Source organism: Aotus nancymaae, unplaced genomic scaffold (assembly GCF_030222135.1).
Source record: "Aotus nancymaae isolate 86718 unplaced genomic scaffold, 86718_ANA_hifiasm-v0.15.2.pri h1tg000049l, whole genome shotgun sequence".
Taxonomy (NCBI): Eukaryota; Metazoa; Chordata; class Mammalia; order Primates; family Aotidae; genus Aotus; species Aotus nancymaae.
This window is the reverse complement of record NW_026988463.1, coordinates 22,524,871-22,668,619: the sequence shown is the minus strand read 5'-3', so window position 1 is coordinate 22,668,619 and position 143,749 is coordinate 22,524,871. Positions and strand designations below refer to the sequence as shown.

Genomic DNA, 143,749 nt, shown 5'->3' with positions numbered 1-143,749 from the left:
TGCCAAGTGACACAGCCCAATAACAAGGAAGAAACCCCAAGGGCCCAGCGTCTACTCACATGGGTGGATGGATGGCTGGGAAACCCCAGCAGGAGGAGCCAAAAGAGCGGCCACGACACCCACATGTCCTGGTCCTCTCAGGGCGCCCTGAGAGGACCAGGACAGAGGTGGGGGTGGCTTAGGGCTGGGGGAGGGAAGGGGATGGGGATGGGGCAGGATCTGAGTTGGGGAGGGGGATGGGAGGGAAGGGGAGGGAGGGGTACAGGGGATGTTGGGCACCTGGAGGAGGGGGAGGAGAAAGGAGTCTAGGAAAGGATCGGGTTGAAACAGTCTTCAAGTGCGAGTGGGAGGTTCAGCTACAAGTCAGGGAGAAAGTCCATCGGGGAAGCCACAGGACACGCGGGGCAAGAAAGCAGGAGGCTCAGGAGCAATTAGACGGAGACCAGGGCTCTGGTTTCCACCAAACCTTCTCCTGTCTGGGCGCTGCCTAAGCAACCCTCGTGCTTTATACTCCCTCTCCACCAATCCCTGGCCCCGGAATGTGATACGTCTCAACGTGCCCCTCCCCCACCTCAGCCCCCAACTGACTCCCAAGGACAGGTCCTCTCTGGAACCTTCACAGACCTGATTTCTGGTCTTCCCCACCAGCTCCCTGTCCCTGCTTCTGGGCGGCTCATTCCTTCCTGAACTTCCAGGGTTCTCATGGTCAGTCTTGGCTGCAAAACATAAGAAACAAATGATGGCAGGATGGCAGGAAGAACCTCACACACAAACAGAGTGGGAGGCTCTACAGCCCCCTCTCAGCCATTCATATTCTAAGCAACAAAACATCAGAAGGATGCAGAAGGTCCCAATAGTAAAGCATCTCCATCACATCCATGCAGCCATCATCCATCATCCTGTATCTCGGGAACAAATGTTGGAGCTACACTGGTTTTAAGTGCCATTGGAGATCGCGCCATTTGACACTATCTCAAAAATAAAAATAAAAGTCAATAAACTACAAAACTATTTCTAGAACTCTAATAAGGAAACTTAAGTGTTCAAAAAACTGCTAAGCGACATGAAACAAAACAAAAAAATCCATAAAATTAAGATAATGTCTTTATAACTATAACTTGTAGTTAAAACATTGTTGATTTATTACTTTTTTTGAGTTTCTGAGATGGAGTCTCACTCTGTCGCCCAGGCTGCAGTGCAGTGGCGATCTCGGCTCACTGCAACCTCCCCTTCCTGAGTTAAAGTGACTCTCCTGCTTCAGCCTTCCAAGTAGCTGGGACTGCAGACGCTTGCCACCACGCCCAGCTAATTTTTGCATTTTTAGTAAAGATGCGGTTTCACCTTGTTGGCCAGGCTGGTCGAAAGCTCCTGATTTCAGGTGATTCCCACCCCTCCCTCCCCACCCCTGGAACTCCCATAGTGCTGGGATCACAGGCGTGAGCCACTGCACCCGCCCTTTACTTGTTTTGTTTTCTAGATTTAAGAAGCGTTTTCGTAAGTTATCCATAATTTACACCGATTTGGTAAAGCACACTCTTGTGTACAGAGGTGGGTGGAAGCATTTGTTTTTCCTCCCTACTTGATCCCTCCAAAGTTTGGAAACTATTCATACATATTCTTATTTGTTCATATGTTCTCATTATCAGCAGGCGATAATCAGAAAGAGTGGTTCTACCATCAGCCTTTGACTGAAGCATCCCATTTAAGAATATGCAGAAAATGCCTGGCCCCGAGTTTGCAGACTCACAGTGAGGAAGAAAGTGTCCCTCCCTGCAGGCCCGAGAGCCTTAGAGCTTTCCGGGGAGCAACACGGCAGGGACGGTCCAGGCAGCTGCTCGCGGGCAGGAACCAGGGGGCGCAGCCCCGGGCCGACCCTCCTGCGGGCGGGGACGTTCTGCTTCCTGGCGTCTTTCTCCTCCGCACCCCCGGCTGCTGGGGGAGCGGAAGCTGCCCAGTGCCTGGAGGTCGCTCCATCGCCTCCTCCCACCGCGGGAAGGGAGAGGCGGTGGCGGCGGCCGGAGCGGGCTGGGCGGCCTGAGGCGAGAGCCCTGCTGAGCCCTGCTGACCCCGGGAGGAAGTGGCTGCACCGCTAACTTCCCAGAGGAGCAAAGGCGCCTCGTGAGAACATGCAGCCCAGTGGAACCCCGCCCTGCCGCCCCGGGAGCGGACAGGAGCGAAGCAGACAGGAAGCCCCGAGCAGGGCGCTGGGCACCAACAAGCGCCACAGCAACCTCCAGCCTCTAGGGGGCGCCACACCAACCTCCAGGTGGCGCCCACACCAGCCTCTAGGGGGCGCGGCACCAACCTCGAGGCGACACCCACACCAGCCTCCAGGGGGCGCCACACCAGCCTCTAGGCGGCACCCACACCAACCTCCAGGCGGCACCCACACTAGCCTCCAGGGGGCGCCGCACGAACCTCCAGGTGGCACTCACACTAGCCTACAGGGCTGCACCTGCCAGCACCACACTGGAGCGGGAACTGTGCTGTCGGCCCCACCACACTGACCCGGGCGGCCCAGGCCCACAGCAGCCAGAGGACAAGACCATGCCCACTGCCCCCGCGTGATGAGGAGGAGCAGGATGGCATCCTGCTCCCTTCACCTCGGTGCCTCAGTTCCCCTATCTGTAAAACAGGGACGGGGTGGCCCAGTGGCCCAGAGGAGTCAGCTGTTGAGCCCTGCCCGCTCCCGCCCTCTAGGTGGCCTGTGGTCCAATGAGGATTGTTTTATAAGTGCAATACTTGGCCCGCAGACTCCCAGCTGCCCCCATCTTGCTCAGGCAATAACCGGCTCAGCCCCAGTCCACGGGCATCCGTGGTGACCTGAGGAGCAGCACCCCGGCTCCCTCCAGCACCGGCACCCAGAGGCGGGCCGGGGCGAGGCAGGGGTCCTGCCGCCGTGAAGAATGGACTGACCAGCTGAGGCAGCAGTGCCCCCACCGTGGCCCCCACGCCCCACTAACCCCCACACTCCCATTCCACGCAATAAATGACAGCATTGGCCAAAAAAAAAAACCTCTTTCATATTTCCAAGAGAAGACATACAAATGGCCAACAGGTAAATGCAAACAAGTTCAACCTCGTTAATCACATAAATCCACATCAAAACCACAATAAAATATCATCTCACCTCCATTAACACACCGATTATCAAAAAGTCAGAAAACAGCAAATGCTGACAAGGACACAGAGAAACAGAAGCTCTCAAACACTCTTCGTGGGGATGTCAAACAGTCTAATCGCTATGGAAAATGCATGGAGGTGCCTCAAGAAACTGAAAATACAACTACCAGGTGATTCAGCAATGACACTGCTGGGTACATGCCCATGAGAAAGCAACTCAGTATGTCAAACACACATCTGCACTCCCGTGTTTATTGCACTATTCACAACAGCCGAAAGACGAAGTCAACCTAAGTATCCATCAACAGGTGAATAGACAAAGAAACTGTGGTACCTACACACAAAAAGAAAGGATTTGTGAATACACTAAAAGCCATTGAATCATATGCCTTAAATGGGGAAGATGTATGCTATATGAATTCTATTTCAATAAAGTAGTTTTTAAAAACATAAGAGGCCGGGCATGATGGCTCACGCCTAAAATCCCAGGACTTTGGGAGGCCGAGGTAGACAGATCACAAGGTCAGGAGATAGAGACCATCCTGGTCAACATGGTGAAATGCTGTCTCTACTAAAAATACAAAAATCAGCTGGACATGGTGGTGGGCGCCACTAATCCCAGCTACTCAGGAGTCTGAGGCAGGAGAATCCCTTGAACCAGGGAGTTGGAGGCTGCAGTGAGCCTAGATGCACCACTGCACTCCAGCCTGGTTACAGAACAAAAAAAAAGAAAACGCTTTCTTCTATCTGACACGAGACTGAAGAAAACATTTATTTTCCTGGTAGGAGATTCATGCCAAGATTGTCCACTAGGTGGAGTCCTGTACCAGCTCTCTCTGACATCTAGTGTTGGAATTTCCTCTTGTACGATGGACACTGGCTCTTTCTTTTTTTCTTTTATTTTATTTCTCTTTTTCTTTTGAGATGGAGTTTCCCTCTTGTTGCCCAGGCTGGTGTGCAATGGCATGATCTTGGCTCACTGCAACTTCCTCCCGGGTTCAAGTGATTCTCCTGCCCCAGCCTCCAAGTAGCTAGGGTTACAGATGCGTGCCACTACGCCCAGCTAATTTTTGCATTTTTAGTAGAGATGGGGTTTCACCATATTGGCCAGGCTGGTCTCCAACTCCTGACCTCAAGTGATCCCCCAGCCTCGGCCACCCAAATTGCTGGGATTACAAGCATGAGCCACCACACCTAGCCAGAGTTGTGAAGGATATTAAATGAGATAATCTGTGTTAGAGCATAGTACTTGGAATTTTGTGATCGCTTTAAAATGTTTCATTAAATTACTGATTTTGTAGTTTAGACATGTTTATATTTAGTAACTATCTTAGACCAATATCTATTACCACTCATTCAGTTGGTGTATTATACTTGTCTTAACTCTTTTGGTCTCAATGTAACCTTTTTCTGAGGTTTGTTTTATTTCATAATAAAGCCCTCAACTCTTTTAATATGGTGCTAAATTTGCTTTAGAAAAAAGTGAAATTTAGATATAATTTATTATTATCCAGAGCACAATCAATGTCATTTTGTTAATAGCTTCTAGTTAAGACATGGCAGTCATCTGTCAGGTAGAGTTAGAACTTTCTAAATACTAATCCATATCCAATGTAGTCTCCTTTTCAGATGGACATGAGCTAATTTAACAGTCCTTACCTTGCACGCAGTCCCTTTTTGTTTGGAGCTCAAAGATGTTTGGAATGTTCTGTGATATTTTATTGTACCATTTATCTGCCTATCTCATTAAGCTTCTTGGTCTGCCCATCTCCTAATACTCTTTGTCTTTATGATCTTATTTATATGTTTTGGTAAGTACTGATGGTAAAGATACCAAGTATCTTTATGGCTGTGTGTGTGTGTGTGTGTGCCTGTGTGTATGAAAATATAAAGTTATGTGAATGTGGTCTGTCCCTGTATCTCAAAGTCTTACTGTACTATACTCACCTCCTATTTTTGAACACTTGTTGACCACAGGTAACTGAAACTGTAGTTAAAGAGGGAAACTACCGTATTGATAAAATGTTAGTGGGTACTTTTTAATATTTAATGACGTAGTTACTTAAAACTTGTCCTTTGGTATTTAGGTCAAGCAAACCACCATCATACAACTACCCCACTTGTACATCTGTTTTTCTGTGCATGCTAAGTATATGGACCATTATGTCTATTACAAGCACTAGAGTTTTAACCCTTCTTCATAGCCTATTCCTCCCAGTGGATGATATTTATAAAATACATACATAAACATGGTGTGATGGGCCTGGTTTCTTCCTTATATTTCATTGAGGCAGTAAATTTTGATGATGGGGGAATCTGAATGATATGGTAATGCTAATAAACATCATATTACCATTTTATAATACGATACTTGAGCAATGTAACTTTACAAAAGTCACTCAACACCTCTGAGTACAGTTTCCTCTCATCTATAAAAAGTGATCTTTGAATCTAGTCTAAAATATTTCAAGAGAAGCTCATATGAAATCAATAGCCTTTTTAGGAATAAAATCCTAGTGCTTTGTGGGATAATTAAATTCTCCATTTGTGGGCCGGGCGCGGTGGCTCATGCCTATAATCCCAGCACTTTGGGAGGCCGAGACGGGTGGATCACGAGGTCAAGAGATCGAAAGAAAGACTACAAGTAGCTGTAGTCCCAGCTACTCAGGAGGCTGAGGCAGGAGAATTGCTTGAACCCAGGAGGCGGAGGTTGCGGTCAGCCGAGATCGCGCCATTGCACTCCAGCCTGGGTAACAAGAGCGAAACTCCGTCTCAAAAAAACAACAAAAAACCCATTTTACACTTTTTTCCCTTTTTGTCTTTTCTCTGTAGTCTCAAGATGTAACATCTAAGCAACTGCAGAAAACTTTTTTCCCTCCTTAGTCTTAAAATACAGCCTTGAAATGTACTTTCAAACTCTGTCTCCCTACCTTATCCCAGGCATATTTATCTAGCTATGTGCTTGTATTAATTATGTGTTCCCTTAGAAGTTCCAGGAGCACACAGCTTACTGCAGCCTTAACCTCTTGGGCTCAAGTGATCTTCCTGCCTCAGCCTCCAGAGTAGCTGGGAGTACAGGTGTGTGCCACTGCGCCTGGGTAACTTTTTAATTTTTGTAGAGACAGGGTCTCACCATGTTGCCCAGGCTAGACTGGAAGACCTGCGTCAAATTCCATGCGTGAACCACCACTGCCCCAGGCCTTCCAAGTGCCCTTTTGAAGTTCGTCTCCCCAGCCTAAAGTTTGAAATGGTTCCTGTGAAGCACAAGCCTGGGCCGTTTCCCCATCACTAGCCCTGGAATAAAGTCACTTTCCTTTCACTGCATCTCATCCTTGTTATTGGCTTTGTAAGTGACCAGCAGCCAAGCCTGTGTTTGGTTACAATAGGGCTGTCAGAAAACAGAGGCTGCCCAGATACATCTGAACTTGAAATAAGCAAGTGATCATTTTATATGACCCAAACATTTCATGGAACATACTTACACTAAAAAAAAAAAACTCAAATTCTAATTTAGCTCACTTTCCTTATTTTTTTTTTTTTTTGAGACAGGGTCTCACTCTGTCACTCAGGCTGGAGTGCAATGGCACTATGTTGGCTCACTGCAACCTCTGTCTCCTGGGTTCAAGCAATTCTCCTGCCTTCGCCTTCCGACTGGCTGGAATTACAGGCACACACCACCATGCCCAACTAACTTTTTTATTTTTAATACGGACGGGGTTTCACTGTGTTGGCCAGGCTGGTCTCGAACTCTTGACCTCAAATGATCCACCTGCCTTGGCCTCCCCCAAAGAGTTGGAATTACAGGCTTGAGCCACCATGCCCGGTTTGAGTTCCCTTATTTTTATTCGCTACATCTGGCAACCCTACCTGGGGAGAAATGGCAGGATCGTCGCCAGATGCCAGGGAGGGGTTGCAGATCTTAGGGGCCAGTGGCATCTTAGGGAGTGCCACCCATGGTAATGCCAGGCTGAGGGTGATGAGCAGCTGCTGGCTTTGGTGTGACAGATCTGGGGGTTGCCACTTCCATCCTGCCTGGTTGGGACACGGAGTGCAACGTGAGCCTTTTCCAACTCCAGATGTAGTCAAACTCCTTCCACTCCCCACTGACCCTCTCTGCCAACTGCCCTTTGCCCACAGCTGAAGAGTCAAGCGCTCTGCTTGACTTAGAGTCTGTCATGGTCCTGCCAGACTGACGTTTCCTCCCTCCCCTGGTCATTCTCCTCTAGCCTCTGGGCTCCACCACCCTGACCTCTGTTTGCCAGAATTCACACCCATGACTCTGGCTGCTGGTCCAGGACTCCTGGGGTCACTGGAGAGAAAGGCCATGTGTGTACTTCTGTCCAGGTGCCCTTTGTCCTGGGGGCACTCATTGTGAGGCCAACAGGAGCCACTCAGGAAAGACCAGCTCTGTTCTGCTGGGAAGACAGATATCCCCAACACAGGCCCCTGACACAAGGCTCCTGTCCTGTGTGCTGCTGGCGCATGGGGGCTCCTGACCTGAGACCCCTCTGCTGATGACCTTAAGTCACTGTCACCAAGGCTGCTGTTTCCTGAGCCCCTATTCTGAGAAGGGCATCTGATATGTTTTCTCTCGTCCTTCATCATTCTTGCCAGGTAGGGGGAAAATATGGCCCCACTTTACAGATGTGGAGACCGAGGCCAGAGAGGTACAGTCCCCTGCCTAAGACCACCTGCCATCTGCCCAGCAAAGCCTGAGGACTCCAGGTGTTGACCTCCAAGGTCATCCAGAGGCCAGTGGCTGCCTGAGCCTGGACCTTCTTCCCTGGGATTCTTCTGATTTCAAGGTCCCAAGACCAGCTGCAGGGATCAGAGATAGGGTTGCTTCTCGAAGGTCACCCCCCAAAGCCTTCAGGGGCCAAGACGAGTAGGGGCTAGGGGAGGGGAGAAGGTCAGTGTTTCCCAAAGTTCTGGCTCCCTCTCCACGCCTCTTATTAAGGCATATCTCCAAGCCCCAACCCTGGAGGTTCAGAAGACCTAGAATGGGATCCTAAAATCTACTTTTTTTTTTTTTTTGAGACTGAGTCTTGCTCTCTCACCCAGGCTGGAGTGCAGTGGAGCAATTATAGCTCACCACAACCTCCGCCTCCCGGGTTCAAGCGATTCTACTGCCTCAGCCTCCTGAGTAGCTGGGATGACAGGCTTGCGACATCACACCAGACTCATTTTTGCATTGTTAGTAGACACGGGGTTTTGCCATGTTGGCTGGGCTGATCTCGAACTCCTGACTTCAAGTGATCTACTCATTGCAGCTTCCCAAAGAGCTGAGATTTCAGGTGTGAGCCACTGTGCCCGGCCTAAAATCTACCTTTCAACAGGTGTCTCTGCTACAGCCAGTTTTAAAACCAATGATGAGTACTCTCGGCAACCCTCAGGCCCTCTGCCCACTCCACAGATTCAGGAACCTGACCCCACAGAGGGCTGTCTGGGCCACGTGTGGAGGGAGGTACTTTCTTCTGAGGAGGGAATAACAGGGCTTCACATGTGGCCCCAGCATCTGTATCCTCAGCTCTCTGCCCCATGTGGAAGGTCAGGAGGGAGAGAAGTGACCCTGTATTTATAGAGCGACCTCCAGATGGCAGGAACTGTGGATATTTCTGGAGGGATCCCCAACCCAGTGGCTGAGAATGACAGTTGGTCCTGAGTGGGGATTCCAAGGGGGTTTTCCCATGAGTCCAGGAGACCCAACTCAAGAGACAGCCACAGCTGGTGATTCTTAGGGTTAGAGGAAATGCCCCTAAATGTTCTGCAACGGCTTCTCCCCTCCAGCTGCCCTCCTGCCTCCTTCCTACCTGATATCCCCTCCCAGTCTGCTGGGGCCCAGCTGGGAGTGGGTTTATCAGTTCACCCTTCTGGGCAGGAAGAGTTCACAGGTCTTCCTAGAAAACCAGGCCTGGTGGTTTAGATCTTTAAAATTCAAAGGGTGGTCCAGGGAACAGCAGCATCAACTTCTCCCTGGAACTCCTAGAAATGCAGAATCTCAGCTGGACGTGGTGGCACATCTGTAATCCCAGCCCTTTGGGGGGGCCAAGGCAGGGGGATCACTTGAGGTCAGGAGTTCAAGACAGATCTGGCCAACATGGTGAAACTCTGTCTCTACTGAAAATACAAATATTAGCTGGGCGTGGTGGTGTGTGCCTGTAGTCCCAGCTGTTCAAGAGGCTGAGGGAGGAGAATCGCTTGAACTTGGGAGGTGGAGGTTGCCTTGAGGCAAGATTGAGCTTGCACTCCAGCCTGGGTGATAGAGTAAGACTCCGTCTCAAAAAAAGAAAAGAAAAGAAAAGAGGAAAGAATGCAGGATCTCAGGCCCTGCCCAGATCCCTGAGTCAGCATCCGGCTTCTAGACAGACCCCAGGAGATTCATTTGCAGATTGAGGGGTCAGAAGCACTCATTTAAATCACTGGTTGTTCACCTTGCAGCCCAATGCCTAGGAGCTTTAAAAGCACTGGTATAGGGTCCCACTCCCAGAGAGCCTGATTTAATTGGTCCATAACATGACGCGGGCAGTGGGTCTTTTAAACCAAATTGCAGCAGAGTTTGGTGTGTGTGTGTACATATATATATATATTTAAATCTTGGTTCCTGAAGATGGTATAGTAGAGGTTGGGCGGGGTGGCTCACGCCTGTAATCCCAGCTCTTTGGGAGGCCAAGGTAGATGGATCACCTGAGGTCAGGAGTTGCAGACCAGCCTGGCCAACATGGTAAAACCCCCTGTCTACTAAAAATACAAAAATTAGCCAGGTGTGGTGGCAGGTGCCTGTAATCCCAGCTACTTGAGAGGCTGAGGCAGGAGAATTGCAGGAATATGGGAGGTGGAGGTTGCAGTGAGCTGAGATTGCGCCACTGCACTCCAGCCTGGGCGACAAAAGGAAAACTCCATCTCAAAAAAGAAAAAAAAAAAAAAAGAGAGAGAGAGAGAGAGATGGCATAGGAGAAAGCACCCTCCCTCCACACACACCTGGCAGGCTCCTCTTGTGGGGTCAGCTTAGGGAACTGGGGTGGGGGCAGAGGGCGGAAAGGCTGGAACCCAGCCCCAGGATCAGAGATGAGGCAGCTCCTGCCTCCGTCTCCACCCACGGAGGCCAGCAGTGGGGAAAATGTGTCAGGGGCTTGTGGCCCAGGAGCCTTCTTTGGGGGTGACCAGCGGCCTTGGTATCTTGATGCTTAGCCCTCTGCCCGTGGGTGGGGGATCAGGACAGGGAGAGGGCACGCAGGAGAGGAGAGTCACTGTGTCCTGGGCCAGGAAAGACCCTCAGGTGACAAGTTTTTTTTCCTGGGAGATACCAAGGAAGACTTTCAGATCAAGAAACACTACTATTACTGTCAATAATAATAATTTTGTGCTGAATTAAGTGCCTGGCACAGAGACGGATGCAGATCTCCCTGTGGTTCTGAAGCTGTGGCTGCAGCAGCGTCCTCTCTTAAAAGGCAAATGAGGCCAGGTGTGGTGGCTCACTCCTGTAATCCTAGCACTTTGGGAGGCCAAGGCAGGGGGATGGCGTGTACCTAGGTGTTGAAGACCAGCCTGGGCAACATAATGAGACCCTCCTCTCTACAAAAAAACAAAAAATTAGCCAGGTGTGGTGGTGCAGCCTGTGGTCCCAGCTATTCGGGAGGCTGAGGCGGAAGGATTGCTTGAGCTCAGGAGTTTGAGGCCACGGTGAGCTATGATGGCCCTACTGCCCTCCAGCCCGGCTGGCAGAGAGAGGCCCTGTTTCTGGGTGTGGGGGCGGAGGGGCGGGGGAAGGCAGATTCTGTGGCCCCACTCCAGGTCTTCCACATCCCCTGGGCCGGAACTGAGAATCTGCTTTTCACAAGGGTCCTAGGAATTTCATTCCGCGCGGAGACTGTCGGGAAACACCGACAGCCCTGAATGCCGCTCCCCACGACGGACAGTCATTCACTGCCTTATCAATCACTCCATCCACGTCTACGCGCCGTGCACACCTTGCGCCGACGCACCCCCTCGCTCCTCCCACTCCTCCCAGTATCTCCGTCAGCTGTTCCTGACGCCGCTTTCTGGCCGGGGCGAGTCCTCACTGGGCCGAGCCCCGTCCCCAGCCCGCGACTGCGCCCTGGGCCCCGAGCGTCCCGCCCCGCCCCCACCACGGATCCTGCGCCCAGGCGGCCCCGTGGGGCGCAGGCCCCGACCCTCCGCGTCCACCTCACCCTGCCCGCAGCCGCCCACCCGGCATCCGAGCCTTTCGGCGGCGACGGGCGGAGCTGGAGCCCCGGGCCTGGACGCCAGGTGGGCCCCTGGGACGGTGATGAACCAGGTAGGGCCGCGGGGATGCTGGGGCTGGAGGTGGGGCGGGGACGGGAGGAGCCTGCGGGAGCGCTGGAGAAGCCCTGAGAGGAGGGACGCGCCGGGGCCTGGGGCTGGGCTGCTTGAGGCTGGGTGGTTGGGAGGGGTGGGGAGGGCTTTGCCACGGCGGCCGCAGCGGAGGGGCCGGGCCAGCTCCGAGGGTCCACTTAGGAGCCCAGCTTCGTGCTAGTGGAGTCCAGGCCCAGGAGGACAGGGCGGGTGGCCTGGGCGGGTAGGGTGGGGGTGTGCGCCGTGCCCCGGCCTGCCACCTGCCCTTGCTGTCCCCCCAGGCCCTGGTGGACGACACATGTGTCCTTGGACTTTGGGAACGAGGAGGAGCTGGCCTTTAGGAAAGCCAAGACCAGGTGTGTTGGGATAGAGCTTGGGGCCGGCGTCCCCCAAAGCTGCAAATTCATTCATTTAGTCATTTATTCAAAATATATTGAGCACCTACTGTGTGCCAGGCCTAGGGCTGGGGACACATCTGTGGGGATCCTGCACTGGGGGAGGGAGGAAGAAGGGATGGCGCTCACATTGAACAGGCAAACAAAGAGATTGATGAGATAATTGAATGTGAGAAGAAAATCAGACCTGTGATGAAAGAGAAGGTAACTAGGGGAGGCCACTTGCCTTCCTGCAGCCATGGAGGGCCTCTCTGAGGAGGTGGCATTTGAGCTGAGACCTGAATGATGAGAAGCAGCCAGCCATGGGAGACTCCAGAGGAAGAGTGTTCCAAGCTGAGGGAACAGCAAGTGCAAAGGCCCTGGGGCTGTGTTGGAAGATCAGAGAAAGGCCACTGAGGCTAGAGGGCAGCAGGCTTGGCAAGGGGCTGGACAAGTGGCAGAGGGCTTGGAGTTTTATTCTAATCCCCGCTGAGTCTAGTTAGACAGACTAGTCCTGGGTCAAGTCACTTACCTGCCTGAGACCCCCTAGTATCTCAGAAGTTGGCAGGACCAAGGCATGAGGCATGACCAGGGAACATGGTTGCAGATAGCCCAGGCAGCAGCCACTTCTAGAAATGACCAGTGAACATGGTTGCTGATGGCCCAGGTGGCAGCCACTTCTAGAAACACCCACAGCTCAGCCTCACTCTCCTTCCAGCTATCAGAGCCAGCAGGCATGTGGCAGGCCCTGGCACCTAAATGCCATTCCTTGTAAAGTCTTTTCTTAAAATCAAACTCTGATTCAAACGTAACAAACTTCAGAAAGGAATAGACTGTATTAGTTTCCTGTGGCCGCTAGCAGAAATTACCATTATCATCTTGGCTTAAGACAAAAGAAGTTTATTCTCCTGCAGTTCTGGAGGCCAGAAATCAGAGTCAGTTTTCCTGGGCTGAAACCAAGGTGGCAGCCGGGCCACACTGCCATCAGAACTAGGGGGAAATCCGTCCTTTGCCTTTTCTGGCTTTCGGTGGCTGCTGGCATTCTGTGGCTTGCGGCCTGTTTCTCCACAGTTACAGTATCTTCAGATTTCTCTCTGCTCTGTAGTCAAGTGACTGTGTGCGTGCGTGCGTGTGTGTGTGTGTGTGTGTGTGTGTGAAGTTTCCCTGTGCCTCTTTCTTTTAAGGACTGTTGTGATGGCATTTAGGTTCCACCCAGATAATCTAGGATAACCTTTGCATCTCAGGATCCTTAATTATAGGCTGAGTGCAGTGGCCCATGCCTGTAATCCTAGCATTTTGGGAAGCCAAGGCGGGCAGATCACTAGAGGTCAGAAGTTTGCAGCCAACATGGCGAAACTCTGTCTCTACCAAAAAATACAAAAATTAGCTGGGTAGAGTGGCATGCACCTGTAATCCCAGCCACTCGGGTGGCTAAGGAAGGAGAATCGCTTGAACCCAGGTGGCAGAGGCTGCAATGAGCTGAGTTCACACCACTATACTCTAGCCTGGGTGCAGAGTGAGACCCTGTCTCAAAAAACACAAAAAGTCTTAATTAAATTACATCTGCAAAGTTCCTTTTGTCATTTAAGGTAGCCATCACAATTTCTGAGGATTAAAACCTCGTTTTCTTTTCTTTTTTTTGAGATAGGGTTTTGCTCTGTTGCTGAGGCTAGAGTGCAGTGGTACAGTCACGGCTCACTAGAACCTCAAACTTTTGGGTTCAAGTGATCCTCCTTCCTCAGCCTCCCAAGCAGCTAGGACTACAGGTGTTGCCACCACGCCCGGCTGATTTTTTAAAAATTTAATTTGGTAGAGATGGGGTCTTGCTATGTTGTCCAGGCTGATCTGGAACTCTCGGCCTTAAGTGCTCTTCCTGCATCAGCCTCTCATAACCCTGGGATTACAGGCATGAGGAGGAGGTAACAGCTAAGCTGGGACCCATAGGTGGGGTGGGAGTTAGTTAGGCTGGGAAGGGTAGATATACCATGGGGAGGCTTGGAGGTAAGGTTATGAGTTTAGGGTGGTTCTCTGTGGCTCAAGACCCAGGTACGGGGGAGTGGCCTAAGTAGAGGTTGAGGCCAGACCCTGGAACACTCGGCAACCAAGCTCCAAGCTCTGGAGGTACATCATCCACAGAACCTTCTATGAGGATAGGGCTCTGCCTTTATTTGTGCTGTGCAGCATGGTGGACCAGCCACCTGTGGTGGTTGAATATCTGAAATGTGGCCAGGGTGACTGAGGGACAGATGTTTTGATATTATTTACTTTTAATGAATTTGAATGTAAATAGCAACATGTGGCTGTGGCATTGGGCAATGCAGTTCTAGAGTTTGGTCACCATGGAAGGATTTCGCTCAGGGCAGTGATGTGATCAGGATTGCGGGATGGAGGCCGGATTGTTGGGGTGGAAGGAGGATAGGAGATCAGACCAATGCACTGGCAGGGATGATGGAGAAAAGGGGCCCAGAGGCACAGGGGAGGTAGAATCAGCCTGCGTTGCTGCTGGTTAAGACATGGGATGAGGACAGGGATCATCAGGGTGATGCTTAGGTGCTAGTCTGGTGACTTAGGTGAAGAAGCACTTCTGGGGGAAAGATGCTGAGCTTAGAGTGGCCCTTGTTAGGCTGTGTTGGAACATTCTAGTACCAGTGGACAGCTGGGAGGAGAGGCCAGGAGCTCCAGAGGTCATCAGGGCTGCAATTAGAGATCTGGGAGGCAGCAGCTCATGCAACCAGGTGGGGATGTTTGCGAACCACCCATCCCAGGATCCTCGGTGTGCCTAATGCAGATTCCTGGCTCTAGCCCTGGACTTATTTAACCTCCCAAAGTGCTGGGATTACAGGCGTGAGCCACTGCGCCTGGCCTACTTTTTTTTCAACTTTAAAAAAAATTGTGATTAAAAAAATCCCATAGCATAAAATTCCATCTTAGTCATTTTAAATTAACAGTTCAGTAGTTTAAGTAGAGTCACGTTGCTGTGAAAAAGAACGTATTCATCTTGCAAAACTGAAACCCTGTACCGTTAAACAACTCTCCTCTGCCAGCCCCTGGTAAACGCCATTCTCCTTTCTGTCTGTATGGATTTGACTACTCTAGGGACCCCATCAAAGTAGAATCATACAGCGTTTGTCCTTGTATGACTGGCTTCTTCACTTAGCATAATGATGTTGTTCATCTGTGTTGCAAAATCTCCCAGAATTTCCTTCCTTTTTAAGGCTGGATAATCCATGGTGTGAATAAACCATGCTTTGTTTATCCATTTATCCACCTGGGTTGTACCTCTTGCTGTTGTGAGTAGTACTGGAATGAACATGGGTAGGCAAGTCTCTCTTTGAGACTCTGTTTTCAATTATTTTGGCTACGTACCCAAAAGTGGGATTGCTAGATCCTATGGTAGTTCTATTTTTAATTTTTTGAGGAACCTCCATACTGTTTTCCATGTCAGTTTCGCTATTTTGGAATCTCACGAACAGCGTACAAGAGTTCCAGTGTCTCCGCAGCCTTGCCGACGTTGTTACTGTCTGTGTTTCTGATAGTAACCACCTTGTGGGTGTGATAACTGTGTTATTTCATTGTGGTTTATGTTGGCATTCCCCTAGTAGTTAATGATGCTGAACATTTTTTCATGTGCTACGTGTCCATTTGTATATCATTTCTGGAGAAATATCTATTCAAATCTTTTGCCCATTTTTGAGTCGGGTTATTGGAGTTTTGTTGTTGAGTTCTTTATCTCTTCTGGATATTAATATTTTCTCTTATTCTGTAGGCTGCCCTCTTTCTGTTGATTGTGTCTTCTGATGCACAAAAGATTTTAGGTTTAACGTAGTTCCATTTGTCTGTTTGTACTTTTGTTTCCTTTGCTTTGTGTGTGTGTGTGTGTGTGTGTGTGTGTGTGTGTGTGTGTCTGTTTAATATAATTCACGGCGGGGCACTGTGGCTCATGCCTATAATTCCAGCACTTTGAGAGGCTGAGGCAGGTGGATTGCTTGAGGCCAGGAGTTTGGGAGCAGCCTGGGCAACATGGCAAAACCCCATATCTACAAGAAATACAAAAAGCGACCAGACATGGTGACACACACCTGTAGTCCCAGCCACATGGGAGGCTGAGGTAGGAAGGTTGCTTTAGCCTGGGAGGTTGAGTCTGCGGTGAGCCATTATCAAACCACTGCGCTCTAGCCTGGGTGACAGAGCAAGACCCTGTCTCAAAAAACAAAAGAAACAAATACAAAGAAACAGAATTCACATTCCACCAATTAACTCTTTAAAAGTGTACGATTCAGTGTGGTTTTTGTGCATTCACAAGGTTATACATCCATCACCACTATCTAGTTCCAGAAGTTCTTCACTGCCCCAAATGGGAGTCCTGTACCCATTAAACAGTCCTTACCCATTTTCCGCTTCCTCAACCCCCAGGAACCACTAATCTACTTTCTGTTTTTTTTCGGACATTTCATGTAAATGAAATCTGGGTTAGTCAGGGATCTCCAAAGAAACAAAACCAATAGGATATCTATAAATATGTAGAAAGAGATTTCCTATGAGGGATTCATTCATGCAATTAGGGAGGCTGAGAAGTCCCATGTTCTGCCATCCACAAGCAGCAGGCTCAGGAACGCTGGTGGTGTAATACCCACCCTAGCCTGAAGGCCTGGGAACTAGGGGAGCCTACAGTGTCTCCAGCTGAATCTGAAAGCTCCAGAACAGAGGGACCAGCATGTGAGTCCTGGTCTGAGTACAAAGTCCCCAAAACCAGGAGGTATGATATCTGAGAGCAGATGAGGACGGATATCCCAGCTCAAGCAGGAAGGGGAAATTGCCTCTTCCTTTCTTTGTTGTATTCAGGCCCTCAAAGGATTGGATAATGCGCATCCAGATTGAGAAGGCTGGGTCTTCTTTTTTCTTTTTTTTTGAGACAGGATCTTTCTCTGTCACCCAGGCTGGAATGCCATGGTGTGATTTCAACTCACTGCAGCCTCCACCTCCCGGGTTCAATTGATCCTCCTGCCTCAGTCTCCTCAGTAGCTGGAACTACAGGCATGAACCACCATGCCTGGCTAATTTTTCTATTTTTTTGTAGAGATGGGGTCTCACTCTGTTGCCCAGGCTGGTCTTGAGCTCCTGAGCTCAAGTGATCCTCCCACCTTGGCCTCTCAAAGTGCTGTGATTACAGCCATGAGCCACTGCATGAGGGTGAATCTTCTTTTCTCAGTCTACCAATTCAAATGCTAATTTTTGCCCCAGAAACACCTTCACAGATGCAGATGCGATCTGGGCATGCCTTAGCCCAGTCACACATGTTTTGTACAGTATGTGGCTTTTTGTCTGGCTTCTTTCACTTAGCATATTTTCCAGGTTCATCCCTGTTTTGGTATTTGTCATTATTTTGTGACATGGTAATTGCCCTATAAACTGCATACCTCGACCATACCTTGGCTTTCCATTGAAACTGCTCTCTGTAACCCTAATGTGACAGGCAAGCAGTCCAAACCAACGCCATTTTGGCTCCTGCATTTTAAGAAAAACTAAGACTTGTAATAAGTAAGTAAGGTCTGTAATTTCCACCCTACTCACACAGTGTGCAAACTAACACTTATCTTGACTTCTGTGAACCATTTAAGTAACAATTGGAATGTCCAAAGTCCCCTGGCCCTCTGAATGTCCAAAGCCCCTCACCCTCACCCCCGCCCAGGAGGTGGTTTATGGGCATAAAAGGTCTTGACACCCTCCTTTTGGAGCCATAGGTTAGAGAGATGCCAGTCCTCCATGGCCGCTGGCAATAAAGACCCTGTAATTTGGCCTAGTCTTTGTCTCGGTGGTAATTTTGCGCTCGCTCGGTTACAACAATTTCATTCTTTTTGCTGGTCAAATAATCATCCATTGTGTGGACACACCACATTTTATCCATTCATAAGTTGATGGGCATTTGAGTTGTTTCTGCTTTCCTGTTGTTATAAATAATGTTGCTATGAATGTTTATGTACATGCTTTTTTGGGCATACATTTTTGGTTCTCTTGGGCATATACCTAGGAGCGGAATTGCTGGGCCATATGGTAACTCTGTTTTAGCCATGCCATGTTGCAGATCAACTGTGAGTGAGTGTTGTGGGTTTCCAGCTGCCTTGGGGTGCAGGAGGAGCCTGGGCTTTAAGTCAGACAGACCTGGACCTTGATCCTACCATACCCTAGCCAAGTGACTGCACGCCCACAGTACAGTTCTGGACCCCAGCTGGCAGATGCAAATAGGCTTCAATATAAAACGTGTTTCCTCAGCTCTATAGGAAGGCACAGGTAGAGCGTCTTCAGCTCATTGGGAGATCTAGCCCCTGTCCCCACATAGCTTCTTTTCCTCTATCACTACAGGATCATGTCTCGTTGCCACAGGCGAGAGCCAAAGTACCATGGGTCACCTTGAATCATAGAAGCTGTAGCCTCTGTTTCCCACCAACCTGTTCTATGACTCTGCTTACCCAGACCCAAGGCCTGCTGGCCAACTCAGTCCCTCCAGTGCAGGGGTAGTGGTTGGCAGATACAACAGTCCTGGTGGAGCCTCTATGCTATGGGGAGGCCAGTGTCATTGCCAGGCAGGCCCCCATCAGCCCAGGCCTGATGCTAACCCTAGACTCACAGTGACCTTGAACTTGTACAGTGACCATGGTACCTTTGGGGTCTCCAGTTTTCTCTCCTGTAAATGGGGATGATGGTGGCTGTATGGTAAGGTTATAAAAACGATTAAATGAGGTGAACAATGTGTTTAGGGGGCCTGGCAGAGCTCCTGATGCCCCTTGTGGGCTTTGTAAGTGGTACCTGTTATTCTGATCATGAGTGTGACTTCCACATCCTGGGCTGGGCAGAGGCAAGTTCTCAGCTGGCCTGGGACATCACGCTGGGGTTCTCCCTGGAGCTGGAAACGGTCCTTCCTATGGGAAGTTATTTTATGCTTTCAAGGCACTGTTTTCACAGAATTCCTCTGAACCCAAAGGTCATGGGCTCCCATGAATTCTCACACAAAGCAGGAGAGTCTCTTCCTGCCACAGACAGATTTCTTAGATCTGATTTTAGTTTCAGTTGTCACAGCTGGTTTGTTTGCAGGGTTTGGCCAGTGTTTCTTTTTCTTTTGGGGAGTTGTAGGGGGATAGGGTCTTGCTCTGTTGCCCAGGCTGGAGTGCAGTGGTGTAATCCTGGCTCACTGCAGCCTCAACCTCCTGAGCTCAAGCAATCCTCTCTTCTAAGCCCCCTCAGTAGCTGGAAATACAAGCATGCACCACCACACCCTGCTAAATTTTTTTTAAGTTTTATTTTTTGCAGAGACAGGGTCTCAAACTCCTGGCCTCAAGTGATTCTCCGCCTTGGCTTCCTGAACTGCTGGGATTAAAGGTGTGAGCCACTGCGCCCAGCCTGATTAGTATTTCTTGGTTGGCCCTTGTTTAGTCTAGAAAATGTCATATTAAGAAGATCATTGTCCTGTGGTCTCAGACACTACAGGAAGTCACATGTTAGTGGGCCCATGTCTTCAGGCAAACATGTGAGATAAAAACTACCCTGAAAATCCCTAACTAGCCCATTAAGTAAGTTTTATCTTTCAAGAAGTCTTCAGCAATCACTTTATCTGCCCTTGGATACAATAGCAATCCTGAACATAAGCCCCAGGTGAAATTGTCGGCTGCTTTTTGGGAGGAAGTTATGTTGAATGAAAAATAACAATAGCAAACACTTCCCTAGTGCTTATTACATGCAAACACTATTCTGGGCATTTTATTTAGCGGACTTCATTTCATGTGCATTTCAAACCTAGGAGCAATTATTTTCTCAGAGTCAAGGTTAAAAAGACTGAGGCTGAGAGAGAGAGTTGAGTGAGTTGCTTAATGTGACACACCTGTTCACTTCAATGAAGGGATTTGAGCCTGACACAGTGGTGGGTGCACCTGTAATGCCAGTTACTAGGGAGGCTGAGGTGGGAGGATGGATTTAGTCCAGGAGTCTGAGTCCAGCCTGGACAACACAGCAAGACCCCACCATTAAAAAGAAAAAAAGAGGAGATTTGAACCCTTGGAATCTGGCTCTAGATTCCATATCTTATATTACACTGTAGGCAGATACTCACAGGGTGAGGCACTCGGGTGAGCTTTGCTGTGAGAACAGCAGATTCAGGGCTTCCGTCTTAGGCTTACCCTGGGGCGTACCTTATATTTTCCTTATGTAAATACTAATGCAGAATTGACCCCACTCTTTAGGGCAGCTTCCCAGCCTCGACACTATGGATGTTTGAGGCAGATCATTCTGTGTTGTGGGGGCTGTCCGTGCATGATGGGATGCTGGGCAGCAGCCCTGGCCCACCCACTACATGCCAGTAGCTTCCCATCCCTCAGTTCTGACAACCTAAAATGTCTCCTGATGTTGTCAAGTGTCCCCTAGCAGCCAGATTCCCCTGGTTGAGATCTCTGATGTAGATTATTCTCTGTCTGGGTTTGGATTTGGTTAAGTGAAATTCATATGTGAGGGAAGTCAACGCACCTCCTTTTTTTTTTTTTTTTTTGAGATGGAATTTTGCTCTCGTTGCCCAGGCTGGAGTGCAGTGGTGCGATCTCAACTCACCGCAACCTCTGCCTCCTGAGTTCAAGTGATTCTCCTGCCTCAGCCTCCTGAGTAGCTGGGATTACAGGCATGCACCACCACGCTCGGCTAATTTTTTCTATGTTTAGTAGAGACAGGGTTTCACCATGTTGTTTAGGCTGGCCTTGAACTCCTGACCTTGTGGTCTGCCCCCCTCAGCCTGAGCCACTGCGCCTGGCCTCAAAGCACCTCCTAACACTTCTGTGTGTGACATTGACCCAAGGGAAACCAGAGGTGTTGGGGGCAAGGAAGGAGAGGGCACAGGCGATGGTTTTGATGACCCCTTGGTCGGCACTCATCCTCTGAAATCAACTTGAGCACATCTCTAATTGCTGCCCACACACAGACATGCACACAGCACATTGTGCTCCCACACGCTAAGGAGAAGACTTTTAATTTTTCTTTGTTGATATTCTAGGAGTTCTGCTTACCTCAATAAGTGAGGACCCCTTATCCAGACCCCTGTCCCCTGAGCCTTTAGGGAACAAGTTATATTGTCACCAACTCTTTAAAATCTATTTCGAAATTATAGAAATGTGACACATAAACTGGTCCCACCAAAAGCTGCTGGTTGAATTTTAAAGAAGGTCCATGATTACCAAGGAAAATAACCCACAAAATGAAGGAACTAGACAAATTTCAGTTCTCTTTGATTAGGGCACGGCATTACATATTTTGAAATTAACTTCTTACATCTAAGGCAGCTTAACTTCCTCTTATTTATATTTCTTGTTCACATGAAATTATTGCATGAGCTGTGCCCACAATAAAATCACTGAAGGGCCAGGCACGGTGGCTTATGTCTGTAATCCTAGCACTTTGGGAGGCTGAGACATGTGGGTTGCCTGAGCTCAACAGTTCGAGACTAGCCTGGGCAACATGGTGAAACCCCATCTCTACTAAAATACAAAAAATCAGCTTGATGTGGTGGCAGGTGCCTGTAATCCCAGCTGCTCAGGAGGTTGAGGCACTACAATTGCTTGAACCCAGGCAGTGGAAGTTGCAGTGAGCTGAGATTGTGCCACTGCTTGCCAGCCTGTGTGACAAAACAAAACTCTGTCTCAAAAATAAATAAATAAAATCAAATCACTGAAAGGTGATTTCTGTTGACTGTGACCCGCATAATCTGGGAAGGCATTTGGGGAAAGACAGAGGACATTGGGCAGGTTATTTGATGCTTCATCTTGGACAGCAGCTTGACTGCATGAATCTGGACTATTTAGTACTTTTATTTTTTATTATTGCTTTCTTTTTTCATCAGCATCCTTCAGGGAACTCCAGTGAACCAAAAGCTGACACTTCAGGGTCTCAGGCTCAATACCTGAGGATGTGTAGAAATAGGTGTCAGAGGGCCGGGTGCTGTGGTTCACAACTGTAATCCCAGCACTTTGGGAGGCTGAAGCGGGTGGATTACCTGAGGTCAGGAGTTCGAGACCAGCCTGACCAGCATGGTGAAACCTCGTCTCTACTAAAAATACAAAAAAATTAGCTGAGCGTGGTGGCGGATGTCTGTAATCCCAGCTACTTGGGAGGCTGAGGCAGGATAATCGTTTGAACCCAGGAGGCAGAGGTTGCGGTGAGCCGAGATCGTGCCATTGCACTCCAGCCTGGGCAACAAGAGCGAGACTCCATCTCAAAAAAAATAAAATAAAAAAAGAAATGGGTGTCAGAGGCTCCTGTGATGCTGACATGCCCTGCACAGCTGGGAGTAGTTTTCTAGTTGTTCATATCTGGATAAGTAGCTTACACTGGTTTATGTCTGTGTATGTGTGTGGGTGTTCACCTTCAGTAGGGAGGAAGCAGTTGTTGATGCATTGATACAATGCTTAGCTCTGAGCTCTGTATTTTTTTTTTTTTTAAGCTGAAGTCTTGCTCTGTTGCCAGGCTGGAGTACAGTGGCATGATCTTGGCTCACTGCAACCTCCGCCTCCTGGGGTCAAATGATTCTCCTGACTCAGCCTCCCAAGTAGCTGGGACTATAGGCGTGCGCCACCACGCCCAGCTAATTTTTGTATTTTTAGTAGAGACGGGGGTTTCACCACGTTGGCCAGAATGGTCTTGAACTCCTGACCTCGTAATCCGCCCACCTCGTTCTCTCAAAGTGCTGGGATTACAGGTGTTAGCCACCACGCCCAGTCCTTGGAGCCTTTTTATCACATTCCACTTGACTCTCTGAAGTTACTTTGTTTCGATCATTGCTTACATGTTTATTGTCTTCTCCCTAAGTAAAATGTCTGTATTCTAGCAGGAGATGCTGACAGCATTTCCTTAGTAAAGACCAACTCAGTAACTTGGGAGTGGAATGCAAGGGGGAGGACTTTCTCCAGCCCAGCTCTTCACATGGAGCTCAGCCTTGGGGGTTCTGTGGCCACCTGCTCAGCCTTCACTCATGACAGGAGCAAGGAGGCTTCTGAGATAACTCAGAGCTAGCCACACGTGTTCATGGATTTCCGGCATTACAATACAGATGTTTCTCTCCCCTAAACTTTAAGATACTTTAGAATAAAAATTGCAAAGTGACAGCCGACTGACTCCAAGCCTCAGATATGTTCTTGTCAGCCAGGGAGATATTTTAAATTAATTTCAATTTAAAATTTAAAATTAGAAAAGATCACATTAGGCTTGGTATGGTGGCTCATGCCTGTCATCCCAGCACTTCGGGAGGCTGAGGCGGGCAGATCACTTGAGGTTGGGAGTTGGAGACCAGCCTGGCCAACATGGTGAAACCCCATCTCTACTAAAAATAAAAAATTAGTCAGGTGTGGTGACTGTAAGGCCGGTTGCCTCGCCGGGGGCTTGGACACACCCCCTCGCTCGCGGGGAGTTCGGACACGCCCCCTTCCCTTGCTGGGAGCTTGGAAACGTCCCCCTCCCTCGCGGGGAGTTCGGACACGCCCCCTTCCCTTGCCGGGAGCTCGGAAACGTCCCCCTCCCTCGCGGGGAGTTCAGACACACCCCCTTCCCTTGCCGGGAGCTCGGAAACGCCCCCCTCCCTTGCCAGGAGCTCAGACACGCCGCCTTCCCCCCACCCCCCAGCCCGGGGAAAAAAGCCCCATCAGGACCTACCTGATACTGTTTTGTCCTATCTGGGCCCCACTCCCTTCCATCCGGGTCCCACTCCCCTCCATTTTGTTTTATCCGGGTCCCACTCCCCTCCATTTTGTCCCACTCACCTTGAGCACAGCCAATCGGACGCCTCCACTCCCTATAAAACCCCGTGCCTGCGAGGAGTCCGCGCGACTTCTCCGGCCCCTCCAGTCCAGACCGCAGAACCTCACACGGGAGCCGAATAAATTCCCTTACATTGGATTATTTTCCTGCTGGCCTCAGTTTCTTCATTTTAAACGCGGCAACAACCCAAGGACAAGCCTTACAGTGACGCGCACCTGTAATCCCCACTACTCAGGAGGCTGAGGCATGAGAATCACTTGAACCCAGGAGGTTGCAGTGAGCTGAGATTGTACCACTGCACTCCAGTCTGGGCGACGGAGCAAGACTCCGTCTCAAAAAAAGAAAGAAAAGGAAAAGATTACATTAAAAATCTGGACTGCTGAGAATAGATGAACCCACTAAGACAGAGGCAGGTTAGTGGCTGCCGGGATCTGGGAGGAGGGTCGAGAATGGGGGGAAACTGCCCAAGGGGTACAGGCTTTTGCTTTGGAGAGATGGAAACGTTTGTGAGTACAGTACGAATTGTTCCCTTGGTGCCACTGAATTATTTACTTTACAATGGTTAATTTTGTGGGATGTGAATTTCACTTCACTGAATTAGTTTTTAAAAATATGATTGCTGGCTTTTTGTTTGTTTGTTTTAAAGACAGTGTCTAGCTCTGTGGCCCAGGCTCGAGTGCAGTGGCACGATCATAGTTCACAGCAGCCTCAAGCTCCTGGGCTCAAGTGATCCTCCAGCCTCAGCCTCCTGAGTAGCTGGGACTGCAGGCATGTACCACTACACTCAGCTAATTTTTTTTGTTCTTTTTAGAGATAGGGTCCCTCCAGTTGTCCAGGCTAGTCTCAGACTTCCAGCGTCAAGCGATCCTCCTGCCTTGGCCTTCCAAAGTGCTGGGATTCCAGGCCTGAGCTACTGTGCCTGGCCTGCTGCCTTCTTTGGAAAGCTGTTGGAACTGAAAGAATGGGCTAGAGTTTCTTGTGGGTGAGCCTTGGCCCCCACCCCCCCATTGCCTTATATATATATTTTTTCTATTGAAAATCTGTTTATTAAGGAGTTAACATTTTACAGAGTTGGTTCAATTCTTTATGGAACTTAAAATCCTAAGTTGCCCTTCAATAATACAGACGTCTGCAGTACAGACATTTGTACAAAATACTATAATTACTGGTGCTTAGCATAACTAGAGTTCTTTTCTATAACTTCCATTCGTCAGGTAAATAAAACACTTTGACCTTTCAAAGTTGCTACAACTTTAGGAGTTCACAGATTCCTGTTTCTCCAGTTTTTATTAGTACATTTTAAACCTTCAGGGACTGGAAGCCAACCCCCCCAAACAAAAGCCTCAATCTGATCCAACACTGAGAAACAGTAATGTCAGAAGCTCTTTTTCCACGGAGAGCAAAAATACAGATATGTTTACTAATTTATTTTCCAGGAAAGAGAATATACTTTGTATTTGGAGAAAAAACTGCTTAATTGTCAGGAGTTGCTTTTGGAGAATGATCAGCAAGTTCCTTATCAACTGTCTCAAAGTGATACCAGGGTCTGTCTCCTCTCGTATGCATTAATCTTCATACTTCCAGCTCCTTTAACCGTGATTCAGCCTTTTCAGCTTCAATCTGAAGGATGGCCATTCTTCTTTCATAATTCTTTTCAGGACCATCATAGAAAGTATGGGCAATGCATCTTGATATGGGATGCTGATACTATTCCCAGTGTTCTGGGATATAGCCTTCTGGAATTTCTGCTAGTTCAGCTTGACCAATGAATACATTCACCAGGGTTGCAATAACTGCTGCTGGAATCCCAGTTAATAAAACGTAGAATCTCGATAACTTCAAAAAACACCTGTCATAGAATCTAGAAGGTTTGATGACAAATAGTCTTTTTCCAAGGCTTTCACTATGTCGAACATGAGCAATGGCCTTCGGAAAGCCAGAAGTGAGGAAGCCCCCAAATCCCAGTCCAGTGCCAAGGTGGCCACCAGACACAGCTGCCACCGCAGTAACCGAAACCCATTGCGACAGACTCTTGGCCACCATGGCTACTCTCAGTTGACTTATTTACCAGCCTTGCCTGGCCCTATGAGCACCTGAGGTTGCAGCCCCCGACCCCACCCCTGAAAACAGTGGTGAGAAAATATTACTCCAAGGAAGCATTTTCTAGGGGCCCAAGAGGCCTTGAGTTGGAATTCCTCCCTGATGCTCTGGGTTTTCTACCTAAACCCCTTGAAGCCACTTCCGGGGCCTGAGGGGCTTGTGTGGATAGGCCAGCCCCAGGGTCAGGCTGTGCATATGGACATGTGAAGCCATCCAAGACCACTCGCCCTGAACCCAATGTTCCTGCTCAAACCCAGGCCTTTGTAAACGCTGCTTTCTCTGCTTCCTAAATTTGTCCTTAGATCTTTAAAACAAAATTTAGCCGGGTGCGGTGGCTCACATCTGTAATCCGACCACTTTGGAAGCCCAAGGTGGGCAGATTAGGAAGTCAGGAGATCAAGACCATCCTAGCCAATATGGTGAAACTCCTCTCTACTAAAATATAAAAAATTAGCCAGGCGTGGCGGTGTGCACCTGTAGTCCCAGTTACTTGGGAGGCTGAGGCAGGGGAATTGCTTGAATCCGGAAGGTGGAGGTGGTAGTGAGCCAGGATCTCACCACTGCACTCCAGCCAGGTGACAGAGCAAGACTCTGTCTCAGAAAAAAAAAAATTAAAATTAATATTGTAATGGAGATAGATTTCACATACCATGAATTCAAAACTCATCCCTTTAAAGTATTTAATTAATTGGTTTTTAGTATATTTACAAGGTTGTGCAACCATCACCACTGTCTAATTCCCATTTTCATCACCCCAAAAACCCTATGTCCTTTATATCCTGATCTGCATCACTGCTAAGCAGTGCTGTCCACTCTAAAAGAGGCATCCTTCCTTAGTCCCCACAATCCCAGTGTCTGCCCAGGCCTGATGGTCAGCTGATGTGTCCACCTCTTGGGTCTCTGTGTTGGTTCAAATGTCAGTAAATAGCCAAGAGCCTCATGGATACCCTGCTGGGACAAGCCCCCACAACTAAAGGGTCAGAACCCCGAACACCAGGACCAGCTGATGGGACCCTGCACCATTGTCCATTGTCAATGGACAGTGGCTGTCCCACATTAATTGTTGAATATTTTGATTGTGACTCTGTTTACCCATGAATGACACTTTGCACACTGAGTTGAAATCATTCCTCCGTTTCTTTCCCTCCCCGCTAGAGATGAGTAACGTCTGGGAGGGCACGACTTGGTCCAGCCTGTTCACTGACCTCTGACCTAGCCCTCCACCGGGTAGATGGAAGGTTCTCCATACATGTGTTGTTGTTGCTCTGAGCTCGATTTATTTTTTTATTTTTATTTTTTTTAAATTTCTTGAAATGGAGTCTTGCTCTGTCACCCAGGCTGGAGTGTAGTGGCATAATCATGGCTCACTGCAACCTCCGCCTCCTGCCTCAGCCTCCAGAGTATCTGGACTACAGGTGCCCGCCACCGTGCCCAGCTAATTTTTGTATTTTCAGTAGAGACAGGGTTTTTCATGTTGGCCAGGCTGGTCTCGAACTCCTTACCTCAGGTGATCTACCCACCTCAGCCTCCCAAAGTGCTGGGAGATGACAGGCATGATCCACTGTGCCCAGCCTCTAAGCTCAGTTTATTAGACTCAATATTTCTTAAGCAGTGTTGAAAATCAATGAAAAACATTTGTGTGTTGATCATAAACTTAAGTTTATATCCTTGGCCAATTTAAATGACATTTCAAATTTAGCATTAATGATTATGTGGCGCACCAAATAAACATGCAACCTAAAATACACACAGCAATGACCAAACTTACTGATTACAGCGTGGTGGGGGAAGTTTTAGTGGTTAATGAAACCCCAAGTGAAAGAAATATGTAAAATACAGCAGTAAGGCATGTTGAATTAGAACATAATATTTTGAATTAATGTCCTTAAAATAAGTTAAAAAAAGTTTTTACTTTGAAATAAGATCAGGCTTGCGGGAAGGTAGCAAGAATAGCACAAATAACTGATGTGTACATTTAACCAAGATTCACTTATTGGACCAGCGCCGTGGCTCACACCTGTAACCCTAGCACTTTGGGAGGCCGAGGCAGGCGGATCACTCGAGCTCAGGAGTTGGAGAACAGCCTGGCCAACATGGTGAAAGCCCGTCTCTATTAAAAATCCAAAAATTAGCCTGGCATGATGGCACATGTTTGTAATCCCAGCTACTCTGGAGGCTAAGGCAGGAGGATCACTTGAACTCAGGAGGCAGAGGTTGCAGTGAGCCGAGATAACACCACTGCATTCCAACCTGGGCAACAGAATGAGACTCCATCACACACACACACACACACACACACACACACGTGTATCATATAAATGCATGGATGCAGACATATTCATAAGAATATGTAACAATAATGTTACTCAAATTGTCCCATTGTTGGCCAGTGGGAATCTCTTCCAGTTGGCTTCTGAGTCTTCCTAATTGCTAACATTTTGCACGTGTGTGTGCGTGTCTGTGTGTTTGTTCTCTAAAGTGTTTGAGAATAAGTTGGGCACATCATGCCCCCTTGCCCCTAAATACTTCACTGTGCACTTTTTATATTTATTTTTATTTTTTGTAGAGGTGAGGTCTCACTGTGTTGCCCCAGGCTAGTCTCAAACTCCTGGGCTCAAGCGATCCTCCTGCCTTGGCCTCCCAAAGTGCTGTGATTACAGGCATGAGCCATTGTGTCCAGCCATCAATGTGTACTGTAAGCAAAGGACGTTGTCTTATGTAAGCAGAGTGAGATGATGGAAACTAAGAGACTATCTAATCTATAGTTCATATTCCATTGTCTGTTAGAGTCATTTTTTTCTCTCAGTTCAAGATTCAATCCAGAGGCTGGGTGATGGCTCATGCCCGTAATCCTTTGGGAGGCCAAGGCAGGTGGATTTCCTGAGCTTAGGAGTTCGAGACCAGTCTGGGCAACATAGTGAAACCCTGTTTCTACTAAAATACAAAAGTTAGCCACACATGGTGGCATGTGCCTCTAATTCCAGTTACTCAGGAGGCTGAGGCATGAGAATCACTTGAACCTGGGTGGTGGAGGTTGCAGTGAGCCGAGATCATGCCACTGCACTCCAGCCTGGGTGACAGAGTGAGACTCTGTCTCAAAAAAAAAAAAAAAAAAGACTCAATCCAGGATCTCCACTGCATTTAGTTGTTCTGGAACTATTCCTAGCCTTTCTTTATTTCTCATGACATGGACATTTTTGGGGAGTAAAGGGCAGCAGTTTTGAGGAATACACCTTAATTTGGGTCTTTCTGATGTTTTTCCCGATTACATCCAGGTTGTGCTTCTCAGCAGAGATATGCAGAAATGATAGTCAGCTGATGTGTCCACCTCTTGGGTCTCTGTGTTGTTAAAATGTCAGTAAATAGCTGAAAGCCTCATGGATACCCTGCTGGGACAAGCCCTAATGCCCTAAAAGGACATTCTTTTTTTTTTTTTTTTTGAGCTCTGTCACTACTAAAAGTGGCCCAGAAATCGCATGGTGTTTTTTTTCTCTCTCTCTCTTCTATCCCGAACCTCTTACCTGCAATCCCAGGCCCCAGATTTTGGCCTTCCATTGTCTTTACCACTCAAAGAACCCAGGGCTCCTTAGAAAGCAGCTGATTCTAAGTCTTGAGGCAGAAACCAGTCAGACTGGATCTGGAACATCCTGTTGTTGACAAAAGGTAGCAATACTGTTTTTTTTTTTTTAAGTTTATTTTTTAAGACAGGGTCTTGCTCTGTTGCCTAGGCTGGAGTGCAGTGGCACAGTCTTGGCTCACTGCAGCCTCTGCCTTCCGAGCTCAAATGATCCTCCTACCTCAGCCTTCCAAATAGCTGAAACCACAGGTGCATACCACCATGCCTGGCTAATTATTATTATTATTATTATTATTATTATTATTATTATTATTCATAGAGCTGGGGTTTCTCCATGTTGCCCAGGCTGGTCTTGAACTCCTGATCTCAAGTGATCCACCTGCATTAGCCTCCCAAAGTGCTGGGATTACAGGTGTGAGCTACTTTTGATTTTTGCCTGTCCAAAAATACTTTTTAAAAAGTCATAGGCTGTTCAAAAAGAATAAATAAACTAGTTTAAAGAGACTCCCACAGGCTGTGGTAGTGATTCAGTATTTGCTGAAGGAGTTAAGATGACCACTCAATTCTCCCGTTAAATAACCTCTGAGTTGGGCTTTACCAGTGATGGCCGTAGTTTCTAAAGTGCCGTACGTTTTAGGGTATATTGATTTGGTTATAGCTCTTAAGAAGTACAGGTAAGAAATAAACACCATATTAAATATTTGCAACCATTAGTGGACACAGTTTGATTCCATAAATGTTAAAATAGTCAAAAATAAAAATGCAAGGAAAGACAAGATTCTCTCCATTTTGCAGATGAGAAAACTGAAGCTCCCAAAAGCCAGGTAACAGACACAAGTGAATATTTGCTGCCTTCAGATCTTGTCCAGTTTCTAGCAGAATCTAGAAGCTCTTCAGACAAAAAAGCACAAGGCCAGGCATAGTGACTCACACCTATAATCCCAACACTTTGGGAAGGCAAGGTGGGCTTGGCCCAGGAATTTGAGACCAGCCTGGGCAACATAGCAAGACCCTGTTTCTAAAAAAAAAATTTTTTTGTTTTTAATTAAAGAAAAGAAAATGAAAAGCATATATTGGGGTAATTCTACTTCTTACTTCCAGTGGAAAAAAACAAAAGGACCCCACTCAGAGAAGGTGAAAACAAAACAAGAATAAAGGCTTCATAACTTCTTCAATCTCTGTGATCCACTCCCTCTTTTTGCACCATCAGCTGGCTGGTTTCTGCTCCAGACTTCTGGAAAGTCAGCCCCGGGGCTCTCTGCTCTTTTCTGTCCATCAGTTAATGACTCTGAGTCTTCTATTTTAAAAAGGTGAGTGTCAGTACAGCTGTCCCCATGGTCTCATCCACTCACCCCCAACTCCCCTCAAGTAAGCCTGGGACCCCTCATTTCACCATCTGTTCTTAGAGGAGCCTCACTTTCCTTATCTTTCCTGCCCTTTGAAACCGCCTAACAAAACAACATGCCTTATTCTATACAGAGATAAAACTCTTCAACAGGCCTGGCCTGGTGGCTCTTGCCTGTAATTCCACTGCTTTGGGAGAAAGAGATGGGAGGATCACCTGAGGTCAGGAGTTCAAGACCAGCCTGGCCAACATGGCCAAACCCTGTCTCTACTAAAAATACAAAAATTAGGCAGGTGTGGTGGCAGGCACCTGTAATCCCAGCGACTTGGGAGGCTGAAGCAGGAGAATCATTTGAACCTGGGAGACAGAGGTTGCGGTGAGCCGAGATCACGCCGCTGCACACCAGCCTGGGCGACAGAGTGAGACTCTGTTCCAAAGAAACACACCAAAAAAACCTCTCAACATTAGAGCCTGTAGCAGTGAGCTACTGATGCATGACATGTTTCCTCCAAGTTAGCAGCTACAGATAACAAACATTTATTATCTCACACTGTGTCCGAAGTTCAGGAATTAGAGCAGCTCAGCTGGGTGGCTCTGGCTTAGGGTCTCCAGAGGTTGTAGTCAAGAGGTTGCCAGAGCTGCAGTCATCTGAAGGCTTGACTGGGGCAGGAGGAGCTGTGTCCAAGATGGCGTCCTCCCATGGCTGTTGGCTGGAGGCCTCAGTTCCTTGCCATGTGGGCCTCCCAACATAGGGCTGCTCCCAACATGGCAGCTGGCTTGCCCTAGGGAGAGTGAGGGAGAGAGTGATCAAGACAGAAGCTGCCACGATAACCTAATCTCAAAAGTGATGTATAATCACTTCTGATATGTTCTGTTGGCCATTCTGGTTACCACCCCTGCTTCATTGTGAGAAGTGACTGCACAAGGGTCTGAGCACCAGGCAGTCAGGGTCACGGGTCACCACCTCAGAGTCTGGCTACCATAGGTCCCATCCCAAAGAAGGAACTAATGCATGAGTGTCTGCAGAGTGTCCACTGTGCTCCAGGCCTTGATGTTAGGTACATGTGATTATCTCCATTTTGCAGGTGAGGAAATAGGCCCAGAAAGGTTGACTCACTTGCTCAAGGTCACACAGTAAATGGCAGAACTGTAATTTGAAAGGAAGTAGTCTGCTTCCCTGATTACTTAAAGAAAGAAAACAAGAAGATTTACTATAGAGAGTTCCAAACATATACAAAATAGAATAATAAAATGAATCCCATGTTCCTATCACCCTGTTTCGATGACCAATCATTTTTATGTTTTTTTGAAATGGAGTTTTGCTCTCGTTGCCCAGGCTGGAGTGCAGTGGTGGGATCTCAGTTCACCACAACCTCTGCCTCCCGGTTTCAAGCAATTCTCCTGCCTCAGTCTCTCGAGTAGGTGGGATTACAGGCACTCACCAACACGTCTGGCTAATTTTGTATTTTTAGTATAGATGGGCTTTCTCCATGTTGGTCAGGATGGTCTCGATCTCCTGACCTTGTGATCCACCCACCTCCGCCTCCCAAAGTGCTGGGATTATAGGCATGAGTCACCGTGCCTGGGCGACTCTCTGGCTTTCTCTGCACCCCACTGGCCAGGTGCAGGGAAGGTTAGGCATTTGTACTCCATAGAGGGGTGGCCTGTTTTTTTGTAGAGGAACTGGTAAGCCCAGAAGCAAAAAAACCTCCTTTCTGGAATTTTCTTCATGCATCCAGCTCTAATGGTCCATTGCTCAATGGGGGATTTTTAGGTCTGAATTTTTTTTTTTTTTGGACCACAGCTGGGCCATCTTGGCACCCAGAATATCAGCCCATGGGCTTGGTTTATCCCAAAATGCACCTGGCCTCAATGCAAAGTCAGGCCTGCTTCTGCTGATTCCTTTCTTCTTCTACTTTTAAATTCAAATTTACGTAAAACTGCAGAGAACAATGAACCTGACATTCCCATTGCCTATCCCCAGTCATCACCAGGACGTGGCCAGTTTCATATTCACCCCCCCATCCCCCGCACACCCAGGTTATTTTGAAGTGAATTCTAGACATCATCACAGAGCAAAGCAAACCAAGAAGGGAAGAGAATGCCTTTCCTCAGGCTTGCCCTACTGAGAAGCAGGAAGCTTTCCAGAGTGAATGAAGACACAGAATTTTAAATGTGATGTTTGATGAGGAATTCTAGTTGGAGGCTTGAAAAAAGCACAGTACGGTTTTCAAAGTAAAGGGCATTTTTTTTTTGAGACAAGGTCTCCCTCTGTCCCCAGGCTGGAGTGCCATGGTGTGATCAAAACTCAGTGCGGCCTCAAACTCCACAGCTCAAGTGATCCTCTTACCTCAGCATCCTGAGGAGCTGGGACTATTGGTGGGTGCCACCATGCCCAGCTATTTTATTTTATTTTTTTGTAGAGAGAGGTGCTTTGCTGTACTGCCCAGGGCGGTATTGAACTCCTGGCCTCAAGTGATCCTCCTGCCTCAGCCTCCCAAAATGCTGAGATTACAGGCATGAGCCACTCCACCTGGCCACAGGACAACAAATATTGTTAGATCACTGCCAAATTGGATGAATCCACCTTTCCCCTGTGAACGGAAAACAAATCTGGGGGCTCCCACATCACTAAGCTAAAGGGAAAAGTCAAACTGGCAACTGCAGGGGACAAACCTGGCTCCCATTCTCTTCACCCCTCAGCTCACTGAGCTAAATGCATATCTGATTGCCTCCTTTGGAGAGGCGAATCAGAAACTCAGAAGAATGCATCCATTTGTCTCTTGTCTACCTAGGACCTAGAAGCCCCCTCCCTGCTTCGAGGTGTTCCGCCTTTCCAGACCCAACCAGTGTTCATCTTACAGATGGTGATGGGTGTCTCCTGTCTCCCTGAAATGTATAAAACCAAGCCATACTCTGATCACCTTGGGCACATGTTGTCAGGACCTCCTGAGTGTGTCCTCAACCTTGGCAAAATAAACTTTCTAAAATAACTGAGAACTGCCTCAGATATTCAGGATTTACACTCCCAAATCAGAACTGCTTTGGAAGTTGTGGGAAGGTGATGTCTAGGCCTCCTCCCAGTTTCTCTGTGTATTCTGTCTAGATGGAGCCTTACACCTGCGTCCATCCACCTTTATAATATCTGGCTCTATTTTTTTTTTTTTGATCTGGAGTCTCGCTCTGTCATCCAGGCTGGAGTGCAGTGACTCAACCTCAGCTCACTGCAACCTCCGCCTCCCCAGTTCAAGTGATTCTTGTATCTTAGCCTCCCAAGTAGCTGAGATTACAGCCATCTGCCACTATGCCTGGCTAACTTTTGCATTTTTAGTAGAGACGGAGTTTTACCATGTTGGCCAGACTGGTCTCCAACTCCTGACCTCAGGCGATACACTCGCCTTGGCCTCCCAAAGTGCTGGGATTACAGGTGTAAGCCACCACACCTGTCCTGGCTCTCTCTCTCTATTTTTTTCCAGACAGAGTCTCACTGTGTCACTCAGGCAGGAGTACAGTGGTGCATTCTTAGCTCACTACAACCTCTGCCTCCTAAGTTCAAGGGATTCTCCTGCCTCAGCTACCTAAGTAGCTGGGATTCTTCTGCCTCAGCTTCCCAAGTAGCTGGGATTAATATAAAAATTAAACACTGAGCTAATTTTTGTATTTTAGAGATGAGGTTTCACCATGTTGGCCAGGCTGGTCTCGAACCCCTGACCTCAGGTGATCTGCCTGTCTCGGCCTCCCAAAGTGCTGGGATTACAGGCGTGAGCCGTCACGCCTAGCCCTGACTGTTTTTTTGAGAAGTTTCAGTTTTGTAGCAAAGTTTGAGGAGAAAATTCATATAATTTTTATATACTCCCCTTCTCCCCCAAATTCCTCCATTTTTAACATCTTGCATTAGTGTGGTTATATGCGTTACAAATGATGAACCAATGCATTATTTTTAACTAAAATTCATAGTTTATATCAGGGTCCACTCTTGATGCTGTACTTTTCATGAGTCTTCCTCCCCTCCCCTCCCCACCTCCCTTCCCCTCCCCTCCCAACCTCCCTTCCCCTCCTCCCCCCTCACTTCCCCTCCCCTCCCATCACTTCCCCTCCTCTCCTTCCTTTTTCCTTTCCTTTCCTTTTTTTTTTTTTTTTTTTGAGACAGGGTCTTGCTCTGTCACCCAGGCTGGAATGATGTAGTAGTGTGATCTTGGATCACTGCAACCAACCTCCACCTCCCAGGCTCAAGTCATTCTCCCACTTCAGCACTCCAAGTAGCTGGGACTCTAGGTGTGTGCCACCATGCCTGGCTAACTTTCTTTCTTTTTTCTTTTGGTAGAGATGGGGTTTTACCATGTTGCCCAGGTTGATCTTTTTTCTCTTTTTTTGAGACAGAGTCTTAGTGGCGAGACATCGGCTCACTGGAACTTCTGCCTCCGGGTTCAGGCAATTCTCCTGCCTCAGCCTCCCGAGTAGCTGGGATTACAGGCGTGTACCACCACACCTGGCTAATTGTTGTATCTTTAGTAGATACAGAGTTTCACCATGTTGGCCAGGCTGGTCTTGAACTCCTGGGCTCAAGCTGTCTGCTCCCTCGGCCTCCCAAAGTGCTGGGATTGTAGGCATGAGCCACCACACCTGGCCCATTCTTTGAGTTTTGAAAAATGTGTAATGTCATATATCCTCCATCACAACATCATACAGAGTAGTTTCCCAGCTCTGGCCGGGCGTGGTGGCTCACACCTGTAATTCCAGCACTTTGGAAAGCTGAGGCGGGTGGATTGCCTGAGCTCAGGAGTCTGAGACCAGCCTGGGCAACACGGTGAAACCCCATCTTTACTAAATACAAAAAATTAGCCAGGCGTGACAGTTTGTGTCTGTAGTCCCAGGTACTCAGGGTGGCTGAGGCAAGAAAATCACTTGAACCCGGGGGACAGAGGTTGTAGTGAGCCGAGATCGAGCCACTGCACTCCACCCTGGGGGACAGAGTGAGACTCCGTCACGGAAAAAAAAAAAGAGTAGTTTCCCAGCTCTTAAAGTCCCCTGTGTTTCACCTATTCATCCCTCCTCACCCTCTGGAACTCCTGGCAACCACTGATCTTTTTAGTGTCTCCAGAGTTTTGCCTTTTCCAGAACGTTGTATAGTGGACGTTGTCTTGTATGCCGCCTTTTCAGATTAACCTCTTTCACTAAGCAATATACATTTAAGGTCCTGCCATGCCTTTCTGTGGCCTGATAGCTCATTTCTTTTTAGCGTCCAATAACATTCTGTTGTCTGGATACACCACGGTTTATCCATTCCTCTATGGAAGGACATCTTTTTGTTTATTTGTTTTTTGAGACAGAGTCTCACTGTGTCATCCAGGCTGGAATGAAGTGGTGCGATCTTGGCTCACTGCAGCCTTCACTGCCTGGGTTCAAGTGATTCTCATGCCTCAGCCTCTCCAGCAGCTGGGACTATAGGAGCGTGCCACCACGCCTGGCTAATTTTTTTGTATTTTTAATAGAGATGGGATTTCACCATGTTGGCCAGGCTGGTCTGGACCTCCTGACCTCAGGTGATCTGCCTGCCTTGGCCTCCCAAAGTGCTGCAATTACAGGTGTGAGCCACCGCGCCAAGGCAATTGAAGGACATCTTCGTTGCTTCTGAGTTTTGGCCATTATCAATGAAGCTGCTGTAAACATGTGTTGCTTTTTGTGCAGACGTAGGTTTTCAGCTCCCTTCGGTAAACACTGAGGATTGTGGTTGCTAGATTGTATCACATGTAAAATGTTCAGAGTGACTTGCAAAGATTTGGCTTTGGTCAGTGGCTTCCAACAGGAAATTCCTATGGTCCAGTGGATTTTGTAGGCATTACGTCAAGATCCGGAACATCCCAGCACCCACAAGTCTCCCTCATCCCCCTTTCCAATCACTAGCCCCCTCACCCACTCCAAGAAAGAACACAACCCCTTGGGATTCCGCCCGTCAGGCAGCAGCCACCGCACAGCTTTTGAAAGCAGATTTTTTTGGAGTGTGGGGTTGGGGAGCAGGTAGGAGCAGTTTTCTTCATGTTGGATTGTTTTGAAGGGAGCCTCGTTTCATCACCGAGTTGTTCTTGCTGGTCTGCAGCAGGAGTTGGCACACTCACTGGGTATTGTGGGTGTGGTCGTCCAGTGAATGAGTGGGCGTGACTGTGTTCCAATAAAGCTTTATTTATAGGCTGGGCGCAGTGGCTCACACCTGTAATTGTAGCACTTTGAGAGGCTAAGGTGGGAGGATAGCTTGAGCCCAGGAATTTGAGACCAGCCTGGGCAAAACAGTGAGGCCCTATCTCTACAAAAAAATTTAAAAATTAGCCAGGTGGGGTGGTGTGTGCCTCTTGTGAGACTGAGATGGGAGGAGTGCTTGAGCCTTGGAAGGTCGAGGCTGCAATGAGCTTTGATCACGCCACTGCACTCCAGCCTGGGTGACAGAACGAGACCCTGTCTTCAAAACAAACAAACAAAAACAAAACCAACGAAACTTTATGTCACAGGGGATCAGCAGCTAGCTGGGGCTGGTGGCACAGGGTTAGGAAGAATTTACCAAGACAGTTATAGGTAAAGACAGGCAGAATTATTAGAGAAAGTATGGAAGTACATTTCAAAGGAGCAACAGGCAGGCCAGCAAGAGAGGAGCTGACTGCCAGGAAACAAAGGCTTGCTGGGGCTTTTCTAGGATGGTGTTCGTGCTGTGTGCTGAAGAGGTCTTTGTGTGCTACTGATGATGCCACAGTTTGCAGTGAGTTCACCTGTGATTTTTGTATCAGCTGAGGGTCTGATGACGGCTGGGCGCAGGAAGACTGTTATTTGGTCAAGTGTGGTGGCTCCCACCTGTAATCCCAGCACTTTGGGAGGCCAAGGTGGGCAGATCACCTGAGGTCAGGAGTTTGAGACCAGCCTGGCCAACATAGCAAAACCCTGTCTCTACTAAAAATACAAAAATTAGCCAGGTGTGGTGGCATGCACCTGTAATCCCAGCTACTTGGGACGCTGAGGCAGGACAATCACTTGAATCCGGGAGGCAGAGGCTGCAGTGAGTCAAGATCACACCGCTGTACTCCAGCCTGGGCAACAGACTGAGATTGTGTCTCAGAAAAAAAAGACTGTGTTATTATTTGTGAGGGAGGGCTAAGTGTTCTGGGCATGAACAGAGGCAGATTTATAACTTATCTGCCTTGTGTTTTTGCCTTCCCTCGTTTCTGCCAACCTGACTCTCCCTGTTTAAGACTCCACACTTTAGTAACGAAAGCAGGCCATGGCCACATTTGGCCCTTGGGTTGTAGTTTGCTGAACCGCAGTAGAGCTGTGCTTTTTCTCTGTGAAATTCATGTTCAGGTCCCACCTGAAGTCTGAATCTTTGTGTCCTGTGTAATATGAGACCTCCCCAGGTGGCTTTCCTGTACATTCCAGGTTGAGTAGCTACTGTGCTTCCCTCCAGGGAGGAAGACAATGGGCGACAAGGGCCCAGAGCTGTGTAAATGGGTCTACAAAGAGAGGACGGTTGAACAGAAGCCCCCATCAAGACGCTCCCTGCATTGACAACACTCTCCTGGAGTAACCTCATTTCCCCCTTTCAGCACTGTGACATTTTCTCTCCTCTTGTTTTTTCTTCTTTTGTTCTTTGAGACAGAATGTCACTCTGTCACCTAGGCTGGAGTGTAGTGATGTGATCTCGGCTTACTGCAACCCCCGCCTCCTAGGTTCAAGCCATCCTCCTCCCTCAGCCTGCTGAGTAGCTGGGATGACAGGCATGCACCACCATACCTGGCTAATGTTTGTATTTTTAGTAGAGACAGGGTTTCACCATGTTGGCTAGGCTGGTCTCGAACTCCTGACCTCAAGTGATCTGCCCACCTCTGCCTTCCAAAGTGCTGGGATTATAGGCGTGAGCCACTGCACCCAGCCTCCTCTTCTTGAAATGGTGGGTTTCTACCTGGCTGGGGTTGGGGATGTTGGATACTATGTGGAAATAGCACCTGTTCAACTTGAGCATGATAAAGGTTCATCTGGGGAATGTGAGTTTTGGGAGATCCCTGCAAAGACAAAAAGTAGTGCCCTCAGGAGTGAGAGAACGTTGTGGTCAGAGAGGGAATTTCACGGTTTGGCTCTTGGTAATAGAACTGTTGTTTCGAATACAAAGAGGACTGACATGGTAACAGCTGTCACTCATTTTTTTTTTTGAGACAGTGTCCCGCTCTGTCTCCCAGGCTGGAGTGCAGTGGCACCATCTCAGCTCACTGCAACCTCCGACTCCTGGGTTCAAGTGATTCTCTTGCCTCAGCCTCCCAAGTAGCTGGGATTACGGGGTTTCACCATGTTGGCCAGGCTGGTCTCGAACACCTAACCCCAGGTGATCTGCCCGCCTCAGCTTCTCAACGTGCTGGGATTACAGGCATGAGCCACTGGGCCCAGCTTCTGTCACCCATTTTTGAGCGTGGTGTGTTTCAGGCACTTTATATGTACCACCCTCACCTGCTGTTTTCAGTATCTTAGGAGGTGGCTCCTGTTGGCATTCCCATTTTGCAGAAGAGGAGATGGAGGCATCACAGAGTTAAGTAGTTTAGGGAAGACTACAGAGCTCTCAGAGGTTAGAGCCAGGATTGGAACCCTGGTGGTCTAGCGCCCAAGCCCATGTGTGGCAGGCCTCCATAACAGCTGTCTCAGCACTGAGTGAGTGGTTAAGTTAAATATTAAAAGCTGAGAGAGGCTGGGCATAGTGGGTCATGCCTGTAATCCCAGCACTTTGGGAGGCCAAGGCAGGCAGATCACCCAAGGTCAGGAGTTTGAGACCAACCTGACCAATATGGTAAAACCCTGTCTCTACTAAAAATACAAAAATTAGCTGGGCGTGGTGGCGGACGCCTGTAATCCCAGCTATTGGGGAAGCTGAGGCAGAGAATTTCTTGAACCTGTGAGGCAGAGGTTGCAGTGAGCTGAGATCATGCGAGTGCACTCCAGCCTGGGTGACACAGCAAGACACCATCTCAAAAAAAAAAAAAAAGAAAAAAAGAAAAGAAAAAGAAAGCTTAGAGAGTCAGTGCCCTATACAAAGGCTGGAATGTAACAAAAGCCCACCCAGAGTTTTGTCTAGGCTTTCCCTGGGCCTTGAAGCTTGGCAAGATAACAAAGGAATTCTCAACAGGACCCGAACCTCCATGATTTAGATTAAGTACATTTACTGAGGCTCCAGAGAAAGGTTTTCAAGACTCAGATCTTAGTTATAGATTAAAAGAAGTTAATCATTTATTTTATTTATTTATTTTGAGATGGATTATTTATTTTGGACTGGCTCTGTTGCCCAGGCTGGAGTGCAGTGGCGCAATCTCGGCTCACTGCAACCTTTGCCTCCTGGGTTCAAGCAATTCTCCTGCTTCAGCCTCCCGAGTAGCTGAAATTACAGGCGCACACCACCATGCCCGCTAATTTTAGTATTTTTAGTAAAGCTGGAGTTTTGCCACGTTGGCCAGGCTGGTCTCGAACTCCTGACCTTGTGATCTGCCCGCCTCGGTCTCCCAAAGTGCTGGGATTACAGGTGTGAGTCACGGCACCCGGCCTAAGCCATGACTTTGAGAACTCTCAGAATTGGAAAGCTGGTTTGAGATCACACAGTATTAACTAGGGACACAGGCTGGGCAAACTCGAGATGGGGGATGAATGAGGACTTGGAGAATGCTGATAGAGCAACCTGCATGAAAAAGGATTAAAGCAACATTTAAAAGGGCAACAGTCATCCTGTTCTACTTGCTTTGGGCTTTGAGCTCTGTTTAAATAACACCACTTTCCACTGAGTCAATCAGGGCCCAGCTAAATGGAAGCTATCAACAACTGGAATTTTTTCTGCATTTTATTTTAGGAAAGCCACAGCCAAAAAGAAAGAAGAAAGAAAAGAAGTGGGTGAGCAGGGGATTTATTTGAATGCATTTACTTCCACATTTTACTATGGGTCAGTGCACACTTGGGTCACACTCTGGCCTTTGTTGAGATATATATATTTCTCAAATATATATATATATATATATATTTTTTTTTTTTTTTTTTGAGACACAGTTTTGCTCTTCTTGCCCAGGCTGAAGTGCAATGGCTCAATCTCAGCTCACCGTAACCTCTGCCTCCCGGGTTCAAGTGATTCTCCTGCCTCAGCCTCCTGAGTAGCTGGGACTACAGGCATGTGCCAACACGCCTGGCTAATTTTTTTTTATTTTTAGTACAGACAGGATTTCTCCATGTTGGTCAGGCTGGTCTCGAACTCCTGACCTCAGGTGATCCGCCCACCTTGGTCTCTCAAAGTGCTGGGATTACAGGTGTGAACCACGGTGCCTGGCCTCTTTTGTTTGTTTTGAGATGGAGTCTTGCTCCATCCCAAAACAGAGTGCAGTGGTACAATCTCAGCTTACTGCCACCTCTGCCTCTCGGGTTCAAGCAGTTTTCCTGCCTCAGCCCTCTCAGTAGCTGGGATGACAGGCACCTACCACCATACCCAGCTAAGTTTTGTATTTTTAGTAGAGATGGGGTTTCACCGTGTTGGTCTCAAACTGCTGACCTCAAGTGATCTGCCTGCCTCAGCCTCCCAAAGTGCTGGGATTACAGGAGTGAGCCACTGCGCCCGATGACCCTCTATATGTTTTTACATCTGTGTTGTTCTACAAAGAGGACAGACATTTCCAGTGATTCTAATTGACTCGATTAAAAGGTTCAACATAACAAATACATTTGCTGAGAATCTTAAATGCTGGGTGCTTTTGGGTATATAAAAATATGTTAAACATGGCCTGTGCCCTCAAGGAACTTTGTTATTGAAAGAGCATTTATTTATCTCCAGGGGCAAGGGACAAAACTGTATTCAGTTAAGAAATTCTCAATAAGGTTTAAAGCAAAAAGAGACACCCAAGAGTCTTATCTTCTGGAAGTTTTTAAGTTCTGTGTGATCCTGTCTGATTCTTTGAGACAGAGACTCTCTGTCACCCAGGCTGGAGTGCAATGGCGCCATCTTGACTCACTGCAACCTCCACCTCCCAGATTCAAGGGATTCTCCTGCCTCAGCCTCCTGAGTAGCTGGGATTACAGGCATCTGCCACCACACCTGGCCAATTTTTGTATTTTTGGTAGAGACGGAGTTTTGCCATGTTGGCCAGGCTGGTCTCAAACGCCTGATTTCAAGTGATCTGTCTGCTTTGACCTCTCAAAGTGCTGGGATTACAGGTGTGAGCCACCACGCCTGATGATCCTGTCTAATTCTTAAATGCTGGGTGTACTTCCTGGGTTGGTTTTCATTCAGGTAACCAGGAGAGCTGAGAAGCCTGAAAGCTCAGATGAGAACCATCCTGGTGAATGGTTGTTGCTTTGCCATGCAAAGAGTCACTATGAAGTCTGTTTCTGAATCTTAACGTTCCCCTGGGAGGCAGAAACCTCAAGTTTTTTTGTTTTGTTTTGTTTTGTTTGAGATGGAGTCTTGCTCTGTCACCAGGCTGGAGTACAGTGGTGCAATCTTGGCTCGCTGCAACCTCCACCTCCCAGGTTCAAGTGATTCTCCTGCCTCAGCCTCCCATGTAACTGGAACTACAGGTGCACACCACCATGCCCAGCTAATTTTTGTATTTTTAGTAAAGATGGAGTTTCACCATGTTGGCCAGGCTGGTCTCGATCTGTTGACCTTGTGATCCACCCACCTCGGCCTCCCAAAGTGGTGGGATTACAGGTGTGAGCCACCTCGCCCTGTCAGAAACTCCACGGTTTTATAGGTGCCTATGGTTTGCTGGCTCTGACCCCATTTCTTCTTGCGGAGAGAGAGCAGGCTCTTTCCCCTGCAGTTCTGTGTGGAACTCTGTGACCATCCCATTCTGCCTCTCATTTTCCAAATCCCACAACATTTTCTAACTCTGATCCAGAGGTTGCCAGCTCACTGCTCGCAGGCCAAGTGAGAAACACAGACTGCAATACTTCAGTAAAAGAGTTAGTGGCCATGATTTAAAAATCGGATTTCCCATTGCAAGTCTGGATTTCTGGCTTCTCGTGAAAACCTTGGATCTGGCAGTACTGTGTCTGGTTTGCACAACTGCCTCGTGCTGGGAAGAGTCCCTTTCATCCCTCCCTTTCCCCCTCCCCCCGCCCTGAGTTTTGGGTTTCATTGCTATTCATCGTTGTGTCAGAGGTGGTTGAACCAGAGTAACTCCATCTTGAATAGGGGCTGGGTAAAATGAGACTGAGACCCAGTGGGCTGCGTTCCCAGATGGTTAAAGCCTTCTAAGTCACAGGATGAGACAGGAGGTCAGCACAAGATACAGGTCATAAAGACCTTGCTGATTAAACAGGCTGCGGTAAAGGAGCCGGCTAAAACCCACCAAAACCGAGATGACCACAAAGAGTGACCTCTGGTCGTCCTCATTACTGCACTCCCACCAGCGCCATGGCAGTTTACAGATGTCATGGCAATGTCAGGAAGATACACTATATCATCTAAAAAGGGGAGGCATGAATAATCCACCCCTTGTTTAGCATGTCATCAAGAAAGAACCATAAAAATGGGCAACCAGCCGCCCTCAGAGCTGCTCTGTCTATGGAGTGGCCATTCTTTATTCCTTTCCTTTCCTAATAAGCTTGCTTTTACTTTACTCTATAGACTTGCCCTGAGTTCTGTCTTGGGTAAGATCCGAGATCCCCCTCTTAGGGTCTGGATCCAGACTCCTTTCTGGTAGCAGCTGGGCTCGTGCCGTTGATTTCCTGATCATAGTTGAATGTTGTTTGCTACCTGTGTGCTCTATCAAAACTGGGAAGCCACAGGAAGAAACAGAAACCCACAAGTGTCTTCAGTCTGGCCCACATCTCACCCACTGCCATCACCTACTTGACCCCATAGATTCTAGACAATTTGGCGACCTTTTTAAATGATTTACACTTTGCTCTTTTTTTTTTTTTGAGATGGAGTCTAACTTTTTCACCCAGGCTGGAGTACAGTGGTGTGATTTCGGCTCACTGCAACCTCTGCCTCACAGGTTCAAGCGATTCTCCTGCCTCCCAAGTAGCTGGGGTTACAGGCGGCCACCACCACGTCTGGCTAATTTTGAGTAGAAACCAGGTTTCACCATGTTGCCCAGGCTGGTCTTGAACTCCTGACCTCAGGTGATCCGAATGCCTGAGCCTCCCAAAGTACTGGGATTACAGGAGTGAGCTGCCATGCCCGGCCCACACTTTGCTCTTTTATCTTTCAAACTCACATTTAAAAAAAAAATGAGTGAGTGAGGTAGCTCATGACTGTAATCTCAGCACTTTGGGAAGCTGAGGCAGGTGGATCACCTCAGGTCAGGAGTTCGAGACCAGCCTGGCCAACATGTTGAAACTCCATTTCTACTCAAAATACAAAAATTAGTTGGGCGTGGTGGCAAGCACCTGTAATCCCAGCTACTCAGGAGGCTGAGGCAGAAGAATGGCTTGAACCTGGGAGGTGGAGGTTGCAGTAAACCAAGATCACTCCAATGCACTCCAAAGACAGAGCAATAGTCTGTCTCCAAAAAAAAAAAAAAAAAAAAAAAAAAAGAAAAGAAAAAGAAATTTACATACAATGAGCACGTTCCCCTTGGTTTCTTCTCTTTTTTCTGGCCAGGTTTGTGTCTAAAGGCACAGTGAACAAGAGCTAACTTCCCCTGGATTAAATGCCAGCATTCACTTGCCACTCACCACTGAACCACTATGATGAGGTAGACCTGCCATTCACAGGTAACGCTGTTTTCCTCTCTCCAGGAACACATATTCCCCAATGACACTAGAAAGCTGCCCTGTGGGCTGCATGTGATGAGGAAAAACCCAACCTTTACCTTTAGGGAACTGGTCATCATCTCTGCTAGGTGTGAAGGCAGTGATTGCTGTCACGTTTCGCTTCAAAGATGACCGTGTTTCGAAGAGGGCAAGTGATATTTGGAGTCAAGTGACAGGAAAGTACAGGATTCTTTGAGCAAGGGGAAAAAAAAAAAACCAGTGTCATCATGACAGTTTTGGGATTACTGACTTAATGAGGTGTCCTCAGGACTACAGCCTGAGTTTCTGCTTCCAATGCACCAGGGAGAACATTCCACTGAGCCATGCTAATGCCCCCAGCAAAGTCTGAAGTGGCGAAGGGAGTTCAGTGACCATCTGTTTGACTCTTGGAGTGAGGGCACCCACCTTTTCGGTCCTTTCCTAGACACCCCTCGGCCACCTTTTTCCACCTGTTTTTCCGAGTGAGTGCCATCATCACCTACGTGTGCTGCGACTGGTTCAGCAAGAGCTTTGTGGGTTGTTTTGTCACGGTGCTGCTCCTCCTGTCCCTGGACTTCTGGTCTGTGAAGGTGAGGCCCTTTCCTGTGATGCCACCACTCCTGAAACACGGGGCTTGCTCCCTATGCTTGTGGGACCAAGAGGTGCTTTGGTTTAGATTGCTTAAGAGTGCTGAGCAGCGTCACTTAAAAGTAGGGGAAGCCGGGCACAGTGGCTACCGCCTGTAATCCCAGCACTTTGGGAGGCTGAGGTGGGCGGATCACCTGAGGTTGAGAATTCGAGACCAGCCTGGCCAACATGGAGAAACCCCATCTCTACTGAAAATACAAAATTAGCCGGGCATGGTGGCACATGTCTATAATCCCACTTGATCTGGAGGCTGAGGCAGGAGAATCCCTTGAACCTGGGAGGTGGAGGTTGCAGTGAGCCGAGACAGTGCCATTGCACTCCAGCCTGGCAACAAGAGTGAAACTGCATCTCAAAAAAAACAAAAAAGAAAAAGGTAGGGGAAAGATGCATTGTTTAGCACTTACTAAATGGCTTTTGAATGTCAATTGTCATTCTTGCACATGTGACAACCCCATATGACTTTGGATTTTTTTTTTTTGGAGACAGAGTATCCCTCTTGTCACCCAGGCTGGAATGCAGTGGTGCTGTCTCAGCTCACTGCAAATTCTGCCATTCGGGTTCAAGCGATTATCCTGCCTCAGCCTCCCAAGTAGCTGGGATTACAGGCGCCTGCCACCACGTCCCGCTAATTTTGTATTTTTAGTAGAGACAGGATTTCTCTGTCTGGTCTCAAACTTCTGACCTCAGATGATCTGCCCCTCCACCCTGCCTCAGCCTCCCAAAGTGCTGGGATTACAGGTGTGAATCACCACACCCAGTGACTTTGGATTTTTTGTACTTACTGTACTAGTCTGCTTCCACGATGCTGATAAAGACATACCCAAGACTGAGTAATTTATAAAGACAAAGAGGTTTCATGGATTCAGTTCCATGTGGCTGGGGAGGCCTCACTATCATGGCGGAAGGTGAAAGGCAAATCTTACTTGACGGCAGACAAGAGAGAATGGAAGCCGGTGGGGCACGGTGGCTCATGCCTGTAATCCCAGCATTTTGGGAGGCTGAGGCAGGAGGATCATCTGAGGTCAGCAGTTTGAGACCAGCCTGGCCAACATGGTGAAATCCCGTCTCTACTAAAAATACAAAAATTAGCCAGGCATGGTGGTGTGTGCCTGTAATCCCAACTACTTGGGAGGCTGAGGCGGGAGAATCACTTGAACCCAGGAGGCAGAGGATGTTGCATTGAGCCACGATCGTGCCATTGCACTCCAGCCTAGGTGACAAGAACGAAACTCTGTCTCAAAAAAAAAAAAAAAAAAATAGAGAATGAAAGCCAAGGGTAAGGGGTTTCTCCTTATGAAACCATCAGATCTCGTGACACTTACTCATTACCATGAGAACAGTATGGGGGAAACTGCCCCCATGATTCAGTTATCTCCCACCTGGTCTCTCCCACAACATGTGGGAATTGTGGGAGCGACAATCCAAGGTGAGATTTGAGTGGGGACACAGCCAAACCATATCACTTGTATATGAATTAACACATATATTTAAAACATATATAGTATGAACATATAAATTATGTATGTTTGGGAGGGGAGTGTGTCACTTTTTTTTTTTGAGACAGAATCTGGCTCTGTCACCTGGCTGGAATGCAGTGGTGTGGTCCCGGCTCACTGCAACCTCTGCCTCCCGGATTCAAGTGATTCTCCTGCCTCAGCCTCCTGAGTAGCTGGGATTACAGGTGCGTGCCACCATGCCCAGCTAATTTTTGTATTTTTAGTAGAGACGGGGTTTCAGTATGTTGGCCAGGATTGTCTTGATCTCTTGACCTCGTGATCCACCCGTCTCGGCCTCCCAAAGTCCTCGGATTACAGGTGTGAGCCACCACGCCCGGCTGAGTTTGTCTAAAGTGAGCTTAGTTAAAAATCAGAAGCTGCAACATCTGAGAATCCACTACCATTCAATGCCTTTTTTCTTCCTGCTCCCAGTACAAGTCTGAAATGAACTAGGGAGCTTTTATTTATCAATAGTGAATACGCCTCTTTGCCTGTGACCTCCTCAGAGTCATTTGTCTGTTCTCAGAATGTAACCGGAAGACTCCTGGTGGGCCTGCGATGGTGGAACCAGATAGATGAAGACGGGAAGAGCCACTGAATCTTTTTGAAGCCAGGAAGGTATTCTCCATGGCGAGCTGAACTAACCAGAGTGGGGATAATGGGCGTGGAAAGTTTCCATGGGTTCCTTCATAGTTTTGTGCATATCTGATTCCTGCCCTACACAAAACCACCGCTGTGGGTGCCCTGGTGAAGCATGTGTGTAGCAAAAGTATCTGCAAAATAGGGTGGGCACAGTGGCTCATGCCTGTAATCCCAGCACTTTGGGTGGGTGGATCACTTGAGGTCAGGAGTTCAAGACCAGCCTGGGCAACATGGTGAAACCATGTCTCTCCTAAAAATACAAAAAGTAGCCGGGCATGGTGGCAGGCACTTGTAATCCCAGTTACTCAGGAGCCTGACACAGGAGAATCACTTGGAACCCAGGAGGTGGAGGTTGTGGTGAGCCAAGATCATGCCGTGGCACTCTAGCCTGGGCAACACAATGAGACTCCATCTCAAAAGAAAAGAAAACAAAACAAAACAAAAAAATGCCACAACAAAAGCATCTGCAAAATAAAATAAATGAAAATGCGAGCATGCTGTTTTGCAATCATGTCCATTTGTTTTGACAGTTGAATTGCTTTCCTTTAACAGGTGTCTCCGAATAACATCGCTGCCACAGAAGCGGAAGCGCGAATCTTCTGGCTGGGCCTCATAATCTGCCCCATGATATGGATTGTATTTTTTTTTAGCACCTTATTTTCCTTGAAGCTAAAGTGGCTGGTAAGTCCACACTTTGACTTCCACATTGCTTTGATGTCTCTGCAAAACCAGTGTCTGCACCAGTAGGCTTTGTTGTTATTTGTTATTGATTGATCAATTGTAACAAAGTTTATTGAGATATAATACACATTCCATACAGCTTACCTATTTGAAGTGTACAATTAGGGGCTGGGCGTGGTGGCTCACGCCTGTAATCCCAGGCCTTTGGGTGGCCGAGGAGGAGGACTGCTTGAGCTCAGGAGTTTCAGACCAGGCTGGGCAATATAGCAAGACCCCATCTCTGCAAAAAATACAAAAATTAGCCAGGCATGCTGACGTGCACGCTTAAGCCTGAGAGGCAGAGGTTGCAGTGAGCCAAGATTGTGCCATTGTACTCCAGCCTGGGTGCTAGAGTGAGACTGTCTCCAAAAGTAAAATAAAGTGTGAAATTCAGTGGCTTCTGGTGTAGTCAGAGTTGTGTAGCCAGCACCACCATCAATGTTAGGGCATTTTCATCACCTGAAAAAGAAGCCTGGTACCCCCTTTTCAACATTGCTTCCCTATGCTTCTGTTCCTCTAAGGCCTGGTACCTGCTAATTTTTCTGTCTCTATGGATTTGCCTATTCTGAGCATTTCGTATAAATGGACTCACATAGGCCAGGCATGGTAACTCATGCCTGTAATCCCAGCACTTTGGGAGGCCAAGGCAGGTAAATCACCTGAGGTCAGGAGTTCAAGACCAGCCTGGCCAACGTGGCGAAACCCTGTCTCTACTATAAATACCAAAATTAGCTGGGCATAGTGCACACGCCTATAATCTCGGCTACTTGGGAGGCTGAGGCAGGAGAATCACTTGAACCTGGGAGGCGGAGGTTGCAATGAGCATCACTGCACTCCAGCCTTGGCGACAGAGCAAGACTCCATCTTAAAAAATAAAAGAGAGAGAGAGAGAAAAAAAAAACAAAATACTCATAGTTAGTAAAACAACAGTGTCATCTAATGAGTTTGGGCTCTGGAATTTGGATCCCGGCTCTACCACGCTCCAGCTCTGTGACCTTGGGCAGCTTTCGTCTTCCTGAGCCTCATTTTCCTCCTTGTAAAATGGGATGATGATGATGGTAGCCTCTCCGGTTGTAATGATTCGGAGGTGTCCATGGGTATTTGTAAATGCTCAGTAAATGTTGGTGTTACTAGTCTTAGGTGCAGGCTGGAGCTACTTCTACTTGGCTTGAGAGGCGCATTTCTCTAAGTGCTCTTAGAGAGTGGCCTTTGTTTTCTTTGCGTGCAGGCTCTGGTGGTTGCTGGGATCTCTCTCCAAGCTGCAAACCTGTATGGCTACATCCTTTGTAAGATGGGAGGCAACAGTGACGTCAGCAAGGTCACAGCCAGTTTCCTGTCCCAGACGATGTTCCAGACGGTGAGTTATTGAGGTCTGACTCCTCGACCACTCCTCTCCAGGTAGTCAAAGTCAAGGTGGCCTGCTGGCAACTGCGGTTTGTAATGTAACATATCAGCCAGGCTGCCATTGTTTTATTATTTATTTTTTGGGAGACAGGGTCTCGCTCTGTCACCTAGGCTAGGGTGCAATGGCGTGACGGTTGCAGCAGTCCACCTGCGTTGGCCTCCCAAAGCTCTGGGATTACAGCCATGAGCCACCATGCCTCGCAGTTTTGTTTTTTAATTGTTAAAATTTAAATAGAAAATACCGTTTTAACCATTGCAAAGTGTACAGTTCTGTGGCATTAAGTATAACCACCCTGTTGTGCAACCTTCCCCCACCCAGCTCCAGAACTGCCTTCATCCTACAAAACCTAAGCTTGGTACCCGTAAAACCTTACCTCCCCCTTCTCCTCGCCTCCTGCCCCTACGACCAGCACTCTGCTTTCCGTCTATGGGTTTGACTGCTCTAGGGACCTCCTGTAAGTGCAATCATAGTTTTTGTCCTTTTGTGACTGCCATTGTTAGTTTTCAGTGATTTCTAAAACCACAGAATTAAGGAAGGAGTCACAAAGAGATTTCTTTTTTTTTTTGAGATGGAATCTCACTTTGTCACCAGGTGGAGTGCAGTGGGGCGATCTCGACTCACTGCAACCTCCGCCTCCCAGGTTCGAGTGATTCTCCCGCCTCAGCCTCCTGATTAGTTGGGACTACAGGCGCACGCCACCACGCCCAGCTAATTTTTATATTTTTAGTAGAGACGGGGTTTCACCTTGTTGGCCAGGATGGTCTTGATCTCGACTTCGTGGTCCACCCACCTTAGCCTCCCAAAGTGCTGGGATTTAGGCATGAGCCACCGTGCTCAGCTTAGTTTTTTTTTTTTTTTTTTTCTTTGAGATGCAGTCTCGCTCTGTCTCCCAGGCTGCAGTGCAATGGTGCGTTCTCGACTCACTGCAACCTCCGCCTCCCAGGTTCAAGTGATTCTCCTGCCTCAGCCTCCTGATTAGTTGGGACTACAGGCGCACGCCAACATGCCCAGCTAATTTTTATATTTTTAGTAGAGACGGGATTTCACCTTGTTGGCCAGGATGGTCTCGATCTCTTGACTTCGTGGTCCACCCACCTTAGCCTCCCAAAGTGCTGGGATTTAGGCATGAGCCACCATGCTCAGCTTAGTTTTTTTTTTTTTTTTTTTGTTCTTTGAGATGCAGTCTCGCTCTGTCTCCCAGGCTGCAGTGCAATGGTGCGTTCTCGGTTCACTGCAACCTTTAACTCCTGGATTCAAGTGATTCTCCTGCCTCAGCCTCCTGAGTAGCTGGGATTACAGGTCCACACCACCATGCCTGGCTGATTTTTGTATTTAGTAGAGATCGCGTCTTGCCATGTTGGCCAGTCTGGTCTTGAACTCCTGGTCTCAAGTGATCTGCCGGCCTCGGCCTCCCAAAGTGCTGGGATTACAGGCTTGACCTACCATGCCTGGCCATTTTTTTTTTTCTTTTAAACTTAACAGATATTTCTAAAAGTGAGAGAGAGAGGTCTTTCAAATTTGACCAGGTTCATCCTGAAATGGTTTGAACCATCTTAAATTTGAACGGTGCTGCTTTATGCCAAGACATCAAGCAACCAATTCCGCAGGTTTTCTGTGGTTTGTGGGTTTTTTCTGGCCTTAAATCAGCAGGATTGGCCCACTTGCATATAAGGACAGATAACCATGGTTGACTTTTCCCCTTGCAGGCCTGCCCAGAGGACTTTCAGAAGCCTGACCTTGAGGGGCTGGAGATTCACCAGCATTAGGTGAGAAATGGATCATGGCACCCGTTTGGAGGGGCTGGGAGTTCTGAAAAATGCAGCTCTTGGGGCCCAGGGGCCCAGGCTCTGGGTGGGATTCCCCTGTTCCCTGGGGTGGCCAGGTGCATGGTCAGGCAGGAAGCAGACTGGGCACTGGGCCTGCCCTAGGCTTTGCAGCCTTATTGCTCTTGGGGCGAGAGCTGGGGCGGGGCGGGGGCAGGGTCACAGCTTCCTCACACTGCACATGTGCAAATCTGACCATATGTGCAGGCCCAGGGAAGAGTGGGGAGGGAAAAGAGACAAGGAAGGGAATGAACAAGGGGATTTGTTCTTGTTTCCCACTCACCCGCTTTTATGCCCCAGAGCTGATGGAAAACAGGAGTTTACTCTTCTCCCAGCTATCTCTGATCCTGTGTGTCTCAAACAGAGCAAGCATCTCATGGCAATGATGACTGTAGCATTTACATCTGACTCTTTTTAATTTAATTTAAAAACCTGAAAACTGTTTTGTATATGACACTGGACATTACTGGATATACTGTGCACATGTTACTACACAGAGTGTATACACAGACCCCAAATTCTGTCTTACTGAGTGATTCAAGGACTTTTTGAGTTGACCCAGCTGCATCATACGGAGTGATTTTAGAATGAACCCCAGCGTGAGCTCTGTGACTTTTAGATTTTTCCTCAATCTGAAGAAGAGCGTTTGGACTGTGTGTTCCTCAGTGATGCGGTACACTCACCCCTTTGGTTCTGTTCTAGCTTTCTTCTCTTCAGAGGCAGAATGGCTTAAATGGGAGTTTCTATAATTGACTAAGCTTCCGACACAGCAGAATCCCACGGTCCCATAACCCGTTTGTTTTTTACATGAAACAGGCCTCAGAAGAGAGGTCTGAGGAGGGGTTTTTAATTCTTAAAATGGCACATTTGTAAAGAATGCCCTTTATATATGTTCTAAAGAATAGTGTACACATACTCGATGATGAAAGTGTCTCTGAGAAAGTGGCTTCGGACCACACCAGGGTCTTGTCCCTTTTTGCTGTGACCCACTCCATCCTGGAGCTGGTTGGGTCTGGCTGGATGTGCTGCCCCGTGAATGCCCTGCTTGGTAACTCTGGTCCTGAACATTCTCTTGTTTCAAGAACTGATGAAGTTCTCTTCTTTTGACTGATGGAGATTGCAAAACTCCTGGATTTCTGGAAAACAAGATGACAGGCATAGAATGCTCATGGCTTGTGTGCCCCGACAGCCCCGTCCTGTGCTGGGGAAGAGCGGGGGACATTCTTTATCAGGGGTGGAATCCTCTGGCTAGTTCCATAAAAAGCCCTGTGTCTGTGATGCCCTGAGTCTTTGAAAGTGACCCAAATACCTCACACTGCCCATCACGGTCATAACCAATGGCTGAGGCCTTCCTTGGCCCATCTATAGATGGAGGATTCTGGGAATGCTGTTTCCTTACCCTTGACATCATTTTTCTAGGCAAGTAAAACCCAGCCACAGACTCAGAGGCTGCAGCTTTAACAAACACCAACAACTCTGCCTTAACTGAGGCCTCTGATGGCTGCCAGTGGCTGAATGTGGGCCGCACTTGGGTTTGGTCTGGCTCACCATGGTTTTTTTTTTTTTAAAGAGATACAGTCTCACTCTGTTGCCCAGGCTGGAGTGCAGTGGCATGATCTGGGCTCACTCAACCTCCACTTCCCAGGTTCAAGCCATTCTACCTCAGCCTCCTGAGTAGCTGGGCAGGCGTGTGTCACCACACCTGGCTAACTTTTGTATTTTTAGTAGAGATGGGGTTTTGCCATGTTGGCCAGGCTGGTCTTGAACTCTTGACCAGCCTCAAGTGATCTGCCTGCCTCCTCCACCCAAAGTGCTGGTATTACAGGTATAAATCACTGTGCCTGGCCTGTTGTTGTTGTTGTTTTTAAATCAGTTACTTTTTAAAATCAATTACTTTATAGCTTTATTAGGATGTATTTCCTAAGCCATAAATTTCACCCTCACCATTATTTTTTAAACTATCAATGTGTTCACAGTACTCACACACTGAGAAATTTCTCTTGGACTCCTGGCTTCCTGAGCTATGGGGCCACTCTGTGGTCATTGCAGACCCCACCACCTGTCTGTCCGTCCACACCCCCACACACTTAGCTCCTTTATGTTGCTTCCTGCCCCACAGGCCTCTGCATTTACTACTCACGGAAATACTTACTCTGAATTATACTTCTGTAGGCTAACGTGGCTGGGGAATCTGGGGCGTCCATCAAAAAAGACTGGCCTTTGTCACAATTCTTACCTTAAAAGAAACAAACGGAATACAATTCAATCCAAGAGGAAAACTCAGTGGCCACAAGATCTTGGGGCTCTTTCTGTTTTTTTTTTTTTTTTTTTGAGACGGAGTTTCGCTGTTGTTACCCAGGCTGGAGTGCAATGGCGCGATCTCGGCTCACCGCAACCTCCGCCTCCTGGGTTCAGGCAATTCTCCTGCCTCAGCCTCCTGAGTAGCTGGGATTACAGGCACGCACCACCATGCCCAGCTAATTTTTTGTATTTTTAGTAGAGACGGGGTTTCACCATGTTGACCAGGATGGTCTCGATCTCTTGACCTCGTGATCCACCCGCCTCGGCCTCCCAAAGTGCTGGGATTACAGGCTTGAGCCACCGTGCCCGGCCGATCTTGGGGCTCTTTCTGTGCTGGTGACAATGGGAAGAACTTGAGCCCTTCACTTGTAATGAAGAGCAAAGTAGAACAGGCTATTGGGGTCTCTGGGACCCTCCTTCCAGCAGGGTCCCCAGCTAGCATTTCAGCGTGGCTAAATCATCAGGTGGTGTGTGGCAAATGCAGGTTCCGGGGCCCTACAGAGAACTGATTCAACAGCTTCCAGGTGGGCCCAGGAGTCTGCATTTTAAGAGATTAACTAGCTTTTGAGTAAAAGGATCATGAATGCACATGGTTAAAAAAAGTACAGAATACAAAAGGATATAGCATGAAGGCAAGTCCAAAAAGGGCTACTAGTGTCCAGAAATATTATGGGTATATATAAATGTGGTGCACGCTTGCAAGTGTGCAAACACACATACTTGCATATACCTAAAATACAAATGGGAGCATATGACACACACATTCTGCCCGCTGCTTGTAATGTTATCTTCCTGGTCATCTGTACTGGTGTCCATCAGTATGCTGGTCTTTCCCCGCCATGTGGCCACTGCTCCAGTCCCCTCCTATGCACACTCAGGTTTCTCTAGGACCACGTTATCCCAGAGCCAGGTGGACAAGACATAGGGGGTTTGGGGTCATTCTTGGGGATGTTCTTGCCTCCAGTCTGCCCTGCCAGCCCCCATTCATGGGTGGACTTGCCATCAGCTTACTCTGCCCACTCCCCAGGCCTTGAGCTGCCGGAGAAACAGGGCTAAGTGACTGCACTGCCCACAGTTGGTCACCAGCCTTAGGTGAACCCCAGGAGGGGTTCCCACCTTGCACTCATTTCTTCAGCTTAACTGTTGTGTTGCTCTGTGGGACAGGGGAGCCCAAATGGGGAAAGAGGCCTGTGGGGAGAGGCTGGTGGGAGATGTGGAGCCCAGATGACCCAGTGAGGCAGGAAAATAGGGTCTGGAGGCAGGGAACGTGAGGCCAATTCACACTTCAGCTATAACAGGAAATGTCCTCTCCACAGGACGTACGCTGTAAATGACTTTGTAACTACTTCATCCTCTTCATTTATATAGGGCGTACCCCACACAGAGGGTATTTAAACTCACAAAAACTCCTCTGTAATGGGGTCTTTGAGCCCCTGTGTTCAGGCCCACTCCCCTCCCACACCATGGAGTGTGCTTTCATTTTCAATAAATCCCTTCATTCCTTCCTTGCTTCGTGTGTTTTGCCCAATTATTCGTATAAGATGCCAAGAACCTGGACCCCCTCCACCGTTAACACGGGGACCATGAGACCATGTGGAACTCACTAGGGAGGCACATGAGTGCTTGTTTGCTGGGCCAGACCTGGGAGCTTGGGGATCCCAGAAGAGTCATGCTGGGGTTACTTTCTGTCCCTGACTTTCACTCAGGTCTCTCTTCCCCAGAGGGCTCTCCAGCTCCCAACACACAAACCTGCTCTAGTGTTTCCCATCTTAACCACATTTCCCCCTGGGCTCCGACCTCTCCAAGAACAGGCAGCATTGTCAGAACAGCTGGTGTGAGCTCAGCCCTGTCCAAGAGATCCCAAGCATCCTCTTACTCCATCCCTGTAGATCCCTCTCAGTAGGTACCACTGTCACCTGCATTTTACACATGAGGCCATCAAGGCTGAGAGAGGTAAAATGACTAGCCCAAGTCCCACAGCTAGTGGTGGCAGAGGATCTGAGGCCAGCCCTCCTGTGATCGTCAGCACATGAGGCCAGGACCCACAGCACCAGGGCGCTGACGTCTGTAACTCTTTGCCACCATGTCCCCAGAGGGGACTGAAGTGCTGTCCTCACGCCTTCCTGTCTGTTCCTAGGAAGGTGGCTTTCCCTCCACTCCATTCCCAGTGACCCGGCCAGATGTGTGTCACTCGGCCCTCACGCTCCACCCTGCTGGGTGTGCAACAGTGTGAACCACTCCTTCCTTTCTGGCACTCCCTGGCCTTGTTATCTCTGGTTTCCCCTCGAGGTGAGGTTCCGCAGTGTGCCATTTGACACACAGGACCGTGCTCACTAGAAGACGCTTAATCCTCTCTCAGCTCAGAATGAGCCCGCAGCTGTCACAGGGGGCTCCTCTGCTTTGAAATGAACTCTTGTGAAAAGTGGCCCTGAAAGGAAAGACCAGGGTCAATGCCAGGACTGGGTGTGAAGGAGGTGGGAAGATGGAGGTTGGTGGCTCTTTGGAAGAAAAGTCACATCAGGATCTAACAGAGGGCCCCAAGTTCACTTCCTGATCTGTCGAACAATGGCAATGGCAGGCCTGTGGCTGGGCCCATGGAAATATTTGGGTGGGTCAGCAAGCATGGCATTTTGTTTTTTTTGAGACAGAGTCTTGCTCTGTTGCCCAGGCTGGAGAACAATGGCATGATCTTGGCTCACTGCAACCTCTGCCTCCCAGGTTCAAGCCATTCTCCCGTTTTAGCCTCCCAAATAGCTGGGATTACAGGTGCACACCGTCACGCCTGGCTGATTTTTTTGTATTTCAGTAGACACGGGGTTTCACCATGTTGCCAAGACTGGTCTTGAACTTCTAGCTCTTCTTTAAACACTGGAAAATGTGGCAATTGTGATAGCCACAAGGACACCCCTCCTGGATCTCTGACAGCAGCTGCCATGCTCCAAAATCCAACACCACGTTTGTGTCAAGGCAGTGCCGCCCTCAGGCTGCTCCTTGCTAGTGACTGAGCCGAGCATGGCACTCAGGCAGGCACGTTCCTGGGAGATGCAGCCCCTCTGATGGGTGAGTGAACCCAGGAATGCCCTGGTGGCTGTGCCCAGCTTTCCTTGACAGCAGCCAAGACACTCCAGCAGACTGAGGTGCTCCAACAGACTGACACATCCAGCAGACTGAGGTGCTCCAACAGACTGACACATCCAGCAGACTGAGGTGCTCCAACAGACTAACACATCCATCAGACTGAGGTGCTCCAGTAGACTGAGGTGCTCCAACAGACTGACACACTCCAGCAGACTGAGATGCTCCAACAGACTGACACACTCCAGCAGACTGAGCTGCTAAAAAGTAAAGTACACTGAGGTGCTCCAGCAGGCTGAGACACTCCCGTAAGCTGAGATGCTCCAGTAGGCTGAGATGCTTCAGTAGGCTGAGATGCTGCTTTGGGCTGCGATGCTCCTGTGGGCTGAGGTGCTCCTTTGGGCTGCGATGCTCCCATGGGCTGAGATGCTCCCATGGACTGAGATGCTTCTTCAGGCTGGGATGCTCCCTTGGGCTGAGATGCTCTTGAGAGCTGGGATGCTCCCTTGGGCTGAGATGCTCTTGAGGGCTGGGATGCTCCCGTGGGCTGAGATACTCCTGTGGGCTGAGATGTTCTTGAGAGCTGGGATGCTCCTGTGGGCTGGGATGCTCCCTTGGGCTGAGATGCTCTTGAGGGCTGAGGTGCTCCTTTGGGCTGGGATGCTCCTGTGGGCTGAGAAGCTCCAGTGGGCTGAGATGCTCTTGAGAGCTGGGATATTCCCGTGGGCTCAGATGCTTCCATGGGCTGAGATGCTCTTAAGGGCTGGGATGCTCCCTTGGGCTGACATGCTCTTGAGAGCTGGGATACTCCTGTGGGCTGAGATGCTCTTGAGGGCTGGGATGCTCCCTTGGGCTGAGATGCTTTTGAGGGCTGGGATGCTCCCGTAGGCTGAGATGCTTCCACAGGCTGAGATGCTCTTGAGGGCTGGGATGCTCCCTTGGGCTGAGATGCTCTTGAGGGCTGGGATGCTCCTGTGGGCTGAGATGCTTCCACGGGCTGAGATGCTCCTGTGGGCTGAGGTGCTCCTTTGGGCTGCGATGCTCCTGTGGGCTGAGGTGCTCCTTTGGGCTGCGATGCTCCTGTGGGCTGAGGTGCTCCTTTGCGCTGCGATGCTCCTGTGGGCTGAGGTGCTCCTTTGGGCTGGGATGCTCCTGTGGGCTGAGGTGCTCCTTTGGGCTGGGATGCTCCTGTGGGCTGAGAAGCTCCAGTGGGCTGAGATGCTTTTGAGAGCTGGGATACTCCCGTGGGCTGAGATGCTCTTGAGGGCTGGGATGCTCCCTTGGGCTGAGATACTCTTGAGGGCTGGGATGCTCCCTTGGGCTGAGATGCTCTTGAGGGCTGGGATGCTCCTGTGGGCTGAGATACTTCCATGGACTGAGATACTCCTGTGGGCTGAGATGCTCTTGCGGGCTGATATGTTCTTTCCCCAACTCCTTCATCGTGGGCTAATGCTCTCCCTTGTCATTTCCTCCCACAGATGTTTCCCCTGACAAATGTCCTTTCCATCAATCCCATCTCGGCAGAACTGAGCTGTGGCAGAGGTGCAAGCTGGCAGGAATGGCTGTGCCCCCGACTGCTGCAAGCTCCCCACCAAGTCACGTCCATTCATGCGGCCTGCCTGCCTCCAGGGACCTTTGAGGGCAGCTCTCAGCACCACTTCTGGTCAGTGCAAAAGCTGCCTGGTGAGTGTTTTATAATGCTGGGGAAGGCTGAGAAAGCAGCTGCACTTTTCTACATTTTGTCGGGGGAATTACATGCCAGAGAAGCATTTAGGGATGTGGGAAGAAGGGAAGAAGGATTTTGGGACCCTGTCTCCCGGGTGCATGGGGTCTCTGGGGTTCTCCAGGGCCATTCCCATCCTCCAAGTGGCCCTCGCACCCCTTCCCCACTTCCTCATGGCAGCCGCCCCCAGCACCGTCCTGGCTCCCGCTTTCTGCGCAGCCCTTTGGCAGTCCTGTCCATGCCTTGTGGCTTCAACACTCGCCTGCATAGACACAAACTACCCTCTCCTGATTGACCCCAGAGCCTGCTGACAACCTGAGCCCCCTCACCTCTCAGCCACAGCACCCCAGAGGGCCCGGCCTCGCCCCTGCTTCACTGTCTCTGAGGGACGGACCCTCCTCCGGGTGGCTTGTACTGGCAGTGGGGACAACTTCGACCATCAGATCCTGTCACTTTCTCTCTTGTGTGTCCCCTCCTTTCTACACCAACGCCAGAACCCAGGGCCTCATCCTGAACTCTGACCCCAGGGCAGCCACCCTTGGGCCTCCTGATCCCAGGCACGGGACACTGACACTCAGTGATGATGACACTTAGCCGTTTCCCACAGGCTCTCATTCTCCCCTTGAGCTCCCCATGTGGGCCTGGCCCTCCCCCAGGGCACCCCAGATGGCCTCCGCTCTCCCCGCCTCCAGGCTCCCACCCTCCAACCCTCCCCACAAATACTTGGCCCCTACCCTCCCACCAGACCATTCTGGGAACGTGGCCCCTGCTCACAGGTCAGTGATCTGTGTCCCCTGGAGCCGCCCCTCTACTGAGTGTCCTCCTCAGTCCCCTGCCACCACCGCCCTCACCAACTTCTAATCCGTTCTTACAGGCCTCACCCATTTGCCTGAGGCCTGCTTGCTCCCGCTGCCTACCTGCAGGGGTCTCGGCTTTTCTCCCGGAGGCCTCTGGGGGTGCCAGCTGGAGGGTGGGTCTGGCTCCAGTGCCCCACTGACCTTCTTCCTTCCATCGCCCCTGTCCGTAGCTACCCGCTGTCATGCCCGACCCATGACTGTGGGACTGACTGAGGAGTGAGGTCCCGCCCCATGCCAGGGTCACCCACCTATGAGTGGATCCAAGGGCACTCTGCCGAGGAGAGGGATCTCCAGGTCCTTGCACATGAGCTCTGTGCCCCCGGTCGTGGGATGGAATATCTGAGATTCTTTCTGCAAGGCAAATTCAAAGGGGAGGAAACATGATTTTCTTGCAGAATCACAAGGATGGACCACATTTTTTTTTTCTGAGATAGAGTCACGCTCTGTCACCCAGGCTGGAGTGCAATGGCGCAATCCTGGCTCACTGCAACTTTCACCTCCCCAGTTCCAATGATTCTCCTGCCTCAGCCTCCTGAATAGCTGGGATTACAGGCACCCACCACCATGCCTGGCTAATTTTTTTGTATTTTTAGTAGAGATGGGGTTTCACCATGTAGGCCAGCCTGGTCTCAAACTTTTGACCTGAGGTGACGCACCAACCTCGGCCCCCCAAAGTGCTGGGATTACAGGCGTGAGCCACCGCACCCGGCCTGGATGGACTACATTTTAAAGAAACTTACACACACACACACACAAAAGCTTAGTTTGAAGGTGAAACACTTAACACCAAAAGAACTTTCCTTTAGTCAGCAGAAAGGGATTTTAATTGTGATTCTAATTCCCAAAATGCCGGGGAAAGCAGAAACCGTTTGCAGAGCACCCTTCTGACTGTTTCCTCAACCGTGAAGGCAGCATCTTGTTCAGATCGCCTGGCAGCCCCACGCGCCCTCACCTTGCACTTAGGACAGATGAAGCCACTCATGTTCTCCACCACCCCGATGATGGGCAGCTTCACCTTGAGGCAGAAGTTGATTTCTTTCCGGACATCCTGGAGGGACACCTCCTACGAAAGTGAAGAGATGAGTGATTCTAGCATCAAAGTGCGAGAACGGGAATGTCTGTGCACCCGAGGGGGTGGCTGCAACTCAGTGATCTGCTATCGTGAAGCCCTAGAGGTTTCTGCCCTGGTATGGTTTGATTGTGTCCCCATCCAAATCTCATCACGAATTGTAATCCCCACAATCCTTATGTGTTGAGGGCAGTACCTGGTGGGAGATGACTGGATCATGGGGCGGTTCCCCCCATGCTGTTCTCGTGACAGTGAGTCTTCACGAGATCTGATGGTTTTATAAATGTTTCACAGTTCCTCCTACACACTGTTTTTCTCACTGCTGCCACTGTGTATCATCTGCCTGCTTCGCCTTCCTCCATGATTCTAAGTTTCCTGAGGCCTTCCTAGCCTTGTGGAACTGTGAGTCAATTAAACCTCTTTCCTTTATAAATTACCCAGTCTCAGGCAATTCTTTACAGCAGTGTGAAAATGAACTAATACCTGACCCCGCCAAATCCATATTCATTTAGTGCCTACTAGTGCTAAGCCCTGTTTGTTTGAGGTGCTATTTACTTCCCACACAGCCAAATTGCAAGAAATAAATTTGAAAGAAAATGACTTTTTATTTTTAGAGACAGGAACTCACTCTGTTGCCCAGGCTGGAGTGCAGTGGCACAATCATAGCTCACTGCAGCCTCGACCTCCTGGGCTCACACATCTTCCTGCTCAGCCTCCCGAGTAGCTGGGATTACAGGTGCCTGCCACCATGCCAGGCTAATTTTTATATTTTTTGGTAGAAACAGGGTTTTGCCATGTTGGCCAGGCTGGTCTCGAACTCCTGACCTCAAGTGACCTGCCCAGCTTGGCCTCCCAAAATGCTGGGACTACAGACATGAGCCACTCTGCCTAGCACCAACCACTTTGTTCTGCTCCTCCATGCGCCCCCATGTCCCCTCTCTGCAGAATGCCAAAATGGACATGAATCCTGTCACCATCTTCTGACCCAGACACCTTCCCGTGGCCGCTGGGCCTGCCACTCCACTGGCTGAGCCCTCATGAGTGTGTCTGGCACCTGTGTTCCTCAGGGGGCCACAGGGGCCACTATGGGGGGCCAGGCCTTTTTACTGCCCTGATGCCCAGCACGTAGTTGGAGCTGAGTGAGTGCTGGATGAGGGTGAGACTATGGGTCGTCCTGACTGATTCTGACCAATGAAATCAAACCAAACCTCCCCTGTTGGGCTTTCTTAGGTGTGGAGGAGAACATCATGAAGAGCAGTCAAGTGTAACTGTGGAGGAGAGCCCCTAGTTACTCAGGACCCTGAGATGGACAGTGTTGCAGTCCTGCCTGCAGTTGCTCTCTGTAGGGCTTGCGGAGAGGAAACTTCCTATTGCTTGCTTCTCAGCTTGGGCTCACCATGGGCCCAGGGGCACAGCCACTAGGTGACTGGTACAGAGGGGCACTGGGTGTCGCTAAGGAAGGAGCAAGGGTACCCAGTGGCTTATCCCGCAATCCCTGACTGCACCCGGCTAGTTCTGTTGAAAACTGGAGAGATTTCCTAAATCATTCTGGGATGTAAATGGAAAATACACTGTAGACTAGGGGACTTGACGCGTGGACACAGCAAGGCTGACAGCACCAGGCAACACGATGTGAATTATAACTGCACTGGTGGCTTCACGAGTTTCCTCAAGGAGCCTTCAAAAAGAATTCTTGACCCACTACTGTTTAATTCATGGACTAAAAAAAAAAAAAAATCACTGAATGGTTGTTAGCTACAAATGTCTAGACCAAAGATGAATTTTTTCTTATTTTTATCCTTTGAGACAAGGTCTCACTCTGTCGTGCTGGCTGGAGTGCACTGGCGTGATTGTGGCTCACTGCAGCCTCCTCTCCCAGGCTCAAATGATCCTCCCACCTCAGCCTCCCGAGTAGCTGGAACTCCAGGCGAGAGCTACCATGCCTGGCTAATTTTAAAATATTTTTTGTAGAGATGGGGTTTCACTATATTGTTCAGGCTGGTCTCGACCTTCTGGGCTCAAGTGATCCTCCCATCTCAGCCTCCCAAAGTCCTGGGATTACAGGTGTGAAGCACTGTGCCCAGCTGAATAACAAGAGGTTACTGCAGATCCGCACTGGATGCGGCTGTGGAACACACACTGGGAAGAACCTTGGTGAGACTAGGGTATCAGAGCCTTGTAGGAAGGAAGCCTTGCAGTGTCGAGCACAGTTTGGGCCCAGCTCCACCTGGGAGCCTGCTCACCTGGGGAGTGGTGATTATCACTGCTCCGTCGATGTGTGCCGCGGCCAGGTACTGGACGACCGAGAGGTGTTCATCTGACGTCCCAGGTGGGGTGTCCACAATGAGGTAGTCCACCTCTCCCCAGTCCACATCTCGGAGGAACTGCTTGATCATGCCTAGAAAGAGGAATCCACAGGGGATGCTCATTTTTTCTTTATTTATCTGGCTCCAAATTTCAGTAGTGCTGAAGCTGAGGAAGCTAGTCCTGATAACAGTTTCATATTATTACCCTAAGTCTCAGTACCAGATCAACCTGCTGTTGATCTCACCTCTCTGACCCAAATAAGCCACGATGAAACCATGATAAAAATAATTTCAGGGTTCTATAGTGGCATGATCTGGGCTCACTGCAACCTCTGCCTCCTGGGTTCAAGCGATTCTCCTGCCTCAGCCTCCCGAGTAGCTGGGCTTACAAGTGCATGCCACCATACCCAGCAAATTTTTTATGTTTTTGGTAGAGATGGGGTTTCACCATATTGGCCAGGTTGATGTCAAACTCCTAACCTCAGGTGATCTACCCGCCTCGGACTCCCAAAGTGCTGGGATTACAGGTGTGAGCTACCCTACCTGGCCAGGGTTCTATAGCTTTTAAGGAGAGAAAAACTCACAGCAGATACTTATAATTATATAAGGGAAAACTGGTATTTCGATGAGCTCTTTTCAACCAGTGAAGAAGAGGCAATGGATGCTTAAAAACAATATACTGTGAGGCCCAGCAGGCTAACACTGGCAGGAGAGGGTGCAGATGAGGCCAAGAGCCACAACGCTCGTAGAAGGATGTGAGAAATAAAAAAAGGCAGAGTGGCAAACCATTTTTCTTGGGTCCCCTCCAGATAACAGCGTCATCAGGACTGCTGAGCAGGAAACCCACTGACATCACCCCCAAGTTGTCTTCCATGTACTGGAGAGGGAACAGAGGGAGGGCAAGACACACTTTACTCAAAACCACGCAGTGAGGCCCTCCCCCAGGTCTTCTGTCTGAACTCTGACTGAAAAAACCATTTTCAGGACAAAACTGCCGTGTGACCCATGAGCACATTCACTCTTTACATCCTAAATCATTTAAAAAAAAAAAAAAAAAAAAAAAAGTACCATGTTAGGGGATTTGAAAGAGGCACTGTATGTCCATGGGCTGCGATGATAGGGAACTCAGCTAATGTAAGTAAGGTCACCTCCTTAACTCTGTGTCTTTTTTTTTGAGATGGAGTCTAGCTCTGTTGCCCAGGCTGGAGTGCAGCGGCGTAATCTCAGCTTCCTGCAGCCTCTGCCTCCTGGGTTCAAGCAATTCTCCTGACTCAGCCTCCCAAGTAGATGGGATTACAGGTGGGTGCCACCATGCTCGGCTGATTTTTGTATCTTTAGTAGAGACAGGATTTCACCACGTTGGCCAGGCTGGTCTCCCTGGTTATTCAGTTACATATTACTACTTTTGTGCTACGACAGCAGGGAACGTAGGCGCACATGCTGCAAATCTTTACCGTCCTACACTTTACGGAAAAAATCTGCCAATCACTGGTTTTAATCGCATCCTTTGTGCCCCGAAAAGTACCCCAGTAAACACCTTGGACCGACAAACCGTAAACCCATTATGTTCATACAACCACACACTACTGTGAAAATAAGGCAAAGAGGTGAAAACTTACCACTGGAGACCAGCCCGAGCCACTCTGGTGAACCTGTGTGAACATGAGCACCAATGTTCATTTGTAGAAATCATGTACCGTGGTCACATTTCACGCAGAAATTGCACAAAGAAGACAGTTTTATAAAATACAATTCATTGTCTTATGTGGTACCATGAAATTCCTAAAAGGAGGTGAACAGCTGGGGCGTGGGTAATAAAGATACAACTCAACTCCCTTTGTGTCGCAAGCTGGGTTATTTGGAAAGTCTGCTTGGGTGTCTAGATAAGGAACCAAAAGTTCAAATATGACGTTGTGTCTAAGGTATTTTAAAAGAGTGATAAAATCGGCTAGGACTGTTAAGAAAATGCAGGTACCTGTGAAGCAATGAGATGGCTTTTGTAAAAGCACAGGAGTGAAGGGAATGATCTCCAGTGAAATAGCTGATTCAGAACCCGTCCCGAATCAGCTCCAGTCGCTCACCCCAAGGGAAAGGGCTGAGGAGGGTCAAACAGTAGCTCCCTGGGACAACTTCAAGATTCAGACCTCTTCCCTCCAGCAGGCGTCCAGCAGCACCCAAAGTGCATACTGCAAGTCTGTTTTTCTTAATGAAGCCTTACTTTTCTCAACGGATTTACTGAGACATGATTCATAGACAGTACGACTCACCGACTGAATGTGTCCAACCGAGTGGCTTTCTGTATAGTCACAGGTGTGCAGCCATCACCACAATTTAGTTTTTAATTTTTATTTTTGAGATGGAGTCTTGCCCTCTCGCCCAGGCTGGAGTGCAGTGCTACGATCTTGGCTCACTGCAACTTCCACCTCCCAAGTTCAAGTGATTCTCCTGCCCCAGCCTCCCAGGTAGCTGGGATTACAGGTGCCCGCCACCACGCCCAGCTAATTTTTGTAGTTTTTTGTAGAGACAGGGTTTCACCATGTTGGCCAGGTTGGTCTCAAACTCCTGATCTCAAGTCATCCACCCACCTTGGCCTCTCAATGTGTTGGGATTACAGGTGTGAGCCACCATACCTGGCCACCACAATTTTAGAACATTTTCATGACTCTAGGAAGAATCTCTATAGCTATCACCCCTCAGCTATCGCCCCTCCAGTATCTCTCTCATCCTCCCAGCCGTAGGGGACCCCTAATCTACTTTCTCTCTCTGTGGACTGACCTACTCTGCACATTTCATGTAAGTGGAATCATACAACATGTGGTCCTCTGTGCCTGACTTTGAAGTTCTATTAAAAGAAACCCAACAAAACCATTCATTCATGTTTATACTCGTTTGCTAAGTCCACTTATCTTAAGAGTTAGGGTAAACAGGACAATCCAATCTTCTCCATTATTGGAGAAGAAAATGGTGAAACTTCTGTTTTACTTTATTTTAAAATTTCTATTTCTATGAAATACTTATGTGTGATGACAGTACCTTAACCCTCACTGGGGCTTGTGCTACCACATCCATGGGGCTATGGACCAAGCCTCAAGGAGTGACATCGCTCTCCTTCCCTACTGCCTCAGAAGCAAACCCAAAGGCCTTAGAAGTGCCTGCAAGGGGCCAGGCACAGTGGCTCATGCCTGTAATCCCAATACTTTGGGAGGCTGAGGTGGGTGGATCACAAAGTCAGGAGTTCGAGACCAGCCTGGCTAATATGGTGAAACCCCGTCTCTACTAAAAATACAAAAAAACTAGCCGGGCATGGTGGCATGTGCCTGTAGTCTCAGCTATTCAGGAGGCTGAGGCAGGAGAATCACTTGAACTCTGGAGGTGGACGTTGCAGTGAGCCAAGATTGCACCACTGCACTCCAGCCTGGGCAATAAAGGGAGACTCAGTCTCAAACAAAAACAAAACAAAACGATATGTGCCTGCAAGGCCTGGCCCCATCGGCCTCGGGCCACCCTCCAGCCCCACTGGTCACTCCACTGAGGACACAAGGACACCCAGCGTCAGGGGCCTACGCACTCGCTCCGTTAGCGCAGAATGCCCTTCCCCCAGCTCTCCCCTCCTGTCATCCTCTGCTCAAATGCTACCCCTCAGTGAGGGCACCTTTGACCATCCCTCCCAAACAGCAGCCCTCTGACCCTGCCCTACTGTCTATACCCTCACTCTGGGTTGGTTTCCCATTACCTAGCATCTGTCCTCTCCCACTCAGATGGGGGTCTTTATAGGCCTTGTTTACTACTGAATCCTCAGAACAGGATTAATGCATCCCTGGCACTAATTAAAGAAAGAAACACTCTTGAGACTCTTGAGACATCCCAGCACCCCCAGCCCCAGCTTCCATGCACTGCCCGTGGGGGAATCCTCTCTTGGAGAGCTTCTTGCTAGCAAGAAGCCAGCAACTACATAGACTGCTACGGCCCTGCCCCCAGCCTGCATCGCTCACCCACCCTGCAGTCTCAGTTCCCCAGGGGAGACCACAAGGGCAGAAATATTCTCTTGCTTCCAGGGTACAGAGCCTTAGCAAGCCCCGGTCTAATGTTCCCAGTCAGAGCTAAATTTCCGTCTCACTTCTGCATTTCACTGGCTGTTTCCCTTCCCCCCTGAGGTGGCATCGAAACCAATGCTTCTCAAATGGTGTAGATGGACTTCATAGATACTTCTGTCCCCTCAAAACTCACAGTTATTAAAGTAGACAGATGGACTACTGAGCATGTATCTCAGCTCATCAGGCCCACATAAACATTTATGGGCCAGGCGCGGTGGCTCACGCCTAAGGCAGGCGATCGCTGGAGGTCAAGAAGTGGAGACCAGCCTGGCCAACATAGTGAAACCCCGTCTCTATCAAAAACACAAAAATTAGCCAGGCATGGTGACACAACCCTGTAGTCCCAGCTGCTCGGGAGGCTGGGGCACAAGAATTGCTTGAACCCAGGATGCGGAGGTTGCAGTGAGCTGAGGTCGTGCCACTGCAGTCTAGCCTGGGCAGCAGAGACTGTCTCAAAAACAAAAACAACAACAACAGCAACAAAGCACTTCTGGGCTCTGCATACCTGTTTGTTTACGTCTGACAGTGCAGTGCTACCGAGTTTGCCTTAAGAGAACAATTTCCTGAGTTCTGTAACCGCTATTACCTGCTCTCCTTCCAATCCCATTATCTTGGGAATCGATGGCCCACATATATCAATGTCGAGAAGAGCAATCTAGGGAACAAGAAAAGACCAAAGCGGTTACATAACTGAATGCACAAACCCCAGGTACGCACCACTGGGAGGGGAGTGGGATTAGAGGAAAAGGACGGGGGAGAAGACAGAAACCGGGTCAAACTTGGAGCCATCAGATTCTCCTGAGGGAGTCATAATGCTGATCTCAAGGTTCATAAACACTGATGCCCCTGGTTGCCTACCCCTCAGCCTGGCTCAGCTCCTTGAGGGTGATCTTACAGACCTGGGTGTCAGGTCACTTGGAGGCTTGGGCCCAGAACCTGTTTACTGAGCTCTGGCTGGAGGAGACAGGGAAAGGGGCCTAGTATCTTTTTGGATTGTGTGACAGAATGGATGGGACAGCCAAGCGAGAGCCATCTTGGAGCCACCCCAAACAGCAATCCTTTGCTCACCCCCTCACCAAGTCTTGCTCTCTGCATCGTAAATATTTCTCAAACTCATCCTATCTTGTTCAGGAGTCTCAGATGCAAGCATTTAAGCACACTATGGATGTATTAAAAAAATATATTGGGGGCTGGGCACAGTGGCTCACACCTGTAGTCCCAGCACTTTGGGAGGCCGAGGTGGTCATGTGCCTAGATGGTATCATTATCTCTTGCTTACAGAGGAGGAAACTGAGGTTCAGAGGGGACCAGTTCAATAAGCAAGGAACAGAGCTGGGACATAAACTGAGGTCTTCTGGCCCCAACCAGGACTCTTTCCAGTATGCCATGGGGCCTTCTGTGGAGGACCAGAGTGGAACCCGAACCAAGCCCTGTTTTCCTTTGACCCTGAAGGTGAATGACTGTTTAGGCTAAACTTTCAAAACGGAAACTTAAAGTAAGATGGAAACCTGGAAAAGCTCTTTGCTTGTTACTCGGGTGCAGCGTCACGCGACCTCTTCCATCCTAAGCCTTCCCCTCTGATACAGGAGGTCTGAGACGGCTTTTGGGAACCTTCTGAGAACAGGGCTAGTACTCATCTTGAAAGCTGCAGTGACTCAGATCCAAAGTGCTGCACCTCCGGGTCACTTTTTAACTTGCCCCCAATTAGTTTCTTGTCTCCCTCTTCAATCCTCTCAACAAGCCCAGCCTCCTGCTTCCTCTGCACCCAGGGCTGTCTCAAACCTGTGTGGGGCGGAGGTCAGGGGAGCACCATCCATAGACCAGTGCTGGCCTCAGGCGCCCTCTATGGGGCCATCTGAGGAACACAGCAGAGCGACATCATGGGAAAACCTGACTTGCTCTCTCTGGACCTTGATACTTGGGACTGATGTGTCAATGATTCATGGGGAAATGACACCATCACTATCAATGACGATGACAGAGACATTCCTAGATATTCTCAGGTTTCTAGCTACTCTGTCTCCATGCCCTTCCTTCAGGGAACAATTTCATCAGTTCCCTTTAGAGGAAATTTACTCCCTTGCGGAGTGAAACTTGCGCGAAATGATGTAAGGATGCCAGAAGAAGTTCAAGCGCGCTCACTCCCATGGCAGGCCCGAGAGGCTGCTGACAGGCTCCTGCTACCCAGATGGCCAGGGCGGCCCTGTGTCCTGTCTCTTCAGACTTCCTGTTCATCCTATTACTCCCCCAAAATCTGTCCGACTAATTCTGCTTAGGTTAGGCCAGATAAGCAAAGCTGAGCAATGTGCCTGCATTCCTCCACACCAGGACCTCTGGGCCTGTGTTTGCAGCTGATGGGAAGAGGCAGCATTTGCTGCAGAAGGCGGAGGGATGGGGATGCCACAGGGCTCTCAGGACCCAAAGCATCTCCTTACCCAGCACCCCAAACTGCCCCTAATGAGGAAGGTAGGGGAGGAGTGGTTTAGTCCCAACTTTCTTTTTTTTTTGAGACGGAGTTTTGCTCTTGTTGCCAGGCTGGAGTACAATGGCGTGATTTTGGCTCACTGCAACCTCCGCCTCCCAGGTTCAAGCGATTCTCCTGCCTCAGCCTCCCGAGTAGCTGGGATTATAGGCATGCGCCACCACACCCGGCTAAATTTTTTGTATTTGTAGTAGAGATCGGGTTTCTCAGTGTTGGTCAGGTTGGTCTCAAACTCCAGATCTCGGGTGATTGGCCCGCCTTGGCCTCCCAGTGCTGGGATTACAGGCGTGAGCCACCGCGCCCAGCTCCCAACTTTTAGTCCTTGCACAATTTGCTTCTGCTCTCTAAGCCTCGGTTGTTCAGGCTTCTGATATGTGAGACGAGTGCTCTGATGTCACCAAGGCCCCTTCCTGCTCTGCAGTCCCAAGTCCCCCAGGAGAGCCTTGCACAGTCAGTCCTGAAACACCCAGTGCTGACCTTGTAATGATAGTTAGCCTTTCAGATCACAAATGTTTAATTTGTGGTGGCCAAGTGTGGTGGCTCATGCCTGTATTCCCAGTGCTTTGGAGGCTGAGGCAGGCGGATCACCTGAAGTCAGGAGTTCAAGACCAGCCTGGCCAACAGAGTAAAACCCCGTCTCTACTAAAAATACAAAAATTAGCTGGGTGTGGTGGTGGTCACCTGTAATCCCAGCTACTCGGGAGGCTGAGGCAGGAGAATTGCTTGAACCCTGGAGGTGGACGCTGCAGTGAGCCAAGATCACACCACTGCACTCCAGCCTGGGCAACAGAGCAGGAGCACTCGATCTCAAAAAAAAAAAAAAAAAAAAAAAAAAAAAATGGTTAATTTAGGGAAGTTGATGACTTGTTAGTTATTCATGGTTTTTGAAGTAGGGTCTCTGTTGTCCAGGCTGGAGTGCAGTGGCACAGTCATGGCTCACTGCAGCCTTGACTTCCCAGGCTCAAGTGATCCTTCTACCTCAGTCTCCTGAGTAGCTGGGACTACAGGTGCTCAACACCATGCCTGGCTAATTATTTTTATTTTTTACTTTTTGTAGAGACAGGGGTCTTAGTTTGTAGCCCAGGCTGGGAGTCGGTGACTTTTGCAGTGGAAGATGGTGTGTGACTCTTTGCTGTCTCATGGCTCAGGCTTATGCTACAGAGGCTCCTCTTACCTTCACTACAACTTACACACTCCCTGGTCAGCCTGTGATTCGTCAGGGGTGTTTTCTAATTCTGTTCTCTCTTGATCCAAGGCCCTTTGCCAATGAGATGACAGATACCTGCCTGCCTCAAGTGCTAACATGGAACAGCCTTGCCTAGGGTTAGAGCCAAGCTTCCAGCAGACAGCAGGCAGGAAAGGGTCAGGGCGCATCCCACCATCCAGCTAGATTTAGGACAGGGAGAAATCTGTGCTGCTTGACTTTAATCAAAACATTTTCAGCATTTTTCATGTGCTGACACTTTGCAGATCATGATGTCACTGTCATGAGTAGGTCTGCCTGGGGAGAAAAAAAACTTTCCTAAATGCTGACTTCTTTTTTTTTAAACCACTACTGCATAAAGAAATACAGCTGATATAGCCATATTTCCACACTGGTGTGCTTTCCTTCTGTATATTGCAAAGTCTAGACAAGCATGCAGCAAAGACTTCAGAACGTAATTACATGAAAATGAATGATGTCCGTAACGACAGTGAATGATTACAGAACGTAATTACATGAAAGTGAAAGTGAACAGTTGTCTACTCACAAGTGGTTACCTGCAAGGGACCAGATGAAAGCCCATGTCCAGTGAGCTGTTTAAGAATATTCCTGACAGCTTCGAAAAGCAGATTATTCTAAACAATACAGACAATCTGAGAAACCAGATTTCTTAGCCAGTCCACTAGGCCAACACAAATTTGACCCTCAAATGGCAAGAGACTGCCAACTAACAAAACAATGAATCAACAAGTATATCTCTGTGTGTGTTTATATATTTTTTAATTTTTATTTTCTAAGATGGAGTCTCAGTCTGTCACCAAGGCTGGAGTTCAGTGAGGCAATCTCGGCTCACCGCAACCCCTGCCTCCTGGGTTCAAGTGATTTCCGTGCCTCAGCCTCCTGCTAAGTAGCTAAGACTACAGGTGCGTACCACCACACCCAGCTAGTTTTTGTATTTTTTAGTAGAGACAGGGTTTCACCATGTTCGCCAGGCTGCTGGTCTCAAACTCCTGACCTCAAGTGATCTGCCTGCCTCCGTCTCCCAAAGAGCTGGTATTACAGGCATGAGCTACCACGACTGGCCCAACAAGTATACTTTGAATCTACTCAGTACTATGCTTTGGGTAGGCTACAGACTCATCTCTAAGGCAGATATAATCATCATCCCTTCATATCCGGTTAGTGAAATAAAGTAATAAAAACGATGGCCATCACAGACATTTACTGAGCATTTACTATTGGTCAGGCCCCGTGCTAAGTGATCTACATGTGTCATCTCACTCAGTCCTTGGAGTCCCATTTTATAGATGAGAAAATGAAGGCAGAGTAAGCCTGATAACCTGCCCATGGTCACAGCAGTGGTGCGGATGGAGCCGGAACCTGAGTTTGGGCTGTCTGACTCGAGTGTGTGTTCTTAGCTACCCACAACACCTTTTATTAAAGTTTAGATCCAGAGGGCAGCACTGGGTAATCTGAGTTTTCATGCTCATCTGTATACTTGGGTGGAAATGAATAAACTCTTGTAAGGGCCAGCAAACGTTTTCCACAAGGGCCAACAGGAAATATATTATTAGGCTTTGTGGGCAAAATCAAGGATCATATGTAGGTACTTAGGTACTAATTTAAAAACTGCAATTTTAGGCCAAGCACAGTGGCCCATGCTTATAATCTCAGCGTTCTGGGAGGCCGAGGCAGGGGGATGCCTTGAATTTAGAAGTTCAAGACTAGCCTGGGCAACATGGCAAAACCCCACCTCTACAAAACACAAAAATTAGCTGGGCATGGTGGCAAGCACTTGTAGTCCCAGCTACTTGGGAGGCTGAGGTAGGAGAATAGCTTGGTAAGCCTGGAAGGTAGAGGATGCAGTGAATCTTGATCATAGCACTGCACTTCAGCCTAGACGACAGAGTAAGATCCTGTCTCAAACAAACAAAAACCATTTCAAAAATGTGAATACCATTGTTAGTTCATAGGCCATAAATAGGCCATAAAGACAGGGAAAAAGTGGATTTGGCCCTTTTTTTTTTTTTTGAGATGGAGTCTTGCTCTGCTCTGCCACCCAGGCTGGAGTGCAGTGGTGTGATCTCAGTTCACTGCAACCTCCGCCTCCCGGGTTCAAGCTATTCTCCTGCTTCAGCATCTTGCTCTCTGCATCTGAAATGTAGTCCCCTGAGTAGCTGGGACTACAGGCCCATGCCACCACGCCTGGCTAATTTTTGTATTATTAGTAGAGACAGAGTTTCACTATGTTGTCCAGGCTGGTCTTGAACTCCTGACCTCATGATCCACCCAACTCGGCCTTCTAAAGTGCTGGGATTACAGGCGTGAGCCACTGCGCCCGGCTGATTTGGCCCAGTGGCTATAGTTTGCAGGTCCCTGGCTTAGAGAAAAGCAAAAAGGGGTCATTAAAGAGGAAAAAGAAACAAGAATGTAAGGTAACTATCCACATGCGAGGGGAGATGTACATCTGCTAGCCATTTTCTTGGCTAGAGAATCCAATGAAATGCTTCATTTCACTACTGGGCATTGCCTCTCTGCAGGGATTGAGATTCCTAAGAGGCCAATTTGATGTTTCCTTTGAGGCAGTCTCATTCCGTGCACCAGGCTGGAGTACAGTAGCGCAATCTCGACTCAATGCAATCTCTGTCTCCCGGGCTCAAGCAATTCTCATGGCTCATACTCCCAAATAGCTGGGATTACAGGCCTGCACTACCACACCTAGGTAATATTTTGTATTTTTAGTAGAGACAGGGTTTTGCCATGTTGGCGGGGCTGATCTCAAACTCCTGGCCTCAAGTGATCTGCCCGTTTTAGCCTCCCAAAGTGCTGGGATTACAGGCGTGAGCCACCGCGCCTGGCCTAGGAATCAGTTATTTAATAGCCATCACGACCCTCAGACAGAATGAGCACCTCCCAGTGGTTCCTGAGGTCTCACCTGTGTGTTTTCATCCTCTGCTAGGCCATGGGCAAGGTGGGCACTGAATGAGCTTTTCCCAACACCGCCTTTCCCAGATAATACCAAGATTTTGTGTTTTACGGTCTTCATTTTCTCTTTGATTTCCTCTATAGCTGCAAAGAAAGCCAAAGTACAGGGGATGAGGTCCCTGACCAAACCTCGAATGTCACTCTTCCAGTCAACCAGGAAGAGCTAACTCCTAGTCCTAGTCCTGGGGCTGTTTAAAAGGATCCTCTGAAATCCCTCTTCATCAATGGTAGAAGTAAGTGCTAGGAAGAAAATAAGGCTATTATCACATTTGAAGGTGTCTCATTTATTGGTTTACACGTTTGTGTCCCCCAACTAGAAGATACTCTCCACAAGGGGAGGGACTCTGAAGTTTTCAGTGCTGTATTTCCAGCTCCAGAAGAGAACTCTGCATACAGTAATGGTCCCCAACTTGGGGACAAAATCCCCCAGGGACATTTAGTAATATCTGGAGACACTTTTCTTTTTCTTTTTGGGACAGAGTCTCATTCTGTTGCCCAGGCTGGAGTCCGCTCACTGCAACCTCCGCCTCCAGGGTTCAAGTGATTCTCCTGCCTCAGCCTCCCCAGTAGCTGGGATTACAGACACCTGCCACCACGCCCAGCTAATTTTTCTATTTTTAGTAAAGATGGTGTTTCTCTATGTTGGCCAGGCTAGTCTCAAACTCCTGCCTGACCTCAAGTGATCCACCTGCTTTGGCCTCCCAAAGTGCTGGAGTGTTGGAATTACAGGCGTGAGGCACTGTGCCCAGGCTGGAGACACCTTTCATTGCCACAGGAGAGGTACTGCTGGCATCTGATGGGTAGAGGCCAGGGATCATGCTAAATGTCCTGTAATACACAGGACACCTTCCCACAACAAAGAGTGATCCTGCCCCAAATGTCAACAGTGTCGAGGTTGAGAAAACCTGATCGACAGCAGGCTCATACTAAGTATCTGTCAATGAAACTATCTTATTTCAAATCCTTAAAAGAATACACGAGGTATAAAGGAAAATAAAATGTCTCATGATGCCCCACTTTGAAATCCCAAAGTGCTGGTGTTACAGGCATGAGCCACCACACCCGGCCTGTCTCCATCTTTGATGAGTGAACGTTAGGCCTGGAAACCTCCCAACACTGCTGTCCTCCTGCCCATCAATGGACAGCTATTACTTCCTAACCTGTGTCAAAGCATTCTACATTAATCAGACTCCCACAAAAGGCCAAAGGCCTTACGCATCTCCATTGTGAGATGATGACCCTCACAAATTGCTCCTAAGGAACTTCTTTGCTGGCCCCTAAACCTTTGAAGATGAATATCCTCCCATAAACAAGGACATGTCAACTGTAACTTTCTTTAGGACCGTAAACTTAACCTAACTCCTTGTGTGTTACTACTGTCTGTTAAATGTCACACTGACAATGTCCATTACAAGCTTCCCACATGCTGAACAAAGACAGGATGATCAATCCTTCCTCTCCTCTCCTGAGACATCTGCCTAATGAAATCTTCCTTTACTCCCTCTTTTGAATTTTCACCTTATCTTCGGTATAGCACAGATATACTGGGCACTAATTAAAACCTCACAAGACATGACTACCTGTCTCAAGGCCTGCCACACTTTTTCCTGCATGCTTTTCCCCCTTTTAATGAAATATATAAACATGAGCCTCCTGGAGCCTCTCCAGGGAGCACAGGCCACAGATGTTTCTGTGACTTGTGTTTTCCAGGGCATGTCCTCAAGCTCTGGTTCAATAAACCTCCACTGGTAGAAACTTGGTTCAGTCTCTCCATTGGATTGACAGAAGTAACTATTTTTCTCTTCATTTATTTTTTTCCTTTGAGATAGGGTCTGACTCTGTCACCAGGCTAGTAGAGTGTAGTGGCATGATCTTAGCTCACTGTAACCTCCACCTCCCAGGTTCAAGCAATGCTCCCACCTCAACCTCGAGTAGACATGGACCACCACGCCTGCTAATTTTTGTATTTTTAGTAGAGACAGGTTTCACCACCATGTTGGCCAGGCTGGTCTCAGACTCCTGACCTCAAATGATCCACCTGCTTCGGCCTCCCAAAGTTCTGGGATTACAGGCATAAGCCACCACACCCGGCTTGTTTCCATTGTTGATGAGGAACCAGAAGCTCAGAGAAGTTAGGACTATTGCTGATGGTCACACTACATGGACCCAAGAATCAAACCCAAGTCTCTCTTTGAACTCCTTCAAGATTCTCCCCCTTGGCGGGTCACAGTGGCTCACGCCTATAATCCCAACACTTTGGGAGGCTGAGGCAGGCAGATCACCTGAGGTCAGGAGTTCGAGACCAGCCTGGCCCACATAGAGAAACCTCATCTCTACTAAAAATACAAAAATTAGCTGGGCATGATGGTGGGTGCCTGTAGTCCCAGCTACTCAGGTGGCTGAGGGACAAGAATTGCTTGAACCCGGGAGGCGGAGGTTGCAGTGAGCTGAGATCACACCACTGCACTCCAGCCTGGGCTACACAGCAAGACTCCGTCTGAAAAAAAGAGGAGGCGGGGGGAAAGATTCTCCCTCTGCATCCTGCTTTTTAAGGTCCTGAGCAGGCTCCCAGAGTCCTCCCATCCTCGAATCTGTGCTTCACAGCACTTGAAGCTGTGGTTGTTTAGTTGCTACCTCACGTGTTTATATTTCCAGTGTTAAGCTAAACTCCACTAGGGCAGTGACCACGCCTGATCCCCAGCTGTGTCCCCCGGACAGCAGGGTACCTACGAGGCGATCAACACATTTCCGCTGAATGAAAGAAACAATCACTCCTCAAAAGGAAGAAAATTGTATCAAGAAAGTAGCTGGCAGAGCCAGGATTTAAGTCCGAGAACTCCCTGACTTCGGAGCTTATGCCGTTTTCTCCGCGGTCGGTTAGTATCACTCAAACCTCTGGCCGGGATACTCTTAGTTAACGTGTCTTCCAAGTCTACGCCAGTCTCCGCCCTCTATCCGTGCCACTGCCTTCGCTCCCGCCTTTTAAAGGCCTCGTCCCTGTCACTCCAAGCTCCGCCCTCACCCTGCCTAATTTCCACGGCCCGCCCCCTCTGGGCCCCGCCCCTCTCCATATACAATACCGTCTAGCCCGCCCCGTCACTCATTCTGCGAATCCCGCCCCCTCCCTCCATGCCCCGCCTCTCCCGGGCCTGGGCCTCTCGCTTCCTGTTGAGGCCTTGCCCCTTTCTCACCTGGGTCTGGGGTGGCCCCCGCTCCAGACGCGCACAGCCGCTGGTTGGGGCATCCCTGACATGAAGCCCCTCGGCCCGCCTGGGCGCTGTCGGCCCCTGGACAGTCTGCGCAGAGACAAGACCACGGTTAGAACAGCTCGCGACACTTTCGCCCCACCACCCATGTACCCTCCGCGAGCTCACCGTGAGGTACCTCCTCCATTCCGTCGCCTTTGCCGCCTTCGTGGTCACCGGAACCCGCTGTCGCGCATTTCCGTCTTATGAGCACTATGATTCTCGGGCCGCACAAAGTTAAGTCTCGGAAAGAGAGGGCTGTGCACACGCGCGAACTTTGGGCTGAGAGACTGGGACTCATTTCTGTGTTCCTTTTCCGTGATTTCCTATCATAAATACTCCGGCAGTGCATCTCCTAAGAACAAAGGCATTGTTCGTGACCTCAGGGCCATTTTCATACCCAAGAGATGTAATATCGATGCAGTACTGTTAGCCAGTAGACAGTTTATATTCCAATTTCAATTGTTCGAAGTAAGACCCCCTCCCATGCTGGATTCATTCATTGCCTGGAGTTCCGTCTTTTCGGTGTCCTTTAATTCAGATCAGTCCTTCCTTTTATAGGGAGAGTCTCATCACATTGATAATTTCGACCGGTCCAGACCAGTTGTCTTACAGAATATACCATAATCTTGATTTGTCTAATCCTCCCCTCCCCCTTGCCCCATAATTAGATTCAGGTTAATTTTTTTTTTTTTTTTTTCCTGTGGCACACACTTGGATAATGTCAATTTGTCCCGTTTTTGGTAATGTGAAGTTTGATCGTTTGGTAAAGGTGGTGTCTGCCCTATTGCTCCAGTGAATGGAGCTGTCTCTAAAACACCAAAGGCCTTGCTAATGCTAGGTTTTCTTAGTGATAGTAAGTGCTTGGTGCAGGCCAGGCCCAGTGGCTCATGCCTGTAATCCCAGCACTTTGGGAGGCTGAGGCAGGTGGATCACCTGAGGTTAGGCATTTGAGACCAGCCTGCCCAACATGGTGAAATCCCATCTCTACTAAAAATACAAAATTAGCTGGGCACAGTGGTGTGCACCTGTTATCCCAGCTACTCAGGAGGCTGAGGCAGGAGAATCATTTGAACTGGGGAGGTGGAGGTTGCAGTTAGCTGAGACTCTTGTCAAAAAAAAAAAAACAAGTAAATGCATGGTCCAATATTCTTTCCTCTGTCTTGAAGGAGATGTCCTGCTGTGTCCCAGACCACTAGGCTGCAAGGGAAACTTCACCAATGTGACAGGTTCCTGGATCTTTGTAGAATTTATCTACCATCCTGAGGAACACCACAGTGTTGAGATATTTTCCACTTCCTGCTCACCAGGTCTGACTGACATAGTGCCATCAATATTGTGGATGTTCTGTGGGAGACCCAGAAGGTCAAGGCCCCCTTGGGACTATGTTGTAACAGAGAGCAGGAGAGTTAGTGTAGGTCGGGGCTAGAGCTCAGATATGTACAACTGTCTGTCTCAAGTGAATTGAACTGCTTGAGATCTGCCTATCTGATAGGGATTGAAAAGAGCTCGTCTGGCTGGGCACAATGGCTTATGCCTATAATCCTAGCACTTTTGGAGGCTAAAATGGGAAGGAATGCAGGTGAGACGAGCCTGGGCAACATGGCAAGACCCCATCTCTACAAAAATAAATAAATACATAAAATGATTAGCCACATGTGATGGTGTGTGCCTGTAGTCCCAGCTACTCAGGAGGCTGAGGTGGAAGAATCACTTGAACCTGGGAGGTTGAGGCTGCAGTGAGTCGTGATCATGCCACTGTACTCCAGCCTTGCTGGAAAAGCTAGACCTTGTCTCGAAAAAGAATAATAATAATAAAAAGAATAGAACTTGTCTGCCAAATCAATAGCTGCATGTTCAGTGCAGGAGCTGTGTTGATTTGTCCTGGTGAAGATTTCCAAAGAGCAAGAGGCAGATGCTGAAGATTTTGATTAGGGGAGTGATAATTACATTTGCATTGTAAAGGGCCACTTGGGATTCTGTGTGGGGAAGAGTTTGGAGAAGAGGGCAAGAATAGATGCAGTAAGACCTCATGTTTTATATTCCTCACATATTTGCACCCAGCTAGCTTGGCCGGCAGAGCATGAGGCTCTGATAACACACACACAGACACACACACACACACACACACACACACACACACACACATACACACATGCATTTGGAGTTGTTGGCCTGGTGGGCTTAGGTCTATTTCCTAAGGTGAGGGAATAGGAGCTAGGGTTGATCGGATGCGTCTGTTAAGGTGATTAACATGAGCTACTGTAACAAGTGGTCCCCACAAAGCTCAGTGTTCTACACAACAAACATTTATTTCTTACAATGTAAGAACGAATGCGGGTCGTTCAGGGACCACTGCTATGAACTGAATGGTGCTCCCCTCACCTCAAGTCAAAGTTGAAGCCCTGACCTCCAGTGTGATGGAATTTAGAGATGGTGCCTTTGGGAGCTAATTAGCTTTAGAGGAAGTCACCACGGTGGCATCTTCATGATTGGATTAGTGATCACGACTCACTGCAGACTCAACCTCCCAAGGTCAGGAGTTGACTAGAAGCCTGGATTACCGGATGCAGAGTCTCACATTGCTGGGTTTAGACCTCCTGATCTCCACCTATTTAAAGCTATCTAAAGTCTTTATTGGTCCCTCAAATGGAGTAGGATAATAGTGGAAACTTGTATTTTTCCTTGAGCAACACCTGTTTTCATTTTTTTTTCTGCTTTAAGAAATTTTCTTTTCCTTTGAAGAGCTACTCCTCGGTGACTCTCAGTCCATGCAGCTTTAGTGGTACTGAGCACAGTCCCCTGGTTCCAGGGTTAGGAGTGGCAGCCAAGCCTGGCCAGTCAGAGTCACTGCCATGGTTAGCAGATGGACCCATGATTCTGCTGGAACTCATAAGATTCAGGCATGTCATGAGAGAATGTGAACCATCATGAGAGAATGTGAACCAGAAGAAAAGTCGTCAGGTGTGGAATTTTTGCTGAAATCATTGGGCAAAAGTCCCCTTTCTAAGTCAGTTAGTTCAATACAGCACTTTTCTTTTTCTTCTTTTCAGATCTGTCAGCAGGAAGTATGTACAGCATTCTTCTTTTCTTTTTCTTTTTATTTTGAGGAGCCTCACTCTGTTGCCCAGGCTGGAGTGCAGTGGCACAATCTCGGCTCACTGCAACCTCCACCTCCCAGGTTCAAGTGATTCTCCTGCCTCAGCCTCCCAAGTAGCTGGGACTACAGGTGCATGCCACCACGCCCATCTAATTTTTTTTGTATTTTTAGTAGAGATAGGGTTTCACCGTGTTAGCCAGGATGGTCTCAAACTCCTGAGCTTGTGATCCTACTGCCTTGGCCTCCCAAAGTGCTGGAATTACAGGTGTGAGCCACTGTGCTCAGCCTCATTTTTTTGTAGTGCTCCTTGCAGAGCAAGGCTATCCCACAGGCAGTGTGCCCAGAATAGCCTGCATAGCATATTTCAAATTGCGAGTTGTGACCCATTAATGGGTTGTTATACAATTTGGTAATTATAATCAACATTGGGCCAAGCGCGGTGGCTCATGCCTGTAAACCCAGCACTTTGGGAGCCGAGGCAGACAGATCGCTTAAGGTCAGGAATTCGAGACCAGCCTGGCCAACATAGTGAAACTCCCTCTCTTCCAAACACTACAAAATTTAGCCAGGCATGATAGTGTGCACCTGAAGTCCCAGCTACTTGAGAGGCTGAGGTGGGAGAATCACTTGAATCTGGGAGGCAGAGGTTGCAGTGAGCCAAGATTGAGCTCATGCACTCTAGCCTGTGTGACAGAGTGAGACACTGTCTCAAAAAAAAAAAAAAATATATATATATATATATAAATCAACATTTAACAAACAACGCAGTATAGAGTAGAATTAACAGGGTGCATCATATATAGTAAGGATAAATATTGTTTTGGGAAATTTATATTTATATGAATGGATACTGGGTCATGATGTAAATGACATCATGGGTTGAGTTGCGATGGAAATGATTTGAAAGACACAAGACACATCTCTTGGATGTAGTGGTTGACTCTCAAAAATTCATTAGCCCTGGATAATCATCTTAATCATAACAATCTATTTTCTTGGCAGTGATCAGTTCAAGAATGGACAAGTTGAAATCAATTTGGGCCAAGGAAATACACAGAAAGTCTTGCTAGGAGCTTCAGAAAAGAATGCTTTAATATGTCTAAGCCAGATGGAGGATGAAGCTGGTGCTGTGAATGGGCAGAGTAAAGAGACGGAATGAAGATTCACCTTGGTGCAGATGAATCAACTGAGCTGAAAGCCCAGCCCACCTCTGGACTCTGTCTCTGGGTGCTGTCTATCTTGTTGAGTCAGCTTTTTGGTTGAGTCTCCAAAAAGCGTCTTAACTGGTAGAGGTCCCGTAGGATTTAGACCTGGGGCTGCTTGGGGTCATCTGCGCCACTTCATAGGGACAGCCTGCCTTCCATAGAAGCCAGCACAGAAAAACTGAACTAAGAGGTTTACAAAGACACATTCCCAAAGGTACTTTTTGGGACACCCGATCCAGTAGTGCCTGGCATATTCAGTAACTTGAGCCTATAAACCCACCCACTGTATTTTTCTTTCTTTCTTTCTTTCTTTTTTTTTGAGATGGAGTCTCCTTCTGTTGCCAGGCTGGAGTGCAGTGGTGTGACCTTGGCTCACTGCAACCTTTCTCTCTTGGGTTCAAGTGATTCTCCTGCCTCAGCCTCCCAAGTAGCTGGGACTATAGGCGCGTGTCACCACACCCAGCTAATTTTAGTAGAGACAGGGTTTCACCATTTTGGCCAGGATGGTTTTGATCTCTTGACCTCGTGATCTGCCCACCTTGGCCTCCCAAAGTGCTGAGATTGCAGGCGTGAGCCACCATGCCCAGCCATTACCTTCTCTATTTTTAAGCCAAGCGGTACTCTTGAAGTGCTGAGATTACAGGTGTGAGCTACCACGCCCGGCTGCTCCCCTCTCTATTTTAAGCCAATTTGCACTGAGGTTCTGCAACTTGGAACCAAAGAGTCCTGATTCTTTTTCTTTTTTTCTCATTTTGAGACAGAGTTTTGCTCTGTCGCCCAGACTGGAGTGCAGTGGCACAATCTCAGCTCACTTCAATCTCCACCTCCTAGGTTCAAGTGATCCTCCTGCCTCAGCCTCCTGAGTAGCTGGGACCAGAAAAACATGCCACCATGCCTGGCTAATTTTTGTATTTTTAGTAGACAGGGTTTTACCATGTTGGCCAGGCTGGGCTCAAACTCCTGACCTCAGGTGATCCACCCACCTTAGCCTTCTAAAGTGCTGGGATTACAGGTGTGAGCCACTGTACAGGGTTAAAGAGGACTGACTCTTATGTGCTTGAGCCGGAACATGAGACAGTGAAATTGCTCCCACTTAGGAATGGAAAGAGCAGCAAAAACAGGAAACTAAGCAGGCTGTGATGGAAATATTCTGACTTGACTTAGCAATTTGTTGGCACATACGATTGGTAGAAAAATCACTTAAAGATCTGCTGTTGAAACAAATTAGAGTTGGCTCAGAGCCAGGTAGCATAACATAAGAATCAGATAGGCTGAGTGGTGGCACATGCCTGCAATCCCATCACTTTGAGAGGCCAAGCAGGAGGATCACTTGAGGCCAGGAGTTTGAGAACAGCCTGGGCAACATCGTGAGGACCTATCTCTATAAAAAATAATTTAAATAAGTTAATGAGGCATAGTGGTGCACAAATGTAGTCTCAGCTACTTGGAAGGTCAAGGTTGCAGTGAGTTACAATTGTGCCACCGGACTCCAGTCTGAGTGATAGGGCAAGATCCTGTTTGTTTGTTTTTTTCTTTTTAAAAAAAAGCCAGGCATGGTGGCTTACACTTGTAATCCCAGCACCTTGGGAGACTGAGGTGGGTCTATACCTGAGGTCAGGAGTTCGTGACCAGCCTGACCAACATGGTGAAACCCTGTCTCTACTAAAAACACAAAAATTAGCCAGGTGTAGTGGCACATGCCTATAATCCCAGCTACTTGGGAAGCTGAGGCAGGAGAATCACTTGAACCCGGGAGGTGGAGGTTGTGGTGAGCTGAGACTGCGCCATTGCACTCCAGCCTGAGCAACAAAAGAGAAACTCTGTCCCAAAAAAAAAAAAAAAAAAAGAATCTGGTGGACTTAGGGGGAATATGGGGTGGCATAGCAGATAGTCAATGCCCCACCCAAATCCCTGCACACTCACTGTCCCCTTACATGCTGACTGCATCCTGCTGTGAGTAACTGTATCTGTCAGTTTGAGTATTTTCTCTTAGATTATGAGTGCTGGGGAACTGATGTCCTGGAAGCAGCCATTGATAACACGGATGGGAGTTGAAAGACAAATACCCTACTCCCTGTTCCTCAGCAAGAAAGGATCACCCTAAGAGTGTTTATTTTATTTTTATTTATTTATTGTTTAGACAAGGTCTTGTACTATGGCCCAGACTGGAGTACAGTGGTGCAATCACAGCTCACTGCAACCTTGACCTCCTGGGCTTGAGTGATCCTCCCACCTCAGCCTCTAGAATAGATGGGACTACAGGCGAGTGCCACTGCACCAGCCTTATTTCTTCTTTTTTTTTTTGGGTAGAGATGTGGTCTCTCTGTGTTGCCCAAGCTGGATTCGATCTCCTGCACTCAGGGGATCCACACATCTAGGCCTCCCCAAGTGCTGGGATTGCAGGCATGACCCATCACACCTGGCTTGAGACTGTTTTAGACTGTCTTCTAGATGTACCAAGTGGGATTAGCCTCAAGTGCCCTTTCTTTGCGTCTTTCCCCCTGTCTTACCTCCCGTTAGGGACTGAACTGTGTGCTCCCCTCCCAATTTACACGTTGAAGCCTCAACCCCCAGTGCCTCAGAATGTGACTGCATTTGGAATTAGGGCTTTTCAAGAGGTGAATAAGCTAAAATGAGGCTGTATGTGTGGGCTCTAATCCAATCTGACTATTGTCCTTAACAGAAGAGGAGATCAGGACACGGAAGCGACACCAGGCAGGTGCGTGCACAGACAGACAACCATGTGAAAAGACAGCAGGAGGTCAGCCATAGAGAGAGGCCTCCAAGGAAACCAACCCTGCCAGCAGCTTGATCTTGAACTTCCAGCCTCCAGAACTGTGAGAAAGTATATTCCTGTTGTTGAAGTCACCCACTCTATGGCATTTTGTTTTGGCAGTTTTAGCAGAGTAATACACTTCTCCATTTCCCTGCAGTGCCTCCTGGGGTCAATTCTCAGATAAATGATTTGCACTTAAATCTTTATCTTAGGGGCCAGGCGCGAGGCACTTTGGGAGGATGAGGCAGGCAGATCACCTGGGGTCAGGAGTTCAAGAGAAGCCTGACCAACATGGTGAAACCCTATCTTATATGTAAATTATAAAATTTAGCTGGGTGTGGTGGCACATGCCTGTAATCCCAGTTAATCAGGAGGCTGAGGCAGGAGAATCACTTGAACCCAGGAGGCAGAGGTTGCAGTGAACTGAGATTGTGCCACTGCACTACAGCCTGGGTGACAGAGTGATTCCTTTTTTTAAAAAAAAAAAATCTCAGGAACCTGACTCTTAGATCAGCAATGCATAGGCAAGTACGTGGAACCACTTGGAACTTTGAACAACAGTGCCCAAAAGCGCAGTGGTTAAAAGTGTGAGGTTGCATGCTGGTATGTACCTATAGTCCCAACTATCTGGGAGGCTGAGACAGGAGGACTGGTTGAGCCCAAGAGTCTGAGGCTGCCATGAGCTATGATTGTGCCACTGTACTCTAGTTGGGGCAACAGAGAAAGACCCCATCCTTAAGATAAAAATTAAGGGAAAAGAAAAGAGGGCTCAGTGACTTACACCTGGGATTCCACATTTTGGGAGGCCAAGATGGGAAGGTTGTTTGGTTCCAAAAGTTCAAGACCAGCCTGGGCAACACAGTGAGACCTCATCTCTACAAAACATTAAAAAAAAAGAAAATTTAAAAAAAAAAAAAAAACCAGGCATGGTGGTGTGCACCTGCAGTCTCAGATTCTTGGGGGTCTGAGGTGGGTGGATCGCTTGAGCCTGGGAGATTGAGGCTGCAGTGAGTCATAATTGTGCCACTTCACTTCAGCTTGGGTGACAGAGCAAGATCTTATCTCATTAAAAAAAAAAAAAAAAGAAAAGAAAGGAAAAGAAAAAAAGTGTGAAATTTGGAGTCAGGCAGAACTAGACTTAGGCTCTGGATCTGTAGTTGGGGTAAAATTAAGCCCTAGTATCCCCATCTTTGCTGAATTTCTAGTCCAGGACTTAGGGGGCACCAACCAGGCCAGGCGCAATGGCTCACAACTGTAATCGCAGCATTTTGGGAGACCTGAGGCAGATGGAGCACTTGAGATCAGGAGTTTGAGATCAGCCTGGCCAACATGGTGAAATCCTGTTGTACTAAAAATATAAAAATTAGCTGGACATGGTGGTGTGTGCCTGTAGTCCCAGCTACTCGGGAGGCTGAGGCATGAGAATTGATTGAACCTGGGAGGCAGAGGTTGCAGTGAGCCAAGATTGCGCCACTGCACTCCAGCCTGGGTGACACAGCAAGACTCTGTCTCAAAACAGAATTAAAAAAATAAAAATAAATAAAAAAGAGCAGCCACCCAGAAATGAGCTGGCAGTCCTAGTGTCATAGTAAAAAGATCATTTGTCTGGGCAGCAGGGACCTCAGTTCTGGTAGCAACCGATTAATCTCCAAGCTTCTTGAGGGCAGGGCAGGGATCTTGTGTGTTTTGCTTTCCATTTATTTCCAGCATCCAGCACCATGCTGAGGACTGAGTGATAAATTAGCATTGAATGAAGGATGGAGTATAATTTTGGGCTAGGCCATTCAGCACTGCAGCTTCTAGGTGTGAGAAGTGGCTGCAATAACCTTTGTCACAGGATGTGTGTGTTGTTTCAATGATGTAAGGGAAGGGCTTTATCCACTGGATAACCTGTGTGGATGCAATGTGATGGTTTTCTCCAGCCAGACGCCATGCCTCATGGATAAAGAAGAAGGCTCTGAGGCCAGACAGGGTTGGGTTAAGACCCTAACCCTGCCACTTGCAATCTGTGTGGACTTCAACGACCTGGTTAAATTCAGCATCTAGTAAGCTCTCAATAAAAGCTACTTAATGAAGTGGCCTGCCCTGGCGGGGATTTCCCTTTGCCACACTTGAGTGTCTCCTGCCAGGTTTCTACTGTTTTCTGTTTGCCCACTAGAGGTCAGGCTAACCCCAAAGTTCAAAGCTCCTAAACCCAGCCCAAAGCATGATTTCTAAAGTGTCCAAGCAGGGCGCGGTGGCTCGTGCCCGTAGTAATCTCAGCACTTTGGGAGGCTGAGGTGGGAGGATCACTTGAGCCCAGGAGTTCCTGACCAGCCTGGGCAACAAAGTGAGACCCAGGTCTTTACAAAAAATATGAAAAAATTAGCCAGCTATTGTCCCAGCTACCTGGGAGGCTGAGCTGGGAGGATCACTTGAGCCCCGGAAGTTGATTCTGGCTGCAGTGAGCCGTGATTGTGCCACTTCACTCTAACCCGGGAAACAGCGTGAGACCCAGCCTCAAAAAAAAAAAGTGTCAGGAGGAGAAGATGACTTAAGCTGTGAAACTGCACTGGTCATACACACACATCTTCCAAGGCTACTCTCTGCCCTTCTCAACTAACCCCTGGATTTTATCACTAGATGAAGATGATGGAGATTTCCACTGAGGGCAAATATATTGAGCTACTTCTGAGAAATCATCAGGGAACACAGGACACAAAAGAAAGGGAAAGCCAGAGGTAATAATAACAATTTGTGAGTATTGACGACATATTGGGAACTTAAATAGTTTTACACTTACTGACTGATTTCATGATTGTAACACTCTATGGAGTAGATACAATTAGTTTCATGTTATAGATGAAAAGCCGTCACAGGGATGTAGCACCGGGCTCTTCATCACAGTGTGATGCTGAGATTAGCAAGAGCCTGACCGCCATTAGGGACCAGCTGATTTATTTCAGGCCTAGGATCTATGAAATACAAAAGGCTTTGAGCATTTCCCAGGTGCAGATATTTTTGTGGTTGTTGTTTTTTGTTGTTTTGAGATGGAGTCTCGCTCCGTTGCCCAGGCTGGAATGCAGTGGTGTGATCTCGGCTTACTGTAAATGCCGCCTCCTGGGTTCAGGTGATTCTCTTGCCTCAACCTCCTGAGTAGCTGGAATTAGAGGCACATGCCACCATTCCTGGCTAATTTTTGTATTTTTAGTAGAGATGAGCTTTCACCACGTTGGACAGGCTGGTCTCGAACTTCTGCCCTCAGGTGATCTGCCTGCCTCGGCCTCCCATAGTGCTGGGCTTATAGGCATGAGCCACCGTGTGGATGATTTTGGTCTTTGAGACACATCTTTTGGATTTATTGAACCAGGGAGAAAACTCTCCTTCTCCCTCCTTCATTTATCTCTGTCTGTGGCTCGTTGGGGGTCACACAGACATGGGTTCAAATCTTGGCACTGCTGTTTGCCAGCCCTGTGGCCTGGGTAAGTATGCACTTTGCTGAGCTTCAGTTTCCTCCACTGTAAAATGAGAATTTTTCTCACAGGCCACTCTCCAATCTCTGACTCCTCTTCTGTCTCGTCTGGAATGTGAATTCCTGGAGGAAAGTCTCCTTCTTGGCCAGGCACAGTGGCTCACACCTGTAATCCTAGCACTTTGGGAGGCTGAGGTAGGAGGATCACTTGAGCCCAGGAGTTCGAGACCAGCCTGGGCAATATATCTGCAAAATTAAAAAAAATAGCCATATATGGTGGCATGCACGTGTAGTCCAAGCTACTCAGGAGGCTGAGGCAGGAGGCTGATTGAGCCCAGGAATTTGAGGCTGCAGTGAGCTATGATTGTGCCACTGCACTCCAGCCTGGGAGACCCACTCTAGAAAGAAAGGAAGGGAGGAAGGGAGGAAGGGAGGGAGGGAGGGACGGAGGGAGGGATGGAGGAAGGGAGGGAGGGAGGGACAGAGGGAGGGATGGAGGAAGGGAGGGAGGGAGGGAGTGAGGGAGGGAGGGAGGGATGGAGGAAGGGAGGGAGGGAGGGAGTGAGGGAGGGAGGAAGGGAGGAAGGGAGGAAGGGAGGGAGGGATGGAGGAAGGGAGGGAGGGAAGGGAGGGAAGGAAGGAAAGTAATTTTTAGTGTCTAGAACAGCCTGGCATATATTAGATGCTTAAGAAATAAATGCTGATGGCTGCCTGATGCTTCCCACTGAATGTCCCTTAAAGTGTAAGTGGTCCCTTTTCTAGGACTTCAATCATTTGCTAATGACTGTCAAGCAGTCATTCATTCATGAATGCATGCGTTCATTCCTGAACACTTGTGCATTAGGGGCTGGGTGTGGTGGCTCACACCTGTAATCCCAGCACTTTGGGAGCCAAGGCAGGCAAATCACTTGAGGTCAGGAGTTACAGACCAGTCTGGCCAACATAGCAAAACCCTGCCTCTACTGAAAATACAAAAATTAACTGGGTATGGTGGCATATGCCTGTAATCCCAGCTACTTGGGAGGCCGAGGCAGGAGAATCGCTTAAACCTGGGAGGTGGAGGTTGCAGTGAGCTGAGATTGTGCCACTGCACTCCAGCCTGGGTGATAGAGCTAAATTCCACCTCAAAAAAAAAAAAAAAAAAAAAAAGGAATTAGGAGCCTGCTCTTGAGAGCTTCAAGTCCAGGATGAGACAAGCTGGCCATTATGGAGTTCCAGCCTCAACAGTCCCACCTTGGCTGGCCCTACCAACTGTGTGTGTGTGTGTGTGTTGTATATTTGATCCTTGCCCATTTAGAAGTGGAACTCACTGTGGCTGCGCCATGCTCTTCTCTGATTCTCCAGACTGAGGATCAGGTGCTGTATTAGTCCATTATATCACTGCTTTAAAAAAAAAAAAACCTGAAACTGAGTAATTTATCAAGAAAAGAGGTTTAATTGTTTCATGGTTCTGTAGGCTCTACAAGAAGCATGGCTGGGGAAGCCTCAGGAAACTTACAGTCATGGCAGAAGGGGAAGCAGGCACCTCTTACATGGCTGGAGGAGGAGGAGGAGAGAGAGGTGGGAGGTGCCACACTTTAAACAACCAGATCTCATGCTGGGCATGGTGGCTCACACCTGTAATCCCAGCACTTTGGGAGGCCAAGGCAGGTGGATTGCCTGAGGTCAGGAGTTTGAGATCAGCCTGGCCAACATGGCAAAACCCTGTTTCTTTCTTTCTTTCTTTTTTAATAGAGACAGGGTCTCGCTATGTTGCCCAGGCTGGAGTGCAGTGGCTATTTATAGACGCAGCCCCACTACTGATCAGTACGGGAGTTTTGACCTGCTCTGTTTCCAACCTGGGCCGGTTCACCCTTCCCGGGAGGTCACCATATTGATGCCGAACTTAGTGCAGACACCTGATCGGCATAGTACACTACAGCCCAGACCTCCTGGGCTCAAGCAATCCTCCCACCTCAGCCTCCCGAGTAGCTAGGACTACGGGCATGCACCACTGCGCCCAGTGAAACCCTGTTTCTATAAAAATACAGACACACACAAAAAATTAGCTGAATGTGGTGGTGGATGCCTGTAATCCCAGCTACTCGGGAGGCTGAGGCAAGAGAATCGCTTGAACCCAGGAGGCAGAGGTTGCAGTGAGCTGAGATCATGCCACTGCGGTCTAGCCTAGGCGATTGAGGAAGATTCTGTCTCAAACAAAACAAAACAAACAAAAACAAACAACCAGATCTCATGAGCACTCATGAACAGCACCCAGAGGGAAATCCACCCCATGATCCAATCACCTACCACCAGGCCCTGGCTCCCACATTGGGGATTACAATTTGGCATGAGATTTGTGTGGGTATGTGAACCTAAACCATTTTAGGGGCATAATTCAAAACTCCTGGGGCTATGATGGGTCATGCCTGTAATCCCAACACTTTGGGAGGCAGAGGAGGGAGGATCGCTTGAGACCAGGAGTTTGAGACCAGCCTGGACAACATAGTGGGACGCCATCTCTGCAAAAAGTGAAAAAATAAAAAATTATCCAGGTATATTGGTGCACGCCTGTAGTCCCAGCTACTTGAGAGGCTGAGGTGGGAGGATGGCTCGAGTCCAGGAGGTTGAGGCTGCAGTGAGCAAAGGTGGTGCCATTGCATTCCAGCCCGGGCGGCAGAGGGAGACGCTGAGTCAAAACAACAACAACGACAACAAGAACAACACAACACAACACAAAAACTCTGGTTTTCTTTTATATGGTTGGAGCAGAAGTTGGGGAGGTGGTGTGTGTGTGTGTGTGTGTGTGTGTGTGTGTATGTGTGTAAATCTTTTTTTTTGGTAAGCACACATTTGCACAACCCAATATACACATCATGCTTGCTTCTCTTTTCTTGGGGTTAAGTCCCAGCGTGACCAACCTCAGGCAGGTCTTTTCTTCTCTGTGGGCCTCATTTTCCTTATCTGCTAAATGAGGCTGATGGATACAGTGCTTTCCAAGGTACCTTTCCACAATAACATATTCTCAACCAGTGTGCATATTCCCCTCCTAGGGACACGTTTCTTGCATCTTTCCCTCACACGTGGCCCTGCATGCACACACAGACACAGAGCTGCAGTGTGTGCACATCTGTTCCACACTCTGTCCCTGCAAGGCTTCCCACCCTGGGCTATCTGGACTAGTAAGGAATGAAACAAGGAACGGAGGGTCCGAGTCATGGTGGTGTCGGTGAGGGAGGCAGAGTCCCAAAGGGATTTAGGAGGTTCTCACCCTTAGGAGGTTCTGGGGAAGGAGGTCTGGGTCACATTCTTATGACCAGGGCCAGGCACTCTTTGAACTGGGAGATATGGGGAAGCAGTACTTCTGAACCCTCTCTGGACCCAGCTTCACTCCCACAAGCTGTGCAAATCACTTCTTAGTTTTTTTTTTTTGTTTTTTTTTTTTAATTTAGAGACCAGGTGTATTAGTCCATTCTCACACTATAAAGAAATAACTGAGACTGGGTAACTTACAAAGAAAAAAGGTTTAATTGGCTCATGGTTTTGCAGGCTCTACAGGGCATGGCTGGGGAGGTCTCAGGAAACTTACAATCACGGTGGAAGGTGAAGGGAAAGCAGTTTCTTCTTATATGGTTGAAGCAGGAGGAAGTGAGGGAGGTGCTGCACACTTTTAAATGACCAGATCTGGTGGTAACTCACTACCATGAGAACAGCACCCAACGGGAAATCCGCCCCCACGAGCCAGTCACCTCCCACCAGGCCCCAGCATGAGATTTGGGTGGGAATGCAGACCCACACCATGTCACCAGGTCCTGCTCTGTTGCCCAGGCTGGAGTGCAGTGGCGCGATCGTAGCTCATTGCAGCCTCACACTCTCCGACGCAGCGATCCTCCCACCTTAGCCTCTGAAGTAGCTGGGACGACAGGCATGCACCACCACGTCCAGCTAATTCTCAGTATTTTTGAAAGCATGGGTAGCAGTGCGTGTGTGGGAGTAAGGAAGGGTGCAGCGGGCTGGTGTTCCCCTCTGTTCCTTTTCCACGGGAGAAATTGAGCTGGGTGTGTCTAATCCCAGCTTGCCAGCGGAGGGTGCTTCTGTTCCGTAACTCCACCACCCTGGCCTTTGTGAGCCGCGTGCAATTTCTTTTCCCAAAGGTAGACCTAGGAGCAGGTTCTTTTTTGCTTAAAGTGAGGGAGCCTTCAACACAGACCACAGCCAACACAGATCGGGCATAGTGGTGGGCACCTGTAGTCTCAGCCATCAGGAGGCTGAGGTGGGAGGATTGCTTGAGCCCAGGAGGTCGAGTCCAGTCTGAGCAACATAGGGAGACCCCATCGCTTAAAAAACAAAAAAACCACCAGCCCGGGCAACATGGTGAAACAAAAAAAACACTGTCTCTACTAAAAATACAAAAATTAGCCGGGCATGGTGGTGTATGCCTGTAGTCTCAGCTGCTAGGGAGGCTGAGGCAAGAGAATCACTTGAACCTAGGAGGCAGAGGTTACAGTGAGCTGAGATCATGCCACTGCACTCCAGCATGCATAACAAAGCCAGGCTGTCTCAAAACAAAACAAAACAAAACAAAACCACCCCAAAACCGAGCAAACAGAAACAAAAACAAAACAAAAAAATACTCACAAGGTTTAGCTGCTGCCCACCTTCCTTTGATGGTGGAGTGGTGATTGAGAGGAGAGAGGGAATCATTTCTTGCCTATGGGATAATAGGGAATGCAAATTCTTACCCCTTGACTTGAGTTGGGTTCTCTAGCAGCAGATCCTAAGATGGAAACCAAGAATTCTCAGGAGGGGATGAGTGAGGAAGCAGGATAAAACAGTGCAGAAAGCTCACTAATGCTGCAGGAAGCAAATAACAACACAAAGCTGGTCCCCACTTAAGGCTAAGGGGCTGGCCCCATTCCCATGGGTCATTGTCTGAGGTCTGATCCTAGGAAGTGTGGGGGCCAGCATCTCCTAGTGGTTCCTGTCTGGCCAGGGGCTGTGTATTACTTTGCAAGGCTGCTGAAACAAAGTACCACCACCTGAATGGCTTAAACCACAGACTTTTATTTCCTCCTAGTTTTGGAGGCTGGAAGTCCAAGTTCAAGGTGCCAGCATGTTGGTGCTTTCTGAGGGTCACCAGGGAGAATCTGTTCCATGCCTTTCCCTCAGCCTTCGGTGGTTTGCTGGCAATCTTTGGTTTTGCTTGGCTTGTAGAAGCATTACTTCAATCTCTGTCTTCTTTTTTGAGGCAGGGTCTTGTTCTGTCACGCAGGTTGGAGTGCAGTGGTGCAATCATGGCTCACTGCAACCTCCACCTCCCAGGCTCAAGCAATCCTCCTCTGCCTCCCAAGCAGCTGGGACCACAAGCATGAGCCATCATGCCCAGCTAATTTTTTGTATTTTTGGTAGAGTTGGAGTTTCACTATGTTGCCCAGGCTGGTCTTAAACTCCTGAGCTCGAGTGATCCACCCACCTCAGTCTCCCAAAGTACTGGGATTACAATTGTGAGCCAACGTGCCTGGCTCTCTGCCTTCATTTTTACCTGGCATTGTGTGTGTGTGTGTGTGTGTGTGTCCAAATATTTCCTTTTTATAAGGACAGTGGTGGTTCTAATCTGCTTGCATTACTATAAAGGAATACCCGAGGCTGGGTAATTTATAAAGACTAGAGATTAATTTGGCTTACACTTCTGCAGGCTGTACAGAGAGCATGGCATTAGTGCTTTGCTGAGGCCTCAGGATGCTTCCATTCATGGCAGAAGGCCAAGGGGGAGCTGGTGTGTGCAGAGATCACATGGTGAGAGAGGAAGCAAAGAGGAAGGGAAGAGCTGGGCTCTTTATAACACTCACTTCTCACCTTCTTATTATTGGGAGGAGGGCACCATTCGTGAGGGATCCGCCCCCATGACTCAAACATCTCCCATTAGGCCCCGCCTCCAAAACGGGTGGTGGGGGGCAGGGATCACATTTCAACATGAGATTTGGAGGGGACAGATATCCAAACTATATCAGAGGTTATATTGGATCAGGGCCCTAATGACCTAATGATACCATTTAAGTTAATTAGCTCTTTAAAGGGCTTCTTTCCAAATAAGGTCACATTCTAAGATATTGAGGGTTAGTACTTTAATGTTGGAATTTTAGGGTCATGCAATCAATTCAACCCATACCAGGCAGTGCTCTAGAGAGGAAACAGCTGTGAGTCATTAGCAGCCAGTGCTCTGGGTATCTGGGGATGGATGCACTGGCTGGGAAGTGGGTCCCTCTGAGGCACCTACAGCACGCACTACACCAGTGGTTCTCAAAGTGTGACCCCTGGGCCAGCAGCAACAGCCTCCCCTGGGAATTTGCTCGGAATGCAAAGTCTTGGGCCCTCATCTAGACCTTACTGAATCGGAAACTCGGGATGGTGCCTCTCAATCTGTCATGATTCCAATGCATACCAACATTGGAGAACTGCTGCAATATACCACTTGGGTCACTGAACAACAAATGCTGATGGCAGAGAAAGGCAGTGAGCCTTGATCCCGGAGGCTTGAGGGTCCTCAGGGAACACAGGACTGCCGCACTGCATAACTCTATGGAGCACCATTCCAGTGGCAGTCCAGGTCAGTGGCACTCACAGAGCACAAGTCTGAAAAATGCAATTGAGTACAGTTGCATGGTGCACCCCTGGAGAGGTGCAGCTCCACCATGGAGCCAGGCCTGGTCTATTCTGTTAAGGGGAGAATGCTGCAGTGCTTTCTAGCAGGGCTAGAAAGTCTAATCAGGGCCAGGTATGGTGGCTCACCCCTGTAATCCCAGTGCTTTGGGAGACCGAAGTGGGAGATGGCTTGAGTTCAAGACCAGCCTGGGCAGCATGGTGACCCTCTCCTCCATCTCTATGAAAAATGAAAAAATTATCCACGCATGGTGGTGCATGGCTGTAGTCCCAGCTACTTGGGAGGTTGAGGCAGGAGGATCACTTGAGCCCAGGAGTTCCAGGCTGCAGTGAGCTAAGGTTGCACCACTGTACTCCAGCCTGGGTGACAGAGTAAGATGCAGTCTCAAAAAAAAAAAAAAGTAAAGACAAAAATACCCAGAGGAAGCATGCCACGTGTATGCCCCGATCATTGCTTGAGGTCCATCTGACCTACTCCATGATGTGAAATGACACAGAGTGAGGACCCCCTTTAACAGGGGCCTGTGGATCCTAAGAATGGAAATAAAGAAAAATCCTGAGCTCCTTCAAGGGAAATTCCAGGTACCTAGCTAGCCCTGAGAACAGTAAGTAACTTCTTGAACAAGAAAGGCAATGTTGGTCTGAAACAATAGCCAAGGAAGTTAGAGTCAGGAGATATTTGCTTTCCCTACAGAAGCTAAAGATAACAACTCAACCAAGGTCCCTGAATTGTGTTTCAGATGCTGGCACATAGACCCCAGGTAAGAGAGAAGACTCAACTCTAACCACCACCTCTGTTCTAAGTTTCTTTTGAGGGGCTTGGAGAAAGTCACTCCCTGTTGGTCTGAGTGACACAGGCGCTAAAAAGAAGTTATCTAGGCAGATAGTGAGGGTAAGGAAGTCCTCGGCTACATTTCCCTTTTAACAAAAAGCAGCCCTCAAGTCATTTTATTTTGTAACAAAGAGCAGCCTGTAAAATCGAGCTGCAGACATAGATAAGCAGGCTGGAAGCTTGCAAGGGTGAATACTGGCAACTGTGCCAATAGGAAAAGATGGTGGTATACACACGTAATCCCAGTTACTCAGGAGGCTAAGGCAGGAGAATCGCTTGAGCCTGGGAGGTGGAGGATGCAGTGAGCTGAGATCATGCCACTGCACTCCAGCCTGAGCGACAGAGCTAGACTCCATCTTAAAAATAAACAAATACAAATATTAGCTGGGTGTGGTGGTGGGCACCTGTAATCCCAGCTACTCCGGAGGCTGAGACACAAGAATCACTTAATCCTGGGGTCGTGGGGTGGGTGGAGGTTGCAGTGAGCTGAGATTGTGCCACTATACTCCAGCAGCTTGAGCAAAGAGCGAGACTCCATCCCCCTCCCCCCCAAAAAAGAGAGAAGAGAAACAAGAAAATTGTCATGGGTGTACAGAGCCTCGCTCTGTCTCCCAGGCTGGAGTACAGATCATAGCTCACTGCAGCCTCAGCCTCCTGGGCTGAATCCATCCTCCCACCTCAGCCAGCTAATTTTTTATTTTTTTTATTATTTTGAGACGAAGTCTCAAAATTTTTAAATGTTTTGTAGAGACAGGTCTTGCTATGTTGTCCAGGCTGCTCTCTAACTTCTGGCCTCAAGTGATCTGTCCTCCTTGGTCTCTCAAAGTGCTGGGATTACAGGCATGAGCCGCTGTGCCTGGCCTCATATTTATTTATTTGTTTGTTTGTTTACTTACGTATTTATTTTTTTGAGACGGAGTCTCACTCTGTCATCCAGGCTGGAGTGTGGTGGTGCAATCTCAACTCACTGCAGCTGCCACCTCCAGGGTTCAAGTGATTCTCCTGCCACAGCCTCCCGAATAGCTGGGACTACAGGTGTGTGCCACACTTGGCTAATTTTTGTATTTTTGGTGGAGATGGGGTTTTGCCACGTTGGCCAGACTGGTCTCAAACACCTGAGCTCAGGCAATCTGCCCACCTCTGCCTCTCAAAGTGCTAGAGCTACAGGGATGAGGTACCATGCCCAGCTATTTATAGAGACAGAGTTTCACCATTTTGCCTAGGCTCACCTTAAACTGGGCTCAAGCGGTCTCCCACCTTGGCATCCCAAAGTGCTGGGACTACAGGTATGATCCACCGTGCCTGGCCTTGCTTTACCTTTCTAATGTGGCTAGCAGAAAGTTTAAAATTGCATGTGTGGTTCACGTGACATTTCTTTTAGGTAGCACTCCCCTGGAGGAACAGTGTATCCCAAAAGGGCAGAGCTGGGCTGGCCACAGAGTCTTCAACCCCTTCCCCAAGACTTGAGGCTGACAAGAAGTAGAACAAAGTAAAGGTGGAGGAGATGAAAAATGAGATACAGAGAAATGGGTCTGATATAGTCCATCTTTCTCTCTCTTTTTAAAAAATACAGACTGAGTCTTACTATGTTGAGACTGAGGCTGGTCTCAAACTCCTGACCTCAAACATGCCCGGCCATCTCTTTTTATTTTTAATTGTGATAAGAACACTAGGGGCCAGGTGCAGTGGCTCACACCTGTAATCCCAGCACTTTGGGAGGCCAAAGCAGAGGATTTCGTGAGGCCAAGAGTTCAAGACCAGCCAGGGCAACATAGCAAGACCCCCATCTCTTAAAAAAAAAAATTCCAAAGAAAAAAGAACACAACTTGAGATCTCCTCTTTTAACAGATTTTAAAAAGTGTCTAATACATTCCTGTATTAGGTAAATGTCATACGGCAGATTTCTGGAGCTTATTCATCTTGCTTGACTGGAACTTTTTGCCCATTGATTAGTAACTCCCCATTTCTCCCTCCTCCAGTCCCTAGCAACCACCATTCCACTCTTTGATTCCATGCACTTGACTATTTTAGATCCCTCCTATAAGTGGAATCATGCTCAGTACTCCTCTGACACCCTTTCCCGCTCACTCCTTCCCACCCTGTCCTCCAGGCAACGCAACATGAGTCACCTACCCATTGCCTTAGGGAGAAAGTTGTCACCATAAAACCAGAGAACAATGGAAGCAAATGCTTAGTTTTTAAAATTAAAAGTCAGAGACAAAATCAAAGACAAAAATCAAACGTCCAGACTGGGTAAAACACCCTTGATATATCAGTGTAGTGTGGGTAAAAAAAAAATTTAATAAAAACCCACAGGCTTCATCCGTTTCCAAAATCAAGAAGGGACCCTGGGGCAGAGTTGAACTGGGAACAAAAAAACCCAACTTTTGTATTTTTAGTAGAGACAGGGTTTCACCATGTTGGCCAGGATGGTCTTGATCTCCTGATCTCGTGATGCAGCCGCGTTGGCCTCCCAAAGTGCTGGGATTACAGGTGTGAGCCACTGCGCCTGGCCAATTTTTGTATTTTTAACAGAAACAATGTTTTGCCATGGTGGCCAGGCTGATCTCAAACTTCTGACCTCAAGTGAACTGCCTGCCTCAGCCTCCCAAAGAGTTGGGATTACAGGCGTGAGCCACTGCATCCAGCTGACAATTTTCATAATGTTTTATTTAACCCAATATGACTGAACTATTGTTACTTCAACGTGTTATCAATATGAAACATCATTACTTTCTTTTTCCATACTATATTTTAAAAACTACTGGGGCAGGCTGGGCGTGGTGGCTCACACCTCTAATCCTAGCACTTTGGGAGGCTGAGGTGAGTGGATCACCTGAGGTCAGGAGTTCAAGACCAGCCTGGCCATCAGGGTGAAACCCCATCTTTAAAAAAAAAAAAAAAAAAGGCGCGGTGGCTCACGCCTGTAATCCCAGCACTTTGGGAGGCCAAGGCGGGTGGATCACGAGGTCAAGAGATCGAGACCATCCTGGTCAACATGGTGAAACCCCGTCTCTACTAAAAATACAAAAAATTAACTGGGCATGGTGGCACGTGCCTGTAATCCCAGCTACTCAGGAGACTGAGGCAGGAGAATTGCCTGAACCCAGGAGGCGGAGGTTGCGGTGAGCCGAGATCGCGCCATTGCACTCCAGCCTGGGTAACAAGAGTGAAACTCCATCTCAAAAAAAAAAAAAAATACTACTGGGGCGTAATTCATACTAATGATCCTGTCTTAATGCAGATTCACCACATTTCAAGTGCCTGATGGCCACATGTGCCCAGTGGATACTGCAGTGACAGTGGAGCTCTAGAGCTCTGAGCCTCTGTGTTCTGGGGTGACTTCACTCCTGTGACTAATGTCAGAGGATGGCTATAAGGCCCAGGGCGATTTGTGTCCAGCTCCAACTTAATCTCTCCTGGGGAAATGAGCTTTGTTCTCTTTTAGTGGAGAATCTGTCCTGGATTTTCCCATTGTGGGATGTTTTCTAGAGCACAGATGCTCATGTTGTTCTAAAAAATTGGAGTTCTTCACCTGGCAAGTAACAAAGACTCTTTATAGGGATGTAGGTTTGAATCAATAGGAGTTTTATTATGTGACACAAGTAAGGAGAACATTGGGAGTATTCTCCAAAGCAATGGCTTCCCAAGGGAAAGTGATAGGCGCTTTTTATGGGATGACAGAGAAGGGAGAGGGTGCATCATTGTATGTAGTGGGTTCCCACTTGTGCAGTTGCGGTGAGCCATCATGCCAGTGCATAGGTTGCATGTTAAGGTAATGAAGCTATAGCTCCTTTGAAGGTGGAGACTTTAGCATGGTAATGAGGAATATACACTTGGGTTCATCTATAAAGTGGGAGTCTGCCAGGAGCTGGTTTTAACCAATTAGGTGGCTGCATTCCATATAAGGTTTAGGAAGAAAAAGACTACAGGGCTGAAGGCTATAAAACAGGCTGATTGCTCAAGTTCATTAAATTCCTGTAATCTCTGGAGACCCTCCTGTCTGCTTACATGAAGTCAACCTGACCTGCATGTTAACATGGAGAGCAGAGGATGCTATGTATTCATTTAAAAAATCATGTATTGAATATGTATAAGCTCGAGATTCTGTCTTAGCATGTCTTCAGGGTCCTAGTGGAATGGGGCAAAGCCTCAGTCTTTTTTTTTTTTTTACAGAGTCTCACTCTGTTGCCCAAGCTGGAGTGCACTGGCATGATCTTGGCTCCTTGCAACCTCTGACTCCTGGATTCAAATGATTCTTGTGCCTCAGCCTCCTGAATAGCTAGGATTATAGGCAAGCACCACCATGTCTGGCAATTTTTTTTTGCATTTTGGGTTTTGCCATGTTGGCCAGGCTGGTCTCAAACTCCTGGCCTCAGGTGATCCACCTGCCTCAGCTTCCCAAAGTGCTGGGATTACAGGTGTGAGCCACTGCATCTGGTTTCAGTCTTTAGGATCAAAAGCAAAAGTCCCTGCCCTTGTGGAGCTTTCATTCCTTGGAGGGAAACAGGGAGGACAGGGAGTACAGTTGGGGCTGAGGTGGTGTGCGAAGACCTCTCAATAGTGAGGTGACATTTGAATAAACACAAGAAAGAAGTGAAGGATTGATAAGGGATGGGGAGGAAGCTGACAGGAGTCTGTCTCCTTGGGTTCAGATCCCGGCTTCAGAGACTTCAGTTTCCAACCATGGCATACTGGGAGGGACCAGATCTACCCTCTTGATTTAAACAACTCAAAAACCTGATGACATATGTGAAACAATAATTTTCGGACATTGAACAACAGACAGCACAATACAGAGATCCTGAAAGAAGGGAAATAGCTAAGTCTTGTGATGGCCACAGGCCTTGATGCAGAGAGGAGAAACCCAACAGAACACGACAGTGCCCTTGAGTTGAGAGTCTGGGAAGGCCAAGGCAGAGGGAGTGAGCCACACAGAGAGGATGTTGGAGCTGTTTGGAGGGTTCCCCTTCATTCTTTTGCTGAGTACTGATCAGCATATGCCTGGGAAGAAACTCCCAGAGGCCAGGGACAGACCACCAAGAAGGACCAGCTGGAGCTCACAAAGGATCGGGAATTGTGTTCTTACTGACCAGAAAGACCTCTGTATCAGTCCATTTTTGCATTGCTCCAAAGAAATACCTGAGGCTGGGTAATTTATAAAGAAAAGAGGTTTATTTGGCTCAGGATTATGCAGGCTGTATAAGCATGGCACCAGCCTCTGCTCAGCTTCTGGTGACAGGAAGCTTTCAGTCATGGAGGAAGGTGAGAGGGGAGTAGGTGTGTCACATGGTGAGAGAGGGAGCAAGAGAGAGAGGAGGAGATGCCAGGCCCTTTTGAACAACCAGCTTCTGCATGAACCAGCAGAGCGAGAACTTATTCATTACCATGGGGAGTGCACCAAGCCATTCATGAGGGATCCATGACTCAAACACCTCCACTAGGCCCCACTTTTCAACACTGAGGATTACATTTCAACATTAGATTTGGAGGAAACACATACCCAAACCATATCAACCTCCTAACATATGGGACATTGAGCAGAGTCCTGAGAAGGATATTGTCCCACTGGTGGCTGAATGAACTTTAGAGGCTTTTTTGGAATTGGCTAACAGTCTGAAAAGCAAGCCTCAAAAGCTTCATACTGTTTCCCATAACTTAAATGCATGCTGAAACAAAATCCCTAAATATTTACAGGAATATAAAAAATGTTGGCACTCAGCAATATAGAATTCATAATGTTTGATGTCCAGTAAAAAATGACCAGGCATGCAAAGAAGCAGAAAAATAGGAGCCACGATCATGAAAAAAATCATTCAATAGAAACAGACCCAAAGATGTTACAGATGTTAGAATGAGTAAACAAGGACATTAAAACAGCTGTCAGAAATGTGCTTTATACAGAGAATAGATGCACAGAAAGAGCAGAGACTCCTAAGGGAGGGGCTGGGCCTTCCAGGAGAGAGATGGAGAGGGCTCCCCAGGCCTCAGAGCTGTCTTGAGTCCAGCACCAACCACATGGATTCTTACAATAAGTCCCTATTTTCTTGAGACAGTTGGAGAGGTTTCTGTTCTTTTTTTAATTTTTTTTTTATTTTTGAGACAGAGTTTCGCTCTTGTTACCCAGGCTGGAGTGCAATGGCGCGATCTCGGCTCACCGCAACCTCCGCCTCCTGGGTTCAGGCAATTCTCCTGCCTCAGCCTCCTGAGTAGCTGGGATTACAGGCACACGCCACCGTGCCCAGCTAATTTTTTTGTATTTTTTAGTAGAGACGGGGTTTCACCATGTTGACCAGGATGGTCTCGATCTCTTGACCTCGTGATTCACCCGCCTCTGCCTCCCAAAGTGCTGGAATTACAGGCATGAGCCACCGCGCCCGGCCGGTTTCTGTTCTTATGATCAGCAAATCCTGAATAAAGCCACTTTCAGTTTAGAGAAAGAAAAAAAGAAATATACTCAAGAAGATGGAGGCCTGAGCAAGTTAATGAGAGATATGAGGGATAGAGAAAAAAAGACCCAATTAAATTTCAAGAGATGACAGTACAATGGTGGAGCAAATAGCAGATCAGGCCCTATGAAGGCATAGGCAACGGGAAATATTCAGACATAGAGAAAAAAGACTAAAGAAAAAAAGTCACACACAAACAAAAAGAACAGAGCCAGTGGCTGAGTGCAGTGGCTCATGCCTGTAATTCCAGCACTTTGGGAGACCAAGGCAGGTGGATCACTTGAGGCCAGGAGTTTAAGACCAGCCTGGCCAATGTGGCAAAAACCCTTCTCTACTAAAAAAAAAAAAATGCAAAAATTAGACAGGCATTGTGGTGCATGCCTGTAGTCCCAGCTACTCGAGAGGCTGAGGCAGACGATTATGTGAACCTGGAAGGTGGAGGTTGCAGTGAGCTGAGATTGTGCGACTGCACTCCAGCCTGAGCAACAGAACAAGACTCTGTTTCAACGCCCCTCCACCCCTCAAAAAAGAAAACACCACTACCACCACCACCAACAACAAACAGCCTTGATAAAGTGTGGTCAACACCAAGTGCTCTAATATATGTATAATTGGAGTCCCTGAAGGAGAGGTGAGAAGTAAGGGGGATAGAAAATGTATTTGAAAAAATAACAACTGAATACTTTTCAAATTTGATAAAAAACTATAAACCCACAGTTATGAGAATCTCAAGGGACCCCAAGCAGATCTTGCATCCAACACTTGCTTTGTAACTGTAGGCAAGTTATTACACTGTCTGAGGCCACATTTCCTCATCCGTTGTAATAACAAATCTTATATAGAGCACCCTTGACATAAGTGATTCCATCTTAGAAAAGAAATCCAGGTTACATTTCAAAACATCAAGCCAACAGGGTCCAGATGTTCTCCTAATCAGTAGAGACAACACCCAACGAGATAAGGGCATCACTCTTTACTATCAGTTCCCACCAGAGGACTCAAAGGCCATAAAGTGAGCAGAGCTTTATCAGCTAGACATGGCCATCTTGACAGACCCTGTCTTGCTTTCACTCATGAGCAGCACCTGCCATCGTCCCCGAAGACCCTGCCTAAATCAAGAAGACAATGTCTTGCTCTCCTTGCAAGACATTGACAACCATCCAGGTCATCCCAGGACACTCTAATTGTTCACGTCACTCTCCTTGGACTGAAGCATGGGAAGGTTAAGTAACTCCTTTTCCTATTTCCTTTTCTCTCACTGTTAAATGCTTCTCTGTTTGGTGTGATTTTTTTTTTTTTTTTTTTTTTTTTTTTTTTTTGGTAGAGTCTGACTGTCACCAGGCACCATGCTAGAGTGCAGTGGCACAATCTTGGCTCACTGCAACTTCTGCCTCCCGGGTTCAAGCAATTCTCCTGCATCAGCCTCCCGAGTAGCTGGGACTACAGGCGCATGCTACCACACCTAGTTAGTTTTTGTATTTTTAGTAGAGACGGGGTTTCACCACGTTGGCCAGGATGGTCTCGATCTCTTGACCTCGTGATCCGCCCGCCTCGGCCTCCCAAAGTGCTGGGATTACAGGCTTGAGCAGCTGCGCCCGGTGGTGTGAAATTTTAATCTATAACATTTATAGACTGATTAAGCATATTCTTATGCATGGTTTGCAATATTGAATGGAGTGGTTTGATTCCGTGTGCCCACAACTCTGACTACTGAGTGAATGGGAAGTACTAAGGAGAATTGCCTCCTTGGAAACTCCATGATTGAAATCACAAAAGTAAAAGCTGACCTAATCAAGGAAATCTTGTGGTTTTCTTAAGTGATTACCTTAATTCACAAGGTAACCAAGTAGTTACCTTGATTAAGTTCACCTAATCAAGGTAACCTTGTCTGACCTTGTGGAAAGACACAAATGTGCATGGATTGGTTATGTCTGACCTTGTGCCACTCACTACAAAGTTATATTAAGCATTAGTTCTGCTCCAGGAACTGTTCTTGTTTTGTTTTGGAGACAAGGTCTTACAGGCATGCACCACCACTTCCAGCAAATTGTTTGCATTTTGGGTTTTGCCATTTTGGCCACGTTGGTCTCTAACTCTTGGCCTCAGGTGATCCACCTGCCCTGGTGGATAAAATGTGGTCAATACCAAGTGTTCTAATATATGTATAACTGGAGTCCCTGAAGGAGAGGTGCCCAGGCTGGAGTGCAGTGGCATGATCATAGCTCACTGCAGCCTGAATCTCCTGGGCTCAAGTGTTTCTCCTGCCTCAGCCTCCTGAGACAACAGTTGCATACCACAATGCCTGGCTAATTTAATTTTTTTTTTTTTTTTGGAGAGACAGGTGTCTCTAGCCCAGGCTAGTTTCGAGCTCCTGGCTTCAAGCAAGCCTCCTGCCTGGCCTCCCAAAGTGCTGAGATTCCAGATGTGTCACTGCACCTATCCGCCAGTCACTGTTCTAAAAGCTTTACAACATAACCATGTGGGTGCTGTTACTATCATCTTCATTTTGCAGTTGGAAGGTTAAGTAATTTGCTGAAGATTACACAGCTCAGAAGCCTGGTGGATCCAGGATTCAAATCAGAGCCCAGCTCCTAGCCTCTGTATAGCTTCTAAACTCTATAAGATTAGGAAAATGATAGTGCTGAACTCATAGGCTTTTTGTCATGGTTAAACCTGGTAATCCACATGAATCTGTTTACTTAGCAGAGTGCTTGTTCAAAATAAAAAAACAAAAACTTCAAGTGGGTCTGGAATGGCTCGTGTCGGGAGGAGTAAGGCCTGTAAGGCCATGAATGAGAACTTACACCACTGTGTACCAGCCACGGCACAGAGGTCTGTCATTTAGCCCCCTGGATTCCCTTGGGGTCTTCCTTTCCCAGGGAAAGGGCAGGTGGAGATGTGGGAAGGAGACTGTGACAGTTGTGGTTGGGAAGATGAGCTAGGAGATGACTGAAGTTTCCTTAGTGTTGTTTGCTCTTTTTTTGAGTCATGAAAATGGCTTCTTTCCTGTTTTGTTTAAATATATTGTCAAATGTCAAAAAATCACGTATGGGCTGGTGCCATGGCTCACATCTGTAATCCCAGCTCTTTGGGAGGCTGAGGCGGGAGGATCACTTAAGCCCAGGAGTTTGAGACCAACCTGGACAACATGGCAGGACCTCATCTCTACAAAAAATATAAAAGAAACACATACAGGCATGTTGAGTAACAGAGTCAGTGTAATCTGGTTTCTAACGTGTCCTTTGTTGCATTTTGAAAGATTTAATTGGATCTGAATCGGGCTCATGGGGCCTGACAGGGCTGAGCTCTGGTCAATGCTGCCATATTGACATTTCCTGTCCAGACCTATCTCTGGGACCAAGTATTAGAGAAAAAAAAGTACTTAGTTTGTTAAAGCTGTAGATATTCTATGATAAGGCAGAATTATCTTCTTTTTATTTTATATTATTTATTTTTTTAATTTAATTTTTTTTTCTTGAGACAGAGTCTCACTCTGTCACCCAAGCTGGGATTCATTGGCATGATCTTGGCTCACTGCAGCCTCCACTTCCTGGGTTCAAGTGATTCTCCTGCCTCAGCCTCCCAAGCAGCTGGGATTACAGGCACCAGCCACCACATCTGGCTAATTTTTGTATTTTTAGTAGAGATGGGGTTTCACCATGCTGGCCAGGTTGGTCTTGAACTCATGACCTCAGGTGATCAGCCTGCCTTGGCCTCTCAAAGTGTTGGATTACAGGCATGAGCCACCATGCCTGGACTATATTATTTTATTTTTATAGAGACAGGGTCTCATTGTGTTGCCCAGGTTGGTCTTGAACTCTTGGCCTGAAGCAATCCTCCTGCCTCGAGTTCCCAAAGTGTTAGGATTATAGGCATGAGCTGCCATGCCTGGCCAGAATTTATCTTCTTTTATTTGTTTGCATAGATATTTCTGTAGCTTTTTTTCAAAGTTAGGTTGGTATCAATGTTACATTGATTCCTTAAAATTCCCTTTATTTTATTTTATTTTATTTTTTTGAGACAGAGTCTTGTTCTGTCACCCAGGCAGGAGTGTGGTGGTGCGATCTCAGCTCACTGCAAACTCTATTCAAGTGAGTCTCTTACCTCAGCCTCCTGAGTACCTGGGATTACAGGTGCCCACCATCATGGCTGGCTAATTTTTGTATTTTTTTAGTAGAGACGGGAGTTTCACCATGCTGGCCAGGTTGGACTCTGAACTCCTGACCTCAGGTGATCCACCCACCTCGGCCTCCCAAAGTGCTGGGATTACTGCGCCTGGCCCCTTTATTCTTATTAGAAAAATAATACATGGTCCTTTAGCGCATTAGAAACTATAGGCAAAGAAAGAGAAGGAAACGAAAATGACCAGTAACCCTGCTGGCACACATGAAAGTTTGCTGTATATTTTTCCAGTGTTTTAAAAAGTCTATCTGCTAAAAATGGGGTCACACTTTTAAAAATGGATATATCATGGATGTCATCCTCAGCTGTTGCTTATTCTTCTGCAACATAAATTTTTGTGTAGTTCCATAATAAATATACAGTCAGGTTACATTTAATGCAAATTTGAATTATACAGCTTGAAATAGTAGGATATAAAATATTAATTAAATCTGACTTTATGGGCAAAATTTGATATAATGTGAATCCTGCCTTGCATTTATTTTCTGTAGGAAATTTAATCTTGCATAATGTGAAGTATTGTGTTATGAGAGGTGTTCAGAAATTCAATCCTTTGCATAAAATATGGCTGCCCTGTATCATCATTTATTTAGCCAGGCCCCTGTTGATGGTCACTTAATACTGCAGTGAGCTTCTTTGAAAATAAATCTTTGCACACATCCCATGATAATGTCTCTAGGAAAAATCCTTTGATGTGTAACTGCTGGGTCAAGGCTTTTAATAAATATTATCAAAATCCCATCCTGGAAGGTGGTATCAACATTTATGTAACAAACATTTCCATAGGGTTTGCTATATGACAGGCACCTCAAGAATTTTGCATCCTCATAATATTGGCATGCAATAGATACTATTATCATTACCATCATCTCTGTTTTATGGATGAGGAAGCTGAGTTTGCCTCAGAGACTCAGGTCACAGAACTAGTAGGTGGTAATGCTGGCTTCTGGGTCCTGGCTCCTAAACACTGGACTGTGGTACTTCCCTTACATCCTCAGCATCAGAGTGTGAGGTGATTTATTTCCCTATACTCTTGTACACAAGTAACATGTATCTGCTCAAAGGGACTGTGACTACATTATTTATGCTAGGAAAATTAGTTCACCAAATGGTGATTTCTGAGCACTGGCGCTATGAGAGATAGAGAGGAAGTTCTACTCTACAGCTTCCAGTGAGTTATTATTTGATGTTGATTTTCTTCCCCCAAGAAACCCCATTGTTATGAACTGCATGCTTGTGTCTTCCCAATATTCATATGTTGAAACCTTTATCCTCAATGTGTTGGTATGTGGAGACGGGGCCTTTGGGAGGTGATTACATATGAAGTTGGAGCCCTTATGATAAGACGAATGATGTTATAAGAAGAGACAGGAGAGCTTTCTCTCTCTCTCTCTCTGTTCATATGAAGGTATAATGGGAAGTGGCCTTCAGCAAACCAGAAGGAGAGCCCTCACCAGACACGGGATCTGTCCATGCCTTGATCTTGAACTTCCCAGCCTCCAGAACTGAGAAATAAATGTTTGTTGTTTAAGCCACCTGGTCTATTGTATCTTGTTATAACAGCTCAAAATGACCAAGACACCATCAAAGTAATATTTTCTGATGCTTCTTCCAGGCAGAAGAGTCCCTCATTTTTGGTCTTCATGTAACAGATGTTTTGGGGGTTCACTGCTTCTCTCAAAGGCTCTGCTCACAGCACTGGGATTTTAGGAAACCCTCCTAAGCTATGTGGCATAGTTTCTCTGATGTCTGCTACAGATTCTGGCTTCATGCTTTAAGGTCTCTGCAGCCCGCCTTAGCCCCTGACCCAGTGCTGGCTTTATTCATTCACTGCAGTGAGCTTTCATGCTGAGAGAATAACAAAGAGGCATGAGATTCTGTGGCTTTTAACCTGAGGTAGAGAGCTGCGTTTAGCTATTTTCCTTGAGCTCACCTGTAACATGACTAATTCTTCTCCAAGACCTCCAGATCCTTGTCTTAGTGTAAAAATGCTAAGTGGCCATAACAAAAGTATCCAACAATACATGGCTTAAAGAACAAAGTGGACTTTTTGTCTGTCATGTAACAGTGCTGAGTTTAGCAGTTGAGATCATTGAGGTGGCTCTAATCCACATAGCCTTTCAGGGACCCAGGTTCCTTTCATCGTGTTGCTTTGCTATATACTAGTGCATTAATATCATCTGCATGGTGAGGGTTCCAAGCCATGGGAAAGAGAAGGAACATGGAGGAGCCACACCCACTGCATAGGCCTAGGCACACACCACTTCCACTTGAATACCTTTGGCAAGAACTGAATCACTAGACACCTAACTGCAAGGGATGCTGGGAATTGTAGTTCACCTTCATACCCAGAAAGAAGAGAATGGATTTGAGGGGAAGGCTAGTGGTATCCAAAATACCCTCCAAGTAGGAAATAAAGCTAGCTGGGCTTCTGTTTTTGCATAGCTACATTATCATTTATCTTTATTGCCCCTTTTCCTATATCATATCAATGGGTGAATTTAAGAATAAGATATATAAAGGCCAGGCACAGTGGCTCAAACTTGTAATCTCAGCACTTTGGGAGGCTAAGGCAGGTGGATCACTTGAGGTCAGGAGTTCAAGACCAGCCTGGCCAACACAGTGAAACCCTGTATCTACTAAAAATACAAAAATTATCTGGGCACTGTGGCACATGCCTGTAATTGCAGCTACGTGGGAGGCTGAGGCAGGAGAATCACTTGAACTTGGGAGGCGGAGGTTGCAGTGAGCTGAGATCCCACCACTGCAGTCCAGCCTGGAAGTGAGACTCCGTCTCAAAAAAAAAAAAAAAAGATATAGAGGCATCTGAAATTTATTAAGTGTTAGTACACCAACCTCATGGGCTCTGGAGTCTTACTCTTAAAAACATGTATAAACCTTCTTATTGGTTCTACCTGACCCCAAAATGAGCTCATAGTTTGAAGTTAAAGCAGAATATGCAGACTTTGGAGACAAAAAGTTCTGAATGAGAATCACGGCTCCATTGTTTATCTCCCTTCTGAGTGACTTTGGACATGTTACCTAAACTCTCTGAGTTTTAGTTTATTGTGAAGATTATATAAACGTGTAGGATGATCAAGAGCCACTTTGGCATCTAAGATAATTGGTTGCAAACCCTGGCTTTTGTGACACTAGACAATCTTCTTAATTAATATGAGTAGTAAGAGTCCTGTAGAGTGGGGTAATACCCTACCGCTCACTGGGTTGTGCAAATGATATATGTCCTAAGCACTTAGGTCAGTATTGGTTCACAGTACTGAGAAATTCAGGAAATAATCTATATTGAGCCTCAAGCAGAGTGATCATGCCTCCTCACTGCCTTCTCCCATAGGTTGGCTTTATCCTTAGGCTGCCTCTATAATGGAAGCGAGATGGTGGCTACATTTTCAGGAAAGGGAAGTCTTCTCTTCCATGCATCCCCCTTGAGTCTCATTGGCTCTAATTGGTTGTGTGTGTATCTTTAAACTGTGGCTTGGGGGATTAGATTGATTAGCTGATTGGCTTAAAGGAATTGGTACCCATTCCTGGATTTAGGGATGGGGTCATTCCCAATCAATTATACGGCAGACATTTGGGGGAGGGATGTTCCTCTGAAGGGAAAATGGCTTGTAATTACTCGAAACGCAGCCAAAACAACAGATGTCCACTACAGAGAATGTGTTTGAAGGATGAGTTAATTGGACCTAATTATGGCCCAATTTTTATTTTATTTATTTATTTTTTAAATGATGAGCTGATTCCTTCTGATGATAGATGAGCTAATCACCATCTCTGGTAGTTTTCTTTCATACCCCACTTAGTTGACTCCTAGAGTTTCCTTTCATTGCTTTGCTCATACCAATGAATGCTTTCTCCCCCATAACATCTTCAGTGTCTCACCCGAAACTGAGCTCACAGTTTCAAGTCAAAGCAGAATACAGGAGCTGTGATTCTCATTCAGAGTGGCTTTTTTTGGTCTCCAAAGCCTAAAGACACTGCAAAGAGTCAGTGTCTTTCTGAACCATAAGTTCATGTTACAGGTGCAGACAGAACCTGTATGTGGTGATCAGACACCCCCAAACAAATGCAGTAAGGAGAATCTAGTTGGAATCTATTTATTTATTTTGAGACAGAGACTCCCTCTGTCATCCAGGCTGGGGTGCGGTGGTGTGAACTCAGCTCACTGCAACCCTCACCTCCTGAGTCAAAGCAATTCTCATGCCTAAGCTTCCCGAGTAGCTGGAATTACAGGCATGTGCCACCACACCACTAAAAATACTAATTTTTGTATTTTTAGTAGAGATGGGGTTTTATCGTATTGGCCAGGATGATGTTGAACTCCTGATCTCAAGTGATCCACCCGCCTTGTCCTTTCAAAGTTCTGGGATTATAGGCAGGCATGAGCCATTATGCCTGGCCTATATATTTTTGAACTTGTAGTATTTATCTTTGAAACAGTAGTGAATTTTTTGACTCCAAAGTTTTTGACATAAGTGCATGTATGTGTGTGTGTGTGCACATGTGTCTATGGGTGAGAGAGAGAGAAAGGAAGGACAAGGGTCAGATAAGTGTGTCCTATCTCCCTACCTCTAGGTCAAAACTACTGGGTGGGGTGAGGATGTGTAGTAGCAAAAACTAGAGGCATATGGGGAAATCCTCAAGCAGTAGGGTATGGGCTCCAGTCTCCATTTGAGACTCTGAGATGCAAATGAGTCATCAGAGGCCCTGCACCAACATGAGTGGCTGCATTAGAGGAACATTGGTAGTGTCGTGTGTTTATGTAGGGAGAGCTTCCACTGGTGCTTTGCATCTCTCTCAATTCCTGAGTGCCTGGGAATACCTCCAGCACTCCCCTCTATCATTGCCAAGAGATACAAGGAAAGCAATTGAATATACTAGTTGTCTTTTTATTTATTTATTTATTTTAAGAGACAGGATCTTGTTCTGTCACCTAGGCTGAAGTGCAGTGGTATGATTACTGCTCACTGCAGCCTCGACCTCCAGAGCTCAAGTGATCCTCCTGCCACAGCCTCCTGAGTAGCTGGGACTACAGGTATGTGCCACCATGCCCAGCTAGTTTAAAAAATATTTTTATAGAGACAAGGATCTTACTATGCCCAGGCTGGTCTTGAACTCCTGGCTTCAAGCATTCCTCCAACCTTGGCAGCCCAAAGTGTCAGGTTACAGGTGTGAGCCACTGCACCCAACCTGTCCTTTTATTATAAGGCCAACATGACTGTGAGCCAAGTGCTACAGAATGGATTGCTGAGGCCAGGGTGATTGAAAGGAAGTCACAACCAAATCTCACAGAGATCCACGGAGCCAGTGAAAGCTAAGGTGGGACTTATCTAACATGGAGTGCTGACCCAGCCACCCAATGGGACAACCCAGCTAGGAGATCTGACCACCTACCAGCTGTGGCCACCAGTGAAATGGTGTCATTGTCTGGGGTAAATATCTGAGGTTCATTGTCTCATGCCAAGAAAATTGAGTTCTCCAACACAAGAAGTGGGTTTAGGAGCAGAGGCAAAAGAAAGAGAAAGGGGAACAGCTCTCTCTCCTGTGAGAGAGAGGGGTGCCCCAGTGGGACCTCTGGCCCATGATAGAGTGCGCCGGATTTTATAGACGGGCTTGAGGAGGCAGTGTCTGATTCACATAGGGCCTATAGATTGGCTGGACTAGGTGTGAGGTTCACCTAGTGTGCGGGGGGGAAGCTGGCCACCCCACCCTAATCTTATTATGCAAATGGGCTTTCCACTGGGCTGGCGCCTTGTTGTCTGCTCTCTACTGCACATGTGGTTGGAAAGGGAAAGGGAAGATGGAGCTGTCACTTTGAACATGCCTCATCCAGGTTGTCTTTTCCTAGTGATACAGCTGCCACATTCGCCCTTCAAGCTTCTATGTCTGCAGCTTGATTTTGCAGACTGCTCTTTGTTAGAAAAGAAATGATTTGGGGGCTGCTTTTCATTAAAAGGAAACCTTACTGAGGACTTCCTTGCCCTCACTGTCTGCCTAAATAATTTCTTTTTAACTCCTATATCACCAGCAGCAGAGGCCAGCAGAAGTCCCAGTGATCGGGCAGGACACAGGACATTACTGCAGAGCGTATTGAAGATCCAGGAGACAGCACAGTGGGGCACATGTGGCCCCCACCCCATCATCAGTAAGAAGTGCACTGGGGACCTAGATGCCATGCCATCTTGAGACAGAGAATGAGGAACCAACCATTGAAAAGAGAGAGGTGGCCCTGGAAAGGATTTAAACCTTGAATTAGATAGAATATTTACCCAAAAGAAATTGAGCCAGCATGAGAGAGACTGTTTAAACTAGAAGTAACCAAGTTACCTTAACGGGAAGTTAGGATTTTTCCACCCCTGACATCAGTGGGACAGGGGCGCATGAGCAAGATATTTACGGACAAAGAAGAAAGTTCATGTTTCGTATAACTGCTTTGTAGTATGTAGCAGGTACCGCTGGTTACCCTGGTTTCAGATGTTCTCGTTCTTTCTGTACAGTCATTTCTTCAGGGAAAATGGCCCTCTCCTGCATGACTCAGAAGCTCATACTGACTATTCTAAACTGGTCATCGTGCCCCATTCCCTTGTCAGTGATGGAGTTAGGCAAAGAATTGTGTAACAATTCGGGCTATGAGACATTGGGACTTCTACTGTGGGGAATCTGGGAAGATTTTTCTCATTGAAAAGAAGAGACGCAGGGTGTGGAGACTCATGCCTGTAATCCGAGCCCTTTGGGAGGCCCAGAAGGGAGGATCACCTGAGTCTTAAGGGCTCAAGGCCAGGCTAAGTAACACATCAAGGCTGAAAAAAAAAAATAAATAAAAATTAGCTGGGCATGGTAGTGCACACCTGTAGTTCCTGCTACTCAGGAGGCTGAGGTGGAAGGATTGCTTGAGCCCAGGAGTTTCAGGCTGCAGTGAGCTATGATTGCACCACTGTACTTCAGCCTGGGCAACAGAGCAAGACCCTGTCTCTATAAAAAAATTTTAAAAAAAGAAAAGAAAAGAAGAGACACCTGTGGAAGAAACAGTATCTATTCTGATGCAGATAATGACTGGAACTGTGGCAGACAGCTTGGAACCATGAGAGGAGTTAACCAAGGGCTACCAGGAAAACTGGAAGAAACCTGGGTCCTTGATGATACTGTTAGACTACTAAATGGACCACCCTCCCTTCACCCTTTTTGTTATGTGAGAGAATAAATTCTCTAATTTAAATCTACTTGAGATGAGTATCTGTTACTTGCAGCCAAAGGCATCCTTAATGAGAGAGAGTGTGGGCAAATTTTCAACCTTGCTAGTCTTGCTACATAATTTTTGAATTTATTTTTATTTTTAAATTTTGTTTATTTATTTAAAGTAGAGATAGGGTCTTATTATGTTGTTCAGGTTGGTCTTGAATCCCTGGCCTCAAGGGATCCTCCTGCCTCAGCCACCTAAAGTGCTGTGATTATAGGTGTGAGCCACTATGCCAGGCCTTTGCTTTATCATTGTATCCATATGATTGCAAAAAATAAAATGGTGCTAATAGTCATTAACTTTGAGAGGCACTTGGAACTTCTTCCTTTAAGCAAGCTTTATTCCTAAGCTGTTGAACTCTCTGGGTTTGACAGCAGGATCTACTTCACATGGTAGCATCTCCTTCTATTTGCCTTCAAGACATTTCCTAAGGGAAGAGATGAAGACACACTTGTAACATGAACAAAAGAATCCTTTTTCCTTTTAAAAGTGTATGATTAAAATTATATATATATATATATATCTTCTAGAGTTGCCTGGAAAGTGAGCCAAGAGCAGTTAAACATCAAACCCACCGCTGCTTTTCGGCTTTAACTAGAATCACCTTTGCCTTTCCCTATGAAAGAAAGGAAGTCTTGGAACTTAAAAGGATTTCAAGAAGAACTGGGTTTTAACCGCTGAGATGACCAGAGATGTAAGGCTCACACTGACTGGAGCAGTATAATTTGGCTATCTTTTTAACATTCAGAATTCTCTCTGACTCTCCAAAATTTCATCTACCTTGATGAACTTATTTTTTCCTCAACCAAATTACATTTATTGGAGTTCACCTTATACATAATGTCTACTTACTTTGTTTTTGTTTTTGTTTTAGATGGAGTCTTGCTCTGTCACCCAGGCTGGAGTGCAGTGCTGCAATCTCAGCTCCTTGCAACCTCTGTCTCCTGGGTTGAAGTGATTTTCTTGCCTCAGCCCTCCAAGTAGCTGGGATTGCCGGTGCATGCCACCATGCCCAGCTAATTTTTGTATTTTTAGTAGAGATAGGGTTTCACCATATTGGTCAGGCTGATCTTAAACTCCTGACCTCAAGTGATCCACCTGCCTTGGCCTCCCGAACTGCTGGGATTACAGGCATGAGCCACCATACCCAGCCCTGCCTACTTACTTTGAACAAATTATTTCAGGCTAATTTACTAGCTGGAGAGAAAGAGGGAGGGAAGCAGGGATGAAGCAAAGACACAGGGAGAGGGATGGGGAGAGGAGAGGAGAGGAGAGGAGGAGGAGGGGGGGGAGAGAGAGAGAGAGAGAGAGAGAAAGAATTGTTTTCTTCCAAAATTAGTTTGTTGAAGTCTTAACACCCCAGTTCCTCACACTACAACTATCTGGAGATAGGGCTTTTGAAAAGATGATTATGTTTAAATGAGGCCCTTGGGGTAGGCCCTAATCCAATTCAACTGTTGTCCTTATAAGAAGAAGAGATTAGGACACAGAGATACCAGGCATGTGCATGCCCAGACAACTATGTGAAGAGGAAACAATAGGTCAGCTATCTGCAACTGAGGAGAGAGGCCTCAGAGGAAACCAACCCCGCTGGCACCTTGGTCTTGGACTTCCAGCCTCCAGAACTCCATGAGAAAATGTATTCCTGTTGTTGAAGCCATTTCTGTTGTTCTGTGGCGTTTTGTTATTGCAACCTTAGCAAACTAATAAAATCATTAACTCTTCCAAGTGCTGTTTCCATTACAGTATGTCCCAGAATTTTATATTGGTGAATCTGTGTTCCTCAGGTCATGTCTTCCCTGTTGGAAATGCTGTTATTATGCCCCAAGGTGAGTTCAAGGAGTGGCTTAGAGGCTGAGACAGAGGATGTGAGATTGTCACTACTCTAATCTTGTTTCATTCAATATGAACAAGCTTAGATATTCTCTGTTTTGTACTGGGTAATTTGGAAAGGATTGATCAAAAAAAATGTTTCCATTAGCAAATGAAACTTGAAGGCAAGCGCCTTCTACAAGAACAAGCAAGTGCATAAAATTCAAATATTATTCTGTCCCAACCTCAGTGCCATGAGGACCTCTTATACAGAATAGTAGATTAGAAAAAAATTTGAATTAATAATACTGGAATAGGGTAGTTGTTATGCAATGTAACAAACCTCAAATATTCAGTGGCTTAACACTGTAGACATTTATTTAATCACTCATTCAATGCATGTGTTCCTTGTTAGTAGTAATTTTCCTTGTAGTCATTCAGGAATCCAAGCATATTAGTTGTCTATTTCTGTGTACCCCTTAAAAACCATTTATTATTGCACACTTTCAGAGGGTCAGAAAATTGGGAGTGGCTTAGCTGGAGTGTTCTGACCAGAGTCTCTCTTGAGGTTGTAGTCAAGATGCTGGCGAGGGTTGCCATCAACTGAAAGCCTGACTTGGACTGTACCCACTTCCAAGATGGCACATTCACTTGGCTGTTGGCAGGAAGGCTCAGTAACTTATCGTGTGGTCTTCTCCACAGTGCTGCTTGAGCACCCTCACAGCATGGCAGTAGCTTCCCCCAGAGTGAGTAATCCAGAATGAAGAAGGCAGAAACCACAATATTTTTTATGAACTGACCTTGTAAGTAATATTTTATCATTTCCATAATATCCTATTTGTTGCACAAGACTACCCTATTCAATATAAGAGTGACAATACGTGGGGATAAAGTTAGCAGGCAACTTCCAAGATGGTTCCCAATGATTTACATAGCAAGGATACATATACTAGGATCTATGGCTGCAATTCTTTGGGTCTTGGCATTTTCTGTTTCAAGACAGAGGAAAGGGAAAGAAGATGAAGGAGCCCCATGTGGGTTTTGTTTTTTAATGGACAAGAGTAAGAAATGGTGAACATTTCTTCTATTCATATTCTATAGTTAGAACTTGGTCACATGGTGCATCTAACTATGAAGGTAGCTAGGAAATGTCATCTCTTGCTGGGAGGGGAGCTGGGAATACCTCTGTACAATGGAAGGAACAGCATGAACTTTTGGTGGAGAGATAATGCTCTCTGCCATGATAGAATGAAAAAAATAACATATGCAGAATGGTCCACATAACAGCATGAAGCAAATGCTCAATGAATGATAATCATCATATAGTGCTCTTCTGATGATCTAGTGCCTTCCCAGAACCTAGGATGTATTTGCTTTTAATACATGTTTGTTGTATGAATGCATGAGTTAAGGTAATGGATACAAAAATAGTACAAATAGGAGGAATTATAATTGATATTTCTTGAATTAGCATGTTTCATTGTTTATCTTTATGGAGGTCCAGACCCTCCTCTGAGGGTGGATATTACTGTTCCAATTTCAGTTGGTCAAATAAAGACCAAGAGACTTTAGGCAGCTTGTTTTAGATTTGGCACTGAATAGCGGTAAAGTGCAGATTTTCAGAGTGCTATGCCTGGGCTTTTTGCTATAGGCACTATTGAATAGGTAAGAACAGGAAAGTCCTTTGCTCAGAGGAGAATCAGGACCATCTGATATCAGTCGGGGTCCAATCAAAACACAGAAACTACACCAGTTATTTCATTTAATTAATTAATTAATTATTATTTTTTACAGATGTGGTCTTGCTATGTTGCTCAGGCTGGTCTTGAACTCCTGGGCTCATGCAATCCACCTGCCTTGACCTCCCAAACTGCTGGCCCCATTATCAGTTATTTTAACAGAGAGAATTTAGTATGGGCCAAGCACAGTGGTTCATGCCTGTAATCCCAGCACTTTGGGAGGCTGAGGGCAGGGGATCACTTGAGGTCAGGAGTTTGAGAACACCCTGGGCAACATAGTGAGATCCCACCTAAAGAAAATAATTTAATATGAAGAATTGTTTTGTTTTGTTTTGAGGCAGAGTCTCACTCTATTGCCCAGGCTGGAGTGCAGTGGCATGATCCCAGCTCACTGCAACCTCTGCTTCTTGGGTTCAAGCACTTCTTCTGCCTCAGCCTCCTGACTAGCTGGGATTACAGGTGCTTGCCACCATGCCTGGCTAATTTTTGTACTTTTAGTAGAGACGGGGTTTCACCATGTTGGCCAGGCTGGTCTCAAACTCCTGACCTCAAGTGATCCCCCACCCTCAGCCTCCCAAAGTTCTAGGATTACAGGCATGAGCCACCGCACCCGGCCAATAATTCTTAACTAGGAATAAAGCTGATAACCAGACAACTAAAAAGGCAAGCAACAATAACAACAAAACCCAACCATAGTATTAATTCATCACAGAAGAAGCAACTGAAGGAAACAGCTATACTGAGAGGTCTGGGAGAACAAAGAGAAAAGGTTGGAATTAATACTTAGAATCAGCCAGGTGCAGTGGCTTGTACCTGTAATCCCGGAGACTCAGGAGACCAAGGTGGGAGGATTGCTTGAGGCCAGGAGGTTGAGACTAGACTGGGCAACATGTGAGATCCTGTCTGTACTAAAAAACAATAAAATTAGTCAGGCAGAGTGGCATTCACCTGTGGTCCCAGCTACTTGGGAGGCTGAGGTAGGAGGATTACTAGAGCCTGGGAGTTCAAGGTTGCAGTGACTATGACTGCATCACTACACTCCAGCCTGGGAGACAGAGCGAGACCCTATCTCAAACGAACAAACCAATCAACCAAGAAATCACTAGAATCGTAGGAGAAAAGTGCCCTGCAAACGGAAACTCAGATCTCTAAGGAGGTACAGGGGCTGGAGTCTTTGAGGGGTGCAATTAGGCTGGTTCTGCCCGTGTTAGGAAAACTGCAAACTGGATTCAGACGCTGCTATGGGAAGGAACTGTCATTGCAGGAGAAAAGACGCCTTGCTAGGAGAATGTTCACAGGAACAGAAAGAGCAAGTTCCTTCTTCCTCCAGCCTTGCAGTTGCCCCCTAACACCCCCATGAGTAGAACCTAACAGGAAGCAGCTGGAACAGCAGAAATATCCTTTCTCAATTTCAACTTCTGTATCACAAAGCAGAACACACAGAAGGTTGAGTTTGGAGTTGAGAGATAACAACTAAATAATAGCTGGGACAAGGCCCGTCTGATCAGAAATGAATCTCACCTCCTTGGGGATAAGGGCTTTGTGTGGGAGGAAGGGAAGCTCTTGAACTCATGGGCATTGGGCATGTGACTACTGTCTTAGAGAAAATGTGCCACCCAGCAGGGCTGCCTGAAAGCTTGTACAAGTGCCTGGGGAGAGCCAGATTTGGCAGGCTGCAACGACGGTAGATGACAGCTGAAGGAGAATTACGGCAGCAGCAGTTAAGTAGAAGATGTTCACACTTCCTCGCTCTGCATCTCTCTTCCTGGAGCCCAACACCTCAGAGGAGAATGGGAAACCCAGAAGAGGGAGTGGGAAGTAGGGTTGCCACGTAAAATATGGGACTCTCAGTTACATTTGAATTTCAGATAAACCACAGATTATTTCTTAGTATAAGTATGTGCCAGTATGTGTGTGTGTGTGTATGTGTGCACATATGTGTGCACGTATGCATGCATCAGTTAGATTCTGCAACCATCTGAGAAACAGACAAAGGTCCTTTTGACCAGTGGTCAAACTGAGCTATGAGGAGAGGACCTTGAAATTGCATGTGATATTAAAGCTTTAAACTTATTGAGTTATATGTATTAGGCTTTTAAATGCCCTAATGGGACTGCAAAGCTATGTTTCTAAGAGACAGGACCATTTGGGAGTACAGTTGACCCTTGAACAATGCAAGGGTTAGAGGCATTGACATCCTGCATTGTCAAAAGTCCACGTGTAACTTTTGATTCTACAAACACTTAACCATTATTTTTCTTTTCTTTTCTTTTCTTTTTTTGAGATGGGGTTTCATTCTGTCGCCTAGGCTGGAGTACAGTGGGGTTATCTCAGCTCACTGCAACCTTTGCCTCCCAGGTTCAAGCAATTATTGAGCCTCAGCCTTCTGAGTAGCTGGGACTACACGTGTGTGCCACCATGCCTGGCTAATTTTGTATTTCTAGTAGAGACGGGGTTTCATCAGGTTTACCAGGCTGGTCTTGAACTCCTGACCTCAGGTGATCCACTCGCCTCGCCTCCCAAAGTGCTGGAATTACGGGCATGAGCCACTGCGCCTGGCCAAAAATTAAACTATTAGTAGCCTACTTTTGACCAGAAGTCTTACTGATAACATAGTCAATTAACCCATTTTGTGTTACATGTATTATATATTATATTCTTATATAAAGTTAGCTAGAGATAATAAAATATTAAGAAAATCATAAGGAAAATATATTCACTTTTCTTTTTTTTTTTTTTTGAGATGGAGTCTTGCTCTGTCAGTCAGGCTGGAGTGCAGTGGTACAATCTCAGCTCACTGCAACCTCTGCCTCCTGGGTTCAAGCAATTCTCCTGCCTCAGCCTCCCCCGTAGTTGGGATTACAGGCATGCACCACCACACCTGGCTAATTTTTGTATTTTTAGTAGAGATGAGGTTTCAACATGTTGGCCAGGCTGGTCTTGAACTCCTGACCTCGTGATCTGTCTGCCTCAGCCTCCCAAAGTGCTGGGATTACCGGTGTGAGCCACTGCACCCAGCCATGTTTACTATTCATTAACTGGAAGTGGATCATCATAGATGACTTTATCCTCATCCTCTTCACATTGAGTAGGGTGAGGAGCAGGAAGAAGAGGAGAGGTTGGTCTCGTTGTCTCAAGGGTGGCAGAGGCAGAAGAAAATCCACGTAGAAGTGGACTCAAGCAGTTCAAATCCATGCTGTTCAAAGGTCAACTGTGTAGTTAAAGGTAGTGAGTGGCTGGAGAAAAATGAAACTGCTTTCTTGCTTATACCTCCACTGAGTTCAGATCTCGTGTAATACACTGTGTATCTGTGTGCATGACAAACGGGAGAGGAGATGTGCATGCAGGGCATTCAATGGTCCTTTGCCTCTTTGCTTGTGATCACAAATAGGGCTCCAATTCTTGGACTTAAAGAGCTGCAGGGACCATTGAAAGGCACGCATGGAGCTAGCTGAATACCACATTATAGCTTAGCAAATGATATTTAGCTCTACTCCTGGGGATGAACCCTGATTAGGATCTTCAGTTTGTATGTTGTTGAAGATTACTCTTGTTTGTCTTGGAAATGAACATTCATTCATTCATTCATTCTGGTGCCTAGCATAGACAAAAATGACAATTCAAATAATGAAAAATTATGTATTTATTTATTAAGCATCTACTACATGTAGGTTCTGTGTTAGATGCACAAAAATGAATACAATAAAATCCTTGACTAAAACACCATTCCTATCTTTGAATGGAAAATGTAGTAGCTACAGGAGTTAAATTATAAGGTAGCATGTGTGGTTACCCACTTGACGGAGACAGAATCCACATTATCAGAGGTGGTCAGATGAGGAATTCTCTGCCTGAAGAAGGTGTCATGGACAAGGTAGGATTTAATTTAGGCTTTAAAGGAATACCAGGATTTAGGGACTTCTAAAGACAGAGACTATATATCTCTCATCAGATCAGTCTTTTTTTTTTTTTTCTCGAGATGGAGCTTTGTTCTGGTTGCCCAGGCTGGAGTGCAATGGTGTGATCTCAGCTTGCGGCAACCTCTGCCTGTCCGGTTCAAGTGCCTTTCCTGCCTCAGCCTCCTGAGTAGCTGAAACTACAGGCACCCACCACCACACCCAGCTAGTTTTTTGTATTTTTAGTAGAGATGGGGTTTCACTATGTTGGCCAGGCTGGTCTCAAATTCCTGACCTGAGGCATGTGATCCACCTGCCTCGGCCTCCCAGTGTTGGGATTACAGGCGTGAGCCACCATGTCCAGCCAACCAGATCAGCCATTCTAAGGGCAAGAATTGCATTACTCTTTTTTTCTGTTTCTTGGAAACATGACTGGATGACTTGCTGTAAAAATATTAAGATTATTATAAAGCTATGGTCATAACAAGGTGTAGTGTTAGAACCAGCCTGGGCAACATAGCAAAATCCTGTCTCTAAAAAATATCAAAAGTTAGGTCGGGCTCGGTGGCTCACGCCTGTAATCTCAGCACTTTGGGAGGCTGAGGTAAAGGATCACCTGAGGTCAGGAGTTCTAGACCAGCCTGGCCAACATGGTGAAATCCTGTGTCTACTTAAAATACAAAAAAAATTATCCAGGCATTGCGGCATGTTTCTGTGGTCCCAGCTACTTGGAAGGCTGAGGCAAGGAGAATCACTTGAACCTGGGAAGTGAAGATTGCAGTGAGCTGAGATCATGCCATTGCACTCTAGCCTGGATGACAGAGCGAGACTTCATCTCAAAACAAAACAAAAAAATAGTCGACGACCCTGGCCAACATGGTAAAACTCTGTCTCTACTAAAAATACAAATACTAGCTGGCTGTGGTAGCATGCGCCTGTAATTCTAGCTAATTGGGAGACTGAGATGGGTGGATTGCTTGAGTCCAGGAGTTTGAGGCCGCAGTGAGCAGTGCTTTCCAGCATGGATGACAGAGGGAGACCCTGTCTCACAAAAAGAAAAAAAGAAAAAGCCCAGAAAAACAACAAAAAAATAGAGCAATAAAGCAGAAAAGGAAGCCCAGAAACAGACACAATATATGGACAATTGATTTATCACAGGAGGGACTCAGCAGAACTTTAAGAAAGGCCAGTCTTTTTTGTAACTCGTATAGCGAAAATTGGATATCAATATGGAGAAGAAATAAAATTGAACACCTACATCATACTTACACAAAAATCTATTCAAGGAAGATTATAGACCTATTTTTTTGGAAGGCAAAATAATAAAGCATTTAGATGATAATATGAGAGAATGTCTTCCTGAACTCACATTAGAGAAAGATTTCTTAAATAATGATCCAAATCACCAACCATAAATGAAGAGGTCAATAAATTTGGCTATGTTCAAGTTAAGAACTTCTGTTTATTAAAAGACATGATTACAGGCGCACACCTGTAATCCAAGCATTGCGGGAGGCCAAGGCAGATGGATCACCTGAGGTCAGGAGTTTTAGACCAGCCTGGCTAACATGGTGAAACCCCATCTCTACTTAAAAAACAAACTTAGCTGGGTGTAGTGACACAAGTGACACATGCCTGTAATCCCAGGTACTCGAGAGGCTGAGGCAGAAAAATTGCTTGAACCCAGGAGGCAGAGGTTGCAATGAGCTGAGAGCTGAGATCACACCATTTCTCTCCAGCCTGGGTGACAAGAGCAAATCTCTGTCTCTGATGCGCGCGCGCGCGTGTGTGTGTGTGTATGAATGATTAAGAAAGTGAAATGGTCTCAGCACTTTGGGAAGCCAAGGCAGGAGGATAGCTCAAGGCCAGGAGTTCAAGACCAGCCTGGGCAACACAGTGAGACACTAATTAAAAAAAAAAAATGAAAAGGTACCACGTGGTGGAAAATGTTTGTAAAACACACCAATAAAGGCTTTATATGCAGAATATAAAAGGTATTAGTAGGCTGAGCATGATGCTATGTGCTTGTTGTCCCAGTTAATCAGAAAGGCGAGGCAGGAAGATCATTTGAGCCCAGGAGTTTGAAACTGTAGTGCACCATGATCACACCTGTGAATAGCCACTGTACTTCAGCTTGGGCAACATAGCAGGACTTCCTCTAGGAAAAAAAAAAAAAAAGGATTCTTACAGGACAGGAGTGGTGGTTCATGCCTGTAATCCCAGTACTTAGGGTGGCCGAGGCAGGAGGATCACTTGAGTCCAGGAGTCCAAGACCAGCCTAGGCAACACAGACAGACCCCATCTCTACAAAAAATAAAAAATTAGCGAGGAATGGTGCATGCCTGTGGTCCCAGCTACTCAGGAGGTTGAGGCAGGAGGAATGCTTGAGTAGAAGGTGGAGGCTGGAGTGAGCCACGATTATGACACTGGACTCCACCCTGAGTGACAGAGCAAGGCCCTGTCTCAAAAAAACGAAACAAAAGAGAATCCCAAACATTCAAGCACTCATACAACTCCACAGAAAAAATGACCAAAATACTTGCAAAAGAAGAAATTCTGATAGCCAACACAAATGAAAAGGTGCTCCACATATTAGTAACCCGTGAAAAGCAAATTAACACCACAATGAATGTGGTAGCTAGACTTCAGGATGGCCCCCAGTGATCCCTGCTACCTTGTGTTCACACCCTCCCATATTGCACCATGGTTGGTTTGTGTAATCAATAGAGTATAGATGTGATGGTATGTCCCTCCTGAGTTTAGGTCACAAAAGAAACCACCTTGGTTTCTTATTCTTTCTCTCTCTCACACACACACAGATCAGTTGCTCTGGGGGAAGCCAGCTGTCATGTGACAAACAGCCCTCCAGGGAGGATTATGGGCCATGTAACTGAGGTCTCCAGTCAGCAGTCACATCAGTGAGTTTGGAAATGGGTCCTCTAGCCCAGGTGAGCCTTCAGAAGACTACATGAGGATTTGCTGAAGTTCTGTCCAACATCTTGATTTCAAGCTCATAAGAGAGCCTGAGCCTGAACTACCCATCTAAACCATTCCTAGATTCCTGATCCAAAGGAACTATGTGAGATCATGTGTCTGGTATTTTAAGTACTAAGTTCTGGGATAATTTGTTTTGAAGCAATAGTCAAGAAATGCAATGAGATAACACTAAATGCAATGAGAGAGCACTAAACACTATACTTGGTGTAGATAAAGTCATGGAGCCACAGGAATGCTCATATTGTCCTAGTGGAAAAGGAAACTGGAAAAACTATTTTGCAATGCATTACCGGGTGGCAATATCTACAATTTTAAAGTTATGCCTATTACATGATCTCACAGTTCCACTTCTAGGTATATAGTGCATGATCCTGTGCACAGGAGACATGTACATGAATGTTCATAGCAGGAATATTTGTAGTAGCCTCAAATTGGAAACCATCCACATGTCCATCAGTAATGGAATGGATAAATAAATTTTGGTAGCAGCTGAGTCTTGAACAACATGAGTTTAAACTGTGTGAGTCCACTTAATACGCACATTTTTGGCCAGGCACGGTGGCTCACGCCTGTAATCCTAGCACTTTGGGAGGTCGAGGTGGGTGGATCACCTGAGGTCAGGAGTTCAAGACCAGCCTGGTCATCATGGTGAAACCCCATCTTAAAAAAAAATGCACATTTTCTGGGTCCACTTATATGCAGATTTTCTTCTACCTCTGCTACTCCTGAGATGGCAAGACCAACTCCCCATCTTCCTTGATCCACTTTCATAGTAAATATATTTTCTCTTTCTTAAGATTTTCTTAATATCATTTTCTTTTCCCTAAGCTTACTTGATTGTAAGTGTACAGTATATAATAAAGGTAACATGTGTAAGATGTGTTAATTAACTGTTTAGTATTAGTTAAGACTTCTGATCAACAGTAGGCTATAAGTAGTTAAGTTTTGGGGAAGTCAAAAGTACACACAGATTTTTAATTCTGTGAGATGTTGATATCCCTAACCCCATGCATTGTTCAAGAGTCAATTGTATTTGTACAATGAAATGTTGTTATACAGCAAGGATTGGAAAACTTTTTCTGTAAAGGGCCAGAGAGCCAATATTTTAGGCTTTAAGGGCCATACGGTCTCTGTCATAATTACTCAACTCTGCTGTTGTAGCATGTAAGCAGCCACAGATGATAGGGAAATAAATAGGTGTGACTACGTTCCAGTTATACTTGGTTTACAAAACAGATGGGAAACTGGATTTGGCCCAGTGGCCACAGTTTTCTGACCATTACTCTATAATGTTGAGAGTAAAAGGGGCCAGGTGCAGTGGTTCACATCTGTGATCCCAGCACTTTGGAAGGCTAAGGCAGGAAGATTGCTTGAGGCCAGTAGATCAAGACCAGCCTGGGAAACATGGTGAGACCCCATGTTATGGTTTGGATGTGTGTCCCTGCTCAAATCTCATGTCAAATTGTAATCCCCAGTGTTGGAGGAGGAGCCTGGTGGGAGGTGATTGGGTCATGGGAACGGACTTCCCCCTTGCTGTTCTTGTGATAGTAAATTCTCATGAGATCTGGTTGTTTAAAAGTGTGTAATATCTCCACCTTCTCTCTATTCCTCCTGCTCTGGCCACATAAGACAAGCCTACTTCCCCTTCGTCTTCTGCCATGATTGTAAGTTTCCTGAGGCCCCCCCACCATGCTTCCTGTAGAGCCTACAAAACCATGAACCAATAAACCTCTTTAAAAAAAAAAATAAAAAATTACCCGGTCTCAGGTATTTCTTCATAGCAGTGTGAGAATGGACTAATATACCCCATCTCTACCAAAAATTTAAAAAATTATCCAGGTGTGGTGGTCCGTGCCTGTGGTCCCAGCTACTTGGGAGGCTAAGATGGGAGGATCATTTGAGCCCAGGATGTGAAGGCTGCAGTGAGGCGTGCTCAGGGTATTACTCTGTTCTCAGGCTGCTAATAAAGACATACGCGAGACTGGGTAATTTATAAAGTAAAGAGGGTTAATGGACTCACAGTTCCACATGGCTGGGGAGGCCTCACAATCATGGTAGAAGGTGAAGGAGAAGCAAAGTCATATCTTACACGGTGGCAGGCAAGAGAGCATTTGTGGAGGAATTCCCATTTATAAAACCTAAAACCATCAGATCTCATGAGACTTATTCACTATCATGAGCACAGCATGAGAAAGACCTGCCCCCATGATTCAATTACCTCCCACAGGGTCCCTCCCCTAACACATGGGAATTATGGGAGCTACAATTCAAGATGAGATTTGGGTGGGTTCACAGCCAAACCATATCACTCAGGCTGGATGACAGAGCAAAGCCCTGTCTCAAAAAAAATAAATAAGTAAAATGATGGAGAATGAAAGAGCCTAGCTACAAACAACAACATGGAAAAGTCTTTGAAAAGTACTAAATGAAAGAAATTGAACACAAAAGAATACATACTCCTATTTATAAAAAGTTCAAAAGCATGAAAAGGGAGCATCTTGAGGTAGTGAAACTGAAGGCAAAACAAGGAATTGACTCTTTAAAATGTCAGGATTGCGGTTAATTTGGAGGGTAAGTAGGGGAGTGTAATTGAGAAGGGGCACCTAAGAGACTCATGGGGTGCTGGCAATAATCTTATTTATTAATCTGGTGGGGGTTTCACGGGTGTTGATATAATGTGGTAAGCTGTATATTTGTGTTTTGTGTTCTTTTCTGTATTTGCATTCTATTTCTCAATAAATTGTTGAAGAAAAATGGATATTAAGAACCATGTACCATGCTATTATGTTCCATTAACTAACTGAAAAACATTTTTCTTCGGTTGACAAATATGAGTCTTTCTTTATGCATCATTCTAATAAGCCAGCTCATTGGGATTCAGTCCTAGCTGTGCATCAGAATCTCCAGTGGAGTGTTTCTCCCTCCACAACACAGATGCCTGAGCCTATCTCCTTCTAAGATTTTGATTCAGCAGGTTCAGCTTGGAGCCCAGACCTTGGCTATTTGCAGACATTCCCTAAGCAATGGTGATTGGCAGCCTCTGGCTTAAAGCAGAGACCCTCTGGTTTAAACTATGCTCTTCTGTTGCAATTTCTATATAGTGTATTTCCCTTAGTCATCCACTTCATTCTGATATTCACCCAAACTGACAACCTAAGCATTTTATTTTTAATTGCATTTGCCTTGAAGTTAGTTGTTCTTTGAGTAGAAGAGTTGGTTCTATTCAAGGTATTATCTCATCTGGCACTTATTCCCGCCTCCCATTCACTCGCTCCTAAACTGCAACACCTTGAAACTGCCTTTTTAATGTAATCATTGCCTTAAATGAAAGTAAGTGCACATTCTTGGCTTACAGCCCATCCCATCTCCCCTCCTTTCTCTCCAGTGCTGGGCCAGGCTTGCCACCCACCCTAGCGTAGATAAGTGTTTGTTTGTCCCTTGCCTTTGTTTCCAGGCTCTAAGTCACTTTCCTATCACGAGGAAACACTCCTTCCATCCTCTGGTGACTCATCTTTATCAGCCTTTCCTGGAGAACCTTATCAATAGCCTTTTGAAAACTACAGAAATTAAATCTATCCCTCTTATCCTCCCTCCTTATTTACTGCTTCCGAAAATCTCTAGCAATTGCAACAGATTCCTGATTAACTTCCTCCTAGAGTAAATACTGCATTTCCTCCCAATAGCTTTTTAAAAATGCTTAATAATTTGTTCATTTGATGTTAATGTCTACTTCTTTTACTGCCAATGTAATCATAAGTCTCTATTTGCCTTGGACAGTCCTGCTCTGGGACCAGGAATCATTAATGGCACCTCCTTTTTCCTTATTACAAAAAGTCACATTTGGGATGATGATTTTTGTTTTTTTTTTGAGACGAAGTCTCGCTCTGTTGCCAGTTTGGAGTGCAATTGCGTGATTTCTTCTCACTGCAACCTCCACCTCCCAGGTTTGAGTGATTCTCCTGCCTCAGCCTCCCTAGTAGCTGGGATTACAGGCGTGGTGCACCACCATGCCCAGCTAATTTTTGTATTTTTAGTAGAGACGGGGTTTCACCATATTGGCCAGGCTGGTCTCAATCTCTTGACCTTGTGATCTGCTCACCTGGGCCTCCCAAAGTGCTGGGATTACAGGCATGAGCCACCTCACCTGGCCTAATCTCTACTTCTTTTATTGCCAATGTAATCATAAGTCTGTATTTGCCTTGGAAAGTCCTGCTCTGGCCCAGGAATCATTAACAGCACTTCTTTTTTCCTTATTACAAAAAGTCACATTTGGGATGATGAATTTTTTCTTTTTGAGACAGAGTTTTGCTCTTGTCCAGGTTGGAGTACAATGGCACGATCTCGGCTCACTGCAACCTCTGCCTCCTGGGTTCAAGCAATTCACCTACGTCAGCCTCCCAAGTATCTGGGATTACAGGTGCCCAACACCATGCCTGGCTAATTTTTTGTATTTTTACTAGAGATGGGGTTTCACTATGTTGGCCAGGCTGGTCTTGAACTCCGGACCTCAGGTGATCCATCCGCCTTGGCCTCCAAAGTGCTGGGATTACAAGCGTGAACCACTGTGCCTGGCCAGGATGATGAGTTTTATGGTTACCTTATTAAGGTCCATGTGGGATAGTCGAACAATAGCTAGAGTACCTGGAGACTTGGATTCTAATCCCTGCCAGAAGATAAACGGGCTCTGTGGGTTTGATAATGGCAAACTCTCACTCTCAAAGTGTGGTCCCTGGACCAGCAAGTCAGCTTCACCTGGGAGCTTGTTCCAAATGGAGATTCTGAGGCCTCACCCCTGAACTGCGGAGCCAGAATACACATTTTAACAAGACTCCCAGCAGATTTACCTGTGCATTACAGTTTGAAAACTATTGTCTTTAAAAAAATTCATTGTTGTTGTTTTTTTGGTAGAGTCAGGGTCTCACTCTGTTGCCCAGACTGGTCCCCAAACTCCTGAGCTCAAGTGATTCTTCGACCTTGGCCTCCCAAAGTGCTGGGATTATAGGTAGGAGCCACTGCACCTTGTCTCAAACTACTGTCTTAAACCTCATGGCGGCTGGGCACAGTGGCACATACCTGTAATCCCAATACTTGTGGAGGCCAAGGTGAGGAATCTCTTGAGGCCAGGAGTTTAAGACCAGCCTGGCCAACATGTTGCAACCCTGTCTCTACTAAAAATACAAAAATTAGCTGGACATGGTGGCGCATGCCTGTAATCCCAGCTACTAGGGAGACTGAGGCTCGAGAATCCCCTGAAGCTGGGAGGCAGAGGTTGCAGTGAGTCAAGATTGCACCACTGCACTCCAGCCTGGGTGACAGAGTGAGACTCAGTCTTTAAACAAAAAAACAAAAACAAATCCCAAAAAAACCTCATAGGGCTTCAGTTAATTAGTAAAATAAAAATGTCCAGCCCCTTCCTAGCATTAAAAATAAGTAGTTCAGTGCATTTTAATAACAAATCCCCAGGAACAACAGGGAAGTTCATTAAAAAAACATGTACTTGGTTGGGCACAGTGGCTCATGCCTGTAATCCTAGCACTTTTGGGAGGCCAAGGTGGGCGGATCACCTGAGGTTGGGAGTTTCAGACCAGCCTGACCAACATGGAGAAACCCCGTCTCTACTAAAAATACAAAATTAGCCCGGCATGGTGGCGCTTGCCTGTAATCCCAGCTACTTGGGAGGCTGAGGCAAGAGAATCATTTGAACCTGGGACACAGAGGTTGTGGTGAGCTGAGATCGTGCCATTGCACTCCAGCCTGGGCAACAAAGAGTGAAAATTCGTCTCAAAACAAACAAACAAACAAACAAAACATGTACTTACATGTAAGATAACTTGCTTAAAAAAGAAAAGTGGGCTGGATGCAGTGGCTCACGTCTGTAATCCCAGCACTTTTGGTGGCCTAGGTGGGCTGATCACTTGCGGTCAGGAGTTCAAGACCAGTCTGGCTAACATGATGAAATCCTGTCTGTAATAAAAATATAAAAATTAGCCAGGCCCGATGGCTCACACATGTAATCCCAGCTACTCAGGAGGTTGAGGCAGGAGAATTGCTTGAACCCAGGAGGTGGAGCCTGCTGTGAGGCAAGATCGTGATGCTGCACTCCAGTCCAGGTGACAAAGCAAGACTCTGTCTCAAAAGAAAAAAAAAGGGAACGAATGGATTCTACCATACATTTAACATGCTCTAAACATCATTTAGTTGTCATTGATTTAAAAAAAGCTACCTGTTTAAAAAAAAATCCAAATGCTTGCATGGTCTAGAAAAAACTTAACTGGTCTATTTGTGATCATTATAGAATTGTTCAGTAAACATTTTGACTTGCACAAATGCTTTATGTCCCTGCTTTGCATGAAAAATCCCCACACAAATGAAAATGGAAAGAAAAAATAATTTGTCAATATCTATTTCTGTCTTCTATTTCTCCATGTCCTGTCATTATACTAAGATTGGTCTTCCCTCGTGGAAGAAAAATAGTATTACATTCAGATTTCCAATAATAGCAAAAGGAGAAAAAGGTATTTTTATGGGCTTGGCAAGGAAATGTTTCTTGTTGTACTGGAACTTAAGCATGGTCTCCAGTATGTAGCAGGCTGTCTGGGTGTTTTGGAGAACGATAGTTCCTCATTTGACATGGGTGGTACCAGGATGGAATCTTCAAACAAGAAGACTGGTAGGCCTCACTTGCATCCTGCAAAGCATCTATGTCAGCTTCCCAGAGGCCCAAATCTAGTGTAATGCCCAGGGCCATTTCCTGCACCAGGAAAGTATGTTCATGTGTTCTGTGGTTCTTTGACAACATCTGATTTCACGAAATGCCATTGTATCAGGCTTGTAGCAAGGCAGTTTCATTGCCCTGTTAAACCATTGAAGTATCAAGGAGGATCAGGTCCCTAAAGGTCTGTTTGAGCAGTAGTTCAGACAACTGATGCAGAAGTGCCCTGTGGTGCAGTTAAAGAAGAAAGAAGACAAGTTTAAGAAGCGCTTTGTCTTTGGGAGGCTGAGATCCTCGTGGATCACGAGGTCAGGAGATTGAGGCCAACATGGTGAAACATTGCGGTCTTGCAAGCAACGTCTGTAAGAAGTTATTGCCTGGGGGTTTTTCCACTTGTTGACTGGCAGGCAACTTCTTTATCATCACACAAGGTGGAAAGAAAGCATTGTGACCTTATAGTCCAGCTCTTATGCCTGCAACTGGGTTGTGATAGGTAATATTGAGGGTCAATTTGATTGGATTGAAGGATGCAAGGTATTGTTCCTGGGTGTGTCTGTGAGGGTGTTGGCAAAGGGGATTAACATTTGAGTCAGTGGACTGGGAAAGGCAGACCCACCCTCAAGCTGGGTGGGCACCATCTAATCAGCTGCCAGCGTGGCCAGAATAAAAGCAGGCAGAAGAATGTGAAAAGACTAAACTGGCTTAGCCTCCCAGCCTATAATCTTTCTCCCATGCTGGACGCTTCCTGCCTTGGAACATCAAGTTCACCAAATTCTTCAGCTTTGGAACTTGGACTGACTTCCTTGCTCCTCAGCTTGCAGAGTGCCTATTATGGGACTTCACATTGTGATCGTGTGAGTCAATACTCCTTAATAGACTCCCCTTCATATATACATCTATCCTATTAGTTCTGTCCCTCTAGAGAATCCTGACTAATACATGGGTGAATACAGGGTGGCCTGGCTTTAGAAAGAGGTGGTGGCGGTGGCTGAATCCAATTTATAGATCCCCATAGGATGTTGCCATCACAGAGATAAAATGCAGATATGAAGTTGTAATTTTGTAGCCCCGAGGCTGGTCAAGGTACTCATCCTACTGGACCTAGAAAGTTCCACTGTTTCACTCCCTGTGTCCCATCTCCCATGTACAGGCAGATGAGATTTCATATGGGACTGCCACAGGCTACACAGGCTGTAGGATTTTTGCATATACTCTACAGCCACTTATTATGCACCATGTTTGGGGGATGCAGACACTTGGGGGAGCTCATAAGGTCACGTGGGGTAACAGGCAGACTTCAAGATTACAAAACAGTTTAATAAGAGAGGAAAAAAGAGAGGATTGCATCCACTTTTGTGGGATGTGATACAGCTTGCTTACCTGGGAAGGTCAGGGGAAAATTTCAGGCAGAGGGAAAGGTTGACCTGAGTCTCAGAACAAAAGCAGGAGTGATGCAGGTAGGTGAGACCCTTGGGGATGGGGTGAAGGGTTTGTCATTGTTTGATGATGATGCTCAGTGGTGGGTTAACTCCTCCCTCCCCGAACCTTCCCCTCCTCTATGGGCAGTAAGTAATGTTGGGAGACATTTTTGGTTGTTACAACTTGGGGTGGGAGTGCTACTGGAATCTAGTGAGTAGAGGCCAAGATTGATGCTCAACATACTACAGTGCACAGGACAGCCCCCCACAACTACCTGGGCCAATATGTCGATAGTACCAAGGCTGAGAAACTTTGCATTAGGAGGAAGAAAATGCATCTTTAAAGGAATTGAAGTATCAAGGAACATTAGGTCCCTATAAGTCTTTTCCAGCAATAGTTCAGACAACTGAGGCAGAAGTGCCCTGTGGTGCAGTTAAAGAAGAAAGAAGACAAGTTTAAGAAGGGCTTTGTCTTTGGGAGGCTGAGGCAGGCAGATCATGAGGTCAGGAGATAGAGGCCAACATGGTGAAACCCCGTCTCTACTAAAAATACAAAAATTAGCTGGGTGTGGTGGCGTGCACCTGTAATCCCAGCTACTCGGGAGGCTGAGGGAGGAGAATCGCTTGAAACCGGAAGGCAGAGATTTCAGTGAGCCGAGATCATGCCACTGCACTCCAGCCTAGCCTAGCAACAGAGCAAGACCCCGACTCAAAATAAAAAAAAAAAAAAAAATGGGTTTTGTAAGTTGGGAGCAGTGGCACATACTTGTAATCCCAGCTACTTGGGAGGCTGAGGTAGGAGGATTCCTTCGGGCCAGAAATTCAAGACCAACCTGGGCAATGTAACGAGGCCCTATCTCAAAAAAAAAAAAAAAAAAGAAAGAAAAGAAAAGGGGGGCTTTGCACACTGCACCAAGATAAGAGTGCCTGAAGGAATTAGGGAGCCCTAAAAGGTTTAATGTATTAAAAAAAATTAAAGTAATATGTGCTCTGGCCAGGTGCAGTGGCTCAGGCCTGTAATCCCAGCACTTTGGGAGGCTGAGGTGGGAGGATAGCTTGAGCCCACAAGATCAGCTTGGACAGCAAAGTGAGACCACGTCTCTACAAAAAATAAAAAAATTTGCTGGGTGCGGCGGTGCACACCTGTGGTCCCAGCTACACAGGAGGCTGAGGTGGGAGGATTGCTTGAGCCTAGAAGGTGGAAGTTGCAGTGAGCTGTATTTGCATCACTGCACTCCAGCGTGGGCAACAGAGTGAGACCCTGTCTCAAAAAACAAACAAACAAAGAAACAAACAAAAACTTTACTATCAAAAGTAGTCCGGCAATTCAAGAAGAAAATATCCAGTAATATCTAAATATGAAAAATTAGCAAAGGATATAAATTCTTGGTGTGCTCACTAATAGATAGTAATTATAATAAAATAGTATAACCTTGTTTGTATTGAAATAAATGCGTATTAAAATAACAAGAAACCCTTTTCTATTAAATAGGCAAAGGTTAAAGAAAAATGAATCAAAAGAAAAGAAAAATAATGAAGAAAAACTGATCACAAAGTACTCAATTCTGAAGAAGCTGAAGTAAGATCCACCCTTTCCTGATAGGTGTAAACTTGGAAAACCTTCTGGAAAGCAATGTGGCAATATATTTCAAGAGTCTGGAAAAAGCCCTTTGGCCCAGCAATTCTACTTCTAGGAATCTATCTTGAGGAAACAAATAAGGACATAATACAGCGTTAATAACTGTTCCTCATCATGCTCTCACAAGAGCAAAGAATAAGAAATATTCCCAATAAGAAGTTAAAAAGAAAGGAAAAGGCTGGGCATGGTGGCTTATGACTGTAATCCCAGCACTCTGGGAGGCCGAAGCAGGAGTGGACTGCTTGAGCTCCGGAGGCCAAGGCTGCAGCAGTACGCTGTGGTAGTGCTGCTTTACTCCAGCTCGGGTGAGAGAGTGAGACCACGTCTTAAAAAAAAAAAGTGAAAACAAGCCTGTAATCCCAGCACTTTGGGAGGCCGAGGCAGGTGGATCATGAGGTCAAGAGATCGAGACCATCCTGGTCAACATGGTGAAACCCTGTCTCTACTAAAAATACAAAAAATTAGCTGGGCATAGTGGTGCGTGCCTGTAATCCTAGCTACTCAGGAGGCTGAGGCAGGAGAATTGCCTGAACCCAGGAGGCAGAGGTTGCAGTGAGCCGAGATCATGCCATTGCACTCCAGCCTGGGTGACAAGGGAAACTCCGTCTCAAAAAAAAAAAAAAAAAAATTGAAAAAATATGTTATGGTACACTCATCCTATGTAATAAAATAAATTTTTTGAATAAATGCTTAATAACAAGTGAGAAATAAATGTTTAATAACAAACCATAGTCCCCCCCTTTTTTTTTGAGACAGAGTCTTGCTCTGTCACACAGGCTGGAGTGCAGTGGTACGATCTTAGCTCACTGCAACCTCTGCCTCCCAGGTTCAAGCGATTCTTGTGTCTTTAAAGCTGTGACTTTAGGCATGCACCACCACGCCTGGCTAATTTTTGTATGTTTAGTAGAGACAGGGTTTCGGCACGTTGCCTAGGCTAGTCTGAACTCCTGACCTCAAGTAGTCTACCCTCCTTGGCCTCCCAAAGTGTTGGAATTACAGGCGTGAGTGATCATGCCCAATCCCAAGAAATCATAGTGTATTATTAAGAAAATGAAACACAAAACTATTAGTATTTTCATTCAGTCCCAAATGTCATGTAAATAGTGGGGGGTGTGTGTGTGTGTGTGTGTGTGTGTGTGTGTGTGTGTGTTTATGTGTATGTAACAGGGCATCTTCACTAGGACTCAAATATTCTGTTCTGTGCAGTTAATATTATCTTAGAGGTCTTTCTGTAAATGTTGGGAAATAGCGCTGCCCTAACTGCATATAATGCTTGTGGACAGCTGATTCATTCCCTCAGCCTCATCTGTCTGGGTCCCAGAAGGCAAGGAAAGTTTGCAATTTGGGTTCGAACATGTTCAACCTGTCTAATGAACTTGGAATTGCCCTGATGGAAACTTGCCTTTAGGGAGGTGTATTAGTCCATTTTCACACTGCAATACAGGTACTACCTCAGACTGGGTAATTTATAAAGAAAAGAGGTTTAACTGACTCACAGTTCCACATGGCTGGGGAGGTCTCAGGGAACTTACAATCATGAGGGAAGAGAAAAGGGAAGCAAGGCATGTCTTACATGGCAGCAGGAGAGAGAGAAAGAGAGAGAGAGAGAGAAAGAGAGAGAGCACAGGGGAAACTGCCACTTTTAAACCATCAAATCTCATGAGAACTCACTCACTGTCATGAGACCATCATGGGAAACGGCCCCCATGAGCCAGTCACCTCCCACCAGGTTCCTCCCTCAATGCATGGGGATTACAATCTGAGATGAGATTTGAGTGAGGACACAGGGGCAAATCATATCAGAAGGGACTACAGAAAACCCCCAGATAACCAGCACCATATTTCCCATGGCGAACAGTCTGATATTGGGGTCTGGGCTCCATGCAATGCTCAGGACTTTGAGAGGGCAGAGATTCTGGGTCTAGACGGGCTAGAGTGCTTATGCTTTCTGGGAAGGAAGGGGCTGAACAGTGACATTAGAGGAACTGTATCTGCCTCTACATTGAGAGACCTTTCAGAAGGGTCAAGTGGTCAAATAAAACAACTATGCCAATGTAAAATAAAAAGTAAAATCCTGGCCAGGTGTGGTGGCTCGTGCCTGTAATCCCAGCACTTTGGGAGGCCAAGGCGAGTGGATCACAAGGTTAGGAGTTCGAGACCAGCCTGACCAGCATGGTGAAACTCCATCTCTACTAAAAATACAAAAATTAGCTGGGCATGGTGGTGAGTGCCTGTAATTTCAGCTACTTGAGAGGCTGAGGCAGGAGAATTTCTTGAACCTGGGAGGCAGAGGTTGCAGTGAGCTGAGATTGTGCCACTGCACTCCAGCCTGGGCAACAGGGTGAGACCCTGTCTCAAAAATAAATGAATAAATAAATAAATAAAATCCTAAGCCCCCATCTGACTGAATGAACCTCACTTGGCCAAAGAAAACCCAGAAAAAAACATTAAAAACTAATTTTCCCAGCTATGATGACAGGAACTCTCATTACTACAAATGAGAGTTTGTAGTAATTACTGTCCAAATTACTGTCTTTACTAGTAAAGACAGCTACTCTCTTTACTAGCTGATACCAGACATATTTTCCTAAGAATTAAACAAAAACTAGTCCTGTGAAAAAAAGAAAAAAAAAAAAAGAAAACTTCTCCATTGACTCCAACTTCAGTAAGCTGCCTGGCACCATGGCCAGAGTTCTCTCCATTTTTCTGTTTTTGACATGGCAGCTGAGCAGTTTCACAAAGCATTCCTTCCCAATAAATGACCACCAACCACGGACTGGTTCTGGCCAGTTTATGGAGGGTGCACACAGAATGACTTTGTGTCCTGTGTTTCACCTTTTGACACATAGAGCCAAATTTTACTGCATTTTAGTGTTAACTCTCCATCCCAGAGTGAACATGGGATGCACTAACATGCATGTTTGCTTAGCACACCCCCTTCATGAATATTCATAGCCCCCTCATAACCTCTTAGATATATATGTTCAGTCAACCCAATCAGCATAAAAGTCCTGTCCCATCCTTCCTCCACTGAAGTGCCTGTTTTTGGTCTCAACTGGAGGCTCCACTTCCCAACTGCAGGTTGCAATCCTTCTCAAGAAATGAAGCCCTCATTTAAACATTGATAGTTCTCTTGACTTTAAGTCAACACCATTAAGGGCTTGAACTGCTTTTTTTTTCTTTTTTAAGAGACGAAGTCTCATTATGTTGCCCAGGCTAGTCTTTGTCAGGCCTCCATATGCAAGCCCGGACCCAGAAAATCTAAAGTCCTGTCCACCACATGGCTCCCCTTTCTTGCTTGTTAATTTCATTCCCAGCTTTTAAAGCCAGGCATTAGAGGGTTTTAAGCAGCCTTGGGTTGAGGTGGGGATGGGAGTGGCAATCCCTAATTACCTAATGACTATTCGGTCCAGTTTTAGTATTCTATATCATTTTAATTCATTTTACAAAAAGGTGACTCTTTTACATTGCCCTTCTAATCTTTCAGTTTATGTCTTTAAATAAGGAAACTTGAATGACAGCAAAATGAAAGGGAAAGATACATGAATCTTTCCTTCATTTAATGCTAGAAAATTCCACTTGAGTGGAAGCTGAAACTCTATTCTAACTTCAGGGAACTCAACTAATCCTAAAGATTGTTCTTTGGGGCAGGTGGCAGCCTGTCTCTGGAAATCTCTGCTCCTTGACAACTTTGAAGACATACAACCAAAAATGTCCCTGGAAGAAAATGAACAAACAAAAAAACATAATCCCCAAACCAAGCCTAGCATAAAGGAACCTGCCTCGGAGAGAGAGGATATTGAATTAAATGTATTTGCTGTGTGATGTTGGACAAATCTCAAACCACATTCTACTCCTTTGCAAAAGGAGACAAGTGTTCTCATCAGAATGTTTTCCAATTCTCCTTATGTGTATTTGGTGTCCATGACAGTTCTATGAGGTGGGCTCTTACTTCCTCCATTTGACAAAAGAGGAAATGGAGGTTTAGAGGAGTAACATGGAACTTCAACGCAGTTCTGCTTTGCTCTGGTGAGGGTGGAGGTACATTCCTTCTGTGAGCTAAGATTCCAGAAATTTCTACAAAGCTGATTCAGTTGCAAAGGACAGAATTGCATCTCTGTGGCTCAGGATCCCTGAGGTCAATTGTGCTTAGCCAAGTTGAGCGTGTTTTGTTTTTTCTTTTTAGAGACAATCTTGCTGTGTCACCCAGGCTGGAGTGCAATGGTGCAATCATGGCTCACTGCAGCCTTAACCTCCTGGGCTCCAACCTCAACCTCTCAAGTAGCTGGGACTACAGGTACATGCTACCGTGCCAGGCTAATTGCTATCTTTTTTTTTTTTTTTGGTAGAGATGGGGTCTTGCCATGTTGCCCAGGCTGATCTCAAACTCCTGAACTCAAGCATTCCTCCCACCTAGGCCTCCCAAAGTGCTGGGATTACAGGCGTGAGCCACTGTGCCAGGCCTGAGTGTGTTTTTGTGGTTCTAAGGAGCTGCACTCTGTGCTCAAAAGTGGATGCCCCAAAAAGTCAGCTAGAGGAGGAAGTTGGAGCCACAGGGTCTGTGAGTGAAGGTAGAGGGGCTGATGGTGCTTCGGGGATGATAAAAGTAATTCTGACACAGGAGACTTTTTACTGAGGAAGCCAGACAAAAATCGTGTTAACAAAACTTCAGTCTTAGCTGTTTCTAATGGTTGACTTCCCTGGCTTTCTTTTATATCTCTAAACTTTGGTCTTTGTCTTCTTATTTTCTCTAACACATTTTTTTAAAATGCAGATTATAATGCCTTTCTCATTGTTACATCTTTGACATTTCATCTCAGGGTGCTTTTTAATTTTTAACGTTGCATGTATGATTGTTATAACTTCTCATTTTCATTATTTTATTTCAAACTGCATCTGTTTTTGTCCTTTTATCTCGGCCTTGTTTTATTGGAATTTTTTTTCTTTTTTAGTCCTACAGATACCATTTTATTGGAATTTTAACAAAAGAAACATTTATCTTAAGTATGTAGTCTTTTCTTTTAATAATCTTTTCTCATCATGTTTTAACATTTTATTATTCACATGAAACATTTCATAGATTTATTTAAACGTAGATGTGTGAAAAATAAAAGGTTCAGATGCTCCCTCCCTAGTTCTCTTCTCTAAATGAAAGCTACTGTGAAAAAGCTGTGTGCCCATTCAAGTTTTGGTTTCTTTCTTCCTATAAACCGATAAAGTATCTAAACATATTTGTTTTCATAGTGAAACACTGTCTCTACAAAAAGTTAAAAAATTAGCTGGGTGTGGTGGCACACACCTAGAGTCCCAGTGACTTGGGAGGCTGAGGTGGGATGATCACTAGAACCCAGGAGGTTGAAGCTGCAGTGAACTATGACTGCCCCTCTTCACTCCAGCATGGCTGACAGAGTGAGACTCTATCTCAACAAACAAACAAACAAACAAACAAACAAAATCACACTATCCTCACTGCTCTGCAGTTTGCTTTTTCTTTTTTTTTTTTTTTTTGAGGCGGAGTTTCGCTCTTGATACCCAGGCTGGAGTGCAATGGCGCGATCTCGGCTCACCGCAACCTCCGCCTCCTGGGTTCAGGCAATTCTCCTGCCTCAGCCTCCTGAGTAGCTGGGATTACAGGCACGCGCCACCGTGCCCAGCTAATTTTTTGTATTAGTAGAGACGGGGTTTCACCATGTTGACCAGGATGGTCTCGATCTCTTGACCTCGTGATCCACCCGCCTCGGCCTCCCAAAGTGCTGGGATTACAGGCTTGAGCCACCGCGCCCGGCCTGCTTTTTCTTACATATTATAATTGTTCACATTTTAAACCTTATTTCCTTTCCTCCTCTATAACTTGGAAGAAATAAAAATTATCCCTCATTATTTACTCGATGCTCTACACGTTGATTATTCCTATGGAAGGGTAATATACTGATATGCAAGCCATGTGAATTCTGTTTTCTCTTGTAGTTTCTCCTTATTTTTTCCTGTACCCAATGACCCTCTTCCATTTGGGCTGTCGGAAATGAGGCATCTGTTGCCTTGAGGGAGAGTGGCACAGCAGAAGGGATTTCAAGTTTCTAAAGCTAAGGCTATTTGCTTAGCTGAGTTTTTCTGCTGTAGAGGAGATAAAAACTCCCTGAGCATGAGTGCACGTGAAGAGTAGAAGAGAGGGCGTGAGAATGAGATGGAGGTGTGGGTCTTTGAGATGGGGAAGGGAAATTAGTAGGACTGTGTTATGGACTGAGTGTTTGTTTCTTCACCCTCTTCCAGCCCCACAGATTCATAGTTGAAGTGCTAACCCCCAGTGTAGCTGTATTTGGAGTGCAGAAGTAATGAAGTTTAATTGAGGTCGTAAGTGCAGGACAGTTTTCCCTATGGCCTTGGATCAGTCGAGTGCTTCCCAAGAACATCTCCCACTCTGCCTTCTCACCTCTACTTCTCAAGAATAACAGTGTGCTGGGTGCAGTGGCTCACACCTGTAATCCCAGCACTTTAGGAGGCCAAGATGGGAGGACCAGTTGAGGTCAGGAGTTCGAGACCGGCATGGCCAACACAGCAAAACTCCGTCTCTACTAAAAAATACAAAAATTAGCAGGATGCAGTGGTGCATGGCTATAATCCCAGTTACTCAGGAGGCTGAGACAGGAGAATTGCTTGAACCCAGGAGGAAGAGGTTGCAATGCAGTAAGCTGAGATCATTCCACTGCACTTCAGCCTGGGTGATAGAGCTAGAATCTGTCTCAAAAAAAAAAAAAACAAAAACAAAAACAAAAACAGAATAGCTGTAGAAAGTGCTGGGAAGAGAGCGTCTGGGCTCTCTTAGCACAAACAGTCTGGGCTCTGTTTCAAAGCTCCTAGAAACAGGAGGATATCCTTCAATGCTTTAGCCTAGTGATCACGTGCCCCTGGGGTATAAAACTGAGAGTGGGTTGCTTTTCAGAGTCCCTTAGCTGTGGTGCACTTGGCCATGCACAAACAAGACTCCATCTCCCCAGACAGCTTCCCTGAGCCTTGGGAGACTGGCTTGGCCCAAATCCTAGGCTTCTATTGTCCCCTACTGTCTACCTGTGAGTAATAGAGCTGCTTTGCTGAACTCGTATGAGTGTTTTGTCTCACCAGACTTGTACAAGTGATAGAAATTGCAGCCCTATTTGCAGTGGGCTGAGGTGGTCACCAATGGACAGTGAAACTGCTTTGTAATAAGGGTAGGAACCTAATCTAATAGAATTAGCATCCTTATAAGAAGCACAGCAGAGAAAAGCATGACCATTTGATATAGTTTGGCTGTGTCCCCACCCAAATCTCATCTTGAACTATAGTTCCCATAATACCTGTGTGTCATGGGAGGGACCTGATGGGAGGTAATTGAATCACAGGGCAGTTACCTTCATGCTGTTCTCATGATAGTGAGTGAGTTCTCATGAGATCTGATGGTTTTATAAGGGGCTTTTCCTGCCTTCATTCAGCACTCTTCCTTGCTGCCGCCACGTGAAGAAGAATGTGTCTGCTTCCCCTCTGCCATGATTGTTAAGTTTCCTGAGGCCTCCCCAGCCATGCTGAACTGTGAGTCAATTAAACCTCTTTCCTTTATAAATTACCCAGTCTCAGGTATTTCTTTATTAGAAGCATATGAAAAGACTAATTCACTATCTTATATATGTCTTATTTTTAGGCATTGAATATTATTTTCCTCAGATATAAATAATTTTCTGAGTTCATTTTAATATTATCTTTAATAATGACTTGAATGATATTAATGTAATATTTATATTGATTTTGTCCTCTTAATCTAGTCTACATGAATCAAATAAAAGTTATTTAAAATGAAAAAAAAAAAAAGGCTGGGCACAGGGGTTCAGACCTGTAATCCCAGCACTTTGGGAGGCTAAGGCAGGCGGGGTCACTTGAGGTTAGGAGTTCGAGATCAGCCTGGCCAACATGAGTGAAACCCCATCTCTACTAAAAATGCAAAAAAAGGCCGGACGCGGTGGCTCACGCTTGTAATCCCAGCACTTTGGGAGGTTGAGGCTGGCGGATCATGAGGTCAAGAGATTGAGACTATCCTGGCCAACATGGTGAAACCCCATCTCTATATTTTATTAAAAAAAAAAGTAAAAAAAAAAATAAATAAAAATAAAATAGCCAGTCATGGTGGTACACAATTGTAGTCCCAGCTACTTGGGAGGCTGAGATAGAATCGCTTGAACCCAGGAGGCAGAGGTTGCAGTAAGCTGAGATTGCACCACTGCACTCCAACTTGGGTGACAGAGTGAGACCCCATCTCAAATAATAATAATAATAATGATAAATTAAAAATAATGAAACAACAAGAGACATCAGACACCTCACTCTCTTTCCAAATACACTTACTGAGGAAAGGCCCTGTGAGAACACAGTGAGAAGCGGTCATCTGTAAGTCAGGAAGAGAGCTCTCATGAGAAACCCATCCCTGCCAGACCTCGATCTTAGACTTTCCCATCTCCAGAACTGCTAGAAAATAAATTTATGTTGTTGAAACTGTGCAGTCTGTGGTATTTTGTTATGGCAGCCTGAGCAAATTAATATAGACTCCAGGACAGGTGTGTGGGGATTTCTCTGTCTCTCTAGGGGGCATCAGGAAAAAGGCAGGCCTCACTTGTTCATTCAATAAATACTCTTTTTTGAGACAGAATCTCTCTCTGTTGCCCAGGTTGGAGTGCAGTGGTGCAGTCTTGGCTCACTGTGACCTCCACCTCCTGGGTTCACGTAATTCTCCTGCCTCTGCCTCCTGAGTAGCTGGGACCACATACATGTGCCACCATGCCCAGCTAATTTTTGTAGTTTTAGTAGAGACAGGATTTCACCATGTTGGCCAGGCTGATCTCAAACTCCTGACCTCAAACGATCCACCCTCCTCGGCCTCCCAAAGTGCTGCAGCTCCCAGGGCATTCAACAAATAACTTAATGAGGACCACACAGATGCCAGGCACTGGATGTAGCCATGAACCAACAGATGCAGTTCTTGGTCTGGTGCCGTGGCTCATGCCTGTCATCCCAGCACTTTAGGATTACAAAAGGATTGCTTGAATCCAGGAGTTCAAGACCAGCTTGGGCAACTTAATGAGACCCCCCCCTCTCTACAAAAAAAACCTTTAAAAAATTGCTGAGTGTAGTGGTGGGTGCCTGTAGTCCCAGCTATCCAGGATGCTGAGGCAGGAAGATTGCTTGAGCCCAGCAGTTTGAGGCTGCAGTAAGCCAGGATCATGCCACTGCACTCCAACCTGGGTGACAGAGTGAGACCCTCTCTCTAATAAAACAAATGAACAAAAAAACCCAGACAAAGTTCTTGCTTGCTTTCTCGAGTCTATTGTAGCTTAGTTGTGGCCATGCAGAGGGGGCATAAAATCCTCTTCACATTTCCTGCTGCCCAAGAGTGGGATGGGAGAGCCTCTGAGATGAAAGTAGGAGGTCAGCCAGGAGTGGTGGCTCATGCCTGTAATCCCAGCACTGAGGTGGGGGGATCACTTGAGACCAGGGGTTCAAGACTAGCCTGGACAACATAGTAAGATCCCATTTCTATTTTTTAAAATTAAGTAAAAAAAAAAAAAGGCCAGGTGTAAGAACATCCCTACAGAAGGTCAAGGAGAGTCAAGGGAGAGTTGAGCGGCTGAGGCAAGAAAATCACTTGAACTTGGGAAGTGGAGGTTGCAGTGAGCTGGGATGGAATCACTGCATTCCGGCCTGGGTGACAGAGTAAGACTCAGTCTCAAAAAAGTAAAAAAATAAAATAAAAACATAGATCCTACTTGAGAGAGAGAAGAAAAAGAAGTTGGGAAGAGGAGGCAGTGGATGGGAAGGATGAGTGAGACAAAAGAATTAAGTGGACCAGAAGTTTTGAGTGGGGTAGAGGAAAAGAGATAAGGAACAGAATCCATATCTCTTTTCCTCTAGAATCTTGGGAGGATTCCAAGGTGCAGAATCTTGGGAAGAGAGACAAGAAAAGGTCACTGCTATGATTTGAATGTTGTTCCCTCCAAATCTCACTTTGAAATTTCATTCCCAGTGTTGGAAGTGGAGCCCATTGGAGACTGTATCATAGCGGACAGATCCCTCGTAAATGGCTTGGTGCCATCCTATTGGTAATGAGTGAGTTCTATTAGTTCCTGGGAGAGTTGCTTGTTTAAAAGAGCCTGGCTGGGATGTGGTAAGAGGGGGAAAAAAAAAAGAAAAAAAAAAAAAAAGCCTGAAACCTCTCCCCACTCTCTCTCTCTATTGCTTTCTCTCTTGCCGTGTAACATCTGCACACACTGTTCTCCTTCCCCTTCCACCATGAGTGGGAGTAGCCCGAATCTCTCACCAAAAGCTAATGCTGGTGTCATGCTTCTTATACAGCCTGCAGAACCATGAGCCAAATAAACCTCTTTTCTTTGTAAGTCACCCAACCTCAGATATTCCTTCATAGCAACACAAACAGATTAAGGCAGATGTTTACGAAGTCTTCCTGTATATTGTGTGGTGCACAGCAGTCCCCTGTTAGCAGCAGGATATATGTTGCAGGACCCCTGTAGATGCCTGAAATTGCAAATAGTGCTGAACTCTGTCTATACCATGTTTTTCTTCTATACATACATCCATATAGTAAAGGAATGGGGACGTTTATGTGCCTGTGGAAACAGCACCAGGAATAGGGGCTCTGACACCCCCTCTTCTGGGTGGGAATATGGTGGGAGGCAGGGAATGAACATTCGTGTTTGCAAGAGCTGCAAGGGGAGCAATATCGTCAAGGAGAGTCAAGTTTCCCTTAAGACAGGTTCATGGAGGGCTTGTAGATCCTTACCTTGGAAATGAGCATAGGGAGGAGACTTAAGAGGGAGGGGAAAGTGGGGTTTGGGTCAGCAAAGCAGATGCAGAGTTGGCTCTTCAGATGGCTGGCTCCTTCCCAAGTGGCTTGTTACCTCCTTGGTTGTGCCCATCTCGAGTAGCCCTGCCTGCCCAGGTCCTATACAGCATTTATTCCTGTTTAGTTCCATCAGAGTACTCAGTCCAAAATGGCACTGAGTTTTTAATTTGTTTATTTTCTGGTCCCCTAGTTGGCAACCGCCACCACCACTAGAAGGTAAACTTCATGAAAGGAGGGACCATGTCTGAATAAATGTATGTTGAATGAATTCACTAATGAACAGATGGATGGGTGGGTGGGTGGGTGGATGGCTGGATAAATG

At 46.8% G+C, this 143,749-nt stretch overlaps 1 protein-coding gene, 1 long non-coding RNA gene and 1 pseudogene across 3 annotated transcripts; 1 reads left to right on the top strand and 2 right to left on the bottom strand.

Annotated features, from left to right (window-relative positions):
- Nucleotides 1-25,085: 25,085 nt before the first annotated feature.
- Nucleotides 25,086-25,661, bottom strand: LOC135269105 (NADH dehydrogenase [ubiquinone] 1 beta subcomplex subunit 5, mitochondrial-like; annotated as a pseudogene).
- A 26,270-nt stretch (nt 25,662-51,931) lies between these two features.
- Nucleotides 51,932-76,745, bottom strand: LOC110568604 (cytosolic Fe-S cluster assembly factor NUBP1-like). Its single transcript, XM_064362578.1, has 11 exons — nt 76,576-76,745; nt 76,393-76,497; nt 73,152-73,285; nt 67,117-67,185; nt 64,056-64,088; nt 63,223-63,313; nt 62,374-62,528; nt 60,014-60,124; nt 59,310-59,412; nt 53,258-53,341; nt 51,932-52,241 (listed from the first exon to the last, which is right to left on the bottom strand). The coding sequence occupies exons 1-11, from the start codon at nt 76,592-76,594 to the stop codon at nt 52,183-52,185; spliced, it is 963 nt and encodes a 320-aa protein (XP_064218648.1). The 5' UTR covers nt 76,595-76,745; the 3' UTR covers nt 51,932-52,182.
- A 640-nt stretch (nt 76,746-77,385) lies between these two features.
- Nucleotides 77,386-83,677, top strand: LOC135269041 (uncharacterized). 2 transcript variants are annotated; one of them, XR_010337376.1, is made up of 3 exons: nt 77,386-77,756; nt 80,549-80,965; nt 83,435-83,677. It is a non-coding gene; the product is annotated as an uncharacterized LOC135269041 (long non-coding RNA). The 2 variants fall into 2 exon arrangements; XR_010337375.1 differs by lacking the exon at nt 77,386-77,756 and having other exon boundaries at nt 80,179-80,965.
- The last annotated feature ends 60,072 nt before the right edge of the window (nt 83,678-143,749 follow it).

Excerpts from the sequence above, each read along its gene's own strand:
- LOC110568604 (XM_064362578.1), bottom strand. Across the intron at positions 62,529-63,222 it reads GAGGGGACCCAAGAAAAATG|GCATGATCAAGCAGTTCCTC; the intron begins GTTTGCCACTCT and ends TCCTCTTTCTAG. Across the intron at positions 60,125-62,373 it reads TGATAATCACCACTCCCCAG|GAGGTGTCCCTCCAGGATGT; the intron begins GTGAGCAGGCTC and ends TCACTTTCGTAG.